General features: G+C 45.0%; 1 protein-coding gene across 1 annotated transcript; it reads right to left on the bottom strand.

Moving 5' to 3' along the window:
• Positions 1-26,777: 26,777 nt before the first annotated feature.
• LOC143768255 (uncharacterized) lies at positions 26,778-100,420 on the bottom strand. Its single transcript, XM_077256948.1, has 13 exons — positions 100,275-100,420; positions 99,970-100,149; positions 99,770-99,887; positions 99,589-99,686; positions 99,315-99,405; positions 83,248-83,408; positions 73,275-73,421; positions 72,966-73,145; positions 72,759-72,882; positions 72,578-72,675; positions 72,290-72,380; positions 32,462-34,482; positions 26,778-32,010 (listed from the first exon to the last, which is right to left on the bottom strand). The coding sequence occupies exons 1-13, from the start codon at positions 100,344-100,346 to the stop codon at positions 31,261-31,263; spliced, it is 4,131 nt and encodes a 1,376-aa protein (XP_077113063.1). The 5' UTR covers positions 100,347-100,420; the 3' UTR covers positions 26,778-31,260.
• Between the last annotated feature and the right edge of the window lie 28,514 nt (positions 100,421-128,934).

The raw sequence follows: 128,934 nt of genomic DNA, 5'->3' as shown, positions 1-128,934 counted from the left end.
AACGTTGGCTTCTGGTCGCAGGAACCTGCTGCCATTCTTTAGCTGGTCTGGGTCTTCTTTGCGGAAGTGGAGGCATAACATCAGGAAGCGGAATTCCAGCTTGTTCTAGAACCTTTTTGCCTTCATCCAGTGTACGACAAATATACTGCTCATTCTTATGTGTAAAAGATAAAGAGAATGGGAATCCCCAGCGATATTTCACTTGTACTGACTGTAGTGCCATGGTGATTGGTTTAAGGGCTCTCCTACGAAACAGCGTGGCAGGTGCTATGTCCGCAAACAGTTTCACAGAATCTGGAAGTCCAGGAAGTGTAGATAGAGATCTTGCAGCATTAAGAATTAAATCTCTAGATTCCTCATATTGCATTTTGAGGACCACGTCTCTGGGAATGTCTGTGGAACGTGTTCTGCCTAGAGCCCTGTGGATTCTTGTGATATGTAATGAGGATGGATCTGCCTGCGGCAGGAGTGCAATAAATAGAGCAGTGACTGTCTCTTTTAATGTCACATAGGATTCTGGTAAGCCACGCACTCTAATATTACCTCTTCTGGACCTATTCTCTAGGTCTTCACTGCGCAGCTCTAAGTCCATGATGCGGTCAGCATGGAGTGTGAGGGTCTCTTGATCTTCACTAAGGGCCTCTGCTGTGGCCTCCATTTTCTCCTCTAAGCATGCTGTGCGCTGGGAGATATCTTGTAGCTGGGCGGTGACTGCAGTCATGGCTGTAGAAAGTTCTGTGCGGAAGGTCTCCCGGAGGGATTTGGTGAGTGCAGCAGTTGAAATAACAGCGTCCCCTCCATTATTCAGATCCTCATCATCTGCCCCTTCACTGAGCTGCAGCGCCGGGATGTGAGAGAGAGTGGGGACAGGTGCGGCGGCCATTTTACCCGCACCGCCGCCCGCCAAGAGTTCTGATATCGGGCGGCCAGCCGGCTGTCCTGCGCCAGCTTTTCTGGGCATTGCGGACCTCGGCGCTCTCGGAGGCGAGGGGAAGCAGACCGCCGTGAAAAAGTCCCGATTCCGGTATCTAAACGGGGGGGAATCAAGCCTCGGGATGCGGAGCTCAGCCGAGCACTTCCTGCTCCATCAGAGTCCGCGCATGCGCCCATAAAAATATATTTTTAAGTATATTTTTTTTATTTTTCTTTTGATAAAAAATGTTTCCTCATTGGATTTATTTCTTTGCATTATTTTTATATTCTATGTATTAATTGTATGTTTTTTCTTTTTAGTCTTACTTTAGTTTTACAGCTTTGATGAATATTGACCGGTTGCTGTATACTTCACTCAAGTTGCTGCACTTTGCCACCCCATCTTCACCCTTGATCAAGCAAAAGAATTATAGTTATGATTCATGATTATATTGGCATATTTAGTACTTTTTATTGAATATCATGTTGGTTGTAATTTTTGTTTTGTATGCACTTAGCACCTTTTATGTCCATTGCATGCTATTGTATACTTGGGTATATTAATTGGTATTTCTTTTGGCACTGTTTCAACAGCATAATAATAATTTTTTCACTCATGTTGTTGCACATTGCTACCTTATCTCTTCATCCCTGACCAAGTAAAAGAATACCATTTATGATTATATTTATGATTATATTATAACATATAGTATATATTTATATTTCTTTTTATTTCATGTTGTTAGTATTTTTATTGTTTTGCATGCATATAGCACTTTTTATGTTCACTGTATGTTTTTGCATATTTGGGTACACTAATTGGTATTCCTTATTGGCACTGTTGCATCAACATAATAATAATAACTTTATTCTGCATAAGTATTTCTTCCTCTTTGTTTAAACAGCCTCCCCTTTATCTGTACACACTCCTGTTTTCCCCATTATATAACTATTCATCGGGTTCACACTGCGCACCTTATATCAACATCTTTTCCGGTCTTTTTCTTCTGCAGTGGAGTGCACTTGCGTCTGTCGTCCTGACTGGGTTGCCGTGGTAACGCGTCCTTGTGCGTCATCCTCTCCCGCCCTTTTCCTGACACGTCGGAGTTGGGCGGCAGCTGATGACGTTGGACGCCGGACCCGCCGCTTCCAGTTGTGTGCTTGATGGATGCCAGCGCCATATCACCACTACATTTAAATAGCTAGCACCACGTTCTGTCCATCACCACGACCCCCAGGAAGAAGCTACGTGCTAAACGCGCGTCGGGGTTTCCGGCCTCCTATTAGTCCATATCAACGCAGGTAATAATATGGTATCACTACTGTCTTGATCTGTACCTGGCATTTATCAATGGCTTTTTTATACCTACCTCTACCTTGTAATTTTGCACTTGCATTTCACTAGCAAACCATTTTATCTTGCTATTTGATTATGAGGCACTAGCCCCTTATTGAAAACCCTTTTTTGGATTTTTCCTTTTGACCCCTTTGCTGATATAGTTCTTGGATCACGCACTTGCACTTTAATAGTTGATTAGCTTTGATCCTATAGGTAGTTAATTGACAATCCAGTGCCTGCTGTTTCATTTAATTGTTATACATATTATTGGCATGGTGGCCATTTGAATATTGTATTTTCTACTTGGATTATGTTATGGAATATATGGAGTTCACTCTGCCCTGTTTTTGAGTCCCTTACATATACTAATTATGATTTGTTGAATTTTAATTCAGTGTGAATAACATATTTGATATTTTAATTTTTTGGTCTTGTATTTCCCTTTTCCTTTGTATCTATTAATTTTGGAAATATACCACCTGATGTATTTTGGTCTACAATTTTGGGGTATTTGAGGATCCGATATTGTAGAGACCTGAATGAGAAGAAGATGAGCCGATGTAACATCATAAAATCCTGTGTAATAATACAATTACTGGAGATAATAAGGGAAACATATGAGGATATTTATTATTTTACAGTATTTAGTTTCCTTCTTTACATCTACTAATAAAACCTATATATTTAGGCCACAGACAACAAGCAGTTTCTCCCTCGGAGTCGGCAGCTGAATACGTTCCTCATAGACTCATCTTCCATAACGCTAATTCTCGCATCATTTCCCGACACTGGAATCGGCATTAGCAATACTGCAGGAGATATTCATTACACGGGACAGGAGAAATAACGACTTCATGATGAGGACGACATCTTCATCTCCTACTGCGGCTCTAGAAACATATTTGTCCAGAGTCGGTCACTGACTCCATCCCCACCGGCCTCTATATGAAGGTTTCCCGTCTTCCCCGCACTGGAATCTTCTATCACGTTAGATCTCAGCTCTGAGTCACACACAGACGTTTGAGGCTTTTAAAAAAGCTTTTTTTATAAGAACAACAAGACAGGAGTTATTTGATGCCAATATCTCCATGTAAGCTTCCATATATTACATGAACAACACCAAAAAAAGGGTGAAAATATTCCAAAAATAACTATAGTGAAGTGTTGAGGCACCAAATAGAAAGTTTTTACCCAGTATATGGACACATTGAACCTATGTTACAACCTCCAGTATACTAAATCTTCAGGGTAGTGTATATACGTGAGACTATTTATAATTAAGACAACGGAATGAAGAAAATCAGCACTCACCCATTTTAGAAAATACTTCAGTCCTTTTTAATTTTCATTTGGTTCAGGACAATGACAAAAAGTGCAACACTGTTAGCAGCATGGCGGCAGGTTCAGTGTTTTTTTTTTAAACAAAAAGACCTGACGGACAATGAACGTTTCAGACTTAATTTGCGCTTCTACTAGTCCATGTTTCACTGGTCTATGAACATGGACCAGTAGAAGAACTGAAGTATCTTCTAAAAGGTGTAAGTGCTGACTTTCTCCATTCCGTTATCTTGAATACAAAAATAATATTGAGGACGGTGGTACTGTGGGAACATTATACTGTGTCTGGGGGCCAAAAAAGGGGCCCCGTACTATGAGAGTAATACATGTTTCCTTGGTTCCCATCTTTCATAGTTGGGTCGCTTGTATCTAGCAGTTGAAAAGAAACAAAACCATTGTGATTCTTATAAGGAGGCAACACAAACCCCCTAAATATAACATCTTATAACAACCCCACAATCTGTGACTCTTCAGGGTAAATCGCTCTCTCACCATTGGATTAGAGCTGATACTATGAAGCTAAAGGGACTAAACAGACTTTCTGTCACCTCCATAAAGGGGCACTTTTCTGTGTTTGTCAGAACTGTCCGAGGATTATTAGAGGTGACAGTTTCCCCCAATTAGAAGGGGCACCTGTGGATATTGGGGTCTTTACCTGTTTTTTTAATAAATAGTATCCTATTCACAAGCTCCACATATTAAACGTGTAAAGCACCACTTGCACAAACATCCCCAATAAAAATGGCCCATTCGTCAAGACGGTATTCACCAGAGGAGGCATACGCTTTCCTTGCCTCCAAGACGGATTCAGCCAGTGAGGAAGATCCCACATTCCTGTAGTCCTCCTCCTCATCTAGTTAGGAATGAACCCCAACAAGGCATACTAGGACCCAGGCAACCCCTCCAACAATCGATCCTATATAGATTGCATCTCCCGAAAATTATCAGCCCGTCATTCCGGATTTGATCAGCAGCTAAGGAATCCAGTTTGACACACTGGCCTCACTGAAATTGAATTCTTTAAATTCTTTTTCAGTGAGGAAATAATAAATCTTATGGTGGCCCAGACCAACTTGTATGCCCATCTATTTTTCACCCAAAATCCCACGTCATCATACATCAGATGGACCCCTGTAGATGCAGCACAGATGATGACATTTTTGGGGAATTGTGCTGCATATGGGCATAATCCGAAAACCAGAGCTTCGGCAATACTGGAGTACTGACATTCTCTACAGTACCAATATTCTGTATGGCCATAACAAGTACACAATTTGAAGAGATCCAAAAATGATTGCATTATAGTGATAATGCGCAGTGTACTCCCTGAGATGATCCGAACTTTGATAATCTATATAACATTAGCAGGGCCGTATTTAGGGTTTCTGCTGCCCTAGGCACTTTTAGTGCTGCCCCCCCCCCCCCCTGTGGTGAGTATGACACTATCGGCAGTGACTTTGGCAAGAATCGCTGATGTGAAAGTCGCCTTTTGCAGCAGATCCGGCAGTTTTTCTGCATGTGCCGCGTAACGGATCACTTACGGCAACACTGCGTTTGGCCTCATTCATTCCCTATGGGATTTGCGGCACTTATGATCTGGCAAATGCAGTACCATACCTCCCAACTTTTGAAGAAGGGAAGGAGACAGAAAGTGTGCGGCGCGCGTAGCGCGGCGCGGCAAATTTTAGGCCACGCCTCTGACCACACCCATTTCACAACTAGTCACACCCATATCCATGTCCCAACCACAGCCATTTAGCACTGCTGATCACACTGTTTTATATACAATAATTATAAACGAAAAAATATGGCCACAGTGCTCCATACTGTATAACGGCCACACATGATGCTCCATACTGTATAACGGCCACACATGATGCTCCATACTGTATAACGGCCACACATGATGCTCCATATTGTACAATGGCCACACATGATGCTCAATACTGTATAATGGCCACACAGTTCTCCATGATACTGTATAATGACCCCCCCTCCTGTATGCATGGCTCATATTCCCCCCCTGTATGCATGGCTCACACTCCCCCCCTGTATGCATGGCTCATATTCAACCCCCCCGTATACATGGCTCATATACACCCCCCCTGTATGCATGGCTCATATACACCCCCCCCCCTGTATGCATGGCTCATATTCACCCCCCCTGTATGCATGGCTCATATTCACCCCCCCCTGTATGCATGGCTCATATTCACCCCCCGTATACATGGCTCATATTCACCCCCCTCGTATACATTGCTCATATTCACCCCCCTCGTATACATTGCTCATATTCACCCCCCCGTATACATTGCTCATATACACCCCCCCGTATACATGGCTCATATACACCCCCCCTGTATGCATGGCTCATATTCACCCCCCCCCTGTATGCATGGCTCATATTCACCCCCCCTGTATGCATGGCTCATATACACCCCCCCTGTATGCATGGCTCATATTCACCCCCCCCCTGTATGCATGGCTCATATTCACCCCCCCCTATATGCATGGCTCATATTCACCCCCCCCCCTGTATGCATGGCTCATATTCACCCCCCCCTGTGTGCGTGGCTCATCTCCCCCTCCCTCCCTGTATGCATGGTGGCATTGGTGGCTCTGGCTCGTCATCTCCCATCCCCCATCCGTGGCTCATCGGCAGCCTTCCCCGCCGCTCCCCATCAATCTTGTGGCTGCCGCCTGCCGGGCTCCCCGATCCTCCTCCTTCATCCTCCCCGGCTCCCCCCGTCCCTGCCTGTCATCATACTCACCTGGCTGTGTCACCTCACACCGCGCGCAGAAGAACGGGATCCTCCACCTCTGTGCTGTGTCCCGGCGCAGCACCCTCGTCGTCCTGTATGAGCGGTCAGGTGGTACCGCTGATTAAGGTCATGACCTTAATCAGCGGTACCATGTGACCGCTCACACAGCGAGGGTGCAGTCACTGAGAGCAGACCAAGCGTCGCTGGAGCAGGTGAGGCGAGTATGCATCAATCATAGTGTGTATGGGCAAGGAGGCAGCGGCGGGGGGGGCGGAGGTGGCGGCGAGGGGGGAGGGGCTTAAGCCTTAAGGTGACCCCGGCCGGACCGGACTTTGCACAAAAAAAAAAAAAAAAAGAGCACACACACCTGCTCAGGTGCCGCCCCCCCCGCATGGCCCCGCCCTAGGCATGTGCCCTTAAGTGCCTAGTGGCAAATACGGCCCTGAACATTAGGCTATTTGTTGAACACTTCAGTAGAAAATTTGCTGAGGCGTACAACCTCCAAAGGGACATCACTATAAATGAATCTCTGGTTCATTTCAAAGAGAGGCTAAAATTTCAACAATACCTGCCCAGTAAAAGGGCCAGGTATGGAATTAAACTGTATAAGGCCTCTTTCACACTAGCGTTGTGCACTGCACGTCGCTATGCGTCGTTCTGTAGAAAAAACGCATCCTGCAAAAGTGCTTGCAGAATGCGTTTTTTCTTCATTGACGTGAATTAGCGACGCAGTGCCACACGTTGCAACCGTCGTGCGACGGTTGCGTCTTACCGTCGGCACAAAAAAAGTTACATGTAACGTTCTTTTGTGCGTTGTGTGCAGCAATTCCGACCGCGCATGCGCGGCCAGAACTCCGCTCCCCTCCTCCCCGGAGCTCAGAATGGGGCAGCGGATGTGTGGAAAAACAGCATCCGCTGCCCCCGTTGTGCGGCGCTTCCACACTATGCGTCGGTGCGCTGCAACATCGCATAGCGACGTGCAGTGCACGACGCTAGTGTGAAAGTAGCCTAAATTGTACGAGAGTACCTTAGGGTAAACACACAGATTTAGGGTCTACAAGGGAAAAGACACCCAGATTACCTGGGGGTGAGTGGGAAAATTGTGTGGGAATTGATGCACCCACTGCTGGATAAGGGTTATCACCTCTACATTGATAACTTTCACAGCATCCCCCTCTTCAAGACCCTCTCTGCGAGAGGTAAAGTTGCCTGCGGCGCCATGCGAAAAAATCAGAGAGACCTGATTAAGCCACTAAATGGGCAAACGCAGAGAAAAGGCGAAAGCCGAGCCCAATGCAGCAACATGCTGGTGGTCAATTATAAGGACAAAAGGGATGTCCTTATCTTCACCACCGTACGCCGTGACAACAGCTCCCTTGTCACTGTTCGTGGTACCACAACACAAGTCCCAAAGCCAGATTGTAACTTGGAATACAATCGGTACATGGGTGGTGCAGAACTCTCAGATCAGATCCCCAAACCCTACAGTGCCATGAGAAAAGCCAAAGTATTGTACAAAAATTGGCTGTGCACATTGTATAGATGACGTGATGCAGTCGGACAGTCACAGTAACGCCAGTAGCCCACATGGCTACGGTATTACCATCTATGGCAGGCAATGCCCGCATGTTTATTGGCTGGGACCTCGAGCATGGCGCTCCATCACCTGCGATACTCACTCCAGTAACAAGCTTGTCCGAGCTCCCGATGCCTGATCGAGTAGTGTAGAGCAACTCACTCATCACTAGTATTTACATTATTGTGCTGGAACAGAACCAGGAGAGAAATAATTGCATTTTGTGAGAACTTCTTTGGGCTTCTGTCCTCTCATCGTGCAGTTTTCTGAATGGATCTAATGTGGGCTTGGGAACCAGCTAAGCCGCATTCTGTCCACAGCTGTTATGCAATAGTGTAGCTAACGGGGGGGGCAGGGGGTTGATCACCCTGGGCCCCGTGCTCTGAGGGGGCCCACCAGGAGCCACACTACTGTAACTGTATCGGCATGCACAGCATGCCCATACAGTTACATTCTGCGGCAGTGCATGGACAATCAATCTCCCAGCTCTGCCGCCCGGCCGCTATGGGGCCCTTGAGCAGGCGGAGGGCACGATGCCAGCAGTGGGCCCCCCATGCCCGTCATCGCAAGTTCAACTGTATCGGCTAGATGCCGATACAGCTAACCGCATTGATGAGAGGAGCGTTATGCTCCCTGTCATGGTTCTCAATGGCAAGAGAACGTAGTAAAGCATACAAAAGGACTAGCTCTTGGAAGATGGGAACTCGAGCTGACCGTGAGCTAAACCTACCGCACAACTAACAGTGGCCGGGTAGCGTGCCTACGTTTTATCCCTAGACGCCCAGCGCCAGCCGGAGAACTGACTGACCCTAGCAGAGGAAAATAAAGACCTGGCTTACCTCTAGAGAAATTTTCCCCAAAAGGCAGACAGTAGCCCCCACATATATTGGCGGTGATTTTAGAGGAAATTGACATACGAAGTATGAAGATAGGTTTAGCAAATTGAGGTCCGCTTACTAGATAGTAGGAAGACAGAAAAGGGAACTTCACGGTCAGCTGAAAACCCTTTCAAAGTACCATCCTGAAATTACTTTAAGACTCTAATATCAACTCATGACACCAGAGTGGCAATTTCAGCTCACAAGAGCTTCCAGCCTCAGAATATTCAATCACAGAGAACTGGAACAAAAATGCAAAACAAACTTAGGATAACAAGTCCAACTTAGCTGATAGTAGTCTAGGAGCAGGAACATGCAACAGAAAGGCTTCTGGTAACATTGTTGGCCGGCATAGAAATGACTGAGGAGCAAGGCTAAATAGACAACTCCCACATCCTGATGGAAACAGGTGAACAGAGGAGATGAAGCACATAAGTGCAGTACCACCAGAAACCACCGGGGGAGCCCAGAAACCAAATTCACAACAGCTCCCTCTCCCAATATCCCCCTCTCAGAGTCTGATATCACTAACGCCGACACTGACAGGGGGTCAAAATGACATCACTACCTGGCGCCCGCTGTCCGGAGATGTGCGGGTGCTCCGAGCAGCGGAGGAACCAGGAAAAAAGGGGAGTATTGGTATAATTTTTTAATGGGGTTGAATTATGCTATAAAGGCTGCCTATGGGGGTTCATTATATTAAGAGCTGCATTATACTATAGAGCAGGGGTCCCCAACCTGTAGCTCGGGAGCCACATGTGGCTCGCGGTCCCATGAATAGTGGCTCGCGACTGTCTGCCAGCTTGATGCATTAGCTCCAGGTCTAGCAAACAGGTGTGAAGAGTACATCTAAAAATGGTGAATTTTTGAGTAGCCCTGCACAGAAGAGCAGATCTTGATTCACATATACTGGTCTTAGGGGTTTAGAGGTGTTTTAGGTATGGAGGATATTACCTGTTAGAGGAGGTTCTTGAAGCTGGATGCGACAGTGTGTTGTCAGTCCTTGATGGGAGAATACTGAATTGGGGCATTGTGATAACCCCTGGATCTCAGTGTACTGCTTTGGAATTATTTCTGTCGAAAAGCTTGGGTTAGCATTGAACCAGTAATGGGGGCTTTGCTTGACACTACATTGAGGGGGACAGGAGCACGATGTTGCTCGCGACCCGCTGTCAGAGCTAAATGAAGCTCGCGACCCTCTCAGTACTGAATGTGGCTCTCTAGGTCAAAAAGGTTGGGGACCACTGCTATAGAGGCTGCCTATGGGGATGCATCATATTAAGGGCTGCAATATACTATAGAGGCTGCCTATGGGGGATGTGGCGTTGTGCCTACTGTTTGTGTTGGGGAACACTCGCTTGGCGGCAGGGAACACTCGCTTGGCAGCAGATTAACATAGTCAGGCAGTTTTTTCACACAAAACAGTCCACACGGTTTATTGAAATGTCATAAACCGCTCCATAAGCCAGGTTGCATATCACCGGCTTATACATAGTCCATTACTTCATCACACATGGCTTTACAAAGCATTCACTAGTCAAGCCTGTCTCTCTCCAGTCACGGGGTGACCGTGCAGTTCAGTAACTGTCCTTTGTCAGTGCACATAGTTCTTTCCCCATACTCGGGGTTACCTCTCAGGAGCTCCGCTCCACAAGCTGACTCCTTGTCAGTCCTGGCTTCCCCAACACAGAAGCCGTCCCAGACTCTGCAGGTACATGGTCTCACCAGGTGCTTCCAGGAAGTCTCCACTCACAGGAGCTTCCAACACCGACCATCCAGGTCCACGGTCTCTACACGTGCTCTTCAGGAAGTCTCCACTCACCGGAGCTTCCAACACAGACCTGACCTCTTTCAGGACCTACAACACAGACCACTCAGGTCCATACACTCTGACAATGTGACCAGACCTCAGTCACATTATATGGTTGTAACTAGTGTTGAGCGATACCGTCCGATACTTGAAAGTATCGGTATCGGAAAGTATCGGCCGATACCGGCAAAGTATCGGATCTAATCCGATACCGATACCCGATACCAATACAAGTCAATGGGACTCAAGTATTGGAAGGTATCCCTGATGGTTCCCAGGGTCTGAAGGAGAGGAAACTCTCCTTCAGGCCCTGGGAACCATATTAATGTGTAAAATAAAGAATTAAAATAAAAAATATTGATATACTCACCTCTCCGACGCAGCCAGGACATCACCGCTGGTAACCGGCAGCCTGCTTTGTTTAAAATGAGCGCGTTCAGTACCTTCCATGACGTCACGGCTTCTGATTGGTCGCGTGCCGCTCATGTGACCGCCACGCGACCAATCAGAAGCCGTGACGTCATCCCTCAGGTCCTAAATTCCTAGAAGGGAATTTAGGACCTGAGAATGACGTCACGGCTTGTGATTGGTCGCGTGGCGGTCACATGAGCGGCACGCGACCAATCAGAAGCCGTGACGTCATGGAAGGTACTGAACGCGCTCATTTTAAACAAAGCAGGCTGCCGGTTACCAGCGGTGATGTCCAGGCTGCGTCGGAGAGGTGAGTATATCAATATTTTTTATTTTAATTCTTTATTTTACACATTAATATGGTCCCGATACCGATTCCCGATACAACAAAAGTATCGGATCTCGGTATCGGAATTCCGATACGGCAAGTATCGGCCGATACCCGATACTTGCGGTATCGGAATGCTCAACATTAGTTGTAACCACCCCCATGGATGGGTTGTGCATGTGTGGTTAGTCAATTCCCACCCAGCTCTTTGACTAACCCTATAAGCCCCCCTTATAAGTAAACACAACAAACATTTGTGAAACTATAAGTCCCAGCATAACCGTATCATTTTGGGCTTACAGCGCAGAGAAACATACCGGCCATTTACAATAATGCCAGTCCCTAATTCACCATCAGAATTTTGCCTCCAAGTGCATCCTGAAGCGCACACACAGTGCCCATTAGCTGTAACAGGGGTCACTGCGTCACAGGGTGCATTATATTAAAGGTTGCATTATACTATACAGGCTGCCTATGGGGGTGCATTATGTTAAAGGCTGAATTATTATATAGAGGCTGCCTATGGGGGTGCATTATATTAGGGGCTGTATTATGCTATAGAGTCTACCTATGGGGTTGCATTATATTAGGGGCTGAATTATGCTAGATGCTGCCTATGGGGGTGCATTATATTAGGGGCTGAATTATACTATAGAGCATAGGTCCCCAACTCTTCTGACCTTGAGAGCCACATTCATCTCAGAGAGGGTCGCAAGCCACATCCAGTCTTGAGAAGGTCGCGACCCACATTCAGCTCCCACCCCCTCACAATAGTGGCAACCAAAGCCCCCATTACAGGCAAAATGGTAACCAAAGCTTTTCAACAAAAATCAATCACCCCAAAACAGTTTACAAAGATCCAGTGGTTCCTACAATACCCCACATTCAGTATTCTCCTATAAAGCACTCCCAAGACACTGTCACATCCAGCTTTAAACACCTCCTCTTACAGGTGGTGTCATCTCGTCTCCAGCATACCATACTTAAATCATCTCAAAGACCAGTATATGTGCATCCAGATCGGCTCTTCTGTGCAGGGCTGCTCACAAAATTCACCATTTTCAGATGTGCTCTTCATACCTGTTTGCTAGAACTGGAGCTAATGCACCAAGCTGAAAGACAGCCGCGAGCCACAATTCATGGGACCGTGAGCCATATGTGGCTCCCGAGCTACAGGTTGGGGACACCTGCTATAGAGGCTGCCTATGGGGGTGCATTATATTAGGGGCTGCTTTATGCTATAGAGGCTGACTATGGGGGTGCATTATATTAATGGCTGCATTATGCTAGAGGCTGCCTATGGGGGTGCATTATATTAAAGGTTACATTATGTTATAGAGGCTGCCTATGGGGGTGCATTACATTAAGGGCTGCATTATACTATAGAGGCTGCCTATGGGGGTGCATTATATTAGGGGCTGAATTATACTACAGAGGCTGCTTATGGGGTGCACTATATTAGGGGCTAAATTATGCTATAGAGGCTGCCTATGGGGGGCTGCATTATACTATATAGAGGCTGCCTATGGGGGTGCTTTATATTAAAGGCTGCATTATACTCTAGAGGCTGCCTATGGGGGTGCATTTTATTAAGGGCTGCATTATGCTATAAAGGCTGCCTATGCGGGTGTATTATATTAAGGGCTGCATCTATATATATAATTGTCTAAGGGTTTTTCCGTCTGTCTGTCTGTCTGTCTGTCTGTCTGTCTGTCTGTCTGTCTGTCTGTCTGTCTGTCTGTCCTGGAAATCACTCCATATAAGGTATGGTCTACAAACAGGATACCTTATATGGAGTGGTCGGCGGTTTGTAGACCATACCTTATATGGAGTGGTCGGCGGTTTGTAGACCATACCTTATATGGAGTGGTCGGCGGTTTGTAGACCATACCTTATATGGAGTGGTTGGCGGTTTGTAGACCATACCTTATATGGAGTGGTCGACGGTTTGTCGGGCGGCCTCGACCAATCAGAGATGGGCACAGCATGGCGACGATGATGTCATAATGGTTGCCATGGCGACGATGATGTCATAAAGGTTGCCTCGACCAATCAGCGACGGGCACAGTCTGCCGCGAATCACATACTACGGGGACATGCATATTCTAGAATACCCGATGCATTAGAATCGGGCCACAGTCTAGTTATACTATAAAGGCTGCCTATGCGGTGTATTATATTAAGGGCTGCATTATACTATAGAGGCTGCCTATAGGGGTGCATTATATTAGAGGCTGAATTATGCTATAGAGGCTGCCTAAGGGGTGCATTATATTAAGGGCTGCATTATACTATAGAGGCTGCCTATGGGGGTGCTTTATATTGGGGGCTGAATTATGCTATAGAGGCTGCCTACAGGAGTGCATTATATTAGGGGCTGAATTATACTATAGAGGCTGCATATGGAGGTGCATTATAATAAGGGCTGAATTATGCTATACAGGCTGTCTATGGGGGCTGAATTATGATATAGAGGCTGCCTATGGGGGTGCATTATATTAGGGGCTGATTTATACTATAGAGGCTGCATATAGGGGTGCATTATGCTATAGAGGCTGCCTATGGGGGCTGCATTATATTAGGGGCAGAATTATAATATAGATAAAGGCTTCCTATGGGGGTGCATTATACTAGGGGCTGTATAATGCTATAGAGGCTGCTTATCGGGGTGCACTATAACAAGGGCTGCCTTGTACTATAGAGGCTGCCTATGCGGGTGTATTATATTAAGGGCTGCATTATGCTATAGAGTCTACCTATGGGGGTGCATTATATTAGGGGCTGAATTATGCTATAGAGGCTGTCTATGGGAGGTGCTTTATATTAAAGGCTGCATTATGCTATAGAGGCTGCCTATGGGGTGCATTATATTAGGGGATGAATTATGCTATAGAGGTTGCCTATGGGGTGCTGTATATTAGGGGCTGAATTATGCTATAGAGGCTGCCTATGGGAGTGCATTAGGGGCTGCATTATGCTATAGAGGCTGCCAATGGGGGTGCATTATATTAGGGGGTGCAAAATGGTATAGAGGTTGCCTGTTGTGAATTCTGCTCTTGGGCTCCCTCCGGTGGTTATAAGTGGTAATGTTGTGAGTTCTGATCTTGGGCTCCCTCCGGTGGTTATAAGTGGTACTGCTGCTCCTTTGGATTTCAGGAGTCATCGGCTGCTTCCACTTATTACCAATTCTGACTGGGCTATTTAGTCTGGCTCATCCTTTACTTAGTGCCAGTTGTCCATTGTTACTTGTTGGATTCACATCTTTGCTTGGATTCTCCTGCTATTCTGTCCAAGTCATCAAAGATAAGTCCTGGCTTGTTTTTTGCTGTCCACATGCTGTGGACTTTATAGCTCATTGCATTTCTATGTTTTTTTCTTGTCCAGCTTTGTCAGTGTGGATTTATTCAGTCAAGCTGGAAGCTCTGGGAAGCAGATTTACCCTCCATACCTTTAGTTAGGTGTGGAGATTTTGTATTATCTGTGGTGGATATTTTCTAGTATTTTAATGCTGACCGCACAGTACTCTGTCCTGTCCTTTCTATCTAGCTAGATTGGCCTCCTTTGCTAAATCCTGGTTTCATGCTATGTATGTTATTTCCCTCTCCTCTCACAGTCAATATTTGTGGGGGGCTGTCTATCCTTTGGGGATTTTCTCTGAGGCAAGATAGCTTTCCTGTTTCTATCTTTAGGGGTATCTAGTTCTCCGGCTGTGTCGAGGTGTCTAGGCCATGTTAGGTACATCCCATGGCTACTTCTAGTTGTTGTGTTAAGTTCAGGGTCTGCGGTCAGTATAAGTACCACCTCCTCCAGAGCTCGTCTCATGCTGCTCCTAAGCCACCAGATCATAACAGTTGCCTATGGGGGTGCATTATATTTGGGGCTGCAATATGTTATAGAGGCGGCCTATGGGGGTGCATTATATTAAGGGGAACCTGTCACCAGGTTTGGGCGATAAGAGATATGGCCATCACCTTTCAGGGCTTATCTACAGCATTCTATAATGCTGTGTAGCCCCCAACCCGACCTGTAAGAGAAGAAAAATAACTTTTATTATACTCACCTATGGGGCAGTCTGGTCCGATGGGTGTTGCTCTTCTTGGCCCAGCGCCTCCCATCTTCTTATGATCACCGTCCTCCTGCTTGCTTCATGTGGATGATGCATCACTGCTTCATCCACACAGGCTCCCCGACATTGCGCTCCTGCGCAGGCGTACTTATCTGCCCTATTGAGGGCAGAGCAAAGTACTGCAGTGCGCAGATGCCGGGGCTCTATGACCTGCGACATCCCTCAGACTGGGCTACCCTACAGGTGATTATAATAAAAGGTCTTTTTCTTCTCTTACAGGTCGGGTTGAGGGCAGATATACAGTATTATAGAATGCTGTCAGCCCTGAAAGGTGATGGCCGTAACTTATATAGGTCAAAACTGGTGACAGGTTCCCTTTAAGGACTGCATTATACTATAGAGTCTGCTTATGGGGAGTGTATTATACTATATAGAGTCTGCCTACTGGGAGTGCATTATACTATATTGAGGACTATATTGAGGATTGTCTGGTGCATTATACTATGTGGAGGCTATCTAGGGGGCCATCATACAGTGTGGAGATACACGGTTGGAGCTATCAAACCATTTGGGGGATACTAAGGGGTCAGTATATATACTGTGAGGGGGCATTATACTGTGCATAGGGGAGCTGTACAGGGGGGGGGGGGGGGGGGTTCCAGGACATTATAAAGTGTAAAGTGGGCACTTATTGTTATAGGGGAACTCAGGTTACTGTGACTGTCAAAGGGACACACAGGGGGAATTATTACTTTCTAGGGGGAAAAATGTGGGTGCTGTTTTCTAGGGCACTTGCACCTGGCGTTACTATATTCTAGAGGGGTGCTTTAGAATTTAAAAGGCACAGAGAACCACACAGCAGGTGCAGTAATAGGGACACATACGGCAGCAGCGGCTCAGTATTGGGGTATCAGGTGCAGTAATAGGGACACATACGGCAGCAGCGGCTCAGTATTGGGATATCGGGGCAGTAATAGGGACACATACGGCAGCAGCGGCTCAGTATTGGGGTATCAGGGGCAGTAATAGGGACACATACGGCTGCAGCGGCTCAGTATTGGGGTATCAGATGCAGTAATAGGGAAACATATGGCAGCAGCGGCTCAGTATTGGGGTATCAGGTGCAGTAATAGGGACACATACGGCAGCAGCAGCTCAGTATTGGGTATCAGGGGCAGTAATAGGGACACATACGGCAGCAGCGGCTCAGTATTGGGGTATCAGCAGGATGAGGAGTTTGTGCAGGTTGGGAATAGATGGTGATGGGGCTGGAATATGAGAAGTGAAAGATGTCTTTGTTGTATTCTCTGCAGGCGAGTCCTGGCTGGAAGAAGTTGTCATGTCGGTCTGGGCCAGATGGAAAAGACGGGAAAAGTGAACGATTCCATCAAAAAGAACGTCAGCGGTAAGTCATTATCTGTAACTGTGCGGTGATCTCTTATATGTTCTGTAGGGCTGATATCTACCACTGACCATATGGCGGTAATATCCATGTTGGTCGTTATATAGAGATTATCTTCAGTAACAGCGCGCTCATCTGCTGAGGTTCTCCTCCAGTATTAGGCCGGGATCACACACACACACGCGAGATATGGCCGAGTCTCGCATAGTAATCCCCGGCCCTGCCGCCTGTACTCCGGAGCGGAGCGTGCGGCCGCATAGCAATACATGGAGCCGCTCCGGAGTGCAGGAGGCAGGGCCGGGGATTACTGTGCGAGACTCGGCCGTATCTCACATGTGTGTGATCCCGGCCTTAGGGTGCGTCACCGAGTTGTAATCAAGGTTACCTGGTTAGGGGCCACTCCGAAGCTTCGCCCTTCCTGAACCAAAACCCTAGCTACGCCTATGTAACATAGTTATTAAGGTTGAAGGAAGACTTTAAGTCCATCCAGTTCAACCCATAGCCTAACCTAACAGGCCCTAACATGGTGATCCAGGGGAAGGCAAAAAAACAAACAAACATGTGGCAAAGAGAAAGCTCCACATCACTGCTCACACCACACAGAGACCCCAAAAGAGTCTCAGTGCTGAAGGGGTTAATGTCCCCCCCCCCCAAAGTAATGGGGAATCTCCAGCACCTACCTCCACCTGCAGAGCCGCACTCCACATATATGGCTGCTCTGTGCGCACAGGACCTGTGATGAGGTCACAGGAGGGGAGGAGTCAGGGGTCACATGATCAGGGGCCTCAGTGTATGCAGGACTGTGCTGTGCTGATGAGTATTCAGCTCGTCTGCTGGTGCTGCTCCTTTATGAACAGGTAACGTTGCTAAAAGTAGACAACAATTCCCCCCATTAAGTGATGGGATCCCCCAGATCTTTCATAGATCATAGGCTACTTTCACACTAGCGCCGGTACGGGGCCGTCGCACTGTGTCGGGCCGACGCATACTGTGCAAGCGCCGCACAACGGGGGCAGGGATGCTGTTTTTCCACGCATCCGCTGCCCCATTGTGAGGTGCGGGGAGGTGGGGGCGGAGTTCCGGCCGCGCATGCGCGGTTGGAAATGGCGGACCGTCGGCACAAAAAAGTTACATGTAGCGTTTTTTGCTGCCGGCGGTCCACCACAACACGACGCAACCGTCGCACGACGGTTGCGACATGTGTCAATACATCGCAATGCATCGCTAATGTTAGTCTATGGGGAAAAAACGCATCCTGCAGACGACTTTGCAGGATGCGTTTTTTCGCTAAAACGACGCATTGCGACGTATGCAAAAAAACGCTAGTGTGAAAGTAGCCTTAGTGATATTACAGACGGGAGATTCCAAGAGCGCTAGATTCAGGGGTAATCCTAGTGCTGACTGAGCCGTGCGCCTCCATCTAAGAGAGCGGCCACAACCCCAGACGATGCAGGGGCCGGAGCATTTTTATTGATTGAGGGAATTTCTGCGAGCAGCAAATTAATTAAAAATATTTTACCTGAACCTCCTGGGGCATCAAGGAAAACGGTCTCCCATTCCCACCTGGAATCTGAGACATAATTGCCAAATACCCCGATCTGTGGTCATCAACCAGAAGAGACTTATTAAGGCTGGTTTCACATTTGCGGTTGTGTCCGCAGCGTTTGTACCGCATATATCCGCATGCGTTGTGTATTCCTATATTTAACATTATCGACGCATGCGTTTTTGTTTGTTCGCGTTTTGCCGCGTTTGACGACGCATGCGTCGTCTCGTCGTTTGCGGCTTGGCGCGGAGATAAAACATGTAGTAATTTCTAGAGGCGTCTATATGCCGCCTGGAAACGCATGCGGTCGATTGCGCAAGTATTGCGACAAAAAAACACATTGCTGTCTATATGAACGCATGCGTTTACAAGCACATTCGTTTGGTTGCGTTCTTGAACGCATGCATTTCAATTGAGAAAAACATGTCTAGACAATGATAAGCCACCCCCCACCATCAAGGTGATAAAGGGAGGGTGTGGACAGTTGCAGGTCACTTCTCAGCAGACAGCCAAGCAGAGCAGACGGACCACAGTGGACAGCCAAGCAGAACAGACCGCCACCACCATGACATCCGCTGTTCCTGCTTGGACCTCCTCCACTGACACCACGATGCAGCAGGACCCAGGCATGGCCTTCCGCTCTACAAGCGCTATGGACTCTGGTATGGCTGCATGCTCTACGAGCACTATGGACTCTGGCATGGCTGCACGCTCTACGAGCACTATGGACTCTGGTATGGCTGCACGCTCTACGAGCACTATGGACTCTGGTATGGCTGCACGCTCTACGAGCACTATGGACTCTGGCATGGCTGCACGCTCTATGAGCACTATGGACTCTGGCATGGCTGCACGCTCTACGAGCACTATGGACTCTGGCATGGCTGCATGCTCTACGAGCACTATGGACACAGTGCAGCCGGACCCTGACAGGTCACCCACCAGGACCATGCCACGACATATGAGCCCATCAAGGCTTACCAGAACCCAGCAGTCACAGAAAAAAAACAAAAAAAAACCAGCGGACTCTTAGCATTCCTCCCCCTTCACCTCCCAATGTGTCTGTAAATGTCAGGTTTCTCTCACCCTTCCAGTGCGTCTCAAGCCTCTCATGTGTCAAGCCCCATCCCCGAACTACCAGACCCTTCTAGTTTCACTGCCCCTTCTCCTGCCACCTCTGCGTCGTCCACGGTTAGCCAGGCCTCAGTGCTTCACATCCCCCCGTTTACATCACTCTACCCCAAGCCGGCGCAGTAAATCAATTTTTTGGTTGTTACAAAATAAAAAAAGTTTGATTTGCCACAATTATGTTTGGTTTATTGTGTCTTCCGCCGACGGCAACACACACCTACTTTTTGGGCCACATCATATCTCCAGTAGTTTAAAAATAAAAAAATGCAGCTTTGTGTGTCTTTAGTATACAGGTATGAGGTGGGCCAAAAAATATTACATGTATCTCCATAATCTCTTTTTGTCTGTGCCTAGTGTGGCAGTCTGAAGAGAAAATGGTGGAAATACAGCGCAGACTTCTACTGAACAGGTCAGGTGTCAAAAAACTCATTAGTTGGGACACCTGACCTGGTGAGTAGAGAACTGCCTTGTATAACCACCACTTTCTCTTCTTTATGCATAATCTATTCCACACAAATTGAGGGGACAATGGTGGTCACTACATATCTATGCTCACCTGCACAGGTGTCAGAAATAGTGAATTCATGAGGCTGTAATATGTGCATGATGAATTCATTATTTCTGACACCTGACTTGATGAGTATAGATAGTGTGACAGTCATTGTCTCTTCAGTTTGTGTCCACTGGATGCAGCAGAACAGAATCAGGACGCAAGGACGTCAACAAACTTACCAATAAAGCAACATGGCTGCCATAACACTAGAAGTATGTGGCCAGTGTTTTATATCAGTATTTGTAAGCCAAAACAAGGAGTGGAACAATTAGAGTTACATTATGATATTAACATAATAACTAGCACCTCTGCCTTTATCACCCACTCCTGGTTTGGGATTACAAAAAATGATATTAAATACAGATCAAATATTGCAAGTTTAGTACAGGCTTGGTTTGGAGAGGAAAAAGATAGGAGACACGGTCAACACAACCAAAACTAAAGTTTATTAACCCCTTCCTGACATCAGACGTACTATCCCGTCGAGGTGGGGTGGGCCCGTATGACCGCCGACGGGATAGTACGTCATCATCGATCAGCGGCGCTCACGGGGGGAGCGCGGCCGATCGCGGCCGGGTGTCAGCTGCATATCGCAGCTGACATCCGGCACTATGTGCCAGGAGCGGTCACGGACCGCCCCCGGCACATTAACCCCCGGCACACCGCGATCAAACATGATCGCAGTGTACCGGCGGTATAGGGAAGCATCGCGCAGGGAGGGGGCTCCCTGCGGGCTTCCCTGAGACCCCCGGAGCAACGCGATGTGATCGCGTTGCTCTGAGGGTCTCCTACCTCCCTCCTCGCCGCAGGTCCCGGATCCAAGATGGCCGCGGCATCCGGGTCCTGCAGGGAGGGAGGTGGCTTACCGAGTGTCTGCTCAGAGCAGACACTTCGTAAGCCTGCAGCCCTGCACAGCAGATCGTCGATCTGGCAGAGTGCTGTGCACACTGCCAGATCAATGATCTGTGATGTCCCCCCCTGGGACAAAGTAAAAAAAAAAATTTTCCACATGTGTAAAAAAAAAAAAAAAAAATTCCTAAATAAATAATAATAAAAAAAAATATATTATTCCCATAAATACATTTCTTTATCTAAATAAAAAAAAAAAAACAATAAAAGTACATATATTTAGTATCGCCGCGTCCGTAACGACCCAACCTATAAAACTGCCCCACTAGTTAACCCCTTCAGTAAACACCGTAAGAAAAAAAAAAAAAAAACGAGGCAAAAAACAACGCTTTATTACCATACCGCCGAACAAAAAGTGGAATAACACGCGATCAAAAAGACTGATATAAATAACCATGGCACCGCTGAAAACGTCATCTTGTCCCGCAAAAAACAAGCTGCCATACAGCATCATCAGCAAAAAAATAAAAAAGTTATAGTCCTGAGAATAAAGCGATACCAAAATAATTATTTTTTCTATATTTTAGTTTTTATCGTATAAAAGCGCCAAAACATAAAAAAATGATATAAATGAGATATCGCTGTAATCGTACTGACCCGACGAATAAAACTGCTTTATCCATTTTACCAAACGCGGAACGGTATAAACGCCTCTCCCAAAAGAAATTCATGAATAGCAGGTTTTTGGTCATTCTGCCTCACAAAAATCGGAATAAAAAGCGATCAAAAATGGTCACGTGTCCGAAAATGTTACCAATAAAAACGTCAACTCGTCCCGCAAAAAACAAGACCTCACATGACTCTGTGGAGCAAAATGTGGAAAAATTATAGGTCTCAAAATGTGGAGACGCAAAAACTTTTTTGCTATAAAAAGCGTCGCTGGTTTCACACTTGCGTTTTTGTCTGCAGCGTTTTTTGCACAAAAAAACGCATGCGTTTTTTCCCTATATTTAACATTGAAAACGCATGCGGTTTTTTTGTACGCGTTTGGTCGCGTTTTCAAACGCATGCGGTTTTTTTCTGCATGCGTTCATTTTCAGAAATACAACCTGCAGTATTTTCTTGCGTTTTTAAGCACATGCGTTTGTTTGCGTTAAAAACGCATGCATTTTTATCGAAAAAAAACAGAAAACACACTGAAAAGCCACCCACCACCATCAAGGTGATAAAGGGATCCAAACCCTAACCCTAACTCTACCCCTAACCTCACCCCTAACCGTTTAATGAACATTTTCTGACAGTCATAGTGCCACGTATTTCAGTGCCACGTATTTCAGTGCCACGTATTTCAGTGCCACGTATTTCAGTGCCACGTATTTCAGTGCCACGTATCACGTATTTCAGTGCCACGTGTTTCAGTGCCACGTATTTCAGTGCCACGTATCACGTATTTCAGTGCCACGTATTTTAGTACCACGTATTTCAGTGCCACGTATTTCAGTGCCACGTATTTCAGTGCCACGTATTTCAGTGCCACGTATTTCAGTGCCACGTGTTTCAGTGCCACGTATTTAAGTGCCACGTATCACATATTTCAGTGCCACGTATTTAAGTGCCACGTATTTAAGTGCCACGTATTTCAGTGCCACGTATTTCAGTGCCACGTATTTAAGTGCCACGTATCACATATTTAAGTGCCACGTATTTCAGTGCCACGTATTTCAGTGCCACGTATTTCAGTGCCACGTATTTCAGTGCCACGTATTTCAGTGCCACGTATTTCAGTGCCACGTATCAAATATTTCAGTGCCACGTATTTCAGTGCCACGTATTTCAGTGCCACGTATTTCAGTGCCACGTATCAAATATTTCAGTGCCACGTATTTCAGTGCCACGTATCACGTATTTCAGTGCCACGTGTTTCAGTGCCACGTATTTCAGTGCCACGTATTTCAGTGCCACGTATTTCAGTGCCACGTATTTCAGTGCCACGTATTTCAGTCACGTTTAGGGTTAGGGTTAGGGGTAGGGTTAGGGTTAGGGTTGGAGGTAAAGTTAGGGTTAGGGTTTGGATTACATTTACGTTTGGATTAGGGTTGGGATTAGAATTATGGGTGTGTCAGGGCTAGGGGTGTGGTTAGGGTTACCGTTGGGATTAGGGTTAGGGGTGTGTTTGGGTTAGGGTTTCAGGTAGAATTGGGAAGTTTCCACTGTCCAGGCACATCAGGGGCTCTCCAAGCGCGACATGGCGTCCAATCTCAATTCCAGCCAATTCTGCGTTGAAAAAGTAAAACAGTGCTCCTTCCCTTCCGAGCTCTCCCGTGCGCCCAAAAAGGGGTTTACCCCAACATATGTGTTATCAGCGTACTCGGGACAAATTGAACAACAACTTCTGGGGTCCAAGTTCTCTTGTTATCCTTAGGAAAATAAAAATTTGGGGGGCTAAAAATCATTTTTGTGGAAAAAAAAAGATGTTTTATTTTCACGGCTCTGCGTTATAAACTGTAGTGAAACACTTGGGGGTTCAAAGTTCTCACAACACATCTAGATAAGTTCCTTGGGAGGTCTAGTTTCCAATATGGGGTCACTTGTGGGGGGTTTGTACTGTTTGGGTACATCAGGGGCTCTGCAAATGCAACGTGACGCCTGCAGACCAATCCATTTAAGGCTGCATTCCAAATGGCGCTCCTTCCCTTCCGAGCTCTGTCATGCACCCAAACAGTGGTTCCCCCCCACATATGGGGTATCAGCGTACTCAGGACAAATTGGACAACAACTTTTGGGGTCTAATTTATCCTGTTACCCTTGTGAAAATACAAAACTGGGGGCTAAAAAATCATTTTTGTGAAAAAAAAAAAGAATTTTTATTTTCACGGCTTTGCGCTATAAACTTTAGTGAAACACTTGGGGGTTCAAAGTTCTCAAAACACATCTAGATAAGTTCCTTAGGGGGTCTACTTTCCAAAATGGGGTCACTTGTAGGGAGTTTCAATGTTTAGGCACATCAGGGGCTCTCCAAACGCAACATGGCGTCCCATCTCAATTCCAGTCAATTTTGCATTGAAAAGTCAAATGGCGCTCCTTCCCTTCCAAGCTCTGCCATGCGGCCAAACAATGGTTTACACCCACATATGGGGTATCAGCGTACTCAGGACAAATTGGCCAACATTTTTGGGGGTCTAATTTCTTCTCTTACCCTTGGGAAAATAAAAAATTGGGGGCGAAAAGATCATTTTTGTGAAAAAATATGATTTTTTATTTTTACTTTGGGGGTCCATTTTCTCCTGTTACCCTTGGTAAAATAAAACAAATTGGAGCTGAAATAAATTTTGTGTGAAAAAAAGTTAAATGTTCATTTTTATTTAAACATTCCAAAAATTCCTGTGAAACACCTGAAGGGTTAATAAACTTCTTGAATGTGGTTTTGAGCACCTTGAGGGGTGCAGTTTTTAGAATGGTGTCACACTTGAGTATTTTCTATCATATAGACCCCTCAAAATGACTTCAAATGAGATGTGGTCCCTAAAAAAAAATGGTGTTGTAAAAATGAGAAATTGCTGGTCAACTTTTAACCCATATAACTCCGTCACAAAAAAAAATTTTGGTTCCAAAATTGTACTGATGTAAAGTAGACATGTGGGAAATGTTACTTATTAAGTATTTTGCGTGACATATGTCTGTGATTTAAGGGCATAAAAATTCAAAGTTGGAAAATTGCAAAATTTTCAAAATTTTCGCCAAATTTCCATTTTTTTCACAAATAAACGCAAGTTATATCGAATAAATTTTACCACTAACATGAAGTACAATATGTCACGAGAAAACAATGTCAGAATCGCCAAGATCCGTCAAAGCGTTCCAGAGTTATAGCCTCATAAAAGGACAGTGGTCAGAATTGTAAAAATTGGCCCGGTCATTAACGTGCAAACCACCCTTGGGGGTGAAGGGGTTAATGAGAAATATTATAAAGTTTATTAATGAGAAATATTATCATTGTAGAAAATAACTGGTACAGATCGAATTACAACTGGACATTTACACAACATTGTCCTGCCATGACAAACGTCCAATATCTGAATCAAAAAAGGCAGCAAATTGGTCCCGCATGTGACCTACTGCTGCAGTTGACCGCAGTGGGTGATGCTGGAAATCGGGCAGTGGGTGTGCAACTGGTTCATCCAGTTCAATGTTGGGTTGCTCCTTAACCATTATACAATTGTGCAGAACCACACAGGCTTTGACCACCTCGTCGACTGTTTCCACTTTTAGATTTATGGCTGATGCAAGAATGCGCCATTTAGCGACCAGAATGCCAAAGGTACACTCTACTGTTCTTCGGGCCCTGGTCAGTCTGCAGTTAAAGATCCTTCTAGTGTGGTTCAAGTCCCGACTGGAATAGGGCTTCAGTAGGTTTTCACACATCTGAAAGGCCTCATCCCCAACCATAACAAATGGCATTGGTGGTCCTTGAGTGTTGGGGAGAGGTTGTGGCGGGGGAAAATTGAAATTGTTACCATACACACGGCGGCCCATATCCGAGTTCTTTAAAGTTTGGGAATCATTGCCACGTCCAAAAGCACCAATGTCCACGGCGATGAAGCGACAGTTCGCATCAGCAATTGCCATGAGCACAACAGAAAAATATTTTTTGTAATTGAAGTACTCCGATCCTGTTCTGGCTGGTTTGATAATGCGAATGTGCTTTCCATCCACCGCTCCTAAACAGTTGGGGAAATCACACACACTCCAGAATTTCTCCGCAATTTCTAGCCACATGTCCAAGGTGGGTAGGGGTATAAACTCATCCCGGAGTACATTCCACAAAGCCCGGCAGGTGTCCGCAACTATTCCGGACAGGGTGGATATTCCAAGCCGGTATTGGAAGTGGAGGGATGATAAACTCTCTCCGTGGCCAGAAATCTGGAAGAAAAGCAAACACAAAAAACATTACAATCTATTCTTTTTATGGTGTGGTTACGCTAAAGAAAGGAAAATACCCCAAAAATACATGTCTGAAAACACTAAATTTGGACTGTCATTGGTTTAGATTTTGAACGTACCTTAATGTAACCCGCAGACGTTCCTCGGGTGGAATCGCTCTACGGAGCTGGGTGTCCTGTCGCCGTATGGGTCCTTGGACACGAGAAAGCAAATCCCGGAACGAGTCTTGCGACATTCGTGTGTATTCCTGGAATTTCTCCGGGTTGGCATTAAGCTCGGCATAGAGCGTGTGGTAGGCTCCACGGCTCTCACGTAGTTCGATAATGGTGTGCCTCCAAAAACGCCTACGTTGTCTCCTTCTCCATCTTTCGCGATTTCTGTCTTGCTCCCAAGCAAAAGCACAGGCAAGAAACAGTTTGAAGCTGAAATCCAGGTTGAAATAAAAGCTCTCCATGCGAAAATCCATCATGACACAGGATACAGTAGCAAACTGTTAAAATTTCAGTAGCCCTAGTGTCTATATATATATAGATCCCATAATACACGCCCTCTGTAGTCCCATTGGCGGTGTCTGGTTATCTAGATTTTTCTCTTGTGAAATTTCTCATCATGCGCACCAAAAACGCAAACGCAGGAAAAAACGCATGTAAACGCGTGCAAACGCAACGTTTTTTTAACCGCATGCGTCAACGCATGTGTCAAAAAAAACGCCGCGTTTGTACGCGTTCATATGCGTTTTTTCCACCACTTGCGGATGCGTTTTAAACGCTGCGGATTTAAACGCAAATGTGAAACTAGCCTGAGGTACAATTGAAGTGGAGACTTTCAGGTTTTATTTTTAAACAGAATTTTTATTGAATTTTCCAAAACAATATACAAATAGTATAAGGCAAAAAGACTTTTTCCATGACATATTGTAATTCATAGTAGTGAAAACTTTATTATATAGCTTGTGTTTAACATTTTTTACAATTTTCAAAGTTTGAATTTTTATGCCCTAAAATTAGAGAGATATGTCACATAAAATAGTTAATAAATAACGTTTCCCACATGTCTACTTTACACAATTTTCTGAAACATTTTTTTTGCTAGGAAGTTATAAAGATTAAAAGTTGACCAGCGATTTCTCCTTTTTCCCCCCAAATTTTTTTTTTAATTTACAAAACAATTTTTTTAGGGTTCACCTAACATTTGAAGTGACTGAGCTGCCTATACATCAGAAAATACCCAAAAGTCACACCATTCTAAAAACTGCACCCCTCAAGCTGCTCAAAACCACATTCAAAAAGTTTATTAACCCTTCAGATTCTTCAGGTCCTTCATAGGAATTTTTTAAAGGTGGAAAAAAAATGAACAAAAAAAAAATGAACATTTAACATTTTTTTCCACAAAAAAAATACTTTAGACCCAAGGTTTACAAGAAGAAAATGGACCCCAAAATTTATTGTGCAATTTATACTGAGCATGACAATACCGCATATGTGGAGGAAAACCACTGTTTGGGTGCACCGCAGAGCTTGGTAGGGAAGGAGCGCCATTTGACTAATTGAATGAAAAATTTGCTGAAAGAATTAGCAGATTCCATGTCGCGTTTGAAGAGCCCTTGATATGCCTAAACAGTGAAAATCCCCCTCAAGAGATGCCATTTTGGAAACTAGACCCCTCAGGGAATGGATCTAGATGTGTGGTGAGCACATTGAACTCTCGAGGGCTTCACAGAAGTGTATAACATTGAGCCGTAAAAAATCACATTTTCCTCACAAAAATATTATTTTAGCCTCAAATTTTGCATTTTCATAAGGGAAACAGGAGAAATTGCACCATACAATTTGTTGTGCAATTTCTCCTGGTTATGCGGATACCCCAAATGTGGGAGAATACTACTTTTGAGGCACAGTGCACAGCTCAGAAGGGAAGAGGTGCCATATGGGAGTTCGGATTTTGCTGAATGGTTTGAGAGTGCCATGTCACATTGGCAGAACTATTGAGGTGCCAGGACAGAACTCCCCCCATCATATTACAAACTACACTTAATGAATTCATCTAGGCGTGCAGTAATCATATTGACACCACGTGTGCCTCACAGAATTTTATACCATTGAGCGGTGAAGAAACGAGTAATTAAATTTTTAATTACATTTTTTGTTTTAGCCCCAAATTCCAAATTTTTCTAAGGGCTAATAGGAATTTTTTTCAAACAAACTGAGGTCCATTTTTTCCTGAGTGCGTCAATAACCTACATGTAAATTGAGAAATATTTTTGAGGCACAGTGCAAAGCTCATTAGTGAAGGACCGCATACTACAGTGCAGATTTTACTGTTATGGTTTGCGGGTGCCTTAACCCTCTCGGAGAGCCCCTGAGTTGCCAGAACCCCCAATAAATGACTCCATTTTATAAAAAACACCTCTAAATGAATTCATCTAGGGGTGTAGTGATCATGTTGACACCACGGGTGTGTCACATACTTTTATATCATTGGGCAGTGAAGAAAAAACAACTACATTTTTAACACCAAAATTTTGTTTTAGTCCCAGATTTTATATTTTCACACAAGTGGGTAAAAAGGGCACCTTAATTTGTCCAACAAGTTCTATTGAATGTGGCAATACCCCATATGTGGCTGTACAGTAGTGCTTGGCCATACTAGAGACTTGGAAGGGACAGAGCGCTATTTGCCTCCTGGAGCGCAGATTGTGCTATAATAGCTTGCGGACTCCATATACAGAGCCCCTAATTGCTAGAAGAGCAGAATCCCCCCTCAAGTGACCGCATTTTGGAAAATATACCTCTTCGAATTTATCTACAGGTGCAGTGACGATTTTGACTCCATGGGTGTTTTCCAGAAACAAGCAGCAATGAATGTTGCCTAGTCAAAGTTGCAAACTGTCGTTGTAGTGACCAGTACGTTGTAGTGACCAGTATGCTGCTATAATCAGTATGTTGCAGGCACCAGTACGTTATGCCCAGCTCGTGCTTCTGGAGACACACACCCATTAGTTAGGCGGGCTCTTGTTGCTTTAGAAATGCCAAATGTGGACATTATATGTGGTTTAGTTACACTGTGGGGTTCAGAAGGGAGAGGGGAGGCATTTGTATTTGAGAGTGCAGAATTTGTTGAATTTCTTTGGAAAGTTATGGAGCCATTTCACTTTTCCAGAGCCTTTGTGCTTCCAGTAACGTGGAAGCCCCCTATATTTCCGTTAACAGATGACAGACCTGAGTGGGAACTTGCTTTTTTGTGGATTGATTTGAAGCTTTTATTGGGAACATTTTACATAATGTTTGGGATTACATTTATAAAGCGCTCTACGCTGAGCACTTACTCTGGGGCTTCCATCTAAATCTCCAAGGGACGAGATTCAGATGAAACCCCCGGGATCCATTCACTTTAATGAGGCAGCAGAGTTATTCTGAACTTTCGTCTGGCCTCTGTTCAGCTTTGTCCTTCTATTCAGAAATGCACAAAACTGTGGCCGACAGCACTTTTATGCAGTCCTAAAAAGATGGACACCATCGGTTCACAGGTCCTATGGCGTCCACAGTGTCTCCATCTAACTCACTATAGGGAATATTCTGCTGGGATTCAGTCTGAATCACATACGTCAGAGATTTACATTGGTGTAAGCGCTCAGCGCAGAATAAATGTGAGCCAAGCCTTACTGCGATCTTTGGTGAGACAGAACAAACAAAACAGCAGGTGAAGAATTGGTTTTATTTATTTTTTACATTATTATTATTATTTATTTATATAGCGCCATTAATTCCATGGTGCTGTACATGAGAAAAGGGGTTACAGATAACATTTACAGTAAACAAATTTACAATGACAGACTGGTGCAGAGGGGAGAGGACCCTGTCCTTGCGGACTTACATTCTACATCATTCCTCATGCAGTATAAGCGATTAGGCAACTTTACTCTTTGGTTCAGTGATACCAGATTTATATTGTTTTTTTGTTTGGCTGCTGTCACACACTTAAAAAATGCTTTTTATTGCGCATCACCATATCATGTGAGGGCATGTTTTTTGCGAGACGAGTTGACGTTTTTATTATTATGATTTTTGGGAGGAAGAATGAACAAAAATCAGCAATTCAGGATTCTTATTTTGTTGTTATGTCGCTCCGCATGTGGTAAAATTGATAAGACAGTTTGATTACAGCGATATCACAGTTTTATCTTTTTAATGTTTTGGCACTTTCACACAAAACAATTTATAGAAAAAAAGCTTGCAATTTGTTACCATCTTTTCAGTTAGCCATTAAAAGGTATCAACCACTGAGGACTCTCAATTCTAAATATTATTCTATCTACTGGCTAACACGGTACCAAGATATATATCTTTCCTGTTGAAAAAATTATTATTTTTGCATTCCTTTATTCTGAGAGCTATAACCTTTTTATTTTTCCACTGATGGATCTGTATGATGGCTCCTTTTTTGCAGGCAAGATGACGTTTCAGCGGTACCATGTTTATTTATATTTATTTTTTTGATCGCTTTTTATTCCACTTTCTGTTCAACGGTATGATGACAAAGCATTGTTTTTTGTCTTGTTTTTTATTTAATTTTTATGGTTTCACTAAAGGGGTTAAATAGTGGGACAGTTTCATAGGTGTGTTTGTTCTGGATGCGACGATACCAAATGTGTACTTTTATTGCTTATTTTTTTTTATTCAAATATTTATGGGTACAATATATTTTTACTTTTTATTTTTGATTTTTTTTATATTTTTACATTTTTTCTAAACTTTTTTTTTTTTTTTTTACTTTCTTTAACTTTTTTTTTACTTTGTCCCACTATGGGACTTTCATTTTTTCCAGGCTGATCACTTGTATAGCATGGGGATACAGGAGCATCCCTATGCTATGCAAACTGTCACCGCTGCTCTGACACACAAAGTTGCCGATTATGATAAAGCAACTTTGCTAGCTCAGGTCATCGTCACAACATTGGGTCACCATGGCAACGATCAGGACCCCACAAAGATGTTGCAGGGTCTCCGAACCAAAGGCAAAGAGGCGGTCTGCTGTGAGCTCGATCACATCACTTAGGGGATTAAAGTACCGCAGGAGCGGTGTGGGACCACTCCTGGCACTGAGTGTCGGGTGTCAGCAGTCAGAATCAGGTGAATCCCAGCGGTGATCGTGTTTGCACAGGCCGTGTGAGAGCAAAATTGTCGAGATGTCAATATGACCCAGGTTACAGGGACATATGGATACGTCCAAGGTGGGAAAGGGGTTAAAGCCAAACATGAGGAATGACAAGGGATTGCCTTAATAGTGGACAACCACTTTAAGAAAATGCAATTATTGGTTAAAACATTTCCAACATTCTGAACATGGAAAAGGCTTCTCCCCTGTGTGACTGCTCTGATGTTTATTACGAGTTAATTTCTGTGCAAAATATTTTCCACATTAATCACATGAAAGAGGCTTCTCCCGACTGTGAATTCTTTTGTGACTAACAAAATCTGATATCTGTTTAAAACATTTCCCACATTCTGAACATGAAAAAGGCTTCTCCCCTGTGTGGGTTCTCTGGTGCATAACAAAATCTGATTTATGCTTAAAACACTTCCCACATTCTGAACAGCAAAAAGGTTTCTCCACTGTGTGAGCTCTCTGGTGCTTAACAAAGTTTGGTTTCTGTGTAAAACATTTCCCACATGCTGAACAGGAAAAAGGCTTCTCCCCTGTGTGAGTTCTCTGGTGCACAACAAGATTACGTTTGTGGTTAAAACATTTCCCACATTCTGAACATGAAAAAGGCTTCTCCCCTGTGTGAGTTCTCTGGTGACTAAGAAGATTTGATTTATTCACAAAACATTTCCCACATGCTGAACAGGAAAAAGGTTTCTCCCCTGTGTGAGTTCTCTGGTGCGCAACAAGAATAAATTTATGGTTAAAATATTTCCCACATTCTGTGCAGGAAAAATACTTCACCCCTGTGTGAGTTCTCTGGTGCTTAAACAAATTTGTTTTCTGGTTAAAACACTTCCCACATTCTGAACAGGATAAAGGCTTCTCCCCTGTGTGGGTTCTCTGGTGTGTAACTACCGTATTTTCCGGCGTACAAGACGACTTTTTAACCCCTAAAAATTGTCCCAAAAGTCGGGGGTCGTCTTGTACGCCGGGTACGGCGTGTGCAGGGAGCGATGCTGGATGATTCCCAGGGTCTCAAGGAGAGGAGACTCTCCTTCAGGCCCTGGGATCCATATTCATGTTAAAAATAAAGAATAAAAATAAAAAATATGTATATACTCACCCCTCCGAGAAGCCTGGCTCTCACCGCTGTCAGCGTCTGCCTCCGTTCCTAAGAATTGCGAGCCTGAAGGACCTTTGATGATGTCACGGTCAGGTGACTGGTCACATGAGCGGTCACGGACCAATCACAGGCCAGTCACCTGACCGTGACATCATCGAGGTCCTTCAGGCTGCATTTCTTAGGAACGGAGGCAGACGCTTGCAGCGGTGACAGCCAGGCTTCTCGGAAGGGTGAGCATATACATATTTTTTATTTTTATTCTTTATTTTTAACATGAATATGGATCCCAGGGCCTGAAGGAGAGTCTCCTCTCCTTCAGACCCTGGGAACCACACGCTGTATAAGATGACTGGGCTTATAAGATGACCCCAGTCTTATACAGCGGGCATATCCCAAATTCCATATTTTATATGGAAAAGTTGGGGGTCGTCTTATACGCCCAGTCGTCTTATACACCAGAAAATACGGTAGTTTATATTTGTGGTTAAAACATTTCCCACATTCTGAACAGGAAAAAGGCTTCTCCCCTGTGTGAGTTCTATGGTGCACAACCAAATCTGATTTCTCGTTAAAACATTTCCCACATTCTGAACATGAATAAGGCTTCTCCCCTGTGTGAATTCTCTGGTGCTTAAGCAAATATGATTTCTGGTTAAAACATTTCCCACATTCTGAACAGGAAAAAGTGTTCTCACTTGTGTGGGTTCTTTGATGTATAACAAGCTTTTGTTTCTCGATAAAACATTTCCCACATGCTATACAGGAAAAAGGCTTCTCCCCTGTGTGGGTTCTCTGGTGCTTAACCAAACCTGATTTCTCGTTAAAACATTTGCCACATTCTGAACATGAAAACGGCTTCTCCCCTGTGTGGGTTCTGTGGTGCGTAACCAAAGCCGATTTCTGGTTAAAACATTTCCCACATTCTGAACAGGAAAATGGATTTTCCCCTGTGTGAGTTCTCTGGTGCTTAAACAAAATAGTTTTATGTTTAAAACACTTCCCACATTCTGAACAGGAAAAAGGCTTCTCCCCTGTGTGGGTTCTCTGGTGTGTAACTAGTTTATATTTGTGGTTAAAACATTTCTCACATTCTGAACACGAATAAGGCTTCTCAACTGTGTGAATTCTCTGGTGCTTAAGCAAATATGATTTCTGGTTAAAACATTTCCCACATTCTGAACAGGAGAAAGCGTTCTCACCTGTGTGAGTTCCTTGATGTATAACAAGCTTGTGTTTCTGGTTAAAACATTTCCCACATTCTGAACAGGAAAAAGGCTTCTCCCCTGTGTGGGTTCTCTGATGCTTAACCAAAACTGATTTCTCGTTAAAACATTTCCCACATTCTGAACAGGGAAAAGGCTTCTCCCCTGTGTGGGTTCTCTGGTGCGTAACTAGTTTATATTTGTGGTTAAAACATTTCTCACATTCTGAACATGAATAAGGCTTCTCAACTGTGTGAATTCTCTTGTGCTTAAGCAAATATGATTTCTGGTTAAAACATTTCCCACATTCTGAACAGGAAAAAGCGTTCTCACCTGTGTGGGTTCTTTGATGTATAACAAGCTTCTGTTTCTCGATAAAACATTTCCCACATGCTGAACAGGAAAAAGGCTTCTCCCCTGTGTGGGTTCTCTGGTGCTTAACCAAAACTGATTTCTCGTTAAAAGATTTCCCACATTCTGAACATGAATAAGGCTTCTCCCCTGTGTGAATTCTCTGGTGCTTATGCAAATATGATTTCTGGTTAAAACATTTCCCACATTCTGAACAAGAAAAAGCGTTCTCACCTGTGTGGGTTCTTTGATGTATAACAAGCTTGTGTTTCTGGTTAAAACATTTCCCACATGCTGAACAGGAAAAAGGCTTCTCCCCTGTGTGGGTTCTCTGGTGCTTAACCAAAACTGATTTCTCGTTAAAACATTTGCTACATTCTGAACATGAAAACGGCTTCTCCCCTGTGTGGGTTCTGTGGTGCTTAACCAAAGCCGATTTCTGTTTAAAACATTTCCCACATTCTGAACAGGAAAATGGCTTCTCCCCTGTGTGGGTTCTCTGGTGCTTAACCACAGCTGTGTGGGTTCTTTGGTTTATGGTATTTCCATATTCTGAATGTGAAAATGACTTCTTTTCTTTAGGAGCAGATTGTGTTTTAATGCTTATTGTGTGACTTTCATTTTCCTTTGTAGTCAGTAATAAATCAGGAGACAGGACCTGTTTCAAAAGATCAGATGACAGAACTTTGCTGTGAAGGGATGATGGTATATCTGAAGTCATGGCATTCAATTCAGTTGCATCCTGTGGGATTTCAAGATCATCCGATTTAAAAATTGAAGATGTCAGCTGTCCCTCTGATCTCCGGGTGCAGTCATCTGCTAAGAAAAAAACAATTATTTTTGAATAAAATATCATTGAATTTTATATTTTTGAACATTTCTACTTAAAAGGGAGTCGGTCACCCCAAAAATGGCCTATAAACTAAGGCCACCGGCATCAGGGGCTTTTCTACAGCATTCTGTAATGCTGTAGATAAGCTCTCGATGTAAACTGAAAGATGAGAAATAAAGGTTAGATTATACTCACCCAGGGGCGGTCCCACTGCGGTCCGGTTTGATGAGCATCGCGGTCTGGGTGCCCTATTGAGGGCAGAGCAAAGTACTCCAGTGCGCAGGCGCTGGGAAAGGTCAGAGGCGCCCGCGCACTGTAGTTCTTTGCTCTGCCCTCAACAGGGCAAAGTACGCCTGCGCCGGAGCCGCGGCAGGAAGACAAGAAGAGGACATCATCCTATGAAGATGGGAGGCGCCGGACCCGAACCGCGACGCCCATCGGACCGGACCGCAGCGGGACCGCCCCTGGGTGAGTATAATCTAACCTTTATTTCTCATCTTTCAGGTTACATCGGGGGCTCATCTACAGCATTACAGAATGCTGTAGATAAGCCCCTGATGCCGGTGGCCTTAGTCTATAGGCCATTTTTGGGGTGACAAATTCCCTTTAAACTGTCCATAAAAATGGCAAGCTATGTAAAAAAAACTGTAATTATTTACCAAGACAATGACAGTTCACAGTCTAATAGACAACATTAATAGATAGTTACATAGTTGTTGAAGGAAGACTTTAAGTCCATCTAGTTCAACCCATAGCCTAACCCAACATGCCCTAACATGTTGATCCAGAGGAAGGCAAAAAAAAACCCATGTGGCAAAGAGTAAGCTCCACATTGGGGAAAAAAATTCCTTCCCGACTCCACATACGGCAATCAGACTAGTTTCCTGGATCACATGAATCAGTAGTGCATGGTGTTCAACTGTTTGTTCATTCTGCCTCCCAAATATTGAATAAAAAGAAACTAATCAATGTTATGTAGGCGAAAATAATATCAATTCTCATCTCACAAAAAACAAGCCCTCACTCAGGTCCATCATTTGTAAATGGAAAAACAGACTACACACATGTTCAAAATTGTTGTTACACCTCGTTTAATGACAGAAAATCCCACAACAGTCAAAAAATAACTTGAATCTGACAAAAGTAATAATAAATAATCTATGAAAATGAACATCAGACATTGCTTTTTAACCATGCTTCCACAGAATAAAAAAAAATAAAACTTATGAAATAGGCATGGACAGAAATGATGATACCCCTGAATATGTGACAAAAGGGACATGTTAAATCAAGGTGTGTCACTGTCCACTAATTAGCATCACAGGCGTCTACAATCTTTTTTTATTTATTGTTACTATTGTTAGGGTACTGTCTCACAGTGGCACTTTGATCGCTACAACGGTACGATCTGTGACGTTCCAGCGATATCCATACGATATCGCTGTGTCTGACACGCAGCAGCGATCAGGGACCCTGCTGAGAATCGTACGTCGTAGCAGATCGTTTGGAACTTTATTTCGTCGCTGGATCTCCCGCTGTCATCGCTGGATCGTTGTGTGTGACAGCGATCCAGCGATGCGTTCGCTTGTAACCAGGGTAAACATCGGGTTACTAAGCGCAGGGCCGCGCTTAGTAACCCGATGTTTACCCTGGTTACCAGCGTAAAAGTAAAAAAAAAAAAACAGTACATACTCACATTCCAGTGTCCTTCAGGTCCCTTGCCGTCTGCTTCCCGCACTGACTGACTGACGACCGTAAGGCAGTACAGAGCACAGCGGTGACGTCACCGCTGTGATCTGCTTTCACTTTACGGCGGCACTCAGTCAGTGCGGGAAGCAGGCGGCAAGGGACCTGAAGGACACCGGAATGTGAGTATGTACTGATTTTTTTTTTTTTACTTTTACGCTGGTAACCACGGTAAACATCGGGTTACTAAGCGCGGCCCTGCGCTTAGTAACCCGATGTTTACCCTGGTTACCCGGGGCCTTCGGCATCGTTGATCGCTGGAGAGCGGTCTGCGTGACAGCTCTCCAGCGACCACACAACGACTTTCCAACGATCACGGCCAGGTCGTATCACTGGTCGTGATCGTTGGAAAGTTGCAGAGTGTGACAGTACCCTTAGAGTCAAGTTATTTCTGTGACCATTGTGTGTTTTTCTGTCATTAAACGAGGGGTACCAATAATTTTGACCACATGTGTATAGATGATAACCCTCAGTGAATTAATTTATAAAATGGAATCACTTCATGGGGATTTCGACTATTCTGGTTTTCTGTCATTTAGTTATATTAGGGTTAGGGTTGATCGAATAGCTTTGCATAACTTCTTATCCTAATAGCTATAGCGCTTACCGAATAGTTGCCTCGGGAACCTTGTTACATGGAGCGCTCCCGATAATCATCTGTTCATCGCTGCAGCTGCCAGTGTTGTGTTGCTGTGTGACAGTCACAACTCATACAAGCAGAGCCCGTGCCCATTTTTGGGCTATCTATGCAAGTGTTGTGACTGTCAAACAGCCACGACACATGCAGCAGCGACGCCAAACAGCTTATTATCAGGAGCGCTACAGGTATCCAGGTTACCAAGGCAGCTATTCGGGAAGCACTATAGCTATTCGGATAAGCACTTATCCGAAGCTATTCGATCAACCCCAATTAGGGCTTCTGCATATGGTGTGTCGAATCTCCTCTGGGATCTGTTCCTTCTGTCCAGGTGGAGTAATCTGCTCCCTACTTCAGCCATTTGGAAAGTACCACACCCTACTAAAGCTCAAAGCATATGACAGGAATCTGCCAGAAACAGCGTTGTTCTCCTCTGGTTCAGTCCTCTGTGCTCACCATGTGGCTTGTGTATTTGCTTCCTGTTGTGAACGTGGCCCGTTTACTGACTACTTTTGTGTCTTCTGATTCTGTCCTTCTGGTTCTGACCCAGCTACCTGACTATTCTTCTTGACATCTAATACCACAGAATAGCAGGTAACACCATAGTCCAAGCCTAGGGGTCCCAGTGTAAGTCCAGATACATGCAAGGGTGTTAAAGGGCAATGAGCAAGGCAATCCTTGGGATATGGAAAGCAGAGAAGATCGTGCCAGGCATGTCCATGGTGGATATCTTTTGAGCTGCCAGGTGACCCAATACATTGTGTCTGCAATCTAGTCTAGCTAGATCTACATTCAAATAGCTACATGGCGCTCCTTCCCTTCTGAACACTGTCATGTGCCCAGACAGTACAATCGTATGTAGGGTATTGTAAAAGTTGGAAAATTTGTAAGATCCATTTGTTTTCTATTATCCTTTGTGATTAACTCCAAAGTTATGACTACATAACGTGACATACGTCAGATATGAAAAATGGGGCCTGATTAGGAACACAAAACTGGCTGCAGGAAGAGGTTAAATCAGAGTATTTTTGACACTGACTTCTGTAATCAAAAACTGTGACTATAGGCAATAACACATTTACTGAAATGACCAACCTCAGCAGTCTTCATCAGTAGTAAATGAGTAGCTAGTGATGAAACCTCTCTGGTGTAATTAGAGTATGGGGCTCGGTGACTTCACAATCTAAAGTATCGTAAGAGCCAATATTTTCTGTCAGATGAGTATCAAGAAGAAATATTACACATTTAAAAAGAACTGTGTATAATAGTGCAGAGCTGAGGTGTCTTAAAGTGAACCTCTCAGCAGGATTGTGCACAGTAACCTACAGACACTGTCAGGTCGGTGGCGTTATACTGATTACATGGATACCTGGTGATGAAATCTGTCTTGTGGTTATTGTTTAATCTGTATTTGTAGTTTTCAGTTAATGAGATTCTTGTGCTCTGAGGTGGGTCTGGGGGCGGGTCTTTATGTGGTGCTCTGATTACATATGCATCTGTATTGGCTTATGACAGGTCACTGATCCCTCAGTGACCTGGCCCATTTTTACATAATGCATATAATAGCGTTGATATTATTGTTGATAATGCCTATAATATTGTGGCTATTGTGATGCTTAAAAAATAAATTACATACACCAAAATGTCACCGGCAATGGCGGCGCCTGTGCAATAGCATCTATAAGTAAGAGAAAGATGCAACTGGACTTGCTCCATCGGTGTCATTTTGTTGGATGTAAAAAAAATGTCTAAGCCTCGCAATAGCCACAATATTATAGGCATGATCAACAATAATACTAACATTATATGCATTATGAAAAAATGGGGGGCAGGTCACTGAAGGATCAGTGACCTGTCATAAGCCAATACAGATGAATATGAAAGCAGAGCACCACATAAAGACCCGCCCACAGCGCCGCCCAAGAGCACGAGAATCTCATTAACTGAAAACTGCAAAAAAACATTAAACAACAACCACAAGACGGATTTCATCACCAGGTATCAATTTAACCAGTATAACGGCGCTGACCTGACACTATGTGTAGGTTACTGTGCACAATCCTGCTGACAGGTTCACTTTAAATTTAGATCTTAACCCCTTCATGACCCAGCCTATTTTGACCTTAATGACCTGGCCATTTTTTGCAATTCTGACCACTGTCCCTTTATGAGGTAATAACTCAGGAACGCTTCAACGGATCCTAGCGATTCTGAGAATGTTTTTTCATGACATAGTGGGCTTCATGTAAGTAGTAAATTTAGGTCGATATTTTTTGCGTTTATTTGTGAAATTTAGGGAAAATTTTGAAAATTTCGCAATTTTCAAATTTTGAATTTTTATTCTGTTAAACCAGAGTTATGTAACACAACATAGTTAACAAATAACATTTCTCACATGTCTACTTTACATCAGCATAATTTTGGAAACAAGTTTTTTTTTGCTAGGAAGTTATAAGGGTTAAAATTTGACCAGCGATTTCTCATTTTTACAATAAAATTTACAAAACCATTTTTTTTTTTTTTTTTTAGGGATCACTTCACAGTTGAAGTCAGTTTGATGGGTCTGTATGGCTGAAAATCCCCAAAAGTGACACCATTCTAAAAACTGCACCCCTCAAGGTGCTCAAAACTACATTCAAGAAGTTTATTAACCCTTCAGGTGTTTCACAGCAGCAGAAGCAACATGGAAGGAAAAAATTAACAATTAACTTTTTAGTCACAAAAATTATCTTTTAGTAACAATTTTTTTTATTTTCCCAAGGGTAAAAGGAGAAAGTGGACCACAAAAGTTGTTGTCCAATTTGTCCTGAGTACGCTGATACCCCATATGTGGAGGGGAAACCACTGTTTGGGCACACAGCAGGGTTCAGAAGGGAAGGAGTGCTATTTGATTTTTTAAATGAAAAATTGGCTCCAATCTTTAGAGGACACCATGTCTCGTTTGGAGAGCCCCTGTGTGCCTAAACATTGGATCTCCCCCACAAGTGACGCCATTTTGGAAACTAGACCCTCCAAGGAGCTTATCTAGATGCATAGTGAGCACTTTGAACCCCCCAGAAGCTTCACAAATTGGACTGTAAAAATGAAAAAGTACTTTTTTTTTGCAAAAATTTTCTTTTAGCCTCAATGTTTTCATTTTCATATGGACAACAGAATAAAATAGATCCTAGACTTTGTTGGGCAAATTTTCCTGAGTACACCAATACCTGATATGTGGGGGTAAACCACTGTTTGGATGCACGGCAAGGCTCGGAAGGGAAGGAGCGCCATTTGACTTTTTGAATGAAAAATTAGCTCCAATCGTTAGCGGACACCATGTCACGTTTGGAGAGCCCCTGTGTGCCTAAACATTGGAGCTCCCCCACAAGTGACCCCATTTTGGAAACTAGACCTCCCAAGGAACTAATCAAGATGTGTGGTGAGTACTATTTACCCCCAAGTGCTTCACAGAAGTTTATAACGCAGAGCCGTGAAAATAAAAAATCTTTTTTTTTTCCTCAAAAATGATTTTTAGTTTGCAATTTTTTTATTTTCTCAAGGGTAATAGGAGAAATTGGACCCCAAAAGTTGTTGTCCAGTTTGTCCTGAGTACGAAGATACCCCATATGTGGGGGTAAACCACTGTTTGGGAACACGTCGGGGCTCGGAAGGGAAGTAGTGACATTTTGAAATGCAGACTTTGATGGAATGGTCTGCGGGTGTCACGTTGCGTTTACAGAGCCCCTGATGTGCCTAAACAGTAGAAACCCCCCACAAGTGACCCCATTTTGTAAACTAGACCCCCAAGGAACTTATCTAAATGTGTGGTGAGCACTTTGAACTCCCAGGTGCTTCACAGAATTTTATAACGTAGAGCCGTGAAAATGAAAAATCATTTTTTTCCCCCACAAAAATAAATTTTTAGCCCCCAATTTTTTATTTTCACAAGAGTAACAGGAGAAATTAGACCCCCAACGTTGTTCTGCAATTTTTCCTGAGTATGCTTATGCCCCATATGTTTGGGTAAACCACTGTTTGGGCACACGTCGGGGCTCGGAAGGGAGGGAGCACCATTTGACTTTTTGAATGCAAGATTGACTGGAATCAGTGGTGGCGCCATGTCGTGTTTGGGACCCCCTGATGTGCCTAAACAGTGGAAACCCCTCAATTCTAACTCCAACACTAACCCCAACACACCCCTAACCCTAATCCCAACCCTAACCCTAATCACAACCCTAACCCCAACACACCCCTAACCCTAATCTTAACCCTAATTCCAACCCTAACCCTAAGGCTATGTGCCCACGTTGCGGATTGGTGTGCAGAATTTTCTGCACAGTTTTTGAAAAATCCGCAGGTAAAACACACTGCATTTTACCTGCGGATTTCCTGCGGTTTTACACCTGCAGATTCCTATTGAGGAGCAGGTGTAAAACGCTGCGAAATCCACAAAAGAATTGACATGCTGCGGAAAATACAACTCAGCGATTCCGCGTGGTATTTTCCGCACCATGGGCACAGCGGATTTGGTTTTCTATAGGTTTACATGGTACTGTACAATGCATGGAAAACTGCTGCGAATCTGCCAATCCGCTGCGGATCCGCAGCCAAATCTGCACCGTGTGCACATACCCTAATTCCAACCCTAACCCTGATTCTAACCCTAACCCTAATTGCAACCCTAACCCTAACCCTAGTTCTAACCCTAACCCTAACCCTAGTGGAAAAATAAATATATTTTCTTTATTTTATGCTGCTCTCTACCTATGGGGGTGATAAAGGGGGGGGGGCTATTTACAATTTTTTTTATTTTGATCACTGTAATAAAACCTATCACAGTGATCAAAGTGAATGAACGAACCTGCCGGCCGATTCGTCGGGCGCACTGCGCCCGCCATTTTGGAAGATGGTGGCGCCCAAGCTACAAGCCGGACAGACACCGCGAGGGATTCTGTAGTTACCGGGGTGGGATCGGAGAGCAGGGGTGGCACCGGACAGGACAGGGGGGCGGAGTGGAGAGGATGGCGCGGAGAACATAAAGGAGGGGTAGGAAAGACTGACGGCGGCGGCAGATCGCCTCTGTCAGTCGGTGGCAGGATCAGATCGGGGTCTCCAGCCGTGGCCAATATTGCAGCATCGGCCATGGCTGGATTGTAATATTTCACCAAGTTTCATTGGTGAAATATTACAAATTGCTCTGATTGGCTGTTGAAAGTGAAACAGCCAATCAGAGCAATCATAGCCACGGGGGGGGGGGGCAAAGCCACCCCCCGTGCTGAAGTACCACTCCCCCTGTTCCTGTAGGTTGCGTGAAATTGGAGTTAACCCTTTCACCCGGCCTGCAGGAACGCGAGCATTCTGTGACACAGCATATGCGTCACAGGTCGGATTGGCACCGACTTTCATGACGCATATGCTGTGTCACAGGTCGGGAAGGGGTTAAGCATTTGGAAGAGGTGACGGAGAGCTTTTTTTTTTATGACTATCATGGAGTTACAGACTCACATAAGTCAGGCAGATGAATCCCACCACAACTAAACTATCATACAGTATGAACAGGTAAAAAAAAAAAAAATTTTATTATATGTTACATTCCCAACAACGTACGTACGAGGGAAGAACTTCAACATTAAACCGGCGTTGCATTAATTTATGGCGGACCATTGAGGCTACTATGAGTCCTGACCAGAAGATTAGAGAATGTAATATTGCTCCCCATTTCAGGAGAGATTGTGCAGTGATCTGAATTCCTTAAGGCCCCATCACACACAGCGACGCTGCAGCAATACAGACAACGATGCTGATCGCTGCAGCGTCGCTGTTTAGTCGCTGTGTGGTCGCTGGAGAGCTGTCACACAGACCGCTCTCCAGCGACCAACGATGCCGAGGTCCCCGGGTAACCAGGGTAAACATCGGGTTGCTAAGCGCAGGGCTGCGCTTAGTAACCCGATGTTTACCCTGGTTACCAGTGTAAAATGTAAAATAACAAACACTACATACTCACCTTCACGTCCCCCGGCGTCCGCTTCCTGCACTGACTGAGCGCCGGCCCAACAGCAGAGCGGTGACGTCACCGCTGTGCTTTCACTTTCCGGCCGGCAGTCAGTCAGAGTGGGAAGCAGACGGCAAGGGACCTGACGGACACCAGAATGTGAGTATGTAGTGTTTGGGTTTTTTTACATTTACGATGGTAACCAGGGTAAACATCGGGTTACTAAGCGCGGCCCTGCGCTTAGTAACCCGATGTTTACCCTGGTTACCAGTGAAGACATCGCTGAATCCGTGTCACACACACCGATTCAGCGATGTCAGCGGGACCTCAACGACCAAAAAAAGGTCCAGGCCATTCCGACACGACCAGCGATCTCACAGCAGGGGCCTGGTCGCTGGTACGTGTCAAACATAGCGAGATCGCTACTGAGGTCGCTGTTGCGTCACAAAACTTGTGACTCGCTAGCGATCTCGCTATGTGAGACGGGGCCTTTAGGATCAAAAACATAATGTCATTTATAATATGGAGTGAAGCCATGAAACCAGTTCTGGAGCCATGCCAACACATCCCCTGCAGGGGTGAATAAATGTAGATTACAGCCATCAGCCACCCACAGCTTAGAGATATATCATGGCACAGGTGTAATGGATTTTATGCAGTTTATCACAATCTTCCTTGATGTTAGTGGGTTCTAAAAGAAATTGAAATTACAGGATAAAGGGAAACTCTGCTGCTATTGTACAATCGATGTGAATACTTTCTGCCCAATGATGACAAAAGTATTCTAGGAGTGATACCATTATTGGCTAACCAGAAAATAATATGTTTGCAGCTTTCAGAGCACAGAGGCTCCTTCTTCAGGCAAGATTACAAATAGGTTAATAAGAAAAAAGTACAACACTTAAGGAATACTACAGGAGGACATTTGTTAGGGGTGGGAGGTGTGATGCCTCCTAAAGATAAACCAAGGAAATCTAATTAGGTATTTTCTTACAAGCAGAGAGGCAGTGGGAATGATGTTCTTAAGGTACCTTCACGCGAAGCGACGCTGCAGCGATAGCGACAACGATGCCGATCGCTGCAGCGTCGCTGTTTGATCGCTGGGGAGCTGTCACACAGACCGCTCTCCAGCGACCAACGATGCCGAGGTCCCCGGGTAACCAGGGTAAACATCGGGTTGCTAAGCGCAGGGCCGCGTTTAGTAACCCGATGTTTACCCTGGTTACCAGCGTAAAAGTAAAAAAAACAAACAGTACATACTCACCTTCGCGTCCCCCAGCATCTGCTTCCTGACACTGACTGAGCTCCGGCCCTAACAGCACAGCGGTGACGTCAGCGCTGTGCTTTCACTTTCACTTTAGGGCCGGCGCTCAGTAAGTGTCAGGAAGCGGACGCTGGGGGAAGCGAAGGTGAGTATGTACTGTTTGTTTTTTTTACTTTTACGCTGGTAACCAGGGTAAACATTGGGTTACTAAGTGCGGCCCTGCGCTTAGTAACCCGATGTTTACCCTGGTTACCAGTGTAAAATATCGCTGGTATCGTTGCTTTTGCTTTCAAACACAACGATACACGGCGATCGGACGACCAAATAAAGTTCTGGACTTTATTCAGCGACCAGCGACATCACAGCAGGATCCTGATCGCTGCTGCGTGTCAAACTAAACGATATCGCTAGCGAGGACGCTGCAACGTCACGGATCGCTAGCGATATCGTTACAAAGTCGTTTCGTGTGAAGGTACCTTTAGTTATCTGGAGTCCGTCTGGTGGAGGTGTGAATTGTGTCCATGTAGTGACTCATAAATCCAGGTGTTAAATTGAGTCCTAGTGTCAAAGAATTGAACATCTTCATTAGTTTGAATTCTCAAATTTTTCTTTCTCTGTCATCCTAAGGGTACGTTCACACAGGACTTTTTTGCTGCTTTTTTTTGCTGCTTTTTTTTATGCTAATTTTCAGCTGCTTTTTACAGTACCAGTAAAGCCTATGAGATTTCAGAAATCTCATGCACACACGTTGGTTTTTTGTTTGATCAGTATTTTCTGCTTTGCTGCTTTTTTTGGACATAGGGCATGTCACTTCTTTCAGCGTTTTTGCAGCGTTTTTTCACCCATTGACTTGAATGGGTGATGAAAAAAACGCTGCAAAAACGGTGAAAAAACGCATGTAGCATTATTTGCTGCGTTTTTTGTGCAGAAAATCATGGCCAGCAGGAAGGGATCTCACAGCCAAGAGCTTAGGGGTGTGGTTAGTGAGGTGTGAAGAGCCATTGTGAGGTGTCCTGATTGTGATCTATTGTGAGGGAGTTCCTGGTAGTAAGGTGTGAAGAGCCATTGTCAGGTGTGAAGAGCCATTGTGAGGTGTCCTAGCAGCCGAAAATTGGCATAAAAAAAGCAGCAAAAATCTGCAGCAAAAATCTGCAGCAAAAAAGTCCTGTGTGAACGTACCCAAAAAACGCACCAAATACGCACCAAAATAACGCACCTAAATTAGCATAAAAAAAAGCAGCAAAAAAGTCCTGTGTGAACGTACCCTTAATATAACCTTTTAGTATTAAGACTTTTAAGTCTGTCATACAATGTCCAGGTCCAGAGAAATGTTTTCCCACAGGCGTGTCCATTTCATTCCTGATTGTGTGTCTGTGTAGATTCATCCTAGTTGGTAGTTTTTACATGGTTTCCCCAATATAGATACTTCCAGGGCACCTCGTACATTGTATCATGTACACCACGTTGGAGGATGTACATGAGAAGGAACCCGTGACCTTATAGTCCTGATTTGTGTTTTGTACACGGACTATATCTGTTGGTAATATGTGGGTACACGTTTTGCATTTTTTATTGTTACAGGGGAATGTGCCCGTCACTGATGGTGATGAGAGGACACTTCTGACAAGGAGATTCCTTAAGTTAGGGGGCCATTTATAGGAGAGAAGTGGAAGTTCTGGGAATATGTCTTTCAGTTTGTGGTCTCTGGAATATGGGATGGAGATCAGCACCAATTTCCCTTAGGATGCTCATGTGGGGGTTGTATGTGACCACAAGAGGCACCCTGTTGTTGTCCTCCCTCAGTGTGTAATCCATGTGGCTATTTCTTGGGACCCTTGTAGCCCTGTGGATCTGTTAATCTATTACCAGTGGATGGTATCCTTCTTGTAGGAATGTGTTCCTCAGTGATAGCAGCTGTAGTTCCCTTTCTTTACTGTCTGAACAGATCCGAATATATCTCAGAGCTTGACTGTAGATGATGGATTTTTTGGTGTGTCTTGAATGAAAGCTGTCCCATCTAAGATATGCCGGACGTCCTGTGGGCTTATGGTAAATTGAGGTTTGTATGGCGTTGTCCTTGATGTATATGGTCATGTCCAGAAAATGTATTTGGATCTTTCAAAAGTTGAGGGTAAGCTTGATGGTTGGGTGGTACTTGTTGAAGTTATTGTGGAAGGTTAGTAGATTATCTTTTGAGCCTGTCCAGATTATTAGCAGATCATCAATGTAGCGGAAGTATGCAAGAGGTTTAATAGAGCAAGATGACAAAAATTCTTACTCCAGTTTCGCCATAAATAAGATAGCATATTGTGCAGACATTTTGCTTCCCATGGCCCTGCCCATACACTGTTCGTATAAATTGTTCCCAAAAGAAAAATAGTTGTGATGAAGCACAAACCTGATCTTGCCACAGTGCTGATTCTGTGGCTAGATTGTTCATTTGAAGGAAATATTTCCATGCTGCAATTCCATCCTCATGAGGAATGTTGGAATAGAGAGACTCTACATCCATGGTGGCTAGTATCGTGTCCTCTGGAAGTGGGCCCAGCGCTGACAATTTGCAAAGAGTATCCGTGATGTCCTGGATATAGCTGGGTGTGCACTTCACTAAGGGTTTCAGAATGTTCTCCACCTAGCCTGAGATATTCTCAGTTAAAGTCCCAATACCAGAGGTGATAGGCCTCCTAGGATTACCTTCTTTATGTATTTTAGGCAACATGTAGAAGGTACCTGTTTGGGAATTGTCTGGTGTAAGTTCCAGCGTTGAGGATGAAGTAGAATCAGATCCATTGATGACATGTGTTAGTTCCTCTATGTATTTTTGGTCGGATCTCCCTGAAGTGGAGTGTAGCATTTTATATCCAAAATTTGTGTGTTTGCTTCCTGGATGTAATCTGTCGTGTTCATTATAACTACAGCTCCTCCTTTGTCTGCTGGTTTGATGATGATATTGTTATTGGCTTTTAAAATTGTATGGCTTTTCTTTCCTCCATAGTGATATTTTGCGGCACTTTATGGTGTCTGTCCAAAATGTCAGATATAACTTTTTTACGGAAACAGTCAATGTAGTGATCCAGAGTTTGGTTGTGGCCAGGTTCCGGGGTCCAGCTTGTCCTCTTTCTTTTTTGCTGTGTCGTTCACATTGTCTTGTGATATGATATCTGTTATGAAAGAATTCTTTGAGTAGAAATCTGTGGAAGAATTCCTTGATATCGCTACAGAACTGAGCCCTATCAAGCTGTTTTGTAGGACAGAATGTTAGTCCCTTTGATAGAACATGCATTTCTCCTGTGCTTGGCTCATATTGTGGACACACCTGTGGGAAAACATTTCTCTGGAACTAGACATTGTATGACAGACTTAAAAGTCTTAATACTAAAAGGTCATTTTAAGGATGACAGAGAAAGAAAAATATCATAATTCAAACTAATGAAGATGTTCAATTCTTTGACACTAGAACTCAATTTAACTCCTGGATTTACGACTCACTACATGGATACAATTCACACCTCCGCCAGGACTCCAGATACCTAAGAACATCATTCTCACTCCCTTTCCATTTGTAACAAAATGACTACCGTATATACTCGAGTATAAGCCGACCCGAGTATAAGCAGAGACCCCTAATTTTGCCACAAAAAACTGGGAAAACTTAATGACACGAGTATAAGCCTAGGGTAGGAAATGCAGCAGCTACCGGTAAATTTCAAAAATAAAAATAGATACTAATAAAAGTAAAATTAATTGAGACATCAGTAGGTTGTGTTTTTGAATATCCATATTGAATCAGGAGCCCCATATAATGCTCCATAGAGTTCATGATGGGCCCCATAAGATGCTCCATAATAAAATATGCCCCATATAATGCTACATAAAGTTCATGATGGGCCCCATAAGATGCTTCATAGAAAATATGCCCCATACAATCAGGGCCGCCATCAGGGCATGACAGCCATGACTGGCGTATGGGGCCCGGTGAGCAGAGGGGGCCCGCATCGGGCCCCGTCTAATCTGCTCACCGGCCCCCCCCTGCCGGCGCTGCAGGCCTGCGGGACACTATTGATGTGGGGGCCCGTGCCCGCACGTCAATAGTTAACAGCCGCCGCCAGCCAGTCGGAGGCTGGCAGCTGACTTGAGCGGCCGCAGTGCGCAGTCGCACTTCGCCGGCGTCTGACGTCATTGTCAGCCGCCGGCGAGTGCGTCCTTCACCTGCGTGGAGGAACTGAGGTTCCCCGCCGCAGGAGCATGGCAAGGTAAGAACTCGTTTTTGGTTTTTTTTGAGAGCGGCGATCCCAGGGGGGTGGGGCCCGGGGCAGAACGCTGGACACGCTGGGGCCCGGGGCAGAACGCTGGACACGCTGGGGCAGAACGCTGGACACAGGGGCAGAGATGCTGGACACAGGGGCAGAATGCTGGACACAGGGGGCAGAATGCTTTACACAGGGGGCAGAATGCTTTACACAGGGGGCAGAATGCTTTACACAGGGGGCAGAATGCTGGACACAGGGGGCAGAATGCTGGACACAGGGGGCAGAATGCTGGACACAGGGGGCAGAATGCTGGACACAGGGGGCAGAATGCTGGACACAGGGGGCAGAATGCTGGACACAGGGGGCAGAATGCTGGACACAGGGGGCAGAATGCTGGACACAGGGGGCAGAATGCTGGACACAGGGGGCAGAATGCTGGACACATGGGGCAGAATGCTGGACACAGGGGGCAGAATGCTGGACACAGGGGGCAGAATGCTGGACACAGGGGGCAGAATGCTGGACACAGGGGGCAGAATGCTGGACACAGGGGGCAGAATGCTGGACACAGGGGGCAGAATGCTGGACACAGGGGGCAGAGATGCTGGACACAGGGGCAGAGATGCTGGACACAGGGGCAGAGATGCTGGACACAGGGGCAGAGATGCTGGACACAGGGGCAGAGATGCTGGACACGGGCAGAGATGCTGGACACAGGGGCTATGAATGATGCTGGACACAGGGGCTATGAATGATGCTGGACACAGGGGCTATGAATGATGCTGGACACAGGGGCTATGAATGATGCTGGACACAGGGGCTATGAATGATGCTGGACACAGGGGCTATGAATGATGCTGGACACAGGGGCTATGAATGATGCTGGACACAGGGGCTATGAATGATGGTGGACACAGGGGCTATGAATGATGCTGGACACAGGGGCTATGAATGATGCTGGACACAGGGGCTATGAATGATGCTGGACACAGGGGCAGAATGGAGATATGGGGTATGATGAAAGACATGGGGGCATGACTGGAGACAGATGGGGAAGGATTGGAGACAGATGGGGCATGATTGGAGACACTGGGGGCAGAATTGGAGACAGATTGTGCAGGATCATGGGGCAGGATGGATACGATGGAGACAGATGGGGCAGGATGGGGAGATCATATGGGGCAGGATGGATACTCATGAGGGCAGGATGGGAGAACATATGGCTGACGCCAGGAATGAGACACACGGGGGCCAGGATGGGGAATATTATTACCATAGGGACTAATTAAGGGATATTTGTTGTGAAATTGGATTTTGGGCTCCCCCGGTGGCCACTGGTGGAATTGAACTGGTGTGCATCATCCTCTCTGTTCACCTGTTTCCATCAGGATGTGGGAGTCGCTATTTAGCCTTGCTCCTCTGTCACTTCCATGCCGGTCAACATTGTAATCAGAAGCCTTTCTGTGCATGTTCCTGCTGCTAGACAACTCCCAGCTAAGTTGGACTTTAGTCCTTGTTTGTTTTTGCATTTTGTTCCAGTTCACAGCTGTAGTTTCGTTTCTGTGTCTGGAAAGCTCTTGTGATCTGAAATTGCCACTCTGATGTTATGAGTTAATACTAGAGTCTTAAAGTAATTTCAGGATGTGTTTTGATAGGGTTTTCAGCTGACCATGAAAGTGCCCTTTCTGTCTTCCTGCTATCTAGTAAGCGGACCTCAATTTTGCTAAACCTATTTTCATACTACGTTTGTCATTTTCATCTAAAATCACCGCCAATATTTGTGGGGCCTCTGTCTGCCTTTCGGGGAAATTTCTCTAGAGGTGAGCCAGGAGCCAGGACTATATTTTCCTCTGCCAGGATTAGTTAGTCCTCCGGCCGGCGCTGGGCGTCTAGGGATAAAACGCAGGCTACGCTACCCGGCTACTGTTAGTTGTGCGGCAGGTTTAGTTCATGGTCAGTTTAGTTTCCATCCTTCCAAGAGCTAGTTCTTATGTTTGCTGGGCTATGTTCTCTTGCCATTGAGAACCATAACAGATATTATTACTGCAGTGATGTATTTATTTTCTGAGGACACTGTTTTAAATGAGGGGGCGGTCCTGTTACTGTGTAGAGTGACACTATGTCGCCTCTTTTTCTTTATGCGGTGTAATGTAGAAGTTGGGAAAAATTAAGTAATGTGTTCCACAAGCGGAGCTCGAGATAACTGTGTTATTTCCTGCAGAAACGAGTCCTGGCTTGAAGACATGATGGCGGTCTGTGCTGGATGAAAGATGAAGGACTTCACCTAGAGACGTCACTGGTAAGTCAGTGTTACCTATACACTGACACTATACACTGTATACTATATACAGAGCTCCTGTGTATAATTTCACTAGTGATCACTGTATTATCTGTACACAGACACTGCATACTAAGTAAAGATCTCCTGTGTATAATGGCACTTATGGTGATAGTGTGGTGCTTTTTTTTTTATTACTGATCAGAATTGTAGTATTCAGTAACTATGTGGTGGTAATATGTGGTCTGGACATGGTGTTGCGGTATTTGTTCCTTGTATGTGATATTATTCGATCACTGTGGTGGTAATATGTCATCTGGTCATGTGATATTATTCGATCACTGTGGTGGTAATATGCGGTCTGGTCATGGTGTAGCGGTATTTGTCCCTTGTATGTGATATTATTCGATCACTGTGGTGGTAATATGTCATCTGGTCATGGTGTAGCGGTATTTGTTCTTTTTATGTGATATTATTGGTCATTTTAAAAATTGAAAAATAAATAAAAATATACCTAAATTGTATTGCATATTTTAACAAATATTTAATAGGTTACAGCAGAGTAGGGCCTCACCAAAAGAGTCTACCGTGTTATGGTGGCGGCTTACAAAATCTTTTGGCCCAAACAAAAGCTGCCGGCTATATGTGTGATCTGGTGATGGGAACTGTTAGGGTATGTGTCCACGTTAAGTAAACGCTGCGTGTTTGACGCTGCGTGGGGCCACAGCATCAAACACGCAGCGTCCAGATGTTCCAGCATAGTGAAGGGGATTTTATGAAATCCCGTCTCCACTATGCGTGGTAACACGCACCCGGCGGCCCTGCGACTCCGGACATGCGGCGCTTCTTTTAAGATCGCAGCATGTCCGTGTTCCTTGCGGCAGCTGTGCCGCCGCAAGCTATAACACAGGGCCCTATGTGTGGGGTGCGATGATCCCGGATGTGTGCAATGAACACATCCGGCATCATCGCATCACAGTAGGGGGCGGGGCTTAGCGCCGAGCGGGTTTGCCGCTCCGACGCAACCGCCGGCCATCCTGAAGGTGGACACGTACCCTCAATGTGTGATTGGTGAGAAGTGGAGTTTTTCCAAGAGAGAGCGGTGGGACTGTGGACAGTTTGAGGGGTGGAGCGTGGAGGCGGGGCTGGGGTGGAGCCTGGGCGGAGTCTCAAGGGGGCCCCGAAAATTTTGCCAGTATGGGGCCCCGAAATTTCTAGAGGCAGCCCTGCATACAATGCTGCATAGGTTGATTATGGCCCCATAGAAAATATGCCCTATACAATGCTGCATAGGTTGATTATGGCCCCATAAGATGCTCCATAGATAATGTGTCCCATACAGTGCTGAATAGATTATGGCCCCATAAGATGCTCCATAGATAATGTGCCCCATACAATGCTGCACAAAGGCTGATTATGGCCCCATAAGATACTCCATAGAAACATTTGCCTCATATAATGCTGCACAAAGGTTGATTATGGCCCCATAAGATGCTCCATAGATAATGTGCCCCATACAAAGCTGCATAGGTTGATTATGGCCCCATAGAAAATATGACCCATACAATGCTGCATAGGTTGATTATGGCCCCATAAGATGCTCCACAGATAATGTGCCCCATACAAAGCTGCATAGGTTGATTATGGCCCCATAGAAAATATGCCCCATACAATGCTGCACAAAGGCTGATTATGGCCCCGTAAGATACTCCATAGAAACATTTGCCCCATATAATGCTGCACAAAGGTTGATTATGGCCCCATAAGATGCTCCATAGAAACAGTTGCCCCATAGCCGTCTGCTGCGATAAAAAAAAAAAATACACACTCACCTCTTGTCCGGAGCAGGCCCCCGGCACTTACGATATTCACCTGTCCCCGTTCCACCACTGTGCGCTGCTCCTCTTCCGTGTTTTCCGCAGTGATTGTTCAGGCAGAGGGCGGTGCGCACTAAACACGTCATCGCGCCCTCTGACCTGAACGTCACAGGCAGAGGACGTGGAAGTGGAGCGGCGCACAGCGGTGGAACGGGGACAGGTGAATATCGCGCAATGCTCACCCTCCCCGTTATACTCTCCTGCTCCCGGCGTGGTCCCTGGCAGCTTCTCACTGACAGTTGGTCTCCGGGCACCCGCAGCTTCTTCCTGTGTTCAGCGGTCACATCATACCGCTCATTAAAGTAATGAATATGTGTCCATATTCATTACTTTAATGAGCAGTACCACGTGACCGCTGAACACAGGAAGAAGCTGTGGGGGCCAGAGCTGCAGGAACATGCAGAGACGCGCCGGGAGCAGGTAAGTATGATTTGACAGCTGCCGCTCCTCCTTCCCCGCCGACCCCTGGGACAACGACTCTAGTATAAGCCAAGAGGGGCACTTTCAGTCTAAAAAAATGGGCTGAAAATCTTGGCTAATACTCGAGTATATACGGTAATTATCTTTAGGAGGCATCACACCTCCTGAAGCCATGTCCTACTGTAGTATTCCTTAAATGTTGTGCTTTTTTCTTATTAACCCATTTGTAATCTTGCCTGAAGAAGGAGCCACTGTGCTCTGAAAGCTGCAAACATATTATTTTCTGGTTAGCCAATAAAGGTATCACTCCTAGAATACTTTTGTCATCATTGGGCAGAAAAGTATTCACATCGATTTTTCTGGCTAACACGGTACCACAATACAATTTGTTATTGTACATCCTGTTATTGTACAGGAAAGATATATATCTTGGTATTGTGTTAGCCAGTAGATAGAAAAATATTTAGAATTGAGAGTCTTCAGTGGTTGATACCTTTTAATGGCTAACTGAAAAGATGGTAACAAATTGCAAGCTTTCGAGACTACACAGGTCTCTTCATCCGGCAAAGACTAAAAGAAATTCTGAAGAATCACATATTGATGCACAACATAGCACAGAACAAAAAAAAAAACATGGATAAGACAGGTGACATGAAGCAGAATTACCATTAGTGATAAACATTTATGTCCATAAATATTGGGCCAGTTCTTAGATAAGGAATGTTTTATTGTCCTCTGATTGGGGTCTGGTTCTGTTGTGATGACCCCACATGGTCTGAGGGGCAAGTTCCTTAGCTGATGTAAAAAGACATAAATCCATGCGACACATTAATTCCTGCACGAAGACTGTCAAAGGTCGTCATCAGTTTATATTCCCATACTCTTCTGTCTCTCTTAGATTTGAAGCTACTTTTAATACAAGTAATTTCATGTCCATAATGTTATGATTTGAGAGACAAAAATATTTTGCCACAGGGAGATCCATTCTTTTTTTCTCTTATTGTGTGGCGATGAGAGTTCATTCTTGTTCTCAGTTTCTGCCCTGTCTCCCCCACATTCAGACCCCCAGTTGGACATTTAGTACAAATAATTAGGTGCACCACATTAGAACTGACGCAGCTGAAAGTACCTGGTATCTTGTAGTCCTGATGTGAATTGGGGATCTTTATCTTGTTCAGGGTCATTATAAATGAACAGGTTTTACATTTTTTTCTGATTGCAAGGAAAGGTACCTGCAGCTGTTGGAGAGGACAGGGAGCTCTTGACAATGATGCTTCTTAGATTTGGGGGCTGCCTAAAGCACAATAGTGGGGGGTCTGGAAAAATGGATTGTAAGCGGGCATCTTTTTGTAGTAAAGGTTGTAATTTCTGTAAGTTCTGGTATCCTCCATTTTTATACAGGAAAGATACAGGTCCTTCTCAAAAAATTAGCATATAGTGTTAAATTTCATTATTTACCATAATGTAATGATTACAATTAAACTTTCATATATTATAGATTCATTATCCACCAACTGAAATTTGTCAGGTCTTTTATTGTTTTAATACTGATGATTTTGGCCTACAACTCCTGATAACCCAAAAAACCTGTCTCAATAAATTAGCATATCAAGAAAAGGTTCTCTAAACGACCTATTACCCTAATCTTCTGAATCAACTAATTAACTCTAAACACAGGCAAAAGATACCTGAGGCTTTTAAAAACTCCCTGCCTGGTTCATTACTCAAAACCCCCATCATGGGTAAGACTAGCGACCTGACAGATGTCAAGAAGGCCATCATTGACACCCTCAAGCAAGAGGGTAAGACCCAGAAAGAAATTTCTCAACAAATAGGCTGTTCCCAGAGTGCTGTATCAAGGCACCTCAATGGTAAGTCTGTTGGAAGGAAACAATGTGGCAGAAAACGCTGTACAACGAGAAGAGGTGATCTACAGAGAAGCAGCACTGGACTGTTGCTAAGTGGTCCCAAGTACTTTTTTCTGATGAAAGCAAATTTTGCATGTCATTCGGAAATCAAGGTGCCAGAGTCTGGAGGAAGACTGGGGAGAAGGAAATGCCAAAATGCCTGAAGTCCAGTGTCAAGTACCCACAGTCAGTGATGGTGTGGGGTGCCATGTCAGCTGCTGGTGTTGGTCCACTGTGTTTCATCAAGGGCAGGGTCAATGCTTTATGGAGATGAAGATTTCATTTTTCAGCACGACCTGGCACCTGCTCACAGTGCCAAAACCACTGGTAAATGGTTTACTGACCATGGTATTACTGTGCTCAATTGGCCTGCCAACTCTCCTGACCTGAACCCCATAGAGAATCTGTGGGATATTGTGAAGAGAAAGTTGAGAGACGCAAGACCCAACACTCTGGATGAGCTTAAGGCCGCTATTGAAGCATCCTGGGCCTCCATAACATCTCAGCAGTGTCACAGGCTGATTGCCTCCATGCCACGCCGCATTGAAGCAGTCATTTCTGCCAAAGGATTCCCGACCAAGTATTGAGTGCATAACTGAACATTATTATTTGATGTTTTTTTTGTTTGTTATTAAAAAACACTTTTATTTGATTGGATGGGTGAAATATGCTAATTTATTGAGACAGGTTTTTTGGGTTATCAGGAGTTGTATGCCAAAATCATCAGTATTAAAACAATAAAAGACCTGACAAATTTCAGTTGGTGGATAATGAATCTATAATATATGAAAGTTTAATTGTAATCATTACATTATGGTAAATAATGAAATTTAACACTATATGCTAATTTTTTGAGAAGGACCTGTATATATCTTGGTACCGTGTAAAGGTACCTTCACACGAAGCGACGCTGCAGCGATAGCGACAACGATGTCGATCGCTGCAGCGTCGCTGTTTGGTCGCTGGAGAGCTGTCACACAGACCGCTCTCCAGCGATCAACTATGCCGAGGTCCCCTGGTAACCAGGGTAAACATCGGGTAACTAAGCGCAGGGCCGCGCTTAGTAACCCGATGTTTACCCTGGTTACCAGCGTAAAATCTAAAAAAAACAAACAGCACATACTTACATTCACGTCCCCCTGCGTCCACTTCCTGACTGACTGAGCGCCGTACAGTGAGAGCAGAGCGGTGACGTCACCGCTGTGCTGCTTTCACTTTCACTTTGCGGCGCTGAGTCAGAGGAGGAAGCAGACTGCAGGGGACGCAATGTGAGTATGTGCTGTTTGTTTTTTTTACATTTTACGCTAGTAACCAGGGTAAACATCGGGTAACTAAGCGCGGCCCTGCGCTTAGTAACCCGATGTTTACCCTGGTTACCAGTGTAAAATATCGCTGGTATCGTTGCTTTTGCTTTCAAACACAACGATACACAGCGATCGGACGACCAAATAAAGTTCTGGACTTTATTCAGCGACCAGCGACATCACAGCAGGATCCTGATCGCTGCTGCGTGTCAAACGAAACGATATCGCTAGCGAGGACGCTGCAACGTCACGGATTGCTAGCGATATCGTTATAATGTCGTTTCGTGTGAAGGTACCTTAAGCCAGTAGATAGAAAAATATTTAGAATTGAGAGTCCTCAGTGGTCGATACCTTTTAATGGCTAGCTGAAAAGATGGCAACAAATTGCAAGCTTTCGAGACTACTCAGGTCTCTTCATCAGGCGAGACTAAAAGAAATCCTGAAGAATCACATATTTATATATCTCTCCTGTATGTAGACTGGACACCTCCACCTGGACGCAACCCTCATTTGGATAAATATATAGACACCTTCAGACACTTGATAAAATCCACAAAGTCCAAAAAAAGAAGAAAATGCAAATACCCGCACTGCTGGCAAAACGCGATCACCTATCTGCGTGCTGTAATGTGCTGTACCAGTACCTCTGCCTCCTACACCTTGCAGGGACACAAGGGGTGCTTAACCAAAAAAGTGCATGTTGTCCAAAGGTAAAAAGAGAAAAAGTAGTTAGCACTCACCAAGCCCGCTGCTGCAAACAAGTAGCGCGAAACAGCTGTCATCCTTCAGACATCATGTTTTCCCTGTCCTTGTCCTAATAAAGACTTGTTTGCAGCAGCGGGCTTGGTGAGTGCTAACTACTTTTTCTCTTTTTACCTTTGGACTTGATAAAATCCACCATCATAGATACTAACAGGAGACAAGCCTCCAACATCAGTGCCTAGGAGAGAAAGGTACAGTCTCTGAAGACCAACAAAGAAATGATCATCAAACCTGCTGACAAGGGAGGTGCAATAGTCATGATGAACACATCAGACTATGTGAAGGAAGCAAACAGACAAGAGCAATCAATTCATGTGTGGGCACCCTTACTGAGCAGGTATCTGGATGGGTAGAGGGTATTCTTAAACCCCTGGTAAAGGATACACGCAGCTTCATTCAGGATACAACTGACCTATTGAATAAACTATCAGCAATAGGTCCTCTACCAGAAGGAACCATCCTGGCTGTTGTGAACTATACTCCTTGGCTCCCTCTTGTGGTCACTAGTGATTTGGCACTTGGATTGTCTTTTACCAGGTTGGTACTCACCTGCTTCGTTAGGCCTGGGGTGTTGCTATTTAAACTTCCTGGATTCTCAGTCCAGTGCCTGGCATCGTTGTAATCAGTTCATTTCTGTTTGCTCCTGTCTTCAGGTCCTGGTTCTTTGCAAGATAAGCTAAGTCCTGCTTTCTTATTTTTGATCATTTGCATTGTTTATATTTTTGTCCAGCTTGTACAAAATGTGATTCCTAATATCGCTGGAAGCTCTAGGGGGCTGATATTCTCCCCCCACACCGTTAGTTGGTTTGGGGGTTCTTGGATATTCAGCGTGGATATTTTGCAGGGTTTTTGCTGACCATATAAGTCATCTTACTATATTCTGCTATTAGTCAGTGGGCCTCTCTTTGCTAAAATCTAGTTCATTCTTACGTTTGTCTTTTCTTCTTACCTCACCGTTATTATTTGTTGGGGGCTTGTATTACTTTGGGGTCTTTTCTCTGGAGGCAAGAGAGGTCTTATTTTCCCTTATAGGGTTAGTTAGTTCTCCGGCTGGCGCGAGACGTCTAGGATCAACGTAGGCACGTTCCCCGGCTACTGTTAGTGTTTGTGCTAGGATCAGGTATATGGTCAGCCTAGTTACCACGTCCCTGTGAGCTGGTATTTATGTTTGCAGACGTTGCTGTAATCTCTGAGATCCTTTGCCATTGGGATTCATAACAGTATGCCAGGCCTATGAATAGTTAATGCATTGCAGAAGTGGGATTAAAAGAAAAGGAGTTCTGAGTTTTGTTTTTTTTTCTCCTCTTTCTTCCTTCCCCTTTTTCTCAGAGTGGCTGTAAGCTTTGCTGCAGACATGAATGTTCAGACCTTGATTACTAGTGTGGATCAGCTTGCTGCACGAGTGCAGAGCATTCAGGATTTTGTTGTTAGCAGTCCTATGTCTGAGCCTAAGATACCTATTCCTGAGCTGTTCTCTGGAGATCGATTTAAATTTAGGAATTTTAGGAATAACTGTAAATTGTTTCTATCCTTGAAACCTCGTTCGTCTGGAGATTCAGCTCAGCAAGTTAAAATTGTTATCTCCTTTTTGCGTGGCGACCCTCAGGATTGGGCTTTCTCGTTAGCGCCAGGAGATCCGGCATTGGCGGATGTTGATGCATTTTATCTGGCGCTCGGATTGCTTTATGAGGAGCCTAATCTTGAAATTCAGGCAGAAAAAGCTCTATTGGCTATCTCTCAGGGCCAGGATGAAGCCGAAGAGTATTGTCAAAAATTTCGGAAATGGTCCGTGCTTACTCAATGGAATGAATGTGCTCTGGCCGCAAATTTCAGAAATGGTCTTTCTGAAGCCATTAACCCCTTCACCCCCAAGGGTGGTTTGCACGTTAATGACCGGGCCAATTTTTACAATTCTGACCACTGTCCCTTTATGAGGTTATAACTCTGGACAAAATACTTAATAAGTAACATTTCCCACATGTCTACTTTACATCAGCACAATTTTGGAACCAAAATTTTTTTTGTTAGGGAGTTATAAGGGTTAAAAGTTGACCAGCAATTTCTCATTTTTACAACACCATTTTTTTTTAGGGACCACATCTCATTTGAAGTCATTTTGAGGGGTCTATATGATAGAAAATACCCTAGTGTGACACCATTCTAAAAACTGCACCCCTCAAGGTGCTCAAAACCATATTCAAGAAGTTTATTAACCCTTCTGGTGCTTCACAGGAATTTTTGGAATGTTTAAATAAAAATGAACATTTAACTTTTTTTCACAAAAAATTTACTTCAGCTCCAATTTGTTTTATTTTACCAAGGGTAACAGGAGAAAATGGACCCCAAAAGTTGTTGTACAATTTGTTCTGAGTACGCCGATACCCCATATGTGGGGGTAAACCACTGTTTGTGCGCATGACCAAGCTCGGAAGCGAAGGAGCGCCATTTGACTTTTCAATGCAAAATTGACAGGAATTGAGATGGGACGTCATGTTGCGTTTGGAGAGCCACTGATGTGCCTAAACATTGAAACCCCCCACAAGTGACACCATTTTGGAAAGTAGACCCCCTAAGGAACTTATCTAGAGGTGTGGTGAGCACTTTGACCCACCAAGTGCTTCACAGAAGTTTATAATGCAGAACCGTAAAAATAAAAAATCACATTTTTTCACAAAAATTCTTTTTCGCCCCCAATTTTTTATTTTCCCAAGGGTAAGAGAAGAAATTGGACCCCAACGTTTGTTGTACAATTTGTCCTGAGTACGCTGATACCCCATATGTGGGGGTAAACCACTGTTTGGGCGCATGGGAGAGCTCGGAAGGGAAGTAGCACCGTTTGACTTTTCAATGCAAAATTGACAGGAATTGAGATGGGACGCCATGTTGCGTTTGGAGAGCCACTGATGTGCCTAAACATTGAAACCCCCCACAAGTGACACCATTTTGTAAAGTAGACCCCCTAAGGAACTTATCTAGATGTGTTTTGAGCGCTTTGACCCACCAAGGGCTTCACAGAAGTTAATAATGCAGAGCCGTAAAAATAAAACTAAAATTTTTTCCCACAAAAATTATTTTTCAGCCCCCAGTTTTGTATGTTCCCGAGGGTAACAGGAGAAATTGGACCCCAAAAGTTGTTGTCCAATTTGTCCTGAGTGCGCTGATACCCCATATGTGGGGGGGAACCACCGTTTGGACGCATGGAAGGGCTCGGAAGTGAAGGAGCGCCATTTGGAATGCAGACTTAGATGGAATGGTCTGCAGGCGTCACATTGTGTTTGCAGAGCCCCTAATGTACCTAAACAGTAGAAACCCCCCACAATTGACACCATGTTGGAAAGTAGACCCCCTAAGGAACTTATCTAGATGTGTGGTGAGCGCTTTGACCCACCAAGGGCTTCACAGAAGTTTATAATGCAGAGCCGTAAAAATAAAAATAAAATTTTTTCCCACAAAAATTATTTTTCAGCCCCCAGTTTTGTATTTTCCCGAGGGTAACAGGAGAAATTGGACCCCAAAAGATGTTGTCCAATTTGTCCTGAGTGCGCTGATACCCCATATGTGGGGGGAACCACCGTTTGGATGCATGGGAGGGCTCGGAAGGGAAGGAGCGCCATTTGGAATGCAGACTTAGATGGAATGGTCTGCAGGCGTCACATTGCGTTTGCAGAGCCCCTAATGTACCTAAACAGTAGAAGCCCCGCACAAGTGACCCCATTTTGGAAACTAGACCCCCCAAGGAACTTATCTAGATGTGTTGTAAGAACTTTGAACCCCCAAGTGTTTCACTACAGTTTATAACGCAGAGCCGTGAAAATAAAAAATATTTTTTTTTTCCCACAAAAATTATTTTTTAGCCCCCAGTTTTGTATTTTCCCAGGGGTAACAGGAGAAATTGGACCCCAAAGGTTGTTGTCCTATTTGTCCCGAGTACGCTGCTACCCCATATGTTGGGGTAAACCCCTGTTTGGGCACACGGGAAAGCTCGGAAGGGAAGGAGCACTGTTTTACTTTTTCAACGCAGAATTGGCTGGAATTGAGATCGGACGCCATGTCGCGTTTGGAGAGCCCCTGATGTGCCGAAACAGTGGAAACCCCCCAATTATAACTGAAACCCTAATCCAAACACACCCCTAACCCTAATCCCAACAGTAACCCTAACCACACCTCTAACCCTGACACACCCCTAACCCTAATCCCAACCCTATTCCCAACCGTAAATGTAATCTAAACCCTAACCGTAACTTTAGCCCCAACCCTAACCCTAACTTTAGCCCTAACCCTAACTTTAGCCCCAACCCTAACTGTAGCCTTAACCCTAGCCCTAACCCTAACCCTAATGGGAAAATGGAAATAAATACATTTTTTTTTTCCCTAACTAAGGGGGTGATGAAGGGGGGTTTGATTTACTTTTATAGCGAGTTTTTTAGCGGATTTTTATGATTGGCAGCCGTCACACACTGAAAGACGCTTTTCATTGCAAAAAATATTTTTTGCGTTACCACATTTTGAGAGCTATAAATTTTCCATATTTTGGTCCATAGAGTCATGTGAGGTCTTGTTTTTTGCGGGACGAGTTGACATTTTTATTGGTAACATTTTCGGACATGTGACAGTTTTTGATCTCTTTTTATTCCGATTTTTGTGAGGCAGAATGACCAAAAACCAGCTATTCATGAATTTCTCTTGGGGGAGGCGTTTATACCGTTCCGCGTTTGGTAAAATTGATAAGCAGTTTTATTCTTCGGGTCAGTACGATTACAGTGATACCTCATTTATATTATTTTTTTATGTTTTGGCGCTTTTATATGATAAAAACTATTTTATGGAAAAAATAATTATTTTTGCATCTCTTTATTCTCAGGACTATAACTTTTTAATTTTTTTGCTGATCATGCTGTATGGCGGCTCGTTATTTGCGGGACAAGATGACGCTTTCAGCGGTACCATGGTTATTTATATCTGTCTTTTTGATCGCGTGTTATTCCACTTTTTGTTCGGCGGTATGATAATAAAGCGTTGTTTTTTGCCTCTTTTTTTTTTTTTCTTACGGTGTTTACTGAAGGGGTTACTAGTGGGCCAGTTTTATAGGTCGGGTCGTTACGGACGCGGCGATACTAAATACGTGTACTTTTATTTTTTTTTATTTTATTTAGACAAAGAAATGTATTTATGGGAATAATTTTTTTTTTTTTCATTATTTTGGAATTTTTTTTTTTTATTTTTTTTTACACATTTGGAAATTTTTTTTTAAACTTTTTTACTTCCCCCCGTGAGCGCCGCCGATCGCGCTGGACGTACTATCCCGTCCGTGGTCATGGGGGCCCACCCCACCTCGACGGGATAGTACGTCCGATGTCAGGAAGGGGTTAAGAATGTGATGGTGGGTTTCACAATTCCTACAAGTCTGAATGATTCTATGGCGCTGGCTATTCAGATTGATCGGCGTTTGCGGGAGCGCAAATCTGCTAATCCTCTGGCGGTGTTGTCTGAACAGACACCTGTTTCAATGCAATGTGATAGAAACCCCGATCCAGCAATGCAATGTGATAGAATCCTGACTAGAACCGAACGACAAAATCATAGACGACAGAATGGGCTGTGTTTTTACTGTGGTGATTCTACACATGTTATATCAGCATGCTCTAAACGCCTAACCAAGGTTGTCAGTCCTGTCTCCATTGGTAATTTGCAGCCTAAATTTATTTTGTCTGACTTTAATTTGTTCATTGTCTTCCTACCCTGTTATGGCGTTTGTGGATTCAGGTGCTGCCCTGAGTCTTATGGACTTGTCGTTTGCCAAGCGCTGTGGTTTTGTCCTGGAGCCTTTAAAAGTTCCTATTCCTCTCAGAGGAATTGATGCTACGCCACTGGCGGAAAATAAACCGCAGTATTGGACACAAGTGACCATGTGCATGACTCCTGAACATCGGGAGGTGATTCGTTTTCTTGTTCTGCATAAAATGAATGATTTGGTCGTGTTAGGTCTGCCATGGTTACAGACCCATAATCCTGTTTTGGATTGGAAGGCTATGTCGGTGTCGAGTTGGGGTTGTCAGGGAATTCATTACGATTCTCCACCGGTGTCTATTGCTACTTCTACTTCTTCAGAGGTTCCTGAGTATTTGTGTGACTATCAGGATGTATTCAGTGAGTCCAGGTCCAGTGCTCTTCCTCCTCATAGGGACTGTGACTGCGCTATAGATTTGATTCCTGGCAGTAAATTTCCTAAGGGACGATTATTTAATTTGTCTGTACCCGAGCATGCCGCGATGCGTTCTTATGTCAAGGAGTCTTTGGAGAAGGGGCATATTCGTCCATCCTCTTCCCCTCTTGGTGCGGAATTCTTTTTTGTGGCCAAGAAGGACGGGTCTTTGAGACCTTGTATAGACTATCGGCTTCTGAATAAAATCACTGTTAAGTTTCAGTATCCGTTGCCACTATTGTCAGACTTGTTTGCTCGGATTAAGGGTGCCAAGTGGTTCACCAAGATAGATCTTCGTGGTGCGTACAACCTTGTGCGCATTAGGCAGGGAGATGAATGGAAAACTGCATTCAATACGCCCGAAGGTCATTTTGAATACTTGGTGATGCCCTTTGTGCTCTCTAATGCTCCTTCAGTGTTTCAGTCCTTTATGCATGATATCTTCCGGAAGTATCTGGATAAATTTATGATTGTTTATCTCAGTGTCAGGATGGTGTTTCAGGTTTTGCGTGATAATGCCTTGTTTGTGAAGGGCTCAAAGTGTCTCTTTGGAGTGCAGAAGGTTTCCTTTTTGTGTTTTATTTTCTCCCCTTCTGCTGTGGAGATGGACCCAGTCAAGGTCCGAGCTATTCATGATTGGACTCAGCCCACGTCTGTTAAGAGTCTTCAGAAGTTCTTGGGGTTTGCTAATTTCTACCGTCGCTTTATCGCTAACTTTTCTAGCGTTGTTAAACCTTTGACGGATATGACCAAGAAAGGTTCTGATGTGATTAGTTGGGCCCCTGCAGCCGTGGAGGCCTTCCAGGAGCTGAAGCGCCGGTTTACTTCGGCGCCGGTTTTGTGCCAGCCTGATGTCTCACTTCCCTTTCAGGTTGAAGTGGATGCTTCTGAGATCGGTGCTGGGGCTGTTTTGTCGCAGAGAGCCTCTGGTTGCTCTGTGATGAGACCATGTGCTTTTTTCTCTAGGAAGTTTTCGCCTGCTGAGCGGAACTATGATGTTGGTAATCGGGAGTTGTTGGCCATGAAGTGGGCATTTGAGGAGTGGCGTCATTGGCTCGAGGGTGCTAAGCATCGTGTGGTGGTCTTGACTGATCACAAAAATCTGATGTATCTCGAGTCTGCTAAGCGCCTGAATCCTAGACAGGCTCGTTGGTCATTGTTTTTCTCTCGTTTTGACTTTGTGGTCTCGTACCTGCCTGGTTCGAAGAATGTTAAGGCTGATGCTCTTTCTAGGAGCTTTGTGCCTGACTCTCCTGGAGTCTCGGAGCCAGCTGGTATTCTTAAAGAGGGAGTAATCGTGTCGGCCATATCTCCTGATTTGCGACATGTGTTGCAGAGATTTCAGGCTGGTAGACCTGACTCTTGTCCACCCGACAGACTGTTTGTTCCTGATAAATGGACCAGCAAAGTCATTTCCGAGGTTCATTCCTCGGTGTTGGCAGGGCATCCGGGAATTTTTGGTACCCGAGATTTGGTGGCTAGGTCCTTTTGGTGGCCTTCCTTGTCACGGGATGTGCGGTCATTTGTGCAGTCCTGTGGGACTTGTGCTCGGGCTAAGCCTTGTTGTTCTCGTGCTAGCGGGTTGCTTCTGCCCTTGCCCGTCCCGAAGAGGCCTTGGACACACATTTCCATGGATTTCATTTCTGATCTTCCGGTGTCTCAAGGAATGTCTGTCATCTGGGTGGTGTGTGATCGTTTTTCCAAGATGGTCCATTTGGTACCCTTGCCTAAGTTGCCTTCCTCTTCCGATCTGGTTCCTTTGTTTTTTCAGAATGTGGTTCGTTTACACGGCATTCCGGAGAATATCGTGTCCGACAGAGGATCCCAGTTTGTGTCCAGATTCTGGCGATCTTTTTGTGCTAAAATGGGCATTGATTTGTCGTTTTCATCTGCCTTCCATCCTCAGACTAATGGTCAAACGGAGCGAACTAATCAGACACTGGAGGCTTATTTGAGATGTTTTGTTTCTGCGGACCAGGATGATTGGGTGACCTTCTTGCCATTGGCGGAGTTTGCCCTTAATAATCGGGCTAGTTCCGCTACTTTGGTTTCGCCATTCTTCTGCAACTCTGGTTTTCATCCTCGTTTGTCCTCGGGTCATGTTGAGTCTTCTGACTGTCCTGGGGTGGATTCCGTTGTGGATAGGTTGCAGCGGATTTGGAATCTTGTGGTGGACAACTTGAAGTTGTCACAGGAGAAGGCTCAGCGTTTTGCCAACCGCCGCCGCGGTGTGGGCCCCCGACTTCGTGTTGGGGATTTGGTTTGGTTGTCTTCTCGGTATGTCCCTCTGAAGGTTTCCTCTCCTAAGTTTAAGCCTCGCTTTATTGGTCCTTATAAAATTTTGGAAGTTCTTAACCCGGTTTCTTTTCGTTTGCATCTTCCGGTGTCGTTTGCCATTCACAACGTGTTCCATAGGTCTTTGTTGCGGCGGTACGTTGTGCCTGTGGTTCCGGCTGTTGAGCCTCCTGCTCCGGTGTTGGTTGAGGGCGAGTTGGAGTACGTGGTAGAGAAGATCTTGGATTCTCGTCTCTCTAGACGGAGGCTTCAGTATTTGGTCAAATGGAAGGGCTATGGTCAGGAGGATAATTCCTGGGTGGCCGCCTTGAATGTTCATGCGGCCGATTTGGTTCGTGCCTTCCATGCTGCTCATCCTGGTCGCCCTGGTGGCCTTGGTGAGGGTTCGGTGAACCCTCCTTAAAGGGGGGGTACTGTTGTGAACTATACTCCTTGGCTCCCTCTTGTGGTCACTAGTGATTTGGCACTTGGATTGTCTTTTACCAGGTTGGTACTCACCTGCTTCGTTAGGCCTGGGGTGTTGCTATTTAAACTTCCTGGATTCTCAGTTCAGTGCCTGGCATCGTTGTAATCAGTTCATTTCTGTTTGCTCCTGTCTTCAGGTCCTGGTTCTTTGCAAGATAAGCTAAGTCCTGCTTTCTTATTTTTGATCATTTGCATTGTTTATATTTTTGTCCAGCTTGTACAAAATGTGATTCCTGATATCGCTGGAAGCTCTAGGGGGCTGATATTCTCCCCCCACACCGTTAGTCGGTTTGGGGGTTCTTGGATATTCAGCGTGGATATTTTGCAGGGTTTTTGCTGACCATATAAGTCATCTTACTATATTCTGCTATTAGTCAGTGGGCCTCTCTTTGCTAAAATCTAGTTCATTCTTACATTTGTCTTTTCTTCTTACCTCACCGTTATTATTTGTTGGGGGCTTGTATTACTTTGGGGTCTTTTCTCTGGAGGCAAGAGAGGTCTTATTTTCCCTTATAGGGTTAGTTAGTTCTCCGGCTGGCGCGAGACGTCTAGGATCAACGTAGGCACGTTCCCCGGCTACTGTTAGTGTTTGTGCTAGGATCAGGTATATGGTCAGCCTAGTTACCACGTCCCTGTGAGCTGGTATTTATGTTTGCAGACTTTGCTGTAATCTCTGAGATCCTTTGCCATTGGGATTCATAACACCTGGCCACCATGGATGTGGAATCTTTGTACTCCAATATCCCACACCAGGATGGATTAAATGCCTGCAAATTCTTCCTGGAAAACACAGGGACTGAAGCGGATTCTGTGGTGAAATGTATAAAATTCATCCTCACCCACAATTACTTTGAATTTGACAAGAAGATCCATCTACAGGAAACTGGCACAGCATTGGAAAGTAAAATGGCCCCACAGTATGCAAATCTTTTCATGGCCAAGCTTGAAAGCGACTTTTTGTCCTCATGTCCCATCAGGCCTCTGGCCTACTACCACTACATTGATTCAAGAAAAGCACATCCAGCCCATGAATGGCAGCGCTTCCCAGGACTCACATTCAAAGATGATATTTCATATTTTTTTATTTCATAACTTAAAATAGAAGAGATACAACGCGTTTCGGATACAGTATATATCCTTCTTCAGGTATCATAAAAACACAGTACAAAGGGGATTTGTAAAAAAATATGAAATATCATCTTTGAATGTGAGTCCTGGGAAGCGGCGCCATTCATGGGCTGGATGTGCTTTTCTTGAATTACTCATCCTGTGTGAGCCTGACTCTGGCTCTTTCACTTGGATCCACCTGAGGCAAGCTGCAAGCCCTGTATATTGAAAAGTATCTCAGAGGGAATTTTGAGGATACATAATCTAAAGCCATTTCAGTCTTTTATCAGGTGAGTGCATAAAATTGTGCACCCTTTAAAGACTATAATATTGTGTTTACGCACTTAGGGCGCCGCGATTTGTCTGTTCTTCTTTCCCAAACAGGTTTTTTTGTATACCGCTACATTGATGACATTTTAATCATCTGGACGGAGTCTGAGCCACAGCTAAAGACGTTCCATGAACAGTTTAATCAATTTCATCTTACCCTCAACTTGACACTCAACTACTCCTGTACTGAAATTAACTTTTTGGACACCATCATTAAGCTGCAGAACAATAAAATAGAGACATCCCTGTATCAGAAGCCAATCGACCGTCCAACATACCTTAAATGGGGCAGTTTCCATCCAAAACACCTAAAAACTCTATTGTCTACAGCCAAGCCATCAGATGCAATCGCATATGTTCCAACCCCATGGATAGGGATGAACACCTTGGTCGCCTCAGAAAGACCTTTTTGAATCAGGGCTACCATCCTAGAACAATTGAAAACCAGATTACAATAGCCACCAGAATATCAAGGAATCACCTGCTACATTACAAAAGAAAATAACCGGGTACCTCTAGTAGTTACCTATAATCCAAATCTGGAGGTGCTAAGGGGAGCTGCACGGAAATTACAACCTTTACAACAAAAAGAAGCCCGATTACAATCCATTTTTCCAGACCTCCCCCCACTACTGTGTTTTAGGCAACCCCCAAATCTAAGAAGTATCATTGTCAGAAGCTCCCTGTCCTCTCCAAAAGCTGCAAGAACCTTTCCTTGCAACCAGAAAAAAAATGTAAAACATGTCCATTTTTAATGAATACGGACAAGATAAAGATCCCCAACTCACATCAGGACTACAAGATCCCAGGTACTTTCAGCTGCGTCACTTCTAATGTGGTGTACCTAATTATTTGTACTAAATGTCCAACTGGGGGTCTGTATGTGGGGGGAGACAGGGCAAAAGCTTAGAACAAGAATGAATTCTCACCGCCATACAATAAGAGAAAAAAGAATGGATCTACCTGTGGCAATACATTTTTGTCTCTCAAATCATAACATTATGTACATGAAATTACTTGTTTTAAAAGGTAGCTTCAAATCTAAGAGAGACAGAAGAGTCTGGGAATATAAACTGATGACGACCTTTGACAGTCTTAGTGCAGGAATGAATGTGTCGCATGGATTTATGTCTTTCTACATCAACTAAGGAACTTGCCCCTCAGACCATGTGGGATGATCACAACAGAACCAGACCCCAGAGGACAATAAAACATTCCTTATCTAAGAACTGGTCCAATATTTATGGACATAACTATTTATCACTCATGGTAATTCTGCCTCATGTCACCTGTCTAATCCATGGTTTTGTCTTTTTTCTGTGCTATGTTGTGCATAAATATGTGATTCTTCAGAATTTCTTTTAGTCTTTGCCTGATGAAGAGACCTGCGTAGTCTCGAAAGCTTGCAATTTGTTACCATCTTTTCAGTTAGCCATTGCAAGGTATCAACCACTGAGGACTCTAAATTCTAAATATTTTTGTTATTGTACAGAAATTCACACTTGGCCCTCACTGCTCAATTAATGTTGTCGATCATTAACTCCTTAACCCCATATGACGTACTATCCCGTCGAGGTGACCTGGGACTTAATTCCCAGGGACAAGATAGTACGTCATATGTGATCGGCCGCGCTCACTATCGCAGCTGACATCCGGCACAATGTGCCAGGAGCAGTCACGGACCGCTCCTGGCACATTAACCCCCGGAACACTGCGATCAAACATGATCGCAGTGTTCCGGCAGCATAGGGAAGCAGAGGGGGCTCCCTGCGTGCTTCCCTGAGACCCTCGGAGCACCGCGATGTGATCGCGTTGCTCAGAGGGTCTCCTACCTCCTCCTCCCTGCAGGCCCCGGATCCAATATGGCCGCGGGGCTGCTTCCGGGCCCTGCAATGAGGTGGCTTGCAAGCGCCTGCTCAGAGCTAGCGCTTGCAGTGCACATCAGATCGCTGATCTGACACAGGGCTTTGCAAAGTGTCAGATCAGCGATCTGATCCTATAATATGATGTCCCCCCCGGAGCAATGTTATAAAGTTAAGAAAAATAAAATTGACATATGTAAAGAAAAATAAAAAATTACCAAAAAAAAAAAATTGTTCCCATAAATACATTTCTTCATCTAAAAAAAAAAAATCAAACAAACAATAAAAGTACACATTTAGTATCGCCGCATCCATAACGACCCCTTCAGTAAACACCGTAAAAAAGAAAAAGAAAAAAAAAAAAAGGCAAAAAAACGCTTTGATATCATACCACCGAACAAAAACTGGAATACCACGCGATAAAAAATACGGATATAAATAACCATGGTACCGCTGAAAATGTCATCTTGTCCCGCAAAAAACAAGCCGCCATACAGCATCATCAGCGAAAAAATAAAAAAGCTGTAGTCCTCAGAATAAAGCGATGCAAAAATAATTATTTTTTCTATAAAATAGTTTTTATTGTATAAAAGCGCCAAAACATAAAAAAAGATATAAATGAGGTAATACTGTAATCATACTGACCTGAAGAATAAAACTGCTTTATCAATTTTACCAAACGTGGAACGGTATAAACGCCTCCCCCAAAAGAAATTCACGAATAGCTGTTTTTTGGTCATTCTGCCTCACAAAAATCGGAATAAAAAGCGATCAAAAAATGTCACGTACCGAAAATGGTACCAATAAAAATGTCAACTTGTCCCGCAAAAAACTAGACCCCACATGACTCTGTAGACCAAAATATGGAAAAATTGTAGCTCTCAAAATGTGGAGACGCAAAAACTATTTTTTTCAATAGGATTAGGGGATGTGTTTGGGTTAGGGTTTCAGTTATAATTGGGGGTTTCCACTGTTTAGGCACATCAGGGGCTCTCCAAACGCGACATGGCGACGCATCTCAATTTCAGCCAATTCTGCGTTGAAAAAGTAAAGACAGTGCTCCTTCCCTTCCGAGCTCTCCTGTGCGCCCAAACAAGGGTTTATCCCAATATTTGGGTATCAGCGTACTCAGGACAAATTGGACAACAACTTTTGGGGTCCAATTTCTTCTGTTACCCTTGGGAAAATAAAAATTTGGGGGCTAAAAAAACATTTTTGTGGGAACAATTTTTTTTATTTTCACGGCTCTGCGTTATAAACTGTACTGAAACACTTGGTGGTTCAAAGTTCTCACAGCACATCTAGGTAAGTTCCTTGGGGGGTCTAGTTTCCAATATGGGGTCACTTTTGGGGGATTCTACTGTTTCGGTACATTAGGGGCTCTGCAAACGCAATGTGACACCTGCAGACCAATTCATCTAAGTCTGCATTCCAAACAGCGCTCCTTCCCTTGCGAGCTCTGCCATGCACCCAAACGGTGGTTCCCCCTCAGATATGGGGTATCAGCGTACTCAGGACAAATTGGACAACAACTTTTGTCTTCCAATTTCTCCTGTTACCCTTGGGAATATACAAAACTGGGGGCTAAAAAATAATTAAGGTGAAAAAAATAAAGAATTTTTATTTTCACGGCTCTGCATTATAAACGTCTGTGAAGCACTTGGTGGGTCAAAGTGCTCACCACACATCTAGATAAGTTCCTTAGGGGGTCTACTTTCCAAAATGGTGTCACTTGCAGGGTGTTTCAAGGTTTAGGTACATCAGGGGCTCTGCAAACGCAACATGGCGTCCCATCTCAATTCCAGTCAATTTTGCATTGAAAAGTCAAACAGCGATCCTTCCCTTACGAGCTCTGCCATGCACCCAAACAGTGGTTTACCCCCACATATGGGGTATCAGCGTACTCAGGACAAATTTTACAACAACTTTTAGGGGTCCATTTTCTCCTGTTTCCATTGGTAAAATAAAAGAAATTGGAGCTGAAGTAAATTTTTTGTGAAAAAAAAGTTAAATTTTAATTTTTTTTAACATTCCAAAAATTCCTGTGAAACACTTGAAGGGTTAATAAACTTCTTGAATGTGGTTTTGAGCACCTTGAGGGGTGCAGTTTTTAGAACGGTGTCAAACTTGGTTATTTTCGATCATAGAGACCCCTCAAAATGACTTCAAATGTGATGTGGTCCCGAAAAAAAAAAATGGTTTTAAAAATGAGAAATTGCTGGTCAATTTTTAACTCTTATAACTCCCTAACACAAAAAAATTATGGTTCCAAGATTATGCTGATGTAAAGTAGACATGTGGGAAATGTTACTTCTTTAGTATTTTGTTTGAACTTTTTTGCCTTTAAAATTACAGAGATATGTCAAAGTTGGAAAATTGTGAAATTTTCAAAATTTTCGCCACATTTCCATTTTTTTCATAAATAAAAGCAGGTAATATCAAACAAATTTTACCACAATCATGAAGTACAATATGTCACTAGAAAATCTCATAATCATCAGGATCTGTCATAATCATCAGGATCTGTTGAAGCATTCCAGAGTTATAACCTCATAAAGGGACAATGGTCAGAATTGTAAAAACTGGCCTGGTCACTAACGTGCAAACCACCCTTGGGGCTTAAGGGGTTAAAGCAAAGTTTGGCCAGAAAGACTGGACCTGGTCTTATAGGGACCATATGAGCACATTCAGCAGCACAGAAGGGAGAGAAGGTAGATTCAGAAAATAAGATATCAGGGTTATAGGAAGCCAACAGCATAATTACCCTCCGCTTTCTCTTACAGGCCCATCATAATAATGTTCCTCAAGTGATTTTCTAACTTGTCAGTACATTCTACGTGTGCTGTCATTTGGCTTTGTAGTTTACAGATCTGGGCAGGTAACGGTCACAGTCTTCTATCCCCAGAGGGTAGGTGGATCCTGCAGGTTGTAAGCTCTATATAAAAGGGCTTTAATGCCCAAAGTCATTTGAACAGTTTTGAATGGAGGAGAATGTTGTGGTCTAGAGGCAAAATGGCGATCATGGTAATACAGCCGGACTACACCACGGACAAAGCAGCCACAGACGGTGACTGAGAAGAATCTGTGACTTCTCTGCATTTAGTGGTTACTACTCACCTGGGTAGTCATATGTGGGAATCTCCTCTTTACAACACTCATCACCCCTCACATATGTCTCTGTAGTATTAATATGGGTCAGATATTCACCCTGAAACAAATATTGAGAAAAATCACAGACAGATGGAGAAGTCACATCTATGATAAGCTCTAATCCTGCCATCTCCAACGTTCTCATTACACAAGTATAAAACATAATACTGGGGGATAAAACAAGACTGAGCACAAGACCTTCACAGCCATCTACACATCATAGGGGAGATCTCATGACACCTTCTCTCCATCTACCTGATGATCCTGAGGAACATTGGGATCTTCTTGTTTACAGTCCTGTGGAAGAAGAGGACGGGAACATCTCTCTGGTGTTGTCCTGTTACTGGATAGATCTGGAGGAAACACATACAGGGACTGAATTCATTCTTTACATACAGATAATTATAGGCCATGTGTATTTAGTCCTGTCTATTACCTGGTGATGTGAGGGGCTGGGGAACCTCCATCATGATGTCCTTGTACACATCTTTGTGTCCTTCTAAATACTCCCACTCCTCCATGGAGAAATAGACGGCGACATCCTGACACCTTATAGGAACCTGACACATACAATGATACTATGATCCCTCCGATCCCTTCATAGCGTTACTGTATAATGTCCCAGCATTCCCAGCAGTGTCACCTCTCCAGTCAGCAGCTCAATCATCTTGTAGGTGAGCTCTAGGATCTTCTGGTCATTGATGTCCTCATGGATCAGGGGGTGAGGTGGAGGACCCATGATTGGGCTCAGGGGTCTTCCCCATCCCTCAGACACAGGGTCTTGACAACTCTCACTAGAGGTCTTCTTCACTACTGTGTAATCCTGGTTATGGAGAGACACATTAATAAATCTCACTACAGACATTTCCAGAGTCCTCACCTCTCCAGTTCTATCCATTTGTTATTCCCATAGATGAGAATGATGTAATGTGACATCATCAGAATCTCTCACCTCTCCAGTAAGCCGGAAGAGGATCTCTAGGGTGAGGTGTAATATTTTCTCTGCCTTCTTTTCTCTGTCCATATCCATCTTTGATGGATAAATCAGGAAAATTTTCTTATGTAGATCTTCACCGAGAGGATCCGATATTGTAGAGACCTGAATGAGAAGAAGATGAGCCGATGTAACATCATAAAAATCCTGTGTAATAATACAATTACTGGAGATAATAAGGGGAAACATATGAGATTTATTATTTTACAGTATTCAGTTTTCTTCTTTACATCTACTAATAAAACCGATATATTTTAGGCCACAGACAACAAGCAGTTTCTTCCTCGGAGTCGGCAGCTGAATACGTTCCTCATAGACTCATCTTCCATAACGCTAATTCTCGTCTCATTTCCCGACCCTGGAATCGGCATTAGTAATACTGTAGGAGATATTCATTACACGTGACAGGAGAAATAATGACTTCATGATGAGGACGACATCTTCATCTCCTACTACGGCTCTAGGAACAGATCTGTCCAGAGTCGGTCACTGACTCCATCACCACCGGCCGTCTATATGAAGGTTTCCCGTCTTCCCCGCACTGTAATCTTCTATCACGTTAGATCTCAGCTCTGATTCACACACAGAAGTTTGAGGCTTTTATAAAAGCTTTTTTGTTTCCACAAACACCGCAAACAAAATTATCTGATCACAAATAGAGATGGGAAAACCCAAACAGTAAAGTTCGGCGTCCGTACTGAACACCTACTGTTCGGGCACCGACACAGAACACGGACTTCACCAGAAAATCAGTGTTACTGTTCGGGTTCGGCTGTCCGAATACCGGGTGTTTGCTGCGCTGTCATGTGCATGACAATGGGGCAAACACCACTTCTGATCGGTGGGGAAATCCTTCCCGCCGGTCAGAGCTCTCAGCTGTGATCGGAGGTATAAAGTTTACCTCCGGTCACTGGTGTCAGCTGATGGGACTACTGCTCCCATCATCTGATACCTGCAGCTACTAATTAGTGAGAGGAGGAGCTGCGGATGGGAGTTTTCATTAGCTGCTCCTGCGCTGTAAATAAACAATTAAAAAAAAAAAAACTAGCGTAGGTTTTACTAACAAGCCAAACGAAACTCACAGTTGGGGGCTGCAACCCTCAGCTGTCAGCTTCAGCAAGGCTAGATAAGAAGAATAGAAGGGTCCCCATGCTGTTTTTTTATTTAAATAAATAATTTAAATAAACGGCGTGGGGTCCCCCCATTTTTGACAACCAGCCTTGCTAAAGCTCACAGCTGGGGGCTGGTATTCTCAGGTTGGTAAGGGGTCATTGTGAAGAAAACAGATTGTATCTTAATTTCCTAGACATCCATGTTTTTGGAAACCAAAAAGAACTGATTTTTTATCTGTATATTGGCTTTTGAATTTAAGTGTTTATGGCTGGTGGGTCAAGAAGACAGACTTGCCAACTGATATACTATCTAACATACTGTGTAAAGGTACCTTCACACGAAACGACTTTGTAACGATAACGATAGCGATCCGTGACGTTGCAGCGTCCTGGATAGCGATATCGTTTAGTTTGACACGCAGCAGCGAACAGGATCCTGCTGTGATGTCGCTGGTCGCTGAATAAAGTTCAGAACTTTATTTGGTCGTCCGATCGCCATGTATCGTTGTGTTTGACAGCAAAAGCAATGATACCAGCGATATTTTACACTGGTAACCAGGGTAAACATCGGGTTACTAAGCGTGGCCCTGCGCTTAGCAACCCGATGTTTACCCTGGTTACCCGGGGACCTCGGCATCGTTGGTCGCTGGAGAGAGGTCTGTGTGACAGCTCTCCAGTGATCAAACAGCAACGCTGCAGCGATCGGCATCGTTGTCGCTATCGCTGCAGCGTCGTTTCGTGTGAAGGTACCTTAAGGGTACTGTCACACTCTGCAACTTTCCAACGATCACGACCAGCGATACGACCTGGCCGTGATCGTTGGAAAGTCGTTGTGTGGTCGCTGGAGAGCTGTCACACAGACCGCTCTCCAGCGACCAACGATGCCGAAGGCCCCGGGTAACCAGGGTAAACATCGGGTTACTAAGCGCAGGGCCGCGCTTAGTAACCCGATGTTTACCCTGGTTACTATTGTAAATGTAAAAAGGGACCTGACGGACACCGGAATGTGAGTATGTACTGTTTGTTTTTTTTTACTTTTACGATGGTAACCAGGGTAAACATCGGGTTACTAAGCGCGGCCCTGCGCTTAGTAACCCGATGTTTACCCTGGTTACAAGCGAACGCATCGTTGGATTGGTGTCACACACACCGATCCAACGATGACAGCGGGAGATACAGCGACAAAAGAAAGTTCCAAACGATCTGCTACGACGTACGATTCTCAGCAGGGTCCCTGATCGCTGCTGCGTGTCAGACACAGCGATATCGTATGGATATCGCTGGAACGTCACAGATCGTACCGTCGTAGCGACAAAAGTGCCACTGTGAGACAGTACCCTAAAGGTACCTTCACACGAAGCGACGCTGCAGCGATAGCGACAACGATGTCGATCGCTGCAGCGTCGCTGTTTGGTCGCTGGAGAGCTGTCACACAGACCGCTCTCCAGCGATCAACTATGCCGAGGTCCCCTGGTAACCAGGGTAAACATCGGGTAACTAAGCGCAGGGCCGCGCTTAGTAACCCGATGTTTACCCTGGTTACCAGCGTAAAATCTAAAAAAAACAAACAGCACATACTTACATTCACGTCCCCCTGCGTCCACTTCCTGACTGACTGAGCGCCGTACAGTGAGAGCAGAGCGGTGACGTCACCGCTGTGCTGCTTTCACTTTCACTTTGCGGCGCTGAGTCAGAGGAGGAAGCAGACTGCAGGGGACGCAATGTGAGTATGTGCTGTTTATTTTTTTTACATTTTACGCTAGTAACCAGGGTAAACATCGGGTAACTAAGCGCGGCCCTGCGCTTAGTAACCCGATGTTTACCCTGGTTACCAGTGTAAAATATCGCTGGTATCGTTGCTTTTGCTTTCAAACACAACGATACACAGCGATCGGACGACCAAATAAAGTTCTGGACTTTATTCAGCGACCAGCGACATCACAGCAGGATCCTGATCGCTGCTGCGTGTCAAACGAAACGATATCGCTAGCGAGGACGCTGCAACGTCACGGATTGCTAGCGATATCGTTATAATGTCGTTTCGTGTGAAGGTACCTTAAGTCTGTAATAGTGACTGTGCATAGGGTGTGTTAAGCTTTGTTTATTCATGTGTGCTGATATGCTAATAGTGCTACGTAATCCCATCACCATTGTTTACCTTATTTTGATGTTGGACTGAAGGACCCTGGGTAATTCTAAAAAGAGCTTACAGGCCTCTAGTATAAAAGAGACTTCTTTTCTTCTGGTAAGGAACTCTTCAGGATCTTAGCCGAGGGTCTGTCGGACCCGGCTGAAGAACACAGGACTGCTCTCGGATATCTCCCTACGCTTGTTGTTACCTCCTCTCTGTGTGCATACCACAGATGGAGTAGTGACCCTGGGAGCAAGGACGTAACATCTACCATTATCTCGGTGAGTCAGCGGAAGGGTGAGACCCTGTAATGTGCACCATCTTGGGGTAAATGGTGGGATCGTTCTGTTTGCTATGGTGTGTTTTAGTTCAATAAAGTATTGCCACACTGTTTTACCTTAACCCTGTGTTGTCTGTGTAGTGTATTGCCCACCGGGAGATAGAGCGGGCGTTCAGTGGTATGAGCCCTGGTCCATGCAGTCTTGCTAAAGACAGCCGGGCCAGCGGACGAGAGCACCCACTGACCCCGTTTCTCCACAGTCATTGATATAGTCCCCCCAACCTTAAAACAGGAGCCCGTAGCCATCCAGAAAAGGCGCATCTATTAGATCAAAAGGGGAGAAGCCAGCGCTGTTTGTGGTCAGAAAGCAATACAAAAAGTGCACATGCACATATTAATTTCTAACTGTATATCAAAACGAGACATATAGCAAACAATTGATCAATTGTTTGAGCCACCCCGCCACGTCAAGGCATTCTCATAGGGCAGTCCTACTCTACGATTTTTATATTCGCTGTGCCATTACGGCCTCCTTAATATGTTAGAAGCAAGACCACATTAATCCCACTCTACGTTTTTTTATAATATTTGCTGTGCCATTAGGGCCTCCTAAATGTATTAAAAGCAGGACCATATTGAATAAAAACCATACCTGCAACATTTCTGAATCAATCCCATGGCGCCAGAAAGGTTATGCGCAAATAAAGGTCGACCAGGTCCAAACATAGACATTTCATATCTGACCTCCACACTGCCTGACCAGCACCATAGATAAAGAGAGACAGGCCCATCTATTAGATGCACCATTACTGTGCTTTACCCGGCTCTTCCCACTTGCCCTGTAGTGGTGGCAAGTGGAGTTAATATTTGTGAGGTTGATGTCACCTTTGTATTGTTAGGTGACATCAAGCTCACGGCTTAGTAATGGAGAGGTGTCTATAAGACACCCATCCATTACTAATCCTATAGTTGTATGGTAAAAGACACAGCCAGACTAAAATCCTTTATTTGAAAAAATGACACGGACTCCTTTATTAATCTCAATTAAACCATACTTACTGCATCGCCTAATCCCAGCGAATAAAATAAAAATCCAACAATATACCATACCTGTCCGTCGCAGTAACCCGTATCTGTGGGATAATTAGTTTTCAACCAGTATGACGCCAAGATGTGACCAATCCGGCTGAAAACTACTGGTGAATGAGCTCCTGAGAGCGCAGCATCTGTGAGCAGGTTGTGGGATGCAGTGATGCAAGAGAGGCAGAGCAAGGGTTAACAATTTGAACAGATTTAATATAACAGGGGTTAAACTCCTCGTAGGGAGATACAAAGGGAGGTTGAACAGTACAGTGGCGGATAAGCAACAAAAGTGAGCAGTAAACATAATAATGGCAGTTCCTGAAAATCACTTATCGTATCAAAGGCCTCTCAGTCTTTAGCTGTAGCTTTGGAGACAATGGTGCCAGCAGCAGGTGGTGTGGTTCCATTGGGATCTATCATGCAACGGTCCTTCTTCTGGCAGCACCAGTCGGTCTCCGGTACCTTCCGCTGAGCCCCTAGTCCATAGGTTGGTGCGGGCCACAGCAGGGCCGCAGCAATTCCAGAATCCGGCGTAGGGTGGTCCACGAGGATTAATTGGTCAGGCCACAAAAGTCTATCTGGTGCACGGCTCTCTCTCAGCAGCCCGGGCATTGTGCTCACAGATGAGGAACACACGGCAGCTCCCAGTCTGGTGAAGGCAGGACACCCAACTGCTCGGTCCTTCCTGGACACTTGGGTGATAGCAGGGACTGGTGGGCGCAGAGCAACGCAGCGTGGGTGCTCAAGGGAAGGAGCACACTCTTCAGCCTGATGCTCGCTCTCTGCCCGTACCAAAACTGACTGCTTCAGAGTGCGCATTTCTTTGGGCACGTGCCCTGCTACTGGGTCAGGGGTTCAGTCAGGGCTTTTAAGCCTTTCCCCGGACAACAAGGGAAGCAGCCTCAGCAGTTCCGGGCCCGGTGCAGTGCAGGATCCTGCAGTCCAGTGCTTTTCCTTACACATCATTCACCAACGGTGACATCATCGAGGCCAGGCTGAACTGCGGTGACCTCCGAACCGTGGGAAAATGCCAAAGATGAAGTCACCGCTGGTGAATGATGGTGTGCTGGCAGCAGCTCATTCACCAGTGGTTTTCTGCCGGAACGGTTACATATTGGCGCGGTCCTGGTTGAAAACTAATTATCCCCCAGACATAGATTAAAGCATGGGACAAAACGAAGGACAGGTATGGTACATTGTTTTTTTTTTCATGTTATTTTTATTACAGGAGATCAAGGGCTTCACTGGGATTACTGGGATCGAGGGCTGGTATTCTCACGCTGGTAACGGGCCATTTATATAGCCCCCCCAGCCTAAAAACAGCAGCATGCAGGTGCCCAACAAAGAAGCACATATTAGATGTAGCGGTGGCAAGTGGGTTCATATTTGTGGGGTTTGTCACCTTTCTATTGTCTGGTTACATCAAGCTCACAACTTAGCAATGGATAAGTGTCTATAAGACACCTATCCATTACTAATCCTATAGTTACATGTTAAATAAAGGTACAATCAGAATAAAGTCTTTTATATGAAATAACACTAAACACAGTTTTACATTTTTATTAATACGCCTAATCCCAGTGAAGCCCTCGATCTCCTGTAATACAAATAAAAAATACATATATACCATACCTGTCCGTCAGCTTCTCCCACGCCGTAATCCATGGCTGGGGGCTAGTTTGCAACCTGGAAGGTGCCAAGATGTGACCGCCCCGGCTGAAAGCCACTGGTAAATGAGATGCTGAGAGCGCAGCATCATTGACCAGAGTGACATCATCACTGGCATTTTCCCATGGTCATGAGGTCACCGAAGTTCAGCCCGGACTTGATGTCACCGCTGGTGAATGATGTTGCGCTATCAGCCGGGACGGTTGCATCTTGGCACCGTCAAAGTTTAAAACTATTTAGCCCCCAGACATGGATTACAGCGTCGGACAGAACAATAGACAGGTATGGTATATTGTTGGTTTTTTATTTTATTTTTACTACAAGAGAACAAGGGCTTTGCTGGGATTAGGGTATGCAGTAAGTATGGTTTAATTGAGAATAATAAAGGAGTCTGTGTCATTTTTTCAAATACAGGACTTTAGTCTGGCTGTGTCTTTATGTACCATACAATTATAGGATTAGTAATGGATGGGTGTCTTATAGACACCTCTCCATTACTAAGCCTTGGGATTGATGTCACCTAACAATACTGTCACGATGGTATGAAATATCATAAGTTTAGTTCTCTTGCTAGCATGCTGTGGGCTAAGCCCCCCTCCTTGGAGTGATTCAGCAACAGCTCGTAGCTGCAAATTCCTGACTTTCCTTCTCAGAGAGTGTGGGGGTTATGAGAGCCAAGGTATTTACGACCGGCATTTCCTGCCGTGTAAGCTCTTATCCAGCTATAACTGGACTAGAAACTTCTAGAATCTATGAAAGTTCTTTGTTCTGTTTTTCTAAGATATTACGCAAACCGTTTAAGTTAAGACCACAAAAACATATATTTTTAATCTCCATCGAAGCATCTATCCAGCACTCTAAAGACGAGTTTCTAACTCCATCTGGTAAAGAAGTAGGGATTTCTCGGTAAATATGTATCCCAGAAAGGACATATTTGATCTCATTAGAATGCCCACGTTAATCCGAGATGAATGCTGGGTTTGTTACGACTATGACATGTTGTGTAGCGAAGTTATAGAAAGTAGATAAATTTAAGGTTGAAGTACTCAGAATGTAGAGAGAGGAGGGTTTGGAAAAGCCAGCCCTTTCTGTGAGGTCACAGGCTGTAGGTTTTAAGTGCTGGCCGGCGTCCAAGAGAGTGAGATTTGAGTTTTTACCTGAAGAGCCCAGAGTGCACGCCTGATGCACTGGGATAGATGGAAAGTTCCCCTAGCCTGTTGCCTGCAATGCTTTGAACAACTGTAAGTGTTATTTCTCATGTTATTTCCTGTTTTTTTATAATTGCCTTGTACATATTTGCAATTGTCTCATTTGTAACATCTTTGTAAAATATTTTGATAAAGCACTGCCTACATTTTGTGGGGTATATTATTTCATGCCAGTTCTTTCTCCATGCTCTAAAAGCGTACCCTAAGTCTTCTGAAGGGAAATTACGCTACTGTTTTGGGTTAGCTTCGGACCCGTTTAATCGAAGCTGGTGGCAGTAATACCGTGTACTGTGAAGGCCTTTGGGTGTCACCTGTTATGACCCCAATGGCAGAGGGTCTCAGAAGTAATTACCAAGTCTGCAAACACAAAAAACCAGCTCATAGGACAGTGGTAACTGGGCTGACCGTATAACTAATCCTAGCACCACAAATAGCAGCAGCCGGGGAACGTGCCTACGTTGGTTCTAGACGTCTCGCGCCAGCCGGAGAACTAACTAACCCTAGAAGGGAAAAGATAGACCTTTCTTGCCTCCAGAGAAAAGACCCCAAAAGTTGGATACAAGCCCCCAACAAATAATAACGGTGAGGTAAGAAGAAAAGACAAACGTAAGAATGAACTAGATATTTAGCAAAGAGAGGCCCACTGACTAATAGCAGAATATAGTAAGATGACTTATACGGTCAGCAAAAACCCTATCAAAATTTCCACGCTGGATATACAAGAACCCCCGAACCGTCTAACGGCCCGGGGGGAGGATACCAGCCCCCTAGAGATTCCAGCAAAATCAGGAATCACATTTAGTACAAGCTGGACAAATAAATAAGAGCAATGCAAATAACCAAAAAACAAGGAAGCAGGACTTAGCTTAATTTTGCAAGAACCACGACCAGCAGACAGGAGCAAACAGAAAGGAACTGATTACAACGATGCCAGGCACCAGACTGAGAATTCAGGAAGTTTATATAGCAACACCCCTGGACTAACGACCCAGGTGGGTGCCAAACTAGGGAAAGACAATCCCAGAGTAATATCACCAGTGACCACAAGAGGGAGCCAAAAAAGTCTAATTCACAACAGTCACCGTAGCGACTGCGGCTTGATAATTATTGTTCCTGCCTGAGCGGGAGTAGTTTATCGCGTCGCTGCAGCGTGCCCAATAGCCAGTACAAAGCAGGCAGCCTTTCTGGCGACTATTTACTCTAGGTGCAGTACCTAATCTGACCTGACAGTAAGGGGGGCGCCAGAGAGCTGCAAGGTTTAAGTGGAACTGTAAGCGGGATACACAAATCCCTGCAGTACATGGTATAATGAAGAGCAGTGGGATACCTAAAATAAGCCCCTGCTGTAAATTAAGAGGTCAATAACCTTGTGTGTGTTTTTTTTTATCACATTGTGGCAGTGGAGGGATAACTAAGATAAGCCCCCTGCACATGTGATAGCCATCTGTTGGTCTAAAGTCACCCCAATCCGTGACATATTGGTGGCAGTGGTCAGGAATCCCTGTGGATTTTGTGACAAACTGCTGGCCGCGGCTAAGAGATCATGACAAATGCAAAGGTGAAATCAACCCCACAAATATTAACCCCACTTGCCACCACTACAGGGCAAGTGGGAAGAGCCAGGCAAAGCGCTTGAAAAGGTGCCTCTAATAGAGGCACCTTTTCTAGGCAGCTGCAGGCTGCTGTTTTTAGGCTGTGGGGCCTATATCCTCCTCCACTGTGTGAGTTCTCTGGTGTGTAACAAGATTACATTTGTGGTTAAAACATTTCCCACATGCTGAACAGGAAAAAGGCTTCTTCCCTGTGTGAGTTCTCTGGTGCATAACAAGAATAAATTTATGGTTAAAATATTTCCCACATTCTGAACAGAAAAAATGCTTCACTCCTGTGTGACTTCTCTGGTGCTTAAACAAATTTGTTTTATGGTAAAAACACTTCCCACATTCTGAACAGGAAAATGGCTTCTCCCCTGTGTGAGTTCTCTGGTGTGTAACAAGAAGACTACGTTTGTGATTAAAACATTTCCCACATTGTGAACAGGAAAAAGGCTTCTCCCCTGTGTGAGTTCTATGGTGCTGAACCAAATCTGATTTCTCGATAAAACATTTCCCACATTCTGAACATGAATACGGCTTCTGCCCTGTGTGGATTCTCTAGTGCTTAACCAAATCTGATTTTAGGTTAAAACATTTCAAACATTCTGAACACCAAAAAGGCTTCTCCCCTGTGTGAGTTCTATGGTGCACAACCAAATCTGATTTTCGGTTAAAACATTTCCTACATTCTGAACAGAAAAAGGCTTCTCCCTTGTGTGGGTTCTTTGGTTTATGGTATTTCCATATACTGAATGTGAAAATGACTTATTTTCTTTAGGAGCAGCTTTTGTTTTAATGCTTATTTTGTGACTTTCATTTTCCTTTGTAGTCAGTAATAAATCAGAAGACAGGACCTGTTTCAAAGGATCAGATGACAGATCTTTGCTGTGAAGGGATGATGGTATATCTGAAGTCATGGCATTCAATACAGTTGCATCCTGTGGGATTTTGAGATCATCTGATTTAAAAACTGAAGATGTCAGCTGTCCCTCTGATCTCCGGGTACAGTCATCTGCTAAGAAAAAAACAATTATTTTTGAATAAAATATCCTTGAATTTTATATTTTTGAACATTTTTTACTTAGCTTGCCATTTTTATGTACAGTTTATGTAAAAAACTGGAATTATTTACCAAGACAATGACAGTTCACAGTCTAATAGAAAACCGTATTAGATTAATCAGTAGTGCGTGGTGTTCAACTGTGTTTATTCTGTCTCCCAAATATTGCCTAAAAAGAAACCAACCAATGCTATGTAGGCGAAAATAATATCAATTCTCATCTCACAAAAAACAAGTCCCCACTCAGGTCCATCATCTGTCAATGGAAAAACAGAGGTTCCCACACTATTAGTGGCTCAATAGCTGTTGAAATGCAAGAGGGTTTCCATAAACCAATCCAGGAAAATCTGCTCTCACTTCTGAGTCTTGCAGTGTGCAAAACCAACATTTAGGATCCCTGTATTTAGCAATATTATAGTGAGCACAATTTGGGCACTAAGTGCTGGGTAATAAAATGGCAAATGTGTAATTTTTCACTCTCCAAATTCCACTGCATGTTAATTTCTGGAAAGTGGCTGTGAAATCAAAATATTCAGTCCTCCTACACACGTGGTAAAAATTGTTGTTACCCCTCGTTTAATGACAGAAAATCCCACAACAGTCACCAAAATTACTTGAATCTGACAAAAGTAATGATAAATTATCTATGAAAATGAACAAATGAGCGTCAGACATTGCTTTTCAACCATGCATCCACAGAATTAAGAAAGAATAAAACTCATGAAATAGGCCTGGACCAGAAATTATGGTACCCCTGAAAATGTGACAAAAGGGACATTTTAAATCAAGGTGTGTCCACTAAGTATCACAGGCGTCTACAATCTTTTTTATTTATTATTACTTTTGTTAGAGTCAAGTTATTTCTGTGACCATTGTGTGTTTTTCGGTCATTAAACGAGGGGTACCAACAATTTTGACCACGTGTGTATAGATGATAATCCTCAGTGAATTAATTTATAAAATGGAATCACTTTATTGGGATTTCGACTGTTCTGGTTTTCTGTCATTTAGATATATTAGGGCTAGGGTTGATCGAATAGCTTTTGCATAACTCCTTATCCTAATAGCTATAGCGCTTACAGAATAGTTGCCTTGGGAACCTTGTTACATGGAGCGCTCCCGATAATCATCTGTTCAGGGCTTCAGCTGCCTGTGTTGTGGCTGTGTGACAGTCACAACACCTACAGTACATACAAAGCCTGTACCTGTTTTGGGGCTATCCATGCATGTGTTGTGACTGTCACACAGCCACGAAACATGCAGCAGCGACACCGAACAGTTCATTATCAGGAGCGCTACAGGTATCCAGGTTACCAAGGTAGCTATTCAGGAAGCGCTATAGCTATTCGGATAAGCACTTATCTGAAGCTATTCGATAAACCCTAGTTAGGGCTTCTGCATATGGTGTGTCGAATCTCCTCTGGGATCTGTTCCTTCTGTCCAGCTGGAGTAATCTGCTCCCTACTTCAGCCATTTGGAAAGTACCACACCCTACTAAAGCTCAAAGCATATGGCCGGAATCTGCCAGAAACAGCGTTGTTCTCCTCTGGTTCAGTCCTCTGTGCTCAGCTTGTGAAATATTACACATTTAAAAAGAACTGTGTATAATAGTGCAGAGCTGAGGTGTCTTAAAGGGAACCTATCAGCAAGATTGGGCACAGTAACCTAAAAACACTCAGGTTGATGCCGTTATACTGATTACATTGATACAAGGTTATGAAATCTGTCTTGTGGTTGTTGCTTAATCTGTATTTGTAGCTTTCAGTTAATGAGATTCTCGTGCTCTGGGGTGGAGCTGTGGGCATGACTGTGGGTGGGGCTTTATGCGGTGCCCTGATTACATATGCAGCTGAATTGGCTTATGACAGGTCACTGATGGAGAGCTTTTTTTTTTTTTTTTTTTTTTTAAGACTATCAGGGAGTTACAGACTCACATAGAGAGGCACATCATTCCCACCACAATTAAACTATCACATAGAATCAACAGGTAAAAAAAAAAACATTTTTTTACTATATGTTACATTCTCAACAACAACGTATGTACGAAGGAAGAACTTCAACATTAAACCGGAGTTGCACTCATTTATGGCGGACCATTGAGGCTAATATGAGTCCTGACCAGAAGAGTAGAGAAAATAATATTGCTCCCGATTTCAGGAGGGATTGTACAGTAATCTGAATTCCTTAGGATCGAAAACATAATGTCATTTATAACATGGAGTGAAGCCATGAAACGAGGGCTCGAGCCATGCCAACACATCTCCTGCAGGGGTGAATAAATGTAGATTACAGCCATCAGCCACCCACAGCTTAGAGATATATCATGGCACAGGTGTAATGGATTTTATGCAGTTTATCACAATCTTCCTTGATGTTAGTTGGTTCTAAAAGAAATTGAAATTTCAGGATAAAGGGAAACTCTGCTGTTATTGTACAATCAATGTGAATACTTTCTGCCCAATGATGACAAAAGTATTCTAGGAGTGATACCTTTATTGGCTAACCAGAAAATAATATGTTTGCAGCTTTCAGAGCACAGTGGCTCCTTCAGGCAAGATTACAAATAGGTTAATAAGAAAAAAGTACAACACTTAAGGAATACTACAGGAGGACATCTGTTCAGGGGACGGAGGTGTGATGCCTCCTAAAGATAAACCAAGAAAATCTAATTAGGCATTTTCTTTCAAATGGAGACGCAGTGGGAATGATGTTCTTAAGGTACCTTCACACTAAAGGCCCCGTCACACACAGCGACGCTGCAGCGATACAGACAACGATGCCGATCGCTGCAGCGTCGCTGTTTAGTCGCTGTGTGGTCGCTGGAGAGCTGTCACACAGACCGCTCTCCAGCGACCAACGATGCCGAGGTCCCCGGGTAACCAGGGTAAACATCGGGTTGCTAAGCGCAGGGCTGCGCTTAGTAACCCGATGTTTACCCTGGTTACCAGTGTAAAATGTAAAAAAAAAAAAAACAGTACATACTCACCTTCGCGTCCCCCACTGACTGAGCGCCGGCCCTAACAGCAGAGCGGTGACGTCACCGCTGTGCTGTGCTTTCACTTTCCGGTCGGCAGTCAGTCAGAGCGGGAAGCAGACGGCAAGGGACCTGACGGACACCGGAATGTGAGTATGTACTGTTTGGTTTTTTTTACATTTACGATGGTAACCAGGGTAAACATCGGGTTACTAAGCGCGGCCCTGCGCTTAGTAACCCGATGTTTACCCTGGTTACCAGTGAAGACATCGCTGAATCCGTGTCACACACACCGATTCAGCGATGTCAGCGGGACCTCAATGACCAAAAAAAGGTCCAGGCCATTCCGACACGACCAGCGATCTCACAGCAGGGGCCGGGTCGCTGGTACGTGTCAAACATAGCGAGATCGCTACTGAGGTCGCTGTTGCGTCACAAAACTTGTGACTCAGCAGCGATCTCGCTAGCGATCTCGCTATGTGAGACGGGGCCTTAAGCGACGCTGCAGCGATACAAACAACGATGCCGATCGCTGCAGCGTCGCTGTGTGGTCGCTGGAGAGCTGTCACACAGACCGCTCTCCAGCGACCAACAATGCCGAAGTCCCCGGGTAACCAGGGTAAACATCGGGTTGCTAAGCGCAGGGCCGCGCTTAGTAACCCGATGTTTACCCTGGTTACCAGTGTAAAATGTAAAAAAACAAACAGTATATACTTACATTCGCGTCCCCCGGTGTCCGCTTCCCTGCACTGTGTGAGTGCCGGCCCTAACAGCAGAGCGGTGACGTCACCGCTGTGCTCTGCTTTTACTTTACGGCCGGCACTCAGTCAGTGCAGGAAGCGGACGGCAAGGGACGTGTGACAGACATCAGAAGGTGAGTATGTAGTGTTTGTTTTTTTTACTTTTACGATGGTAACCAGGGTAAACATCGGGTTACTAAGCGCGGCCCTGCGCTTAGTAACCCAATATTTACCCTGGTTACAATTGTAAAACATCGCTGGCATCGTTGCTTTTGCTGTCAAACACAACGATACACGGCGATCTGACGACCAAATAAAGTTCTGAACTTTCAGCAACGACCAGCGATATCACAGCAGGATCCTGATCGCTGCTGCCTGTCAAACTCAACGATATCGCTAGCCAGGACGCTGCAACGTCACGGATCGCTAGCGATATCGTTTAGTGTGAAGGTACCTTTAGTTATCTGGAGTCTGTCTGGTGGAGGTGTGAATTGTGTCCATGTAGTGACTCATTAATCCAGGTGTTAAATTGAGTCCTAGTGTCAAAGAAATGAACATCTTCATTAGTTTGAATTCTCAAATTTATCTTTCTCTGTCATCCTTAATATGACCTTTTAGTATTAAGACTTTTAAGTCTGTCATACTGTGTCCAGGTCCAGAGAAATGTTTTCCCACAGGTGTGTCCATTTCATTCCTGATTGTGTGTCTGTGTAGATTCATCCTAGTTTGTAGTCTTTGCATAGTTTCCCCGATATACTGTATATACTCGAATATAAGCCGAGATTTTCAGCCCAAATTTTTGGGCTGAAATTGCCCCTCTCGGCTTATACTCGAGTCACGGTCGGCGGTGGGGTCGGCGGGTGAGGGGGAGAGAGCGTGTCGCATACTCACCTAGTCCCGGCGCTCCCCCTGCCCGTCCCACGGTCTTCGGTGCCGCAGCTCTTCCCCTGTTCAGCGGTCACATGGTACCGCTCATTAAAGTTATGAATATGGACTCCACTCCCATAGGGGTGGAGCCGCATATTCATTCCTCTAATGACGGTAACGGTGACCGCTGACAGAGGAAGAGGCTGCGGCACCCGGAGACCAGCTGTCCGGGATAAGGAGCCAGGGACGCCGGGAGCTGGTAAGTATCTTATAGTCACCTGTCCGCGTTCCGTCTTCGCGTCCTCTTGCTCTGACTGTTCAGGTCAGAGGGCGCGATGACGTACTAATCTGCGCGCCGCCCTCTGCCTGAACAGTCAGTGGGGAGAGACGCCGAGACGGGACGCTGAGGAGCTGCAAGCAAGAGAGTTGAGAATGTCATTTTTTTTTATTGCAGCAGCAGCTTTATATATTGCACAGATTTATGTGGAGCATCTATGGGGCAATAATCAACGGTGCAGAGCATTCTATATGGCACAGCTTTCTATGGGGCAATAATCAACGGTGCAGAGCATTGTATATGGCACAGCTTTCTATGGGGCAATAATCAACGGTGCAGAGCATTGTATATGGCACAGCTTTCTATGGAGCATCTATGGGGCAATAATCAACGGTGCAGAGCATTGTATATGGCACAGCTTTCTATGGGGCAATAATCAACGGTGCAGAGCATTGTATATGGCACAGCATTCTATGGAGCATCTATGGGGCCATAATGACTTGTGCAGAGCATTCTATATGGGGCACAGCTTTATGTGGAGCATCTATGGGGCCATACTGAACGGTGCAGACCATTCTATGTGGGGCACAGCTTTATGTGGAGCATCTATGGGGCTATAATGAACGGTGCAGAGCATTCTATATGGCACAGCTTTATATGGAGCATCTATGGGGCCATAATGAAGGGTATGGAGCATCTATTTTTAATTTTGAAATTCACCGGTAGCTGCTGCATTTTCCACCCTAGGCTTATACTCGAGTCAATAAGTTTTCCCAGTTTTTTGTGGCAAAATTAGGGGGGTCGGCTTATACTCGGGTCGGCTTATACTCGAGTATATACGGTAGATACTTCCAGGGCACCTCGTACATTGTATCATGTACACCACGTTGGAGGATGTACAAGGAAAGGAACCCATGACCTTATAGTCCTGATTTGTGTTTGGTACACGGACTATATTTGTTGGTAATATGTGAGTACAAGTTTTGCATTTTTTATTGTTACATGGGAATGTGCCCGTCACTGATGGTGATGAGAGAACACTTCTGACAAGCAGATTCCTTAAGTTAGGGGGCTATTTGTAGGAGAGAAGTGGTAGTTCTGGGAATATGTCTTTCAGTTTGTGGTCTCTGGAATATGGGTTGGAGATCAGCACCAATTTCCCTTAGGATGCTCATGTGGGGGTTGTATGTGACCACGAAGCACCCTGTTGTCTTCCCTCAGTGTGTAATCCAGGAGGCTGTTTCTTGGGACCCTTGTAGCCCTGTGGATCTGTTAATCTATTAGCAGTGGATGGTATCCTTGTTGTTGGAATGTGTTCCTCAGTGATAGCAGTTGTAGTTCCCTGTCTTTACTGTCTGAACAGATCCGAATATACCTCAGAGCTTGACTGTAGATGATGGATTTTTTTTGTGTGCCTTTGATGATAGAGGTCCCATCTAAGATAAGCCGAACGTCCTGTGGGCTTATGGTAAATTGATGTTTGTATGGCGTTGTCCTTGATGTATATGGTCATGTCCAGAAAATGTATATGGGTCTTTTAAAAGTTTAGGGCGAGCTTGATGGTTGGGTGGCACTTGTTGAATTTATTGTGGAAGGTGAGTAGATTATCTTTTGAGCCTGTCCAGATTATTAGCAGATCATCAATGTAGCAGAAGTATGCAAGAGGTTTAATAGAGCAAGATGACAAAAATCCTTACTCCAGTTTCGCCATAAATAAATTAGCATATTGTGCGGACATTTTACTTCCCATGGCGCTGCCTATACACTGTTGGTATAAATTGTTCCCAAAAGAAAAATAATTGTGATGGAGCACAAACCTGATAAATTGCAGTGCCGGTTCTGTGGCTAGATATTTCCTTCAAAAGAACAATATCCATGCTGCAATTCCATCTTCATGAGGAATGTTGGAATAGAGAGCCTCTACATCCATGGTGGCTAGTATCGTGTCCTCTGGAAGTGGGCCCAGCGCTGACAATTTGCAAAGAGTATCCGTGATGTCCTGGATATAGCTGGGTGTGTGTTGTGAATTTGCTTTTTGCTCCCTCTAGTGGTTACTAGTTTTTTGACTCTGGTTTTTCTGTCATTCCTTTTATCCACACCTGGGTCGTTAGTTAGGGGTGTTGCTATATAAGCTCCCTGGACCTTCAGTTCAATGCCTGGCAACGTAGTTATCAGAGCTAGTCTGCTGTGCTCTTGTCTACTGATCCTGGTTCCAGTTATATCAGCTAAGTCTGCCTTTTGCTTTTTGCTATTTGTTTTGGTTTTGTATTTTTGTCCAGCTTGTTCCTAATCTATATCCTGACCTTTGCTGGAAGCTCTAGGGGGCTGGTGTTCTCCCCCCGGACCGTTAGACGGTTCGGGGGTTCTTGAATTTCCAGTGTGGATTTTGATAGGGTTTTTGTTGACCATATAAGTTACCTTTCTTTATTCTGCTATCAGTAAGCGGGCCTCTCTGTGCTAAACCTGATTCATTTCTGTGTTTGTCATTTCCTCTTACCTCACCGTCATTATTTGTGGGGGGCTTCTATCCAGCTTTGGGGTCCCCTTCTCTGGAGGCAAGAAAGGTCTTTGTTTTCCTCTACTAGGGGTAGCTAGATTCTCCGGCTGGCGCGTGTCATCTAGAATCAACGTAGGAATGATCCCCGGCTACTTCTAGTGTTGGCGTTAGGAGTAGATATATGGTCAACCCAGTTACCACTGCCCTATGAGCTGGATTTTTGTATTCTGCAGACTTCCACGTTCCTCTGAGACCCTCGCCATTGGGGTCATAACAGGTGTGTGCCTCACCAAGGGTTTCAAAATGTTTTCCACCCAGCCGGAGATATTCTCGGTTAAAGTCCCAATACCAGAGGTGATAGGCCTCCCAGGGTTACCTTCTTTATGTATTTTAGGCTGGGTTCACATTGCGTTAATGGCAATGCGCTGACGGCATCTGTTATATAACGCCACTAACGCTATGTAATGGATGCGTTAGCGCACCCATTGACTGCAATTATGTAGCGCATCGCTAACACGTATCATAATAACGCATTCTGTGACGGACCCTCGCACGTGGTCTGCAGCGTTTCGGGGTCCGTCACCGCTAGCGCAGATGGAGTATCTGTGCTAGAGCAATCATATATGTCACGCGATCTTGAACAGCACTTGCAATAATGCATGCGTTGAACGGACTGCACTAATACAATGTGAACCCAGCCTTAGGCAACATGTAGAAAGTACCTGTTTGGGGATTGTCTGGTGTTAGTTCCAGCATTGAGGATGAAGTAGAATCAAATCCATTGATGATATGTGTTAGTTCCTCTGTGTATTTTTTGGTTGGATCTCCCTGAAGTGGAGTAGCATTTTATATCCAAGAGTTGTCTGTTTGCTTCCTGGATGTAATCTGTCGTGTTCATTATGACTACAGCTCCTCCTTTGTCTGCTGGTTTGATAATGATATTGTTATTGGCTTTTAAGGATTGTATGGCTTTTCTTTCCTCCATAGTGATATTTTGTGTCACTTTATGGTGTCAGTCCAAAATGTCAGATTTAACTTTTTTACGGAAACAGTCAATGTAGTGATCCAGAGTTTGGTTATGGCCAGGTTGCGGGGTCCAGTTTGTCCTCTTTTGCTTTTTTGCTGTGTCGTTCACATTGTCTTGTGATGTGATATCTGTTATGAAAGAATTCTTTGAGTAGAAATCTGTGGAAGAATTCCTTGATATTGCTACAGAACTGAGCCCTATCAAGCTGTTTTGTAGGACAGAATGTTAGCCCCTTCAAAAGAACATGCATTTCTCCTGTGCTTGGCTCATATTGTGGACACGCCTGTGGGAAAACATTTCTCTCGAACTGGACGTTGTATGACAGACTTAAAAGTCTTCATACTAAAAGGTCATTTTAAGGATGACACAGAAAGAAAAATTTGAGAATTCAAACTAATGAAGATATTCAATTCTTTGACACTAGGACTCAATTTACGGTAACACTTGGATTTATGAGTCACTACATGAATACAATTCACACATGTACTCTGAAAGCTTGCAAACATATTTTCTGGTTAGCCAATTAAGGTATCATTCCTAGAATACTTTTGTCATCATTGGGCAGAAAAGTATTCACATTGATTTTTCTGGCTAACACTTTACCACAATACAATTTGTTATTGTACATCCTGTTATTGTACAGATATTCACACTTGGCCCTCACTGCTCAATTAATGAAAATCATATAAAGGAAAAAAGCACCAAACCGAACCAATAGACAAATGTACAAAAAGGAGATTTTTGTGTACTCACCGTAAAATCTTTTTCTCCGAGCCAATCATTGGGGGACACAGGACCATGGGTGTTAGTGTCCTCCTAGTGGCAGAAGCCTAAGTTAACACAGAAAGATTAACTCCTCCTCTGCAGTATACACCCCATCACTGGCTAGGATTCAACCAGTTCAGTAGTAAAGGAGTAGGAGTATTAAATGAAAGACAATAAAAACTATGTCAAAACCAAAGAAGAAACAACAACGAGCCAAAAGGCTAACAGGGTGGGTGCTGTGTCCCCCAATGATTGGCTCGGAGAAAAAGATTTTATGGTGAGTACACAAAAATCTCCTTTTCTCCTACGCCTCATTGGGGGACACAGAACCATGGGACGTCCTAAAGCAGTCCCTGGGCGGGAAACAACATAGCTGCTAATACCCCATGTACCACTGGCTTACAGCTAAGGTACCGCCAATTGCAGAATGCGCCTGCCAAGACCGGCGTCTGCAGAAGATAGAGAATGAATGTGGTAATGTTTTGTAAAAGTATGCAAACTGGACCATGTCACAGCTTTGCAGACCTGTTGTGCCGATGCCTGCTGCCGGATGGCCCAAGAGGCGCCCACCGACCGAGTAGAATGGGCCTTAATCCCTGCGGGGATAGGAACATCCTTGACACGATAGGATTCCGGAATAGCCGATCGGATCCATTTGGCTAGAGTAGCCTTGGAAGCGGGAGAGCCCTTCCTTTGTCCCTCTGGAAGTACGAATAGGACATCCAACTTGCGGAAGGGAGCCGTCCGTGAGATGTATCGTCGAAGGGCCCACACCACATCGAGAGTGTGCAGAGCTTTCGCAATGCGATGGACTGGTGCCGGACAGAATGAAGGCAGAATAATCTCTTCATTGAGGTGAAAAGAGGAAACAACCTTGGGCAGAAAAGAAGGAGAGGTCCTCAAGACTGCCTTATCCGGGTGAAAAATCAGAAACGGGGGTCGGCAGGAAAGTGCCGCCAAGTCCGAGACACGCCTAATGGATGTAATAGCCACAAGAAAAACTACCTTCCAGGAAAGTAAGGTCAGAGAGACGTCCTGCAGCAGTTCGAAGGGGTTCTCCTGAAGAGCTCCAAGGACCAGATTAAGATCCCACGGCTCCAAAGGCATTTTGTAGGGAGGTGCCAAGCGGGAAACTCCCTGAAAGAACGTCTTCACTGGTAATCTATTGGCAATTTTTCATTGGAACAGGACTGACAATGCTGACACCTGTCCTTTGAGAGAGCTAAGTGCGAGACCCGACTCTAGTCCTGATTGGCAAAATTCCAGTATGGCAGGAATGGAAAATACCAGAGGAGATCGTCCTTGTGCGTCGCACCAAGCGAAGAAGATTCGCCACTTACGGTGGTAACTGCGCCTGGACACGGGTTTCCTAGCCCTGATCATGGTATAGTGGAGGACCCCTTGGGAATGAAACTCGCTTGGCCTAAAATCCAGGATTCAATGGCCAGGCCGTCAAAGACAGGGCCCTTGAGTTCTTATGGTAAATCGGGCCTTGTGAGAGAAGATCCATGCAATCTGGAAGACGCCAGGGGACGTCGGTGACCAGCTGAACCAGTTCCGCGTACCATGCTCGGCGCGGCCAGTCCGGCGCCACGAGGATAACTGGTACTCCTTCCGCCCTGATCTTCTTGATGACCCTCGGTAGCTGAGGAAGAGGGGGAAAAATGTACGGGAGGCGGAATTGACGCCACGGCAGGACCAGGGCATCTGCTCCGACGGCACGTGGGTCGAGAGATCGTGCAATGAACTGTGGGACCTTGTTGTTTAACCGGGAGGCCATGAGGTCCACGTCCAGGGTCCCCCATCGATGACAAATCTGCTGGAAAACTTCCGGGTGGAGGGACCACTTGCCTGAGGCGAGACCCTGGCGGCTGAGGAAGTCCGCCGCCCAATTCTCCACACCTGGTATGTGGATCGCCGAGATGGGCGAATGGTTGGACTCGGCCCAACGGAGAATGTGGGACACCTCGAGCATGGCCGTCTTGCTGCGGGTTCCCCCTTGACGGTTCATGTACGCCACAGCTGTGGCGTGGTTGGACTGGATTCTGACAGGGTGACCCACCAGAAGATGGTGAAACCTGAACAATGCTAGCATGATAGCTCGTATTTCCAGGATATTGATGGGGAGACGAGACTCGAGTGGACCACCGCCCTTGTGCTGTGTGGTGGTTGAAAATCGCCCCCCAGCCCATGAGGCTGGCATCGGTGGTCACCACCAGCCACCGCACTGGGAGGAAGGACCTTCCCTGGTTCAGGGAGGACTTCAGCATCCACCACCTGAGGGTCTTTCTGACCTCTGGGGACAGAATGAAACGGTGGTCGAGAGAGGATGGGTTCTCGTTCCACGCCGACAGTAGCGCATGTTGTAGGGGACAGAGATGAAATTGCCCGAACGGAACAGCTTCCATGGCTGCTACCATCTGCCCGAGAATGCGCATGCTGAAATGAATAGAGTGGGAGACTGGACGGGAAAGGCTCCGTGCTCCCCGCTGCAGGGCCAAGGTCTTGTCTGGAGGGAGAATGACCAGACCGCGGGAAGTGTCCAGTATCATTACAAGATAGGAGATCCGTTGAGTCAAGATCGGAGAGGATTTTTCGAAGTTTATCTTCCAACCCAGGTGAGAAAGAGTATCCACCGTGAGATTGACGGACTCTTCGCAGGCTGGGTATGATGGGCCTTTTATCAGTAGGTCGTCCAGGTACAGAAGTACCACCACTCCCCTGGAATGAAGAATGGCCATGACAGCCGCCATGACCTTTGTGAAAACTCTGGGAGCTGTGGCGAGGCTGAAAGGCAAGGCCACAAACTGGAAGTGTTCCTCGCGAAAAGCGAAGCGAAGGAACGGTTGATGAGGAGGAAAAATTGGGATGTGGAGGTAAGCATCTTTGATGTCTATAGATGCCAGGAACTCTCCTTTTTCCATGGAAGCGACGACAGAGCGGAGGGATTCCATTCTGAAGCGCCGAATTTTGACAAATTTGTTCAGAAGTTTTAGGTCTAGAATCGGACGCAGCGGTTCGTCCTTTTTTGGGACCACGAATAGGTTCGAGTAGAACCCTTTGATCCTTTGGACTTGAGGGACCGGAATGAGGACTCCATCCCTTTGTAGCGCCCGTATGGCCTGAAGAAAAGCTGTTGCCTTTGGATTGGGAGCACACGACTGGAAGAAACGTGTCAGGGGAGAGGAAAATTCTATTTTGTATCCGGAGGATACCAGTTCCCTGACTCACTCATTGTGGACGACCGAGAGCCATGCTTGACGGAACAAAAGTAGGCGACCTCCTACTTTGTTGATGTCCTGCGGATGTTGCAACGAGTCATTGACTGGAGGATCTAAGGGATCTGGATCCTTTAGACCCAGAAGATCTCGGTCTGGGTTTCCAGTTGTGGTTAGGTCTGTATGAGACCTGGGGGCCTCGGTCAGCATGCGAACCTCGTCCTGATGCCGGGGAGAAGGATATAGATGACCAGTTGGGATTGCTGCGAAAAGGCCGGAATCGAGATTGTGGATACCGAAACGGCCGGGTAGGCTTTTGTTGGGGGAGAAATTTCCCCCCCCCCCGGTAGCATCCGAGATTATTTGGTCTAATTTTTCTCCAAATAAGCGACCAGGTTGGTAGGGTAGAGATGTCAAAGAACGCTTGGAAGCAGAATCTGCTCGCCAATCTCTGAGCCACAGGCTCTTCTGATGGAGACTGCATTTGCGGCTGCCTGTGCAGCACAATTGGCCGTGTCTATTGAGGCGTTAACCACGAAGTCCCCGGCTTGAGCTATCTGGTTAGTCAAGTTGATCGCCTCTGGAGGGAGATTAGTGTCTTGGATGGTCGTGGTAAGCACCACAGCCCAAGCGACCATAGCCTTAGCCACCAAAGAAGCGGCTAAGGATGGGAAGAGAGAGGCTCCTGTGGCCTCGAAGATGGAGCGAGCCAGGTAGTCGATTTGACAGTCAGAGGGGTTCTTGACTGAGGAACCATCTGACAGAGATAGGATACTTTTGGAAGCGAGATGTGATACAGCAGGGTCCACTGAGGGGGACTGCAGCCAGTCCTTGATTAGTTCCTGAGCAAAAGGGTATTTGGCCTCGATGGGCTTTTGACCCATGAAGCGTTTGTCAGGACGGTCCCTGTGTTTTTGTACGATTTCCTTAAACTCAGGATGAGTGACAAATACTTTTTGGACCCGTTTAGTCTTTTTAAAAGACACCGCATGTTCCGGAGTGGATACGGAATCGTCATCCACCTTCAGGGTCTTGTTGACTGCTTCAATGAGAGAATCGAGTGTCTCTTGGGAAGTCGAGGAATCCTGGACGTAAGAATCGTCGGACTCATATTCAGAGTCATTTAGGAGAAGGGGAATGGGAGACTGAAGTTGCAGATGCTGAAAAGCAAATGCACCCGTGGTCAGGGGATGGGACATGGGTACGTTTTCTGGAACTCCGAGCCCTTAGTGACAGAGTGCACCCCCTGCTGGTGGACGGATCCGTACCGTCGCCCGTGTCCTCCGCAGTCTGACTTAAAGAGGGACCCCAGAGGGAGTCAATTGCCTTGGCTAGGGAAGCCATAGATTGTGACAGGGAAGTGGCCCACTCAGGGGGACTAGGCTCTGCAAGGTCGGCTGCGACATTGGCGGCGGCGACTGCACAGAGGCCGGGTCTCAATCCGCACATAACGGGGTATTGTGAGCTCGGGGCAGGGCCGTATTGCAAGTGGCACATGAAGTGAAAAACACTGTGTGCTTCTTGTTACCCTTTTTGGTCTCCTTAGTTTGAGACAGTGTCTTTAGAGACAGGGGCAGGATATGCACTGTGGTGCAGGGAAGGGGTTAAGCTTTCTTGAAGCGGCTTACCCACGGTCCTGTGCCTGTGTCCCCGGGAAGGAATGTAGCTGAGGCGGTCCTGGTAGTGCCAGTCAGCGTGAGCCACCTTCGGGGTCTTGTTGTCCCCGCAGGAGATGATTGCCAATATGGCCCTCGTGTTCTGCAGGGCGCCTCTCGTCCCAGAGGAGAAGCGCCAATATAGAGGGCGGGGTTACAGCCGTGGGCGGATCTGCACACTGCGGCCTAGTCCGGCTGAAAAGCCGGGGACTAAATTTCTGGGCCCTGCCGGCGATGCGCAGCCGCCGCGACGGAGCGCTGCTGACCACCGCTGACCCCGGCTGACGGCGCCTCTCTCCAGGGACCCGGACTGCACCTCTGCCACAGATGGGAGCGCGAGGAGGGTATGTACTTACAGTGTCGCAGGTCCTCCTGTCACTGTGAGGGTGCCCGCTCAATCCATGCACCCTGGATGGGGGAGGCAGAGGCCCCTGAAACATCTTCCTCTGTTCCCCAAGGGGGCTTTGTCTTGGGGCTGTGTGACGCCATCAGATGTGGGCCTTGTCTCAGGTGATACATTCTCCTCTTCGAGCCCTGGAGAGGGACATTAGAGCCGGGCTCTATGTGCTCGCCGTCTTGCAGGGGGGGAGATCGGGACCAAGGAGGAACCGTCGCCCCAGTAAAATTTGGCGTGCCCCAGACGTCGCAGGAGAGGGACGGAGAGGTATACTCGCCTGTTGGTGGTTCGGGGGAGAGCGGACCCTATAAAAGGAATCCGTCACCCCCTTCACTCCGTTAAATAAAAATTTACAGAAAAATAAGAAATTTGGGGTCTGAAAACAGACCCAAGTGCCTCCTACAGACACTAAGCAAGAACTCGTTGAATCCTGGCCAGTGAAGGGGTGTATACTGCAGAAGAGGAGCTAATCTTTCTGTGTAAACTTAGTGTCCTCCTAGTGGCAGCAGCATAACACCCATGGTCCTGTGTCCCCCAATGAGGCATAGGAGAAACTTTATTAAGTACCATTAAAATACAGAAACAAACATAACAAAAGGGTAATCACAGGAAAATGACAGTGGTCAACCAACAGCAAGGAAGGCACCACAGTAAAAACAGGCATTAAAACCCAAGGCAAAAACATAGGATGTGATTTTACTCACAATTTACCTCCTATGGTATCCTGACACCTTTCTTCATGTTAAATCGCTCTGTGCGCACCGGAGCTCCGTTGTTTGGCATTGCCGACGGCGTCTTCATTTCTGCTCTCGGCGGGTTGCGTCCACGGCCACGCTCACGTGTTCACCCATGGGTGTGGCCTGGTGACGTGTTCTCTCTCATCCGATGACGCCCTTATTGATTCTTACCTCCGAGCGGTCGACTGCGCATGCGTCGCCTTTTGAGCAAGCGTCACATCCTCTTTCCATACCAATCATGATTAATGCTTTTGACATATATAAGGGCACCATTTCTTCATGACGCCAGACCCCCGGAAGAAGGCACTGCGCCGAAACGTGCAATAGGGTGGTAGGCACCACGGCTCTTCAGGTAAACCCCTAGGCATAACCTTTTTATTTTGGCTTTATGGTTCTTGCTTTTTTTACCACTGTGGTTATTGACTTTTTGCACCTCTCTTGTGCCGTTATTCATTTGTATTCTTATACATACGCCATACCTATTAGATCTTCAAGCGCACATGTTGTCAGCACAATGCACTTTTTGAGAATACCTACATATCTATCATTATGTTTTTGCCTTGAGTTTTATTGCCTGTTTTATTGTGGTGCCTTCCTTGCTCTTGGTTGACCACTGTCATTTTCCTGTGATTACCCTTTTGTTATGTTTGTTTCTGTATTTTAATGGTAATTAATAAAGTTTTGTACATTTAGTGGTTACTACTCACCTGGGTAGTCACATGTAGGAATCTCCTCTTTACACCACTCATCACCCCTCACACATGTCTCTGTAGTATTAATATGGGTCAGATCTTCACTCTAAAAAAGTCACAGATAGATGGAAAAGTCATATCTATGATCAGCTCTAATCCTGCCATCTCCACCGTTCTCATTACACAAGTATAAAACATATAATATTGGGGGATAAAACAAGACTGAGCACAAGACCTTCACAGCCATCTACACATCATAGGGGAGATCTCCTGACACCTCTCCATCTACCTGATGATCCTGAGGAACATTGGGATCTTCTTGTTTACAGTCCTGTGGAAGAAGAGGATAGGGACATCTCTCTGGTGTTGTCCTCTTACTGGATAGATCTGGAGGAAACACATACAGGGACTAAATTCATTCTTTACATACAGATAATTATAGGCCGTGTGTATTTAGTCCTGTCTATTACCTGGTGATGTGAGGGGCTGGGGAACCTCCATCACGACGTCCTTGTACAGATCTTTGTGTAAATACTCCCATTCCTCCATGGAGAAATAGACAGCGACATTCTGACACCTTATAGGAACCTGACACATACAATGATACCGTCATCCCCCGATCCCTTCATAGTGTTACTGTACAATGTCCCAGCATTCCCAGCAGTGTCACCTCTCCAGTCAGCAGCTCAATCATCTTGTAGGTGAGTTCTAGGATCTTCTGGTCATTGATGTCCTCATGTATCAGGGGGTGAGGTAGAGGCCCCATGATTGGGCTCAGGGGTCTTCTGCATCCTTCAGACACAGGGTCCTGACAGTGTTCACTAGAGGTCTTCTTCACTGCTGTGTAATCCTGGTTATGGAGAGATACATTAATAAATCTCACTACAGACATTTCCAGAGTCTTCACCTCTCCAGTTCTGTTTGTTATTCCCATAGATAAGAATGATGTAATGTGACGTCATCAGAATCTCTCACCTCTCCAGTAAGCTGGAAGAGGATCTCTAGGGTGAGGTGTAATATCCTCTCCGCCATCTTGTCTCTGTCCATATTAATTTGTGATAGGTAATTCAGGAAAATTCTCTTCTATAGAAGATCTTCACTGAGAGGATCCGATATTGTAGAGACCTGAATGAGAAGAAGATGAGCCGATGTAACATCATAAAAATCCTGTGTAATAATACAATTACTGGAGATAATAAGGGAAACATATGAGGAGATTTATTATTTTACAGTATTTAGTTTCCTTCTTTACATCTACTAATAAAACCTATATATTTAGGCCACAGACAACAAGCAGTTTCTCCCTCGGAGTCGGCAGCTGAATACGTTCCTCATAGACTCATCTTCCATAACGCTAATTCTCGTCTCATTTACCGATCTACAAGGGTGAGGATGGATTTGTACACACCAATGTGTTTAGGAAAGAAACAGCAGTGAACTCAATATTACACGCTGCCTCATCACATCCCAGACCTCTAAAGGATAGTATTCCTTATGGGCAGTTTCTGAGAACAAAGAGAATTTGCTCAACTGAATCATCTTTTCAGACACAATCTTCTGAATTGGCTCAACGATTTGCACAAAGAGGATATTCCAATCGGGTTATCCATCAGGGGTGGTCTAAAGCATGTAACAAACAGAGGACCGGACTATTGAACTCAAAAACGCGTCCACCAAATTCGACCACAGTAAGATTCATATCAACTTATAATGAAAAGTGGAAACCCATGAGACAAGCTCTTTCAAAGTTCTGGCCCATTATCATGAATGATCCAATCTTGGCCAAGAGTATCCCTACAATACCAACCATTACGTACAGGAGATCTCAGAGCTTGAAAGACATGCTTGTTCATAGTCAGTATAAGGGTGTTACTATGGACAATTATTTTGATTCCAAAGGACCAAAATGGGGATTTTTTCCCTGCAGAAAGTGCCTAGCATGTGCGAATATGGATAGGGCTAAGGAATTCACAAATACACATGGCAATAAGGTCTTTCAGATCACTCACAATATCACATGTGGGACAGATCATGTGATATATTATGCCAGCTGTCTTTGCCCGTTGGTATACATTGGCATGACTACGAGACAACTTAGAATACGTACCAGAGAACATGTCCGTGACATATCTAATGCTCGTGATATTAAACACTTGACATCACTTAAACCAATACTCCGCCACTTTAAGTCTGTCCATAACTGTGAACCTAGCTTATTAAAGGTAATTGGTATTGATCGGATCATCAAAGATTCAAGGGGTGGTAATGTTAAAACCAAATTGGCCCAATTAGAGACCAAATAGATCTCTAGGATAGGCTCACTTCAACCTACTGGATTGAATGAGGTTATGAGCTTTGCTCCTTTCCTTTAAATATATTTTGGGATTAGATGGTGCTTTTTGAATTACTGTCCCTAATAATAAAAATATATATTTTTTAAGTATATTTTTTTAATTTTTCTTTTGATAAAAACATTTTCCTCATTGGATTTATTTATTTGCATTATTTTTATATTCTATGTATTAATTGTATATTTTTTCTGTTTAGTCTTACTTTAGTTTTACAGCTTTGATGAATATTGACCGGTTGCTGTATACTTCACTCAAGTTGCTGCACTTTGTCACCCCATCTTCACCCTTGATCAAGCAAAAGAATTATATTTAAGATTCAAAGATTATATTGGCATATTTAATACTTTTTATTGAATATCATGTTGGTTGTAATTTTTGTTTTGTATGCACTTAGCACCTTTTATGTCCATTGCATGCTATTGTATACTTGGGTATATTAATTGGTATTTCTTTTGGCACTGTTTCAACAGCATAATAATAATTTTTTCACTCATGTTGTTGCACTTTGCTACCTTATCTCTTCATCCCTGACCAAGTAAAAGAATAACATTTATGATTATATTTATGATTATATTATAACATATAGTATATATTTATATATTTTTTTATTTCATAGTGTTTGCATTTTTATTGTTTTGCATGCATATAGCACTTTTTATGTTCACCGTATGTTTTTGCATATTTGGGTACACTAATTGGTATTCCTTATTGGCACTGTTGCATCAACATAATAATAATAATTACTTTTTTCTGCATAAGTATTTCCTCTTCTTTGTTTAAACAGCCTCCCCTTTATCTGTACACACTCCTGTTTTCCCCATTATATAACTATTCATCGGGTTCACACTGCGCACCTTATATCAACATCTTTTCCGGTCTTTTTTTCTTCTGCAGTGGAGAGCGCTTGCGTCTGTCGGCCTGACTGGGTTGCCGTGGTAACGCGTCCTTGTGCGTCATCCTCTCCCGCCGCGTCGGAGTTGGGCGGCAGCTGATGACGTTGGACGCCTGACCTGCCGCTTCCAGCTGTGTGCTTGATGGATGCCAGCGCCATATCACCGCTACATTTAAATAGCTGGCACCGTGTTCTGTCCATCACCACAACCCCCAGGAAGAAGCTACATGCTAAACGCGCGTCGGGGTTTCCGGCCTCCTATTAGTCCATATCAACGCAGGTAATAATATGGTATCACTACCTCCTTGATCTGCACCTGGCATTTATCAATGGCTTTTTTATACCTACCTCTACCTTGTAATTTTGCACTTGCATTTCACTAGTAAACCATTTTATCTCGCTATTTGATTATGAGGCACTAGCCCCTTATTGAAAACCCTTTTTTAGGATTTTTCCTTTTGACCTCTTATACTGATATAGTTCTTGGATCACGCACTTGCACTTTAATAGTTGATTAGCTTTGATCCTATAGGTAGTTCATGGACAATCCAGTGCCTGCTGTTTCATTTAATTGTTATACATATTATTGGCATGGTGGCCATTTGAATATTGTATTTTCTACTTGGATTATGTTATGGATTATATGGAGTTCACTCTGCCCTGTTTTTGAGTCCCTTACATATACTAATAATGATTTGTTGAATTTTAATTTAGTGTGAATAAAATATTTTATATTTAAATTTTTTGGTCTTGTGTTTCCCTTTTCCTTTGTATCTATTAATTTTGGAAATATACCACCTGATGTATTTTGGTCTACAATTTTGGGGTAGTTGAGGATCTGATATTGTAGAGACCTGAATAAGAAGATAAGCCGATGTAACATCATAAAAATCCTGTGTAATAATACAATTACTGGAGATAATAAGGGAAACATATGAGGAGATTTATTATTTTACACTATTTAGTTTCCTTCTTTACATCTACTAATAAAACCTATATATTTAGGCCACAGACAACAAGCAGTTTCTTCCTCGGAGTCGGCAGCTGAATACGTTCCTCATAGACTCATCTTCCATAACGCTAATTCTCGTCTCATTTACCGACCCTGGAATCGGCATTAGTAATACTGCAGGAGATATTCATTACACGGGACAGGAGAAATAACTACTTCATGATGAGGACGACATCTTCATCTTCTACTGCGGCTCTAGAAACATATTTGTCCAGAGTCGGTCACTGACTCCATCCCCACCGGCCTCTATATGAAGGTTTCCAGTCTTCCCCGCACTGTAATCTTCTATCACATTAGATCTCAGGTCTGATTCACACACAGACGTTTGAGGCTTTTAAAAACGCTTTTTTATAAGAACACCAAGACAGGAGTTATTTGATGCCAATATCTCCATGTAAGCTTCCATATATTACATGAACAACACCAAAAAAAGTGTGAAAATTTTCCAAAAATAACTATAGTGAAGTGTTGAGGCACCAAATAGAAAGTTTTTACCCAGTATATGGACACATTGAACCTATGTTACAATCTCCAGTATACTAAATCTTCAGGGTGGTGCATAGACGTGAGACTATATATAATTAAGACAACGGAATGAAGAAAATTAGCACTCACCCATTTTAGAAAATACTTCAGTCCTTTTTAATTTTCATTTGATTCAGGACAATGACAAAAAGGTGCAACACTGCTAGCAGCATGGCGGCAGGTTCAGTGTTTTCCCCCCCAAAAAAAGACCTGACGGACAATGAACGTTTCAGACTTAATTTGCGCTTCTACTAGTCCATGTTTCACTGGTCTATGAACAAGGACCAGTAGAAGAACTGAAGTATCTTCTAAAAGGTGTAAGTGCTGACTTTCTCCATTCCGTTATCTTGAATACAAAAATAATATTGAGGACGGTGGTACTGTGGGAACATTATACTGTGTGTGGGGGCCAAAAAAGGGGATATGAGAGTAATACATGTTTCCTTGGTTCCCATTATAGTTGGGTCGCTTGTATCTAGCAGTTGAAAAGAAACAAAACCATTGTGATTCTTATAAGGAGGCAACACAAAACCCCCCTAAATATAACATTTTATAACAACCCCACAATCTGTGACTCTTCAGGGTAAATCGCTCTCTCACCATTGGATTAGAGCTGATACTATGGAGCTAAAGTGACTAAACAGACTTTCTGTCACCTCCATAAAGGGGCACATTCCTGTAGTCCTCCTCCTCCTCTAGTTAGGAATGAACCCCAGCAAGGCACCCTAGGACCCAGGCAACCCCTCCAACAATCGATCCTATATAGATTGCATCTCCCGAAAATTATCAGCCCGTCATTCCAGATTTGATCAGCAGCTAAGGAATCCAGTTTGACACACTGGCCTCACTGAAATTGAATTCTTCAAATTCTTTTTCAGTGAGGAAATAATAAATCTTATGGTGGCCCAGACAAACTTGTATGCCCATCTATTTTTCACCCAAAATCCCACGTCATCATACATCAGATGGACCCCTGTAGATGCAGCACAGATGATGACATTTTTGGGGAATTGTGCTGCATATGGGCATAATCCGAAAACCAGACCTTAGGCAATACTGGAGTACTGACATTCTCTACAGTACCAATATTCTGTATGGCCATAACAAGTACACAATTTGAAGAGCTCCAAAAATGATTGCATTATAGTGATAATGTGCAGTGTACTCCCTGAGATGATCCGAACTTTGATAATCTATATAACATTAGCAGGGCCGTATTTAGGGTTTCTGCTGCCCTAGGCACTTTTAGTGCTGCCCCCCCCCTTTGGTGAGTATGACACTATCGGCAGTGACTTTGGTAAGAATTAAGAATCGCTGATGTGAAAGTCGCCTTTTGCAGCAAATCCGGCAGTTTTTCTGCATGTGCCGCGTAACGGATCACTTACGGCAACACTGCGTTTGGCCTCATTCATTCCCTATGGGATTTGCGGCACTTATGATCTGGCAAATGCAGTACCATACCTCCCAACTTTTGAAGAAGGGAAGGAGACAGAAAGTGTGCGGCGCGCGTAGCGCGGCGCGGCAAATTTTAGGCCACGCCTCTGACCACACCCATTTCACAACTAGTCACACCCATATCCATGTCCCAACCACAGCCATTTAGCACTGCTGATCACACTGTTTTATATACAATAATTATAAACGAAAAAATATGGCCACAGTGCTCCATACTGTATAACGGCCACACATGATGCTCCATACTGTATAACGGCCACACATGATGCTCCATACTGTATAACGGCCACACATGATGCTCAATATTGTACAATGGCCACACATGATGCTCAATACTGTATAATGGCCACACAGTTCTCCATGATACTGTATAATGACCCCCCCTCCTGTATGCATGGCTCATATTCCCCCCCTGTATGCATGGCTCACATTCCCCCCCTGTATGCATGGCTCATATTCAACCCCCCCGTATACATGGCTCATATACACCCCCCCTGTATGCATGGCTCATATACACCCCCCCCCTGTATGCATGGCTCATATTCACCCCCCCTGTATGCATGGCTCATATTCACCCCCCCCTGTATGCATGGCTCATATTCACCCCCCGTATACATGGCTCATATTCACCCCCCTCGTATACATTGCTCATATTCACCCCCCTCGTATACATTGCTCATATTCACCCCCCCCGTATACATTGCTCATATACACCCCCCCGTATACATGGCTCATATACACCCCCCCTGTATGCATGGCTCATATTCACCCCCCCCTGTATGCATGGCTCATATTCACCCCCCCTGTATGCATGGCTCATATACACCCCCCCTGTATGCATGGCTCATATTCACCCCCCCCCCCTGTATGCATGGCTCATATTCACCCCCCCCTATATGCATGGCTCATATTCACCCCCCCCCCCTGTATGCATGGCTCATATTCACCCCCCCCTGTGTGCGTGGCTCATCTCCCCCTCCCTCCCTGTATGCATGGTGGCATTGGTGGCTCTGGCTCGTCATCTCCCATCCCCCATCCGTGGCTCATCGGCAGCCTTCCCCGCCGCTCCCCATCTATCTTGTGGCTGCCGCCTGCCGGGCTCCCCGATCCTCCTCCTTCATCCTCCCCGGCTCCCCCCGTCCCTGCCTGTCATCATACTCACCTGGCTGTGTCACCTCACACCGCGCGCAGAAGAACGGGATCCTCCACCTCTGTGCTGTGTCCCGGCGCAGCACCCTCGTCGTCCTGTATGAGCGGTCAGGTGGTACCGCTGATTAAGGTCATGACCTTAATCAGCGGTACCATGTGACCGCTCACACAGCGAGGGTGCAGTCACTGAGAGCAGACCAAGCGTCGCTGGAGCAGGTGAGGCGAGTATGCATCAATCATAGTGTGTATGGGCAAGGAGGCAGCGGCGGGGGGGCGGCGGTGGCGGCGAGGGGGGAGGGGCTTAAGCCTTAAGGTGACCCTGGCCGGACCGGACTTTGCATAAAAAAAAAAAAAAAAGAGCACACACACCTGCTCAGGTGCCGCCCCCCCCGCATGGCCCCGCCCTAGGCATGTGCCCTTAAGTGCCTAGTGGCAAATACGGCCCTGAACATTAGGCTATTTGTTGAACACTTCAGTAGAAAATTTGCTGAGGCGTACAACCTCCAAAGGGACATCACTATAAATGAATCTCTGGTTCATTTCAAAGAGAGGCTAAAATTTCAACAATACCTGCCCAGTAAAAGGGCCAGGTATGGAATTAAACTGTATAAGGCCTCTTTCACACTAGCGTCGTGCACTGCACGTCGCTATGCGTCGTTCTGTAGAAAAAACGCATCCTGCAAAAGTGCTTGCAGAATGCGTTTTTTCTTCATTGACGTGAATTAGCGACGCAGTGCCACACGTTGCAACCGTCGTGCGACGGTTGCGTCGGACCGTCGGCACAAAAAAAGTTACATGTAACGTTCTTTTGTGCGTTGTGTGCAGCAATTCCGACCGCGCATGCGCGGCCAGAACTCCGCTCCCCTCCTCCCCGGAGCTCAGAATGGGGCAGCGGATGTGTGGAAAAACAGCATCCGCTGCCCCCGTTGTGCGGCGCTTCCACACTATGCGTCGGTGCGCTGCAACATCGCATAGCGACGTGCAGTGCACGACGCTAGTGTGAAAGTAGCCTAAATTGTACGAGAGTACCTTAGGGTAAACACACAGATTTAGGGTCTACAAGGGAAAAGACACCCAGATTACCTGGGGGTGAGTGGGAAAATTGTGTGGGAATTGATGCACCCACTGCTGGATAAGGGTTATCACCTCTACATTGATAACTTTCACAGCATCCCCCTCTTCAAGACCCTCTCTGCGAGAGGTAAAGTTGCCTGCGGCGCCATGCGAAAAAATCAGAGAGACCTGATTAAGCCACTAAATGGGCAAACGCAGAGAAAAGGCGAAAGCCGAGCCCAATGCAGCAACATGCTGGTGGTCAATTATAAGGACAAAAGGGATGTCCTTATCTTCACCACCGTACGCCGTGACAACAGCTCCCTTGTCACTGTTCGTGGTACCACAACACAAGTCCCAAAGCCAGATTGTAACTTGGAATACAATCGGTACATGGGTGGTGCAGAACTCTCAGATCAGATCCCCAAACCCTACAGTGCCATGAGAATAGCCAAAGTATTGTACAAAAATTGGCTGTGCACATTGTATAGATGACGTGATGCAGTCGGACAGTCACAGTAACGCCAGTAGCCCACATGGCTACGGTATTACCATGTATGGCAGGCAATGCCCGCATGTTTATTGGCTGGGACCTCGAGCACGGCGCTCCATCACCTGCGATACTCACTCCAGTAACAAGCTTGTCCGAGCTCCCGATGCCTGATCGAGTAGTGTAGAGCAACTCACTCATCACTAGTATTTACATTATTGTGCTGGAACAGAACCAGGAGAGAAATAATTGCATTTTGTGAGAACTTCTTTGGGCTTCTGTCCTCTCATCGTGCAGTTTTCTGAATGGATCTAATGTGGGCTTGGGAACCAGCTAAGCCGCATTCTGTCCACAGCTGTTATGCAATAGTGTAGCTAACGGGGGGGCAGGGGGTTGATCACCCTGGGCCCCGTGCTCTGAGGGGGCCCACCAGGAGCCACACTACTGTAACTGTATCGGCATGCACAGCATGCCCATACAGTTACATTCTGCGGCAGTGCATGGACAATCAATCTCCCAGCTCTGCCGCCCGGCCGCTATGGGGCCCTTGAGCAGGCGGAGGACACGATGCCAGCAGTGGGCCCCCCATGCCCGTCATCGCAAGTTCAACTGTATCGGCTAGATGCCGATACAGCTAACCGCATTGATGAGAGGAGCGTTATGCTCCCTGTCATGGTTCTCAATGGCAAGAGAACGTAGTAAAGCATACAAAAGGACTAGCTCTTGGAAGATGGGAACTCGAGCTGACCGTGAGCTAAACCTACCGCACAACTAACAGTGGCCGGGTAGCGTGCCTACGTTTTATCCCTAGACGCCCAGCGCCAGCCGGAGAACTGACTGACCCTAGCAGAGGAAAATAAAGACCTGGCTTACCTCTAGAGAAATTTTCCCCAAAAGGCAGACAGTAGCCCCCACATATATTGGCGGTGATTTTAGAGGAAATTGACATACGAAGTATGAAGATAGGTTTAGCAAATTGAGGTCCGCTTACTAGATAGTAGGAAGACAGAAAAGGGAACTTCACGGTCAGCTGAAAACCCTTTCAAAGTACCATCCTGAAATTACTTTAAGACTCTAATATCAACTCATGACACCAGAGTGGCAATTTCAGCTCACAAGAGCTTCCAGCCTCAGAATATTCAATCACAGAGAACTGGAACAAAAATGCAAAACAAACTTAGGACAACAAGTCCAACTTAGCTGATAGTAGTCTAGGAGCAGGAACATGCAACAGAAAGGCTTCTGGTAACATTGTTGGCCGGCATAGAAATGACTGAGGAGCAAGGCTAAATAGACAACTCCCACATCCTGATGGAAACAGGTGAACAGAGGAGATGAAGCACATAAGTGCAGTACCACCAGAAACCACCGGGGGAGCCCAGAAACCAAATTCACAACAGCTCCCTCTCCCAATATCCCCCTCTCAGAGTCTGATATCACTAACGCCGACACTGACAGGGGGTCAAAATGACATCACTACCTGGCGCCCGCTGTCCGGAGATGTGCGGGTGCTCCGAGCAGCGGAGGAACCAGGAAGAAAGGGGAGTATTGGTATAATTTTTTAATGGGGCTGAATTATGCTATAAAGGCTGCCTATGAGGGTTCATTATATTAAGAGCTGCATTATACTATAGAGCAGGGGTCCCCAACCTGTAGCTCGGGAGCCACATGTGGCTCGCGGTCCCATGAATAGTGGCTCGTGACTGTCTGCCAGCTTGATGCATTAGCTCCAGGTCTAGCAAACAGGTGTGAAGAGTACATCTAAAAATGGTGAATTTTTGAGTAGCCCTGCACAGAAGAGCAGATCTTGATTCACATATACTGGTCTTAGGGGTTTAGAGGTGTTTTAGGTATGGAGGATATTACCTGTTAGAGGAGGTTCTTGAAGCTGGATGCGACAGTGTGTTGTCAGTCCTTGATGGGAGAATACTGAAATGGGGCATTGTGATAACCCCTGGATCTCAGTGTACTGCTTTGGAATTATTTCTGTCGAAAAGCTTGGGTTAGCATTGAACCAGTAATGGGGGCTTTGCTTGACACTACATTGAGGGGGACAGGAGCACGATGTTGCTCGCGACCCGCTGTCAGAGCTAAATGAAGCTCGCGACCCTCTCAGTACTGAATGTGGCTCTCTAGGTCAAAAAGGTTGGGGACCACTGCTATAGAGGCTGCCTATGGGGATGCATCATATTAAGGGCTGCAATATACTATAGAGGCTGCCTATGGGGGATGTGGCGTTGTGCCTACTGTTTGTGTTGGGGAACACTCGCTTGGCGGCAGGGAACACTCGCTTGGCAGCAGATTAACATAGTCAGGCAGTTTTTTCACACAAAACAGTCCACACGGTTTATTGAAATGTCATAAACCGCTCCATAAGCCAGGTTGCATATCACCGGCTTATACATAGTCCATTACTTCATCACACATGGCTTTACAAAGCATTCACTAGTCAAGCCTGTCTCTCTCCAGTCACGGGGTGACCGTGCAGTTCAGTAACTGTCCTTTGTCAGTGCACATAGTTCTTTCCCCATACTCGGGGTTACCTCTCAGGAGCTCCGCTCCACAAGCTGACTCCTTGTCAGTCCTGGCTTCCCCAACACAGAAGCCGTCCCAGACTCTGCAGGTACATGGTCTCACCAGGTGCTTCCAGGAAGTCTCCACTCACAGGAGCTTCCAACACCGACCATCCAGGTCCACGGTCTCTACACGTGCTCTTCAGGAAGTCTCCACTCACCGGAGCTTCCAACACAGACCTGACCTCTTTCAGGACCTACAACACAGACCACTCAGGTCCATACACTCTGACAATGTGACCAGACCTCAGTCACATTATATGGTTGTAACTAGTGTTGAGCGATACCGTCCGATACTTGAAAGTATCGGTATCGGAAAGTATCGGCCGATACCGGCAAAGTATCGGATCTAATCCGATACGGATACCCGATACCAATACAAGTCAATGGGACTCAAGTATTGGAAGGTATCCCTGATGGTTCCCAGGGTCTGAAGGAGAGGAAACTCTCCTTCAGGCCCTGGGAACCATATTAATGTGTAAAATAAAGAATTAAAATAAAAAATATTGATATACTCACCTCTCCGACGCAGCCAGGACATCACCGCTGGTAACCGGCAGCCTGCTTTGTTTAAAATGAGCGCGTTCAGTACCTTCCATGACGTCACGGCTTCTGATTGGTCGCGTGCCGCTCATGTGACCGCCACGCGACCAATCAGAAGCCGTGACGTCATCCCTCAGGTCCTAAATTCCTAGAAGGGAATTTAGGACCTGAGAATGACGTCACGGCTTGTGATTGGTCGCGTGGCGGTCACATGAGCGGCACGCGACCAATCAGAAGCCGTGACGTCATGGAAGGTACTGAACGCGCTCATTTTAAGCAAAGCAGGCTGCCGGTTACCAGCGGTGATGTCCAGGCTGCGTCGGAGAGGTGAGTATATCAATATTTTTTATTTTAATTCTTTATTTTACACATTAATATGGTCCCGATACCGATTCCCGATACAACAAAAGTATCGGATCTCGGTATCGGAATTCCGATACGGCAAGTATCGGCCGATACCCGATACTTGCGGTATCGGAATGCTCAACATTAGTTGTAACCACCCCCATGGATGGGTTGTGCATGTGTGGTTAGTCAATTCCCACCCAGCTCTTTGACTAACCCTATAAGCCCCCCTTATAAGTAAACACAACAAACATTTGTGAAACTATAAGTCCCAGCATAACCGTATCATTTTGGGCTTACAGCGCAGAGAAACATACCGGCCATTTACAATAATGCCAGTCCCTAATTCACCATCAGAATTTTGCCTCCAAGTGCATCCTGAAGCGCACACACAGTGCCCATTAGCTGTAACAGGGGTCACTGCGTCACAGGGTGCATTATATTAAAGGTTGCATTATACTATACAGGCTGCCTATGGGGGTGCATTATGTTAAAGGCTGAATTATTATATAGAGGCTGCCTATGGGGGTGCATTATATTAGGGGCTGAATTATGCTAGATGCTGCCTATGGGGGTGCATTATATTAGGGGCTGAATTATACTATAGAGCATAGGTCCCCAACTCTTCTGACCTTGAGAGCCACATTCATCTCAGAGAGGGTCGCAAGCCACATCCAGTCTTGAGAAGGTCGCGACCCACATTCAGCTCCCACCCCCTCACAATAGTGGCAACCAAAGCCCCCATTACAGGCAAAATGGTAACCAAAGCTTTTCAACAAAAATCAATCACCCCAAAACAGTTTACAAAGATCCAGTGGTTCCTACAATACCCCACATTCAGTATTCTCCTATAAAGCACTCCCAAGACACTGTCACATCCAGCTTTAAACACCTCCTCTTACAGGTGGTGTCATCTCGTCTCCAGCATACCATACTTAAATCATCTCAAAGACCAGTATATGTGCATCCAGATCGGCTCTTCTGTGCAGGGCTGCTCACAAAATTCACCATTTTCAGATGTGCTCTTCATACCTGTTTGCTAGAACTGGAGCTAATGCACCAAGCTGAAAGACAGCCGCGAGCCACAATTCATGGGACCGTGAGCCATATGTGGCTCCCGAGCTACAGGTTGGGGACCCCTGCTATAGAGGCTGCCTATGGGGGTGCATTATATTAGGGGCTGCTTTATGCTATAGAGGCTGACTATGGGGGTGCATTATATTAATGGCTGCATTATGCTAGAGGCTGCCTATGGGGGTGCATTATATTAAAGGTTACATTATGTTATAGAGGCTGCCTATGGGGGTGCATTACATTAAGGGCTGCATTATACTATAGAGGCTGCCTATGGGGGTGCATTATGTTAGGGGCTGAATTATACTACAGAGGCTGCTTATGGGGTGCACTATATTAGGGGCTAAATTATGCTATAGAGGCTGCCTATGGGGGGCTGCATTATACTATATAGAGGCTGCCTATGGGGGTGCTTTATATTAAAGGCTGCATTATACTCTAGAGGCTGCCTATGGGGGTGCATTTTATTAAGGGCTGCATTATGCTATAAAGGCTGCCTATGCGGGTGTATTATATTAAGGGCTGCATTATACTATAAAGGCTGCCTATGCGGTGTATTATATTAAGGGCTGCATTATACTATAGAGGCTGCCTATAGGGGTGCATTATATTAGAGGCTGAATTATGCTATAGAGGCTGCCTAAGGGGTGCATTATATTAAGGGCTGCATTATACTATAGAGGTTGCCTATGGGGGTGCTTTATATTGGGGGCTGAATTATGCTATAGAGGCTGCCTACAGGAGTGCATTATATTAGGGGCTGAATTATACTATAGAGGCTGCATATGGAGGTGCATTATAATAAGGGCTGAATTATGCTATACAGGCTGTCTATGGGGGCTGAATTATGATATAGAGGCTGCCTATGGGGGTGCATTATATTAGGGGCTGATTTATACTATAGAGGCTGCATATAGGGGTGCATTATGCTATAGAGGCTGCCTATGGGGGCTGCATTATATTAGGGGCAGAATTATAATATAGATAAAGGCTTCCTATGGGGGTGCATTATACTAGGGGCTGTATAATGCTATAGAGGCTGCTTATCGGGGTGCACTATAACAAGGGCTGCCTTGTACTATAGAGGCTGCCTATGCGGGTGTATTATATTAAGGGCTGCATTATGCTATAGAGTCTACCTATGGGGGTGCATTATATTAGGGGCTGAATTATGCTATAGAGGCTGTCTATGGGAGGTGCTTTATATTAAAGGCTGCATTATGCTATAGAGGCTGCCTATGGGGTGCATTATATTAGGGGATGAATTATGCTATAGAGGTTGCCTATGGGGTGCTGTATATTAGGGGCTGAATTATGCTATAGAGGCTGCCTATGGGAGTGCATTAGGGGCTGCATTATGCTATAGAGGCTGCCAATGGGGGTGCATTATATTAGGGGGTGCAAAATGGTATAGAGGTTGCCTGTTGTGAATTCTGCTCTTGGGCTCCCTCCGGTGGTTATAAGTGGTAATGTTGTGAGTTCTGATCTTGGGCTCCCTCCGGTGGTTATAAGTGGTACTGCTGCTCCTTTGGATTTCAGGAGTCATCGGCTGCTTCCACTTATTACCAATTCTGACTGGGCTATTTAGTCTGGCTCATCCTTTACTTAGTGCCAGTTGTCCATTGTTACTTGTTGGATTCACATCTTTGCTTGGATTCTCCTGCTATTCTGTCCAAGTCATCAAAGATAAGTCCTGGCTTGTTTTTTGCTGTCCACATGCTGTGGACTTTATAGCTCATTGCATTTCTATGTTTTTTTCTTGTCCAGCTTTGTCAGTGTGGATTTATTCAGTCAAGCTGGAAGCTCTGGGAAGCAGATTTACCCTCCATACCTTTAGTTAGGTGTGGAGATTTTGTATTATCTGTGGTGGATATTTTCTAGTATTTTAATGCTGACCGCACAGTACTCTGTCCTGTCCTTTCTATCTAGCTAGATTGGCCTCCTTTGCTAAATCCTGGTTTCATGCTATGTATGTTATTTCCCTCTCCTCTCACAGTCAATATTTGTGGGGGGCTGTCTATCCTTTGGGGATTTTCTCTGAGGCAAGATAGCTTTCCTGTTTCTATCTTTAGGGGTATCTAGTTCTCCGGCTGTGTCGAGGTGTCTAGGCCACGTTAGGTACATCCCATGGCTACTTCTAGTTGTTGTGTTAAGTTCAGGGTCTGCGGTCAGTATAAGTACCACCTCCTCCAGAGCTCGTCTCATGCTGCTCCTAAGCCACCAGATCATAACAGTTGCCTATGGGGGTGCATTATATTTGGGGCTGCAATATGTTATAGAGGCGGCCTATGGGGGTGCATTATATTAAGGGGAACCTGTCACCAGGTTTGGGCGATAAGAGATATGGCCATCACCTTTCAGGGCTTATCTACAGCATTCTATAATGCTGTGTAGCCCCCAACCCGACCTGTAAGAGAAGAAAAATAACTTTTATTATACTCACCTATGGGGCAGTCTGGTCCGATGGGTGTTGCTCTTCTTGGCCCAGCGCCTCCCATCTTCTTATGATCACCGTCCTCCTGCTTGCTTCATGTGGATGATGCATCACTGCTTCATCCACACAGGCTCCCCGACATTGCACTCCTGCGCAGGCGTACTTATCTGCCCTGTTGAGGGCAGAGCAAAGTACTGCAGTGCGCAGATGCCGGGGCTCTATGACCTGCGACATCCCTCAGACTGGGCTACCCTACAGGTGATTATAATAAAAGGTCTTTTTCTTCTCTTACAGGTCGGGTTGAGGGCAGATTTACAGTATTATAGAATGCTGTCAGCCCTGAAAGGTGATGGCCGTAACTTATATAGGTCAAAACTGGTGACAGGTTCCCTTTAAGGACTGCATTATACTATAGAGTCTGCTTATGGGGAGTGTATTATACTATATAGAGTCTGCCTATTGGGAGTGCATTATACTATATTGAGGACTATATTGAGGATTGTCTGGTGCATTATACTATGTGGAGGCTATCTAGGGGGCCATCATACAGTGTGGAGATACACGGTTGGAGCTATCAAACCATTTGGGGGATACTAAGGGGTCAGTATATATACTGTGAGGGGGCATTATACTGTGCATAGGGGAGCTGTACAGGGGGGGGGGGGGGGGGTTGGGGGGGGGGGGGGGAGTCCCAGGACATTATAAAGTGTAAAGTGGGCACTTATTGTTATAGGGGAACTCAGGTTACTGTGACTGTCAAAGGGACACACAGGGGGAATTATTACTTTCTAGGGGGAAAAATGTGGGTGCTGTTTTCTAGGGCACTTGCACCTGGCGTTACTATATTCTAGAGGGGTGCTTTAGAATTTAAAAGGCACAGAGAACCACACAGCAGGTGCAGTAATAGGGACACATACGGCAGCAGCGGCTCAGTATTGGGATATCGGGGCAGTAATAGGGACACATACGGCAGCAGCGGCTCAGTATTGGGGTATCAGGGGCAGTAATAGGGACACATACGGCTGCAGCGGCTCAGTATTGGGGTATCAGATGCAGTAATAAAGGACACATATGGCAGCAGCGGCTCAGTATTGGGGTATCAGGTGCAGTAATAGGGACACATACGGCAGCAGCAGCTCAGTATTGGGTATCAGGGGCAGTAATAGGGACACATACGGCAGCAGCGGCTCAGTATTGGGGTATCAGCAGGATGAGGAGTTTGTGCAGGTTGGGAATAGATGGTGATGGGGCTGGAATATGAGAAGTGAAAGATGTCTTTGTTGTATTCTCTGCAGGCGAGTCCTGGCTGGAAGAAGTTGTCATGTCGGTCTGGGCCAGATGGAAAAGACGGGAAAAGTGAACGATTCCATCAAAAAGAACGTCAGCGGTAAGTCATTATCTGTAACTGTGCTGTGATCTGTTATATGTTCTGTAGGGCTGGTATCTACCACTGACCATATGGCGGTAATATCCATGTTGGTCTTTATATAGAGATTATCTTCAGTAACAGCGCGCTCATCTGCTGAGGTTCTCCTCCAGTATTAGGCCGGGATCACACACACACACGCGAGATATGGCCGAGTCTCGCATAGTAATCCCCGGCCCTGCCGCCTGCACTCCGGAGCGGAGCGTGCGGCCGCATAGCAATACATGGAGCCGCTCCGGAGTGCAGACGGCAGGGCCGGGGATTACTGTGCGAGACTCGGCCGTATCTCACATGTGTGTGATCCCGGCCTTAGGGTGCGTCACCGAGTTGTAATCAAGGTTACCTGGTTAGGGGCCACTCCGAAGCTTCGCCCTTCCTGAACCAAAACCCTAGCTGCACCTCTGTAACATAGTTATTAAGGTTGAAGGAAGACTTTAAGTCCATCCAGTTCAACCCATAGCCTAACCTAACATGCCCTAACATGGTGATCCAGGGGAAGGCAAAAAAAAAACCAAACATGTGGCAAAGAGTAAGCTCCACATCACTGCTCACACCACACAGAGACCCCAAAAGAGTCTCAGTGCTGAAGGGGTTAATGTCCCTCCTCAGTAATGGGGAATCTCCAGCACCTACCTCCACCTGCAGAGCCGCACTCCACATATATGGCTGCTCTGTGCGCACAGGACCTGTGATGAGGTCACAGGAGGGGAGGAGTCAGGGGTCACATGATCAGGGGCCGCAGTGTATGCAGGACTCTGCTGTGCTGATGAGTATTCAGCTCGTCTGCTGGTGCTGCTCCTTTATGAACAGGTAACGTTGCTAAAAGTAGACAACAATTCCCCCCATTAAGTGATGGGATCCCCCAGATCTTTCATAGATCATAGGCTACTTTCACACTAGCGCCGGTACGGGGCCGTCGCACTGCGTCGGGCCGACGCATACTGTGCAAGCGCCGCACAACGGGGGCAGGGATGCTGTTTTTCCACGCATCCGCTGCCCCATTGTGAGGTGCGGGGAGGTGGGGGCGGAGTTCCGGCCGCGCATGCGCGGTTGGAAATGGCGGACCGTCGGCACAAAAAAAGTTACATGTAGCGTTTTTTGCTGCCGGCGGTCCACCACAACACGACGCAACCGTCGCACAACGGTTGCGACATGTGTCAATACATCGCAATGCGTCGCTAATGTTAGTCTATGGGGAAAAAACGCATCCTGCAGACGACTTTGCAGGATGCGTTTTTTCGCTAAAACGACGCATTGCGACGTATGCAAAAAAACGCTAGTGTGAAAGTAGCCTTAGTGATATTACAGACGGGAGATTCCAAGAGCGCTAGATTCAGGGGTAATCCTAGTGCTGACTGAGCCGTGCGCCTCCATCTAAGAGAGCGGCCACAACCCCAGACGATGCAGGGGCCGGAGCATTTTTATTGATTGAGGGAATTTCTGCGAGCAGCAAATTAATTAAAAATATTTTACCTGAACCTCCTGGGGCATCAAGGAAAACGGTCTCCCATTCCCACCTGGAATCTGAGACATAATTGCCAAATACCCCGATCTGTGGTCATCAACCAGAAGAGACTTATTAAGGCTGGTTTCACATTTGCGGTTGTGTCCGCAGCGTTTGTACCGCATATATCCGCATGCGTTGTGTATTCCTATATTTAACATTATCGACGCATGCGTTTTTGTTTGTTCGCGTTTTGCCGCGTTTGACGACGCATGCGTCGTCTCGTCGTTTGCGGCTTGGCGCGGAGATAAAACATGTAGTAATTTCTAGAGGCGTCTATATGCCGCCTGGAAACGCATGCGGTCGATTGCGCAAGTATTGCGACAAAAAAACACATTGCTGTCTATATGAACGCATGCGTTTACAAGCACATGCGTTTGGTTGCGTTCTTGAACGCATGCATTTCAATTGAGAAAAACATGTCTAGACAATGATAAGCCACCCCCCACCATCAAGGTGATAAAGGGAGGGTGTGGACAGTTGCAGGTCACTTCTCAGCAGACAGCCAAGCAGAGCAGACGGACCACAGTGGACAGCCAAGCAGAACAGACCGCCACCACCATGACATCCGCTGCTCCTGCTTGGACCTCCTCCACTGACACCACGATGCAGCAGGACCCAGGCATGGCCTTCCGCTCTACAAGCGCTATGGACTCTGGTATGGCTGCATGCTCTACGAGCACTATGGACTCTGGCATGGCTGCACGCTCTACGAGCACTATGGACTCTGGTATGGCTGCACGCTCTACGAGCACTATGGACTCTGGCATGGCTGCACGCTCTATGAGCACTATGGACTCTGGCATGGCTGCACGCTCTACGAGCACTATGGACTCTGGCATGGCTGCATGCTCTACGAGCACTATGGACTCTGGTATGGCTGCACGCTCTACGAGCACTATGGACTCTGGTATGGCTGCACGCTCTACGAGCACTATGGACTCTGGCATGGCTGCACGCTCTACGAGCACTATGGACTCTGGCATGGCTGCACGCTCTATGAGCACTATGGACTCTGGCATGGCTGCACGCTCTACGAGCACTATGGACTCTGGCATGGCTGCACGCTCTACGAGCACTATGGACACAGTGCAGCCGGACCCTGACAGGTCACCCACCAGGACCATGCCACGACATATGAGCCCATCAAGGCTTACCAGAACCTGGCAGTCACAGAAAAAAAACAAAAAAAACCCAGCGGACTCTTAGCATTCCTCCCCCTTCACCTCCCAATGTGTCTGTAAATGTCAGGTTTCTCTCACCCTTCCAGTGCGTCTCAAGCCTCTCATGTGTCAAGCCCCATCCCCGAACTTCCAGACCCTTCTAGTTTCATTGCCCCTTCTCCTGCCACCTCTGCGTCGTCCACGGTTAGCCAGGCCTCAGTGCTTCACACCCCCCCCCGTTTACATCACTCTACCCCAAGCCGGCGCAGTAAATAAATTTTTTGGTTCTTACAAAATAAAAAAAGTTTGATTTGCCACAATTATGTTTGGTTTATTGTGTCTTCCGCCGACGGCAACACACACCTACTTTTTGGGCCACATCATATCTCCAGTAGTTTAAAAATAAAAAAATGCAGCTTTGTGTGTCTTTAGTATACAGGTATGAGGTGGGCCAAAAAATATTACATGTATCTCCATAATCTCTTTTTGTCTGTGCCTAGTGTGGCAGTCTGAAGAGAAAATGGTGGAAATACAGCGCAGACTTCTACTGAACAGGTCAGGTGTCAAAAAACTCATTAGTTGGGACACCTGACCTGGTGAGTAGAGAACTGCCTTGTATAACCACCACTTTCTCTTCTTTATACATAATCTATTCCACACAAATTGAGGGGACAATGGTGGTCACTACATATCTATGCTCACCTGCACAGGTGTCAGAAATAGTGAATTCATGAGGCTGTAATATGTGCATGATGAATTCATTATTTCTGACACCTGACTTGATGAGTATAGATAGTGTGACAGTCATTGTCTCTTCAGTTTGTGTCCAATGGATGCAGCAGAACAGAATCAGGACGCAAGGACGTCAACAAACTTACCAATAAAGCAACATGGCTGCCATAACACTAGAAGTATGTGGCCAGTGTTTTATATCAGTATTTGTAAGCCAAAACAAGGAGTGGAACAATTAGAGTTACATTATGATATTAACATAATAACTAGCACCTCTGCCTTTATCACCCACTCCTGGTTTGGGATTACAAAAAATGATATTAAATACAGATCAAATATTGCAAGTTTAGTACAGGCTTGGTTTGGAGAGGAAAAAGATAGGAGACACGGTCAACACAACCAAAACTAAAGTTTATTAATGAGAAATATTATAAAGTTTATTAATGAGAAATATTATCATTGTAGAAAATAACTGGTACAGATCGAATTACAACTGGACATTTACACAACATTGTCCTGCCATGACAAACGTCCAATATCTGAATCAAAAAAGGCAGCAAATTGGTCCCGCATGTGACCAACTGCTGCAGTTGACCGCAGCGGGTGATGCTGGAAATCGGGCAGTGGGTGTGCAACTGGTTCATCCAGTTCAATGTTGGGTTGCTCCTTAACCATTATACAATTGAGCAGAACCACACAGGCTTTGACCACCTCGTCGACTGTTTCCACTTTTAGATTTATGGCTGATGCAAGAATGCGCCATTTAGTGACCAGAATGCCAAAGGTACACTCCACTGTTCTTCGGGCCCTGGTCAGTCTGCAGTTAAAGATCCTTCTAGTGTGGTTCAAGTCCCGACTGGAATAGGGCTTCAGTAGGTTTTCACACATCTGAAAGGCCTCATCCCCAACCATAACAAATGGCATTGGTGGTCCTTGAGTGTTGGGGAGAGGTTATGGCGGGGGAAAATTGAAATTGTTGCCATACACACGGCGGCCCATATCCGAGTTCTTTAAAGTTTGGGAATCGTTGCCACGTCCAAAAGCACCAATGTCCACGGCGATGAAGCGACAGTTTGCATCAGCAATTGCCATGAGCACAACAGAAAAATATTTTTTGTAATTGAAGTACTCCGATCCTGTTCTGGCTGGTTTGATAATGCGAATGTGCTTTCCATCCACCGCTCCTAAACAGTTGGGGAAATCACACACACTCCAGAATTTCTCCGCAATTTCTAGCCACATGTCCAAGGTGGGTAGGGGTATAAACTCATCCCGGAGTACATTCCACAAAGCCCGGCAGGTGTCCGCAACTATTCCGGACAGGGTGGATATTCCAAGCCGGTATTGGAAGTGGAGGGATGATAAACTCTCTCCGTGGCCAGAAATCTGGAAGAAAAGCAAACACAAAAAACATTACAATCTATTCTTTTTATGGTGTGGTTACGCTAAAGAAAGGAAAATACCCCAAAAATACATGTCTGAAAACACTAAATTTGGACTGTCATTGGTTTAGATTTTGAACGTACCTTAATGTAACCCGCAGACGTTCCTCGGGTGGAATCGCTCTACGGAGCTGGGTGTCCTGTTGCCGTATGGGTCCTTGGACACGAGAAAGCAAATCCCGGAACGAGTCTTGCGACATTCGTGTGTATTCCTGGAATTTCTCCGGGTTGGCATTAAGCTCGGCATAGAGCGTGTGGTAGGCTCCACGGCTCTCACGTAGTTCGATAATGGTGTGCCTCCAAAAACGCCTACGTTGTCTCCTTCTCCATCTTTCGCGATTTCTGTCTTGCTCCCAAGCAAAAGCACAGGCAAGAAACAGTTTGAAGCTGAAATCCAGGTTGAAATAAAAGCTCTCCATGCGAAAATCCATCATGACACAGGATACAGTAGCAAACTGTTAAAATTTCAGTAGCCCTAGTGTCTATATATATATAGATCCCATAATACACGCCCTCTGTAGTCCCATTGGCGGTGTCTGGTTATCTAGATTTTTCTCTTGTGAAATTTCTCATCATGCGCACCAAAAACGCAAACGCAGGAAAAAACGCATGTAAACGCGTGCAAACGCAATGTTTTTTTAACCGCATGCGTCAACGCATGTGTCAAAAAAAACGCCGCGTTTGTACGCGTTCATATGCGTTTTTTCCACCACTTGCGGATGCGTTTTAAACGCTGCGGATTTAAACGCAAATGTGAAACTAGCCTGAGGTACAATTGAAGTGGAGACTTTCAGGTTTTATTTTTAAACAGAATTTTTATTGAATTTTCCAAAACAATATACAAATAGTATAAGGCAAAAAGACTTTTTCCGTGACATATTGCAATTCATAGTAGTGAAAACTTTATTATATAGCTTGTGTTTAACATTTTTTACAATTTTCAAAGTTTGAATTTTTATGCCCTAAAATTAGAGAGATATGTCACATAAAATAGTTAATAAATAACGTTTCCCACATGTCTACTTTACACAATTTTCTGAAACATTTTTTTTGCTAGGAAGTTATAAAGATTAAAAGTTGACCAGCGATTTCTCCTTTTTCCCCAAAAATTTTTTTTTTAATTTACAAAACAATTTTTTTAGGGTTCACCTAACATTTGAAGTGACTGAGCTGCCTATACATCAGAAAATACCCAAAAGTCACACCATTCTAAAAACTGCACCCCTCAAGCTGCTCAAAACCACATTCAAAAAGTTTATTAACCCTTCAGATTCTTCAGGTCCTTCATAGGAATTTTTTAAAGGTGGAAAAAAAATGAACAAAAAAAAATGAACATTTAACATTTTTTTCCACAAAAAAAATACTTTAGACCCAAGGTTTACAAGAAGAAAATGGACCCCAAAATTTATTGTGCAATTTATACTGAGCATGACAATACCGCATATGTGGAGGAAAACCACTGTTTGGGTGCACCGCAGAGCTTGGTAGGGAAGGAGCGCCATTTGACTAATTGAATGAAAAATTTGCTGGAAGAATTAGCAGATTCCATGTCGCGTTTGAAGAGCCCTTGATATGCCTAAACAGTGAAAATCCCCCTCAAGAGATGCCATTTTGGAAACTAGACCCCTCAGGGAATGGATCTAGATGTGTGGTGAGCACATTGAACTCTCGAGGGCTTCACAGAAGTGTATAACATTGAGCAGTAAAAAATCACATTTTTCTCTTCGCCACGACAGCACCCACTTGAGAGAGGGGATCCGCCCCTAGGAACAGGAAACCCTATGGAGAGATAAAAGGGGCGGTCCCCCTCGCTCCCACAGTTGGTTTCCTGTTCCTACGGGAGACCCTTGGAGAGAAGAGGATGCCCAGCCTGGATGCCGCTTGCGCAGTTTACCTTTATGGGACGGCAAGGGCTCCAGAAGCTGGAAGCAGCGTCGGGGGTCCTATGGCAGCTTCCCCCCTCTGCTGGCAGGTACCGTGAGGCCGGGTCCGGGGAGTCGCCTGGCTCACGGAGATTCACCCAGCGGACCTGCGGAGACCAAAAACGCTGGGGTAAGTTGATCCTGCGGCGCCATCTCGGATGGTGCGCAGGCAGCGTGGGTCCGGTGTACTGTCCCCCGGAAGCAGTATCGCAAAACTTCCGGGGTGACTCAGGAGAGACGGCGCCTGCGCTGAGGCTGGTGAGAGCGCAGGCGCATACAGCATGGCCGCGACCCGGATGTAGCGGTTACTTCCGGGTGCGGCAGGAAGCAAGATGGCGGCCCCCATTAGAAAAGGACGCCGGCACTGATCCTCCGGCGTCCATCATGGCATCTCCACAGGACCCAGCGATGGCTTCATCTGAAGTCACCGCTATTACACCTGTCAGCCGCACAAGCAGCAGCCACAGATCTTCTGCTAAAAGCAAAAAGTCGGGCCGGTCAGTTCCATCTGTGCCTTCGTCTCCTCCTCGTCAGCCGGTATTATAACAACAACCTCACTGGGTGAGTGTGTGAGTGTGTGTACCCTTTTAGGCTGATTATACTTCCCCTCTTTGTCTATATTCCCTAGGCAAAAAGAACGGGGAAAACAAAACACATACAATGTGCGTTATGCTCTCAGCCGCTCCCCGATAATTATTTAAAGAAGCTGTGCCAACCTTGCATCGAATCCACCTTACGTGAGGAATCTTCAGTAAGGTCGGAAGATATAAGGAGTATGATTAGGGAAGAATTGCGGGCCTTCCGGAGCTCAGAAAAAATTCTTGAGAGTAGAAGAAAATATGATTCCCCTAGGTCTGAACAGTCCTCTGATATTGAAAAAGATTCGGATGATTCCCAAAAGATCATTTCCTCAGATGATGAGAGAGATACATGCTTTCCCACAGACAGTATTGATAATCTAGTAAAATCAGTTTGCAACACCATGGGTATTGAGGACACAAAAACCCCTAAAACCCCACAGGACGTGATGTTTGCAGGCCTGTCAGAGAGGAAAAAACCTTCCTTCCCTGTAATTCCAGCAATAAAAAATGTAGTTAAAAAGGAGTGGGAAAGCCAGGGACAAAGAGGATTACCGTCTTCATCAAAAAGACGCTATCCCTTTAACGATGAAGATTTCTCCATATGGTTGAAAGCCCCGAAGGTGGATGCAGCTGTGGCCTCCACCTCTAGGAAATCTTTACTACCCGTGGAAGATTCCGGCTCCTTACAAGACCCGCTGGACCGGAAGGCCGATACCCTCCTAAAAAGAGCATGGGAATCCTGTACTGGAGCCTTCAGGCCGGCTATATCAGCCACATGTACTGCCAGATCCATGTTGGTCTGGTTGAATGATTTAGAAGAAGGATTAAAAAGCGGCCTTTCCCGAGATAGACTAATCTCTTCCTTGCCGTTAATTAGGGGAGCTACAGCCTTTTTAGCGGATTCCTCAGCTGATTCCATACGGCTGGCGGCCAAATCGGCAGGTCTAACTAACGCGGCTCGTCGAGCCTTATGGCTAAAGGGGTGGAAAGGAGATCCCCAAACAAAGTCCAAACTGTGTGGTCTTCCATGCCAGGGTGAGTACCTATTCGGTACTAAGTTAGACGAAATTCTAACTAAAGCGGGTGAGAGGAAGAAGGGGTTCCCCAATAACACTTATCTTCCATCCTACAGGAGAGCGTTCCGAAAGCCCATGTTTAATAGGAGAAAAGACTATAAAAACCAAGACCGCTGGGCTAATAAAGACTTTAAACAGAAAGGAGCATTTTTCGGAAAGCGTCCATTCAAACCTGAGGAAAAACCCCGTTAGGACAGATCTACCCGTTGGTGGTAGGTTGTCTTTCTTTTCGTCACAATGGCTGACAATAACCTCTAACCCGTGGGCAACTAGCCTTATATCTACGGGTTTAAAATTAAAATTTGCCCGAGTCCCTCCGGACTCATTCTTATTGACTTCCTTAAGGTCTCAATCACAACAGGAGGCCTTAGAACAAGAAATAATAAATCTCCTGTCCAAAGGGGTACTAGTGGAAGTCCCTTTTCATCAAAAAGGAAAAGGTTTTTATTCCCCTTTGTTCTTGATTCCGAAACCAGACGGATCGTTTAGAACAATAATTAACCTAAAAAGACTAAACGTATTCTTAGAAAACCAAACCTTTAAAATGGAATCTATACGATCAACTATTAAGCTTCTGTTTCCCCATTGCTTCATGGCAGTGCTTGACCTTAAAGATGCGTATTATCATCTACCAATCTTCATTGAACATCAACAATATCTTCGGGTGGCAGTTATGATGGGAGGTCAAGTAAGGCATTATCAATATACAGCAATGCCCTTCGGTCTATCAATAGCCCCGAGAGTCTTCACAAAATTAATGTCGGAAGTAATGTCATACTTGAGATTAAAAGACACACTTGTGATACCATATTTAGATGACCTCTTGATAGTGGGTAACTCCTTTTCCCAATGCCATCAACGAGTACTTGATACAATTTCCTCCCTGCAAGAGTTGGGGTGGTTAGTAAACTGGGAAAAGTCCAGATTATCCCCCACAACTCGACAAACATTCCTGGGGCTTATTCTAGACTCTACAAGTCAGAGGTGCTTTCTTCCCGACTCTAAACAAATAGCGATTATCAACAAAGTACAATCGGTGATTAATAACCCCCTAATTTCCCTAAGAGAAGGGATGTCCCTTCTTGGTTCTTTTACATCGTGTATTCCGGCTGTCCCATGGGCTCAATACCATAGTAGAAAATTACAGTATAATATTCTGCAAGAGGAAGAGAGATTACAAGGCCAATTAGATAGTCGATTGTCTTTTCCAACAGACGTGTTAAATTCTCTTACCTGGTGGTTAGATCACAGTCATTTTACCAGTGGGGTTCCCTGGGTGGTTAATCCTTCAAGAACAATCTTTACCGATGCCAGTCCTAGTGGTTGGGGAGCACACTTAGGAGATCAAATAGCTCAAGGTCTGTGGTCTCTTGAAGAATCGAACGATTCTTCTAATAAAAAAGAACTGAAGGCTGTCTATTATGCCATATGTAAATTTCTTCCACAGCTACACGGAAAGCATACAAGAATCCTTTCAGACAACATGACAGCAGTGGCATACTTAAATCACCAAGGGGGTACAAGATCAGAAGCTCTCATGTCTATAGCCGGCGACATTCTATCCATAGCAGAGAAGCACCTCCTATCCTTGTCAGCACTGCACGTGAGAGGAGTCGACAATCCAAAAGCGGACTTTCTCAGCCGCCACACTCTTCGCCAAGGAGAGTGGGTTCTCAGCCGACGTATCTTTTTAATGATAGTCAAAAAATGGGGCACTCCCGAGATAGACCTTTTTTCGACAAGACGCAACAGACAAGTCAAAAGGTTCGCTTCACTATTCCGATCCGACAATCCAGATATCTTCGATGCTCTGCAGGTCCCATGGACATTCCAGAAAGCATATGCCTTTCCCCCACTAATACTTCTTCCAACAGTGATCAGGAAGATAAGGGAAGACAGAGCTCATGTGATCTTAATAGCTCCATTTTGGCCCAAGAGGCCATGGTTTTCCTGGCTGAGAGCCATGTCGATCTCAGACCCGTGGATCCTTCCGGAGGATCAGGATCTTCTCTCTCAAGGCCCCTTCAACCACCCTCAAGTGAAGGGTCTACGGTTGACAGCCTGGCATTTGAAAGGCAGCTGCTAAAAAGGAGAGGATTTTCTAACAAAGTAATTGACACTCTGCTACTAAGTAGGAAAAAATCCACCACAACCATTTATGTGAGAGTGTGGAAAAAATTTCTAAACCTCTACCCAACAGCACTATCAGACAAAATTCATATCCCTATGATTCTAGAATTTCTTCAAAAAGGGCGTGATTTAGGTCTGGCAGTCAGTACCCTAAAAGTACATATTTCTGCGCTTGGTGCTTTATATGGTCACGATATTGCAGGTGACAGGTGGGTAGCTAGGTTTATCGCAGCTTGCCAAAGGTCAGAGACAGTCCAAATTCCCCATGTACCACCTTGGGATGTTAATTTGGTCCTCGAAGCTCTAACAGACCACCCCTTTGAGCCACTACATTCAGCTCACATAAAACATGTCTCCATCAAGACAGCTCTTCTTGTTGCTTTGGTATCAGCCAGAAGAGTAAGCGACATACAGGCATTATCGATAGATCCACCATTTATGTCTATATTTCCAGATAGAATTGTCCTAAAAACAGACCCTTCCTACTTGCCCAAAGTATGTACTAAATTCCATAGGTCACAAGAGATTTTTCTCCCCTCCTTCTATGATAACCCTACGAATCAGGAAGAACAAAAATACCACACATTAGATGTGAGGAGAGCCATATTAGCCTATTTAGATAGAACTAGCGCCTGGAGGAAGAGCAGGGCTCTCTTTATTTCCTTCCAGGGCCATAGAAAAGGAGATGGAGTCACGAAGGGTACCTTATCTCGGTGGATTCGGGATGCAATATGTTTGGCCTATTCATCCAAAGGGGAGAAGCCGCCTGAGACTGTAAAAGCACATTCCACTCGGGCGATAGCCTCATCCTGGGCCGAGCGTGCGGAAGTTCCAATAGAACTAATATGTAAGGCCGCAACCTGGGCTTCTCCTACTACATTCTATAATCACTATAGATTGGATTTGTCTTCTTCATCTGACCTGTCCTTTGGTAGATCAGTTCTTAACACTGTAATCCCTCCCAAATGACTATCTCTGAAAGTCTCTCAAGTGGGTGCTGTCGTGGCGAAGAGAAAACACCGGATTACGTACCGGTAATGCTCTTTTATAGAGCCACGACAGCACCCCTTTACTTCCCACCCTATTAAGTTATTTTTATAAAAGCACGTTTAAGGGTGTTTTTTGGTTCTTATAGTTAGCCATACTAAGTTAACTAATGATAAATGATGAAATCATATTGCCTACTAATCTGGTGGGCGGTTCCTCGCAATCTCTGTAACCCAACTGTGGGAGCGAGGGGGACCGCCCCTTTTATCTCTCCATAGGGTTTCCTGTTCCTAGGGGCGGATCCCCTCTCTCAAGTGGGTGCTGTCGTGGCTCTATAAAAGAGCATTACCGGTACGTAATCCGGTGTTTCCTCACAAAAATATTATTTTAGCCTCAAATTTTGCATTTTCATAAGGGAAACAGGAGAAATTGCACCATACAATTTGTTGTGCAATTTCTCCTGGTTATGCGGATACCCCAAATGTGGGAGAATACTACTTTTGAGGCACAGTGCACAGCTCAGAAGGGAAGAGGTGCCATATGGGAGTTCGGATTTTGCTGAATGGTTTGAGAGTGCCATGTCACATTGGCAGAACTATTGAGGTGCCAGGACAGAACTCCCCCCATCATATTACAAACTACACTTAATGAATTCATCTAGGCGTGCAGTAATCATATTGACACCACGTGTGCCTCACAGAATTTTATACCATTGAGCGGTGAAGAAACGAGTAATTACATTTTTAATTACATTTTTTTTGTTTTAGCCCCAAATT

This window comes from Ranitomeya variabilis, chromosome 4 (genome assembly GCF_051348905.1).
Source record: "Ranitomeya variabilis isolate aRanVar5 chromosome 4, aRanVar5.hap1, whole genome shotgun sequence".
NCBI classification, from domain to species: domain Eukaryota; kingdom Metazoa; phylum Chordata; class Amphibia; order Anura; family Dendrobatidae; genus Ranitomeya; species Ranitomeya variabilis.
This window is presented reverse-complemented; position numbering and strand designations above follow the sequence as displayed.

Bases quoted from the DNA above. Each gene is read 5' to 3' on its own strand.
- LOC143768255 (XM_077256948.1), bottom strand. From the start codon at position 100,346: ATGGACAGAGACAAGATGGCGGAGAGGATATTACACCTCACCCTAGAG. The intron at 83,409-99,314 runs GTGAGTAGTAAC...TTTTTTTCTTAG, and splicing joins TCCTACATGTGACTACCCAG to CAGATGACTGTACCCGGAGA. The intron at 72,381-72,577 runs GTAGATGGAGAG...TATTTGTTTCAG, and splicing joins ATGTTCCTCAGGATCATCAG to GGTGAATATCTGACCCATAT.